This window comes from Sminthopsis crassicaudata, chromosome 2 (genome assembly GCF_048593235.1).
Source record: "Sminthopsis crassicaudata isolate SCR6 chromosome 2, ASM4859323v1, whole genome shotgun sequence".
Lineage (NCBI taxonomy): Eukaryota > Metazoa > Chordata > Mammalia > Dasyuromorphia > Dasyuridae > Sminthopsis > Sminthopsis crassicaudata.
In genome coordinates, this window is record NC_133618.1 from 315,668,273 (window position 1) to 315,776,583 (window position 108,311).

General features: G+C 37.1%; 2 protein-coding genes across 3 annotated transcripts; one reads left to right on the plus strand and one right to left on the minus strand.

Annotated features, from left to right (window-relative positions):
• Positions 1-8,002: 8,002 nt before the first annotated feature.
• On the plus strand, positions 8,003-91,742 carry HEATR4 (HEAT repeat containing 4). Of its 2 annotated transcripts, XM_074290073.1 has the most exons (17): positions 8,003-8,088; positions 17,575-18,527; positions 25,373-25,563; positions 26,357-26,497; positions 34,795-34,998; positions 39,988-40,131; positions 44,262-44,444; positions 45,504-45,664; positions 49,415-49,522; positions 52,315-52,433; positions 57,327-57,507; positions 62,914-62,983; positions 77,162-77,351; positions 78,532-78,610; positions 81,202-81,361; positions 82,252-82,313; positions 91,482-91,742. In XM_074290073.1, exons 2-17 carry the CDS (start codon positions 17,656-17,658, stop codon positions 91,644-91,646), a joined length of 3,030 nt encoding a protein of 1,009 aa, XP_074146174.1. In that variant the 5' UTR covers positions 8,003-8,088; positions 17,575-17,655; the 3' UTR covers positions 91,647-91,742. The 2 variants fall into 2 exon arrangements, with proteins under 2 accessions (XP_074146174.1, XP_074146175.1); XM_074290074.1 differs by lacking the exon at positions 34,795-34,998.
• On the minus strand, positions 82,349-84,990 carry RIOX1 (ribosomal oxygenase 1). Its single transcript, XM_074290075.1, has one exon. The coding sequence runs from the start codon at positions 84,922-84,924 to the stop codon at positions 82,405-82,407; it is 2,520 nt and encodes an 839-aa protein (XP_074146176.1). The 5' UTR covers positions 84,925-84,990; the 3' UTR covers positions 82,349-82,404.
• Positions 91,743-108,311: the final 16,569 nt, after the last annotated feature.

The following is a 108,311-nucleotide window of genomic DNA, read 5'->3' on the forward strand; positions in this document are numbered from 1 at the left end:
ACCTGACGTTTATCTACTACAATCATTTACCACCATATTAAACATATTTCCATATGAGTCATGTTGTAAAAAAAGAATCAGAAAAAAAGGGGAAAATCACGAAAAATTTTTTAAAAAGTTAAAATTGTATGCTTATAGATGTATTCAAATTTCATTGTTCTTTCTCTGGATGTAGGTAGCATTTTCCATTGTGAATCCTCAAAGTTGTTTTTAAAACAATACTGCTGTTACTGTATACAATGTTCATTTGGTTCTGCTTATTTCACTCATTTTTTTGTAGGGCTTTTTCCATGCTTTTCTAAAATCATTTAGCTCATAATTTCCTATAACAAAATAATATTCCATCATGAACAGATACCACCAATTGTTTAGCCATTTTCCAATTGGTGGGCATTCCCACAATTTCCACTTCTTTGACTCCACAAAGAAAACTGCTATAAATATTTTAGAACATGTAGGTTCTTTTCCATTTCCCCTAATCATTTTGGAAAACAGACTTTATAGCGAAAAGAATAACTTTTAACAAACTTTATTAGGTTATATAAGTTTTTATGTAGCCTCCCTATGACAATTTTTTTCTTAATAGCTTTTTATTTTCCAAATACAAAGACAGTTTTCAACATTGACCTTTGAAAAATCTTGTGTTCAAATTTTTCTCTTCTCCCTTCACCCCCTCCCATAGACAGCAAGCAATCCAATATGATTAAATATGTGCAGTTTTTCTAAACAAATTTTCACATTCCCTATGGCCATTTTTAAAAAAATAATTTTTTATTTATCAAAATACATGCAAAGATAGTTTTCAACATTCATCCTTGCAAAACCTTGTGTTTCAAATTTTTCTCCCTCCCTCCCCAACAGTCTCCTTCTAGATGTACAGTTGGTTCTCTCCATCACAAGTTTATTGGAATTGGCCTGAATCACCTCATTGTTGAGAAGAGCCATGTCCATCAGAGTTGATCGTCATATAATCTTGCTGTTGCCATGTATAATGATCTCCTGGTTCTGCTCATTTCACTTACCATCAGTTCATAAATGTCTCTCCAGGCCTTTCTGAAATCATCCTGCTGGTCATTTCTTACAGAACAATAATATTCCATAACATTCATATACCATAACTTAAGCCATTCTCCAATTGATGAGCATCCACTCAGTTTCCAGTTTCTTGACACTACGAAAAGGGCTGCCACAAACATTTTTGTACATGTGGGTCCTTTTCTCTCCTTTAGGATCTCTTTGAGATCTGCATCAAAAGATCTGCACAGTTTGATAGCTCTTTGGGTATAGTTTCAAATTGTTTTTCCAGAATGGTTGGATCAGTTCACAATTCTACCAACAATGTATTAGTGTCCACATTCCCTCCAACATTTACAACTCTAATTTATAAGGCAATTGCTGCTAAACATAGTAAGTAATATGGAAGTAAAATACTTTTCCAGTATTTCCTAGAAAAGATATCAGATAACTCAAACTCATTTTATCCAGTGCAAAAGTTGTTTGAATAAGATGGGGCCATAGTGACTATTTCATAGTGACTGTTTTTCCAGCATGGCACTAAAAAGCAAAGAGTTCAATCATTTTTGTGTATTTTCTTGTATCTTTTCATCTAAATAACAAGGTGGGAGTTTATTTATTATTTGCCAATCTTGATAATCTTTTGTGTAAACAGAATTTGATGATTGCAAAATATAAAACCTGCATTAGATTGCTTGTTGTCTTGGAGAGGAGGGAGGTAAGGGAAGGAGAGAGAAAAAACTTGGAACTCAAAATCTTGCAAAAATGAATGTTGAAAACTATCTTTACATGTAATTTACATGTACATGTAAATGTACATCTCAATACTGTTGAGAATAAATAAATAAATGAACAACAATTGATGGTTAGACTTATTACTTTCATGAGCTTAGAAAGTCATTCCCTATTTTTGGGATAGCTTCCTCATTAGCAAAATAAAAGATTTGAATTAGATGATTTCTAAGGTCCCTTCCAACACTAAATATATTAGACACCTGTTTTCCAGAGCTAAGACCCAGGGAACATGAGCTTGGCATAAAAACAATCCTTTGCACTCACTCTCTGGATGATAATTTCACCCTCTGGCAAAATCCCACATAAATATTGTATTGCTCTGACCAGCACAGGTGTTCTCTAAGCTGGACAAGCTTGGACAAATATCTATGTTCTAGTCATGAACCCTTGCTATGAATCAAACTTGCTGCTGTTACCCCTCATTGTCAGGCTATAGCTCACTGTGTATTGCTATAAGTGTTAAGATCTCCCCACATTGCCTCAGATCCCCCCAGCACATGTGTCTTATCTGCTTCCTTGCTTGCAAACCATTATCCTCACTTTGAAATTAAACATCTATTGGATTCCTGGCTCTCCTTCTTTCTTCTCTCTCTCCTTCTCTTCCTCCCTTTTGTCTGTTCTTCCTTCCTTCCTTCCTTCCTTCCTTCCTTCCTTCCTTCCTTCCTTCCTTCCTTCCTTCCTTCCTTCCTTCCTTCCTTCCTTCCTTCCTTCCTTCCTTCCTTCTTTCCTTCCTTCCTTCCTTCCTACAATAACAATTACAATTAAAAATAATTAGTGGCTGTTCATATTTGAAAGTTTACATATTATTTACTAGTTGCTTTTAAACACACATGTTGTTAACCAAACTATATCACACAATTGAATCATACACATTGAGAAATTGAATCACACATACACAATCACACACATTGAAAAACAATCTATAGAAAAGCACGTCTAAGAACTAAACTACTTACACAAAACATCTTAGAAGTGCTCATAAAAGACTTTAAAAGACAAATAAGAGAGGTAAAAGAAAAATGAGAAAGGAAATGAGAGATAAACATGAGAGAATCAACAATTTGGTAAAGGAAAGAAAAAAATTTTTGAAGAAAATAATTCCTTAAAAAGTAGAATTAACCAAATGGAAAAATATACACAAAAGCGAACTGAAGAAAATCACACATTAAAAACTAGAATAGGGCAAATGAGAGCTAATGACTTTGTGAGATAGCAAGAATCAATCAAACTAAAAAGAATGAAAAAAAAGGAAGGAAATGTGAAATACCTCATTGGAAAAACAGCTGCCCTGAAAAATAGATCCAGAAGAGAGAATTTAAAAATTATTGGCCTACCTGAAGGCCATGAACAATAAAGGATCCTGGATAGCATTCTACAATAGATCATTAAGGAAAATTGCCCCAATATTCTAGAAACAGAGGGGGAATACTGATTGAAAGAATCCAGTGATCACTGTCAGAAAGAGATCCCACAGGGAAAACCCCAAGGAACAATGTTATGAAACTCAAAACTACAACTTCAAGGAAAAAGTACTGAAAGCTACTGAACAAAAACAATTCAAATATCAAAGAGCAACAATGAGGATTACACAGGATCTGACAGCTTCTACTATAAAGGATCAAAAGACCTGGAGTACCATATTCCAAAAGGCAAAGGACCTGGGGTTAAAACCAAGAATTTACTACCCAGGGAGATTCAGCATCATCTTTCAGTGATGTCTTCAATGAAGTAAGATACTTTCAATTATTTCTATTGAAAAAAACAGAATTAAACAGAAAATTTATTCTGGACTCAATCACACATCTCAAGACAAGCAGCATAGAAAGATAAACAGGGGGGGAAATATATGTGTATATGTATATATATATATATATATATATATATATAAAAAGGGTAAATTATTTTCATCCCTAATATATTAAAAAAGGGTAAATTATTTTCATCCCTAAATGGGAAAATGATATCTGTAATTCTTGAGAACTGTATCTGTCACTGGGGCAGACAGAGGGGTATATCACATGGACTGAGGGTGTGGTGTGAATGCACTCTGATGTGATGACATCAAGGAAAAAGACACTAATGGGTAGGAAAAGGTCTGTACTGGAAAAAAGAGGAAAGAGGAGGTATAATGGAACAGTTAATTCACATGAAGAAGTACAAAAGACCTATTACAATTGAGGGAAAGAAGAGAGGGGGATGCACATTATCTGAAGCTTGAGTTCATCAGTTTTGGCTCTAAGAGGGAATCACTTAATCATTCGGTTGGGTATAGAAATTTATCTAACTCTGTAAAGAAGTAGAAGAAAGAAGAAAGAAAATGGAGAAAAAGGATAGAAAAGAGGGCAAAAACATTAAGGGAAAAGGTAAGAGAAGGGGGGAAGAGGTGATAGAAAAGAAAGTAGTAGGTGGAGGGCGTTAAAAAACACTACTAAAAGAAGGAGGGAGGTATAGTAGTGAGTGGTGTGGGTAAAAAACAAACAAACAAACAAAACATGACTGAGGACAGAGTGGAAAGAGAAAACAAAAGTATAGACAGGGAAGAAAACAGGATGGAGGGAAATACAGAGATGGTCATCATAACTGTGAATGTGAATGGGATGAACTCTGCAATAAAATGGAAGCAAGAGCAGAGTGGATTAAAAAACAGAATTCTGACCAGAGGAGAACTAGAGATCATTATTGATCACAAAATAGAAGATTTTGATTACATCAAACTAAAAAGTTTCTGTACAAATAATACTAATGCAAACAAGATTAGAAGGGAAGTAACAAATTGGGAAAATATTTTTAAAAACAAAGGTTCTGACAAAGGTCTCATTTCCAAAATATACAGAGAACTGACCCTAATTTATAAGAAACCGAACCATTCTCCAATTGATAAATGGTCAAAGGATATGAACAGACAACTCTCAGAGGAAGAAATTGAAACTATATCCACTCACATGAAAGAGTGTTCCAAATCACTACTGATCAGAAAAATGCAAATTAAGACCACTCTGAGATACCACTACACACCTGTCAGATTGGCTAAGATGACAGGAACAAATAATGATGAATGTTGGAGGGGATGTGGGGAAACTGGGACACTGATACATTGCTGGTTGAGTTGCGAAAGAATCCAGCCATTCTGGAGAGCAATCTGGAATTATGCCCAAAAAGTTATCAAACTGTGCATACCCTTTGACCCAGCAGCGCTACTACTGGGATTATATCCCAAAGAAATACTAAAGAGCGGAAAGAGACATATATGTGCCAAAATGTTTGTGGCAGCTCTTTTTGTTGTAGCTAGAAACTGGAAGATGAATGGATGTCCATCAGTTGGAGAATGGTTGGGTAAATTGTGGTATATGAAGGTTATGGAATATTATTGCTCTGTAAGAAATGACCAGCAGGATGAATACAGAGAGGCCTGGAGAGACTTAAATCAACTGATGCTGAGTGAAATGAGCAGAACCAGAAGATCACTGTACACTTCAACAACAATACTGTATGAGGATGTATTCTGATGGAGGTGGAAATCTTCAACATAAAGAAGATCCAACTCACTTCCAGTTGATCAATGATGGACAGAGGTAGCTACACCCAGAGAAGGAACACTGGGAAGTGAATGTAAATTGTTAGCACTAATATCTGTCTGCCCAGGTTGTATGTACCCTTCGGATTCTAATGTTTATTGTGCAACAAGAAAATGATATTCACACACATGTATTGTACCTAGACTATATTGTAACACATGTAAAATGTATGGGATTGCCTGTCATCGGGGGGAGGGAATAGAGGAAGGGGGAGATAATTTGGAAAAATGAATACAAGGGATAATATTATTAAAATATATATATAATAAAAAAATTTAAAAAAAAACAGAATTCTACAACATGTTGTTTACAAGAAACACACTTGACACAGACACATACAGAGTAAAGGTAAAAGTCTGAAACAGAGTTTATTATGCTTCAGCTAACGTAAAGAAAATAGGGATAGCAATTCTGATCCTAGATAAAGCAAAAGAAATAAGAACTGAGAATAGCCAGAAGGCTTTCAACCATGTTTTCCATCATAAGATATCAACTCTTATGAGTTATACTTCCAATGTGAGGTGTTTAAATAACATTCTTTAACTTTAAAAGGATGAGAAATTGGCAGGGATTCAGGATAAGTCACATCTAGTCTTGCAGTTTTAATTATCCCAGTTTGAACACTCTTCAACTTGAGCATCTTTATCAATCAGTTGACCTCTGCCAATGTTTATAAGAGTAGCAGTGGGTTTCATTAGAACTAGTTTCCTCTTTCCAATCAATTTACGAATCTGGGGTGTCAGAGAAAGGACCAGCATTACAAAGTCTGATTGCTGCAGCAGCTCATCCCACTTGCACTGTAATGGATCTCAACCAATTCTTGTATTTCTGGTTATGTTCTGTTTGGCTCCAGACACCTACAGGTTAGAGATTGGTTTAGTCCAGTTAATAGATCTGAACCCCACTTTTCCTGAATCCAAGTTTGGCATTTTATCCATCACTCCACACTGAATGAGAAAAGAGTGCTAACACGTGTTGAGAAAGTCATGGGTTGCAGTGAATGCAGAAAGAACCAAGATGAGAGGGGTTTTGAACTCTGAGAAACCTGAGTGCTCCTCTTAAAAACTCATTTTGAAGTATATAGGGTGCTCACAAGTATTTTTTCTGATGATAAGTATCTCGAATTCAGAAAAGTCTGGAAAAACTTACATGAACTGATGCAGAACCATGAGAATACTATACACAATAACAAGATTATGTGATGATCAACTGTGATGGACTTGACTCTTCTTAACAATGAGGTGATTCAAGGCATTTCCAATAGGTATGGGATGGAAAATGCTGTCTGCATCCAGAGAGAGATCCATGGAGATTGAAAATAGAGCATAGTATTTTCAACATTTTGTTTATTTCCTTTCTTGTGTTTTTTTCCCTTTTGATCTGCTTTTGCTTGCATAATATGACAAATATGAAAAGATGTTTGAAAGGGTTGCACATATTTAACCAATATCAGATTGCTTGCTTTCTTAGGGAGGGGAGAGGAAAAAGAGGGAAATAGAAGAATTTGGAACACAGTCTTACAAAAATGAATACTGAAAACTTTATTTACATATATTTAGAAAAATAAAAAAACATTGGGGAAAAAAAAGACTTTTTTTTTTTTTTCTGGCCCAGCACTTGTGAATTTGTTACCAATATATAATGGAATGAAAAATGAAAAATTACAGAATTACAGTCTGCCTTTGCCTCAGCTTTATGGAAAGATTTCCTCATCAATTTTTGTCTCCATGCTCATTTAATGCCTCTGAATCTTTGTACTCCCTGGGATAGATTCCTTTCCCTTTCTCCCTAAACTCTTTCCAACATCAGCTGTCGTTTTCCTACTACCATTCTTTAAGGCCTGGCCCAAATGGCACCTACTTTGTGAAATCCTTCCCTATCAATCTCCCCAGCTGCATTTGACCCCTTTTTATTCTTGCCAAGATTACCCAGTCATTTGCATTCCAGTCCAGAGTAAACTACATATTTGTTAGCTTCTTGGGTCTGCCAAATTCTAGAAATTTATTTCTGAGGCAAGTCTAAGGAAAATGAGAAGTACTAGGGGCTCTTCCCTTTATGTCCAGCAGTAGATTTGAGACTCAATTCCTTCCTGGGCCTAAGGGCAAATGAACTTTTCCATATATGAGACAAAAATGGAATCTGTTCTGTACAGAAAACCTGGAAATACAGCTATCCCTTGCACACTGCAGGGACCTAGGGACACACCACCACCACCACAACCACCACCCAAATCTAGAAAATATTGATCTTCCCTTTGTTCCAGAGAGTCTGATGTTTCATTCATTTCTTTTACAGAGTATTAAGAGTACATTATTGTAAAATTTGGGTTAAGCATTAGGTCAGAGACTCTGTCATCTGCTCCTCTTCCACAAAACTCCTCCCAAATTCCTATTTAATTGCTTATGTCAAGTTGTGACATATTGAAACCAAGATAGGGAAAGTCATGATGTCAAAGATATAACTGTAAATGAAACCATAGCAAATGAGACAACTGCTTAGGGGAGAGTGTTTCTAAAGGGAGATATGCTATAAAATCAGATTAAGTTCTTAAATTCTGATAAAGATGATAGAACACAAAAGAAGTTGCTGGTTGCTTGGAAACAATTGTAAACAGTTTCAGAAACAGGGAATCTATTGCAACCTTAAAATACTAATTGTTAGTATTGATTCTGCCAGGACATTGTGAAAAAGAGTCACTCAAAAGGTAAATCTGAAACACTATACTACTCTTCATTCCCATAACATAAGGTTTCTTTTTAAAAACATTTTTCACTCCCAGTGAAAAAGAAAACAAACAAACAAACAAACAAACCTTTTTCTCACTTAGAAGGAGATTTTTTTTTAATATCAATTGATAGAAGTCAATATTTCCAGGACTTGACTTCTGGGTTAGAGACAAGAAGTACTCAAAGCAAGGAATAGAAATTAAATAGTAAAAAATTGAAAGGCAAAACTTGGACTGAAGTAAATCAAATCACAGCAAATGAGACACAATTGCTTAGGGGAGGGTATTGTTTCTTTGTTTTTAAAGGGAGATTTGCTATAAAGCCAGATTTGTCCTCAGATTAAGTCCTTAAATTCTGACAAAGATGATAGAACACAAAATAAGTTGCTGGTTGCTTTGGAAACAACTGTAAACAGCTTCAGAAACAGGGAAGCTAATGCAACCTTAAAATACTAATTGTTAGTACTGATTCTGCCAGGACGTTATGAAAAAGTCATTCAAAAGGTAAATCTAAAATACCATACTACTCTTCATTCCCATAACATTAGGTTTCTTTTTTAAAAACATTTTTCATTTTTAACGAAAAAGAAAAAAAAAAACTTTCTTACTTTTTAACATCAACTGATAGAAGTCAATTTTTCCAGTATTTGACTTCTGGATTGGAGACAAGAAATACTCAGAGAAAGGAATAGAAATTAGTAAAAAATTGAAAGACAAAACTTGGACTCATACAGGTTCCTGGTCAGGGCAGGGAGAGCTGAGGGGAAGCTTGAGGCACCATTCCCACCCCCACCCCCCAGCCACTCCAGGAATAGAGGTATTTACACTACTATCTTTTATTTTTAAAAAACAGAACATTGAAACATATGGAAATAGGGAAGAACTAGGGTTCGTCTTCAGAGGAGGACATGTTCCTTAAAAAAAAAAAAGGAAAGCTTCTACCCCAAAGAATAACATGTAATGCCTCCCTTCTCAGAAAGAATTTATAGAAGAACTCAAAAAAGAATTTAAAAATCAAGTGAGAGACTTGAGGAAAAAATATAAAAAAAATTAAAATAAGAACCATCCAAGAAAAACAAGATTATTAAAAAAAAAAAAAAGTTAACCAACTGTTGTGTCCTGCTTTCTAGAGCCCCCATGCTGGGGTGATTAAAAACATACCATCTTAGTGGAGAAGTGATGAGATGGATGGATGGTGGAAATATGGAGTCCCGTCCGTTTATTACAAGGTCTTTCTCCTTTTTATACCCTCATATCCGTAACCAAAACAACACTGAGCATGTGGGACCACATAAACAATTTCCTATCATATATAGATTTCCATCTGGTATCACTCTGCTTCAATCACAACAGGTTGTGAACTGCCCCCTGACTCCTCAGGAAGGCCAAGAGCCCTTAGGGGAGATGGGGAGTTGAACCAGACATTGTTAGCAGGTTCCCTGGTTCCCTCTGGGTTGAAGGGTCTTACATCTTATCCAGAGTTTCCCCATTGTCTGTGACCCTCTACAACTGACTAGAAAAGAAGGTACAGAATCTCAAAAAGGAAAATGATTCTTTGAAAAGAGAGACCAAGAAATAAGAAAACAGATTATAAAGAATGAAAAAATATAACAGAATGTGAAGCATCTTAAAAGAAAAATGACAGATCTGAAGAACAGCTCAAGAAGAGAAAAATAAGAATAATTGCATTGACATGAAGTTGTGACCAAAAAGAGATACAATAATGCAGGAAATAATCCTTGAAAATTGTCTTGGAGTGATAAAACATGAGGAGAAAGCAGAAGTAGAAAAAAATCCACTAATTACTACCTCGTCAAGATCCTTTGGGGAAAACATACAGGAATATTATTGCCAAATTTCAAAATCCCTAGGTCATGGAGAAAATTTTGCCAGAAACAAGAAAAAAACAATTCAAATATGCTGGAGCTACAATTAGAATTGTATAAGACTCATCAACAGTTATAATAAAAAACCACAGGCCCTGGAATCATATCTGCCAAAAATCAAAAGAACTAAGCCTGTGGCCAAAAATATCATATCCGGAAAAATTATCTATAATTTTGAATGAGAAAAAATGGATCTTCAACAAACTTGCAGATTTTCAGTACTTTAACAACCAAACCTGTACCTAACAGAAAATTTACCATATAAGAGCCAATATAAAAAATTGATTTTAAGGAACTCAACATGGACAAACTGTTTAAACATGGACAAATTGTTATTTTTACATAGGAAATATATATTATAAGTTTAAGGTTCAAATCAATAATAGAGTAGCTCAAAAATATAGGCAGAGTTAAAATAAAAATAGTAATCATGTTATACAAATGAGGTTCAGAGGAAGAATAGACATGGAGGCATTAAGGCAGGGAGGCAGGCTCCTGGTTCTGAAAACCTACTCACATTGGAAATGGATTCAGTAGGCAACACTACATTTATGTCATGAAGGGAGAGACTTCACACCAAACCAGCTAGCCTTAGAGGTCTTTACTTAGTGTTTCTGTGGAGCTAGGCCAGAGGTTTTTGCACTTCACACAGGTTAATCCCCTGCTCGAGGTCGTTCTTTAGATCTCAAGACTGTATCTGGAGAATCCTGTACTGGCTCAAGTTTTCTTGATCTTTCACCAGTCTATGTTTGCCCTGAGGCATAAATTTGTTCTATTTGTGGGGAACATCTAGAGAGATTGAAATTTACCAATCTACACCTTTATCTTCCCAGAATTTTCCCTAATCTATGGGTTTCTAAGTCAAGCCACAGATCTAGTCTAATTCTTGCTTTTTACAGATAAGTTCCCTGTGTTTCACAGAAGTAAAGTTCATGTAGCAAGTGAGAAAATGAAAATGATTCCATTTTATATCCTTGCTAAAATTTTCTACAGCCATTGACATTGTCTTGTTTTCCTGAGTTATGTTAGTTTTCCTGTAAATTATTTAAATTTAAAGAAGTCACTGATTATTGTATTACTAACTGTACAATGCAAATGGACACAACAATTAGAGTCCTCAAACTCTGGTGGGGGGGGGAGTCCCTAAATCTAAAAATAATGATTGTTTTTTACTAAAAAAAAAAAAAAAACTTGGTAAATCTCTCTTCAGGATCCTTGTGCCTACTGAGGAAGTTTTGTTTTATACTGTAAGCCTTGCCAATAAATTGTACTACTTGGACTTTATTTCCTTAGTTTGTCTCAATTTAATCTTGACAATTAATAAACATGAAGGGATAGAAAAGCCACCCTTATTCCCTGGATGCTAGTAGTAATATATCATATGATTTCCCCCTGAAGAAATTTCTTATAATTTGAGTCCTGGGGGAATCTTCCCATGAATCTGAGAATGACTTAGAAAGTTAGGTTATGTGAAATTTAGTCTAAAGCTGTGAGAGATTCAGCTGATAATTTATTTTGGCCTTGAGGAAATTAATTTTTAATCCTGTATTTTATATTTGATTTTATACTGTAACAATTCTGTCAAAGCTTAAGCATTTCCTCTGAGGTTTGGGTGGAGAAAAGATAAGCTAGAGTCCAAAGCTTCCTTCTTTGACGTTAGACACCAGGAAAATAAATTATTGTTAAAGAAAAACTCTGTTGTCAATACTCTCATAAAATAATGCCTCAACATCTCCTGCAATGTTTATGGGACTATTTCTGAGAAACAAGGGTAAACTGGTTAGAAAGACTTCTGTTTGCACCCTGACTTGTCTGCTTTGTTCAGTTCCAGCCACTCACAGGTTCAGACTATCAACCTGAAGCCAAGTCATGTGGGACTGTGTTTATCTAGATATAGTAAACTTTTCCCCAGGGACTAATCAGTTAAAGAAAAAAGATTGGAAAGAGTGAAAACTTTTCTGCAGAAAGCTCTCTTCTCTGAATTTCTAACCCTGATTTAAGTTGTAACAGAAAATACAGATACGAGAGAAGGAAATCTTTATTCCAAGTCTGCAGAAATCAATGGCATTGTAAACCAATTAGAACTAAATTTGTGACAGAAATATAGGTTCTCTACTGAGAATTTCCAAATTGTGGTTTGAATCCTTATCTTAGTGAGTTTTGGAATATCACTTCATAGAATTTGGAAAAATAAGAAAAAAATTTGTTAAAGTTAAATGAAGATAGCACTTCTTTTCCTAGATAGATTTGTTGTTTTAGTGCAAGGGAGGAAAGTTATTTTACTGACTAAGAGAAAAAAAGGAAACTGAAGCTTGTCTGAAAGTATTATTAGTTCCAGAGAGAAGAAAAAAATCGGTTTGTAGTTATGAATTTACCTGGTACTTAAGAACTACCTATTATTTATTAACTGTTTTCTTGGCCAAGTCAAATAAGGAACTTAAATCACTGAGAACTTAAAATGAGGAAGTAAAATTACTTAAAGAGTAAGTAAAATTTAATTTTGGAGAATGTTTTACATTACCATTGTATTTTTTTTGGTGAATGATTTATATGGGGATATAAAATCTTTATAATAAAGGTCTGAAATTTATTTTCAATGCAACAGCATTTTTCCCCAGCCCTATATGTATGTTTGTATATGTGTGTGCACATGTAAATGACATAATAAAAAGCCGTATTTGAGTCTGCCATTGTTGTTCAGGATAGAAAGGGGTATAGTAAATGGGAAGAGGACATGTGGAGTTCCACCAAAATTTTTTTTGTGTTTTTTTATATATTATTTATTTAATATTTCCCCCATTTATATCCAAAGCAATATTTTTACATTTTGTTTTTAAAGTTTTTTATTTCTAAGTTCTCTCTCTTATCCCCACCTACAATTAAGAAATCACATGTGAAATTATGCAAAATATTTCCATAAAAGTCAAGTTGCGAAAGAAAATAGATCTCCCACCCTCATGAAGATTAAAACCCCAAGAAAAATTAAGTTTAAACAAAAAAGATTAAGAAAAAGAGAACACTTCACTCTGTATTCAGATGCTATCAGTTCTTTTTCTAGTTATGGATAGGATTGTTCAACATAAGTCCTTCAGAGTAATCATAGATATTGTACTATTGAGAATAATAGTCATTTACAGCTGGTCATCCCAGAACATTGCTATTACTTTGTATGCAGTACATTTCATTTTGTTTGATTTCATGGAAGACTTTCCAGGTTTTTGTTTTTTTTTCTGAAAGCATCATTTCCTGCTCATCATTTCCCACAGAAAATAATATTCCATCACAAACACATACCAATTTATTGAACCATTCCCCAATTGATGAACATCTCGATTTCCAATTTTTTTTGCCCTGAGAAAAGAGCTATTATGAATATTTTTGTACATACAAATCATTTTCCTTTTTTTAAAAAAAAATCTCTTTTGTTATTCATGTCTAGTAATGGTGTTGTTAGGTCAAAGGATATGCATGAATTTATAACCCGTGGGCATAGATCATATAATTGGATCATTGATCAACTGGGACATGGCTCTTAATTTTTTTATAAGTTTCACTCAGTTCCCTCTGAGAAATGAAGCAGAGAAACTTGCTTCAATTCTTTACAATTACTATTGCTACCTGTATTTCTCCATTTATTCTTTCTCTCCTCTTTCACCCTGTCCCTCAAAAATGTTTTGGTACTGATCATTCCCTCCCCCAATATGCCTTCTCTTTTATCACCCTCCTCCCCATTCCTATATCCCATTTCTTTTCTATTTTCCTGTAGGATAAGATGGTTTTCTGTACCTATATTATGTATTTTTTGAGCCAGCTCTTATGAGAGTAAGATTCACTCACTCACCCTCTCCTCCTTCTTTTTCCATCAACTCTAAAAGCTTTTTTTGCCTTTTTTTTTTTTTTATGGCAGATAATTTGCACCATTCCACTTCTCTCTTTCCCTTTCTCCCAGCACATTCCTCTTTCACCCCTTAATTTCATCATTTTTAAAAACAATATTATTTCATATTCAATTCACACTTGTGCTTTCTGTATATACACTCCTTCTAACTGTCATAATAATGAATTAGTTCTAATGAGTTATAAATATTATCTTCCCATGTAGGAATAAGGACAAATAAACCTTATTAAGTCTTTTTCCTGATTACTTCTTTATGCTTCTTCACAGTCTTGTATTTGAAAATCAGATTTTCCTTTCAGTTCTGGTCTTTTCATCATGAATGCTTGAAAAATTTCTATTTCATTGAATAGCCGCCTTTTTCTCTAAAGGATTATACTCAAGGACTTATTATATTATATCTCACTTGGATAGGTGATTCTTGGTTGTGATCCTAACTCCATTGCTCTGAATATCATATTTCAAGCCCTCCAGTCCTTAATGTAGAAGCTGCTAAATCTTATATTATCCTGACTGTGGCTCTACTAGACTTGAATTATTTCTTTTTGGATATTTGCAATATTTTCTCCTTGATCTGAATGTTCTGGAATTTGACTATAATATTTCTGGGAGTCTCATTTTGGGATCTCTTTCAGGAGGTGATCAATGGATTCTTTCAACTTTCTTTTACCCTCAGAACAGCTGTCTTTGATAATTTCTTGAAAGATGATGTCCAGGCTCTTTTTCTGATCATCACTTAGTAGAACAATAATTTTTAAATTATCTTTCCTGGACCTGTTTTCCAGGTCAATTGTTTTTCCATTGAGATAGTTTACATTTTTTCCTATTTCTTCATTTTTTTTTTTGTTTCGCTTTATTGTATCTTGATTTCTCATAGTCATTAACTTCCATTTGCTCAATTCCATCTTTTAAGGAATTATTTTCCTCAGTCAGCTTTTGTACTTCCTTTCCCAATTGGCCAATTTTACTTTTTAAGACATTCTTCTCCTCATTAGCTTTTTGTATTTCTTTTTGCACTACTCTCAATTCTTTTTTCCTTTATCTCTCTTACTTGATTTTCAAGATCCCTTTTAAGCTCTTCCATGGCCTGAAACCAATCCTTTTTTATTTTTTTGGAGGATTTGGATGTAGAAACTTTGACTTTGTTATCCTCTGAGTGTTTGTTTTGATCATCATAATAACTTTCAATAGTCAGAAACTTTTTCTGTTGTCTGCTCATTTTCCTAGCCTATTACTCAGCTTTTAATTCTTTGTGAAAATAGGGCTCTGTTTCCAGGGTGAGGGTGTACTGTCATAAGCTTCAAGTTTTGTGCAGCTGTTTTCATAGATCCTTTTAAGAACCAAACTACAAGCAACCTTTTCTGTCCTGGAATTGTAAGTGTCCCCACCCCACTGGACCTGTAAGTTCTAGTGTGCTAAAGCAACAGCTTTGCTGCTGCTGGGATCCTGGGGTTGAGGCAGGGCTTAAGCTAGCACATCCTGTGGGAGAGAAAGAATAAATAGGAGAAATACAGGTAGCAATAGTAATTGTAAAAAGAATTGAAGCAAGTTTCTCTGATAAGGCTTCATTTCTCAAACAGAGGGAACTGAGTGAAATTTATTTAAAAAAAAAAAAAAAAATCAGACTCCTGCCTCATTGCCATAGACCCTCTCCACTGACCTTCAGAGTCCTCCCTGGTGTCCCTAGGCAAAGAGGTCTAGAAGCCTCCAGGACTGCTGCTGATTCAGAGGTCTCACTGCCACTGGGGCCCAGTTAGGGCTGGGACTGGGGCCGGGCTGGAGTTGTGCTGTCATGGTCTGCACTGAGATTGCATGCTGGGTTCCTATCCTGGTTCTACAGCTCTCTTTTGCTGACCTTCCAGGTGGTCCTTAGTGTCTCTGGGCTGAAAGATCTGGAAGCCCCCAGGACTGCTGCTGACTCAGAGTGGGGCTAGCCCAGAGCTGGTGTAGACCACATTGGGATTGCATGCTGGGTTCCTACCCTGGTTCTATGGACCTTTGCTGCTGAGCTTTTAAATTACCTTCAGCTGGAATATGTCCTGTTTCATCTTTTGGGTATTCTGATGCTAAATTTATTTAGGATCATTATTTAAAGGAATTTGGAGCAGTTTAGGGAAGAGGCTGGGCAAGTTCCTGCCTTTATTCTGCCATCTTGGCTCTACTTCTCCATCAAATTATTTAAATTACACATTTGTTGATAGATTTTATTGATATCTTTTGTCTTTATATTGATTTTGTATGCCTTCCCTTTCCTGTTCCCAGAAAGCCATCCCTTAAAACAAATATTTTTTTTAAATGAAGAAGAAAAAATTTTACTCAACCAAACAAAACGCCTCATCAAAATAATTTGATGTTATATGCAAACCTGTGGATGCTCACTTCTACAAAGGAATTTATCAAAAATAAAAATAATAACAACTAGCATTTTAGCTATTATATAGCACCTAGTATGTGCCAGGCACTGTGCTAAGCATTTGTATAATAAGTAATATAATACCTTCTACAATACAATACATTATACTCTTATATTGTGACAATATATCTTATATAATTATATATTATATATCTTATATTATAATACATATAATACATGACTGAATTGTCAGAATTAAGTGAACCATACTGGCATATATCTTGTGATTCAATTCTGAATCAAGCTCAGTTCTCTTTCTATTTATTTATGTCTCTAGTACAACTTGTCTTGTGAGCAAACTCTGTACAGTTATGGGAATTGTGAGAAAAGTTTATAGCATTGTTTGAACTTAACCCTGAGTGGCTGGAAAGATAAACCACCTCTACCTGTTGCTTAAAGATCCTTCACTAAGGACCTAGGTTATGCCAAACTGCAAACTCAGATCCAAAAACTGATGGGAGAAATTTTCTCACAGTTACACATTTCAAGCAGCCCATGTGTCTTATCGGGAAACTGACCCCGTACAGTTTCTGTTTCCTTCTATCTTTGATTTAATGAAGGCACTTCCGAGAATAACGCTTTCCAATTTCTAGAAACTGAATTTGTTTGCTCCCCTCCTCCCAACTTGAAAAGCCTCTAACCTTTCCTCCAATTAGAAATTGACGGCCTAATGATACAATCATTTATACATCTCTTGATGTATAAAGGCCAAGGCTGAGAAGGCTTGGTCTAGAATTGTTAGGCAATTAACATGTGTTGTTTAATAAAACAATAAGCCCTGAAGCTTAAGCCTGGGTTTCTTCAGTCACTTAATCTTTTACCTGACACCTAATTTTGTAATAACTTAATTGCTAACATATATTAAAAGTTTACAACACATTTCACAAATATTACCTAATTTGATGTTTAATAATCCTGAAAGATCGGGGTTATTATTCCCATTTTAGAGTTGTTGAGATGGAGGCAAGCAGAAGTTATAGGCCTTAACCAGAATCCGCTAGAAAAGTACCCAACCATCCAGTAATCTTTGCCAAGAAAACCCATGGACAGCAAGCATTAGCGTGTAAGTGGTCTGTGGGAGTCAGACACAACTAAATAGTAATAAAAAAAACTGCACACTGTCCACATCTGACAAACCAAGTGGTTTCACCCCCATCACCCCCACTTCTCTGATCCAGCGCCTGGGTCGGAGTTCTAGAATGTCTCTGGGCTGTTTTCCTTCCTATTACGGGATGCATTATTCCATCTTGTGCTTTGCTCTGTATCGGCAGGTTCCTTGGTGTCTCTGATCCAGCCCTGGCCCCTTAGACCTGACCCGGTGGTGCTTTCAGAAGTATTTGCTCCGGAACAGCATGCAAGCCCCCGATTCCGCTGCCTCCAATTCCCAGGACAAGCATACCTGCAATCGACTCGGATACAACCCGGCATTTTACCATTTGAAGTCAGGGAACAAGCATGACTCGTTCTCGGGTGTCCCATCAGTTTCCCCCAGCAACTCCCGGCACTGTGCTCGCCTGAAGAAGCAATACCTTAAGCAGGCGTCTGCAGACTTCTCCTTCTCCAAAGAAGTGCTGCAGCAGTGGGGCCTGCCCAGCCTGTCCTTCAGCCAGTATAACTTTGACCACATCTACAGCACAGAAAACATCGTCTCTAAGGGCAACGAGTTCCAAGCTCGGAAAGCTCCCAAATTCAGCCCGCAGTTGTTTCCATCTCTAATGGACCTGCCACCCTTACCGGCCCTCCAACCAATAACCAAAGGAATGAAGGGCCCAAAGAAATACAAACCGAGACATTCCAGGAAAGAAAGCTCACCCAGTGACGCTCTGGCTCGCTCTTTCTCCTGTCCCGCGTCCGAGATTATGGAGTCCCAATCGACAATTCTGGAGCCCACCACCGACTGGAAAGGGGACCAAAGGGACACGTGGCTTAAACCAGCCGAGAAGGAGGCCAGAGGATGGGAGAACATTGTGCTCAAAAAGCTGAGCAAGCGCACAGCTCGATGGATCCAAAACAAGAAAGTGCAGCGGACCGGAGGCAAGTGGCAGAATTACCTGAAACATCAGTACGACTGGAGCCATATCCGGGATGAGCTTTCTTCTCCTAGCGACCTGGAGCTGGTGGCTCAGCTGGAGGCCGAAGAGATAGCCGAGTTAGAGGGTGTGGACGCCGGCACTTCGACCCTAGAAGGAAATAAACCAGAGTTACTGCTTCCGGTTTATTTCAGGTATTCCCGCTCGAGGCTCCAAGGCTGTGTTTGGTAGTTTTTACTCTCTTCTCTAAGGGTGGGTTTGAAAGCAAGCCACGTAGGCTCTGATAACTGTTGTTATTATTGGTTCTTTATTCTTGAACAGGACCAAGACTTCAGGAAGATGATACTATGATTTGCAGGGAGGGCTGTGCAAGGTCACCTGCCTCACTTTCCCCTCCAGAGCCATCTGGGCCCAGTGGCAAGATCTAGATCAAGATGACTGGACGTGAAAAAAAAAAACAAAAAAAACCTTATTTGTTGTTGAGACTTGTACTGGTAACCATCATTTAGCAGAATATTTTCACTGTTAGAAAGTAATTCCTAGAAATGGATATTATGCAATAAAACCTTGAATCACATAATATAAATTAAAAAAAAAAAAAAAAAAAGATGACTGGACATGGATCTGGATGCCGTGGGAAACCTTGGCTTTTTAAGCTAAAATCTTTTAACAGATTCTGTTTGACTGAAGTCCATTCAGTGATTAAGGCTAGATAAGACATGAAGTAGAGAAAGCCCTCTTTTACCTAGTCTGATAAAAAAAAAAAACTCAGAAGGGGAAGATCCTCAGAGTTTCTGACCAAAACAGAAACAATTGCTATTTACATTCCCTTAACTAGGTAAAGAGGAGAGTCCTGGAGGTAGAAAGTAGATGTTTCATTGGCAACATCTGAGTAATGGGAACAAGATAGAGAAGAAATAATGCAATCTAATTGTGAAAGGCCCTGAATGACAGGTTTTGATTGAATCACACAATCTGAACTGAAGGTCCATACAACTGTTTGAATCAACTTCCTTTAATTTCTCAGAGAGAGGGATTTTTATTCCAAAACTGTATTTCTAAGGTTGATATGATGCGATTATGATTTTCCAAGGTTCATGCAATGGGTATGTCATTTACCACCGAAAGAAACCAGCTTCCCTTGGGGATTATACCCCTCAGAGAATTCCAATATCAACGAGTCTCATTTACTGGCAGGAGCCCCCAGAATTATCAGTAGGCTACAGGATCATAAATTTAGAGATAGATGACCTTAGAGTTTACCAAATTCAATATCCTCATTTTACAGATGAGGAAACTTAAGGACCAGAGAGACTAAATTTGTTGTTACTGCTGTTCAACTTTTATGACCTCCTTTTTTTAGGTTTTCTTGCCAGAAATACTGGGGTGGTTGTCATTTCCTTCTGCAGCTGATTTCACAGTTGAGGAAACTGAGGTAAAAAGGATTAAGTGACTTGCCCAGGGTCACACAGGAAGTAAGAGGCCAGGTTTAAACTCAGGAAGATGAATCTTCCTGACTCTATCCACTGAGCCACCTTTAACCTTGAGGTTAAACTAATATTTTTAATATTAAGAGGTTAATTACAGCTAGCATTTATCTATCTGGAATTTTTTAAATGTCAAAGACTCGAAATATCTCATCTCTTGTGCTAATTTGATAATTGCCAAGTGAATATATCTGGTAAGCTAATGAGGTGAGGTTCAAACTCATTTGGTTTTACTGACTCCAAGTTCAATACTCTCTTCACCATGCTAGACTGGTACTAATTTAATCAACCAGGTGGCTTTGTACTAATGTAGCCCAACATTTTTACAAGAGAAAATTTATAGTAGCTTATTTAATACAGTGCCTGCCACAGAATGGGCATTTTATGTGTGTTAACTTCACCAGTGTGTTAAACAGATACCCCCCCCCTGGAAATATCTACTGGTAAGTAGATATCTACTGGTAAGAACCAGTTTCCTATAAAATGTCTCTTGTAGATGCCCAGAGAGTTATTAACACTCAGGCAGGTTTATCAGAGCAGACTGTGATTAACAGATGAGACTTCTTAACCCAAAGAGAAGAGAAAAGGAATTCACAATCCTGAGAGAACTAGCTCCTCTCTCTAGTTGGTTTCCACATTGTAAATAGGTAGGAGCCATGCTTTCCCAGTTCTGATTCTCTTTATAATCACTAAGACTCACCTCCACCTCTATTGAGAGGAAAGGTTTCCTTGAAGAAAGGCAATGGAACAAAGCATGTTCCTTCAGAGGAGTTTGGGAGGAAAATGCCATATCCCTAACACTGTTGATTCTCTTGCTTTGCTTGGGGAAATCTATTATGGGTCATGTTCATATGAAGACTACTCTTTCTAATATAGGGCTATTTAAGTAATTATTTTCTCTTCTGCTAATCTAAGCAATTTAAAGTTTTGTAAATATCCATCCATTTCAATTAGACTGTCAGATTTGTTGATAAACAGTTGGAGAGAATAGCTCCTAATTATTGCTTTAATTTCTTCTTCATTGGTGGTAAGTTCACCCTTCTCATTTTTGATGCTGGTTATTTGTTTTTTCCTTTCCTTTTTCTGATCAAATTAAACAAAAATTAATTATATTGGTTTTATCATAAAACCAACTCTTAATTTTATTATTTCAATAGTTTTATTACTTTCAATTTTATTGCTTTCTCCTATTTTTAGAATTTCTAATTTGGTATTTAATTGGGGGTTTTAAAGTGTATTATTTTTCTAGCTTTTCTAATTGCATGCCCAATTCTTTGCGCTATTCTTTTTTAGTTTTATTCATAGAACAATTTAGAGATATAAAATTTCTTCTAAAAAATCTGCTTTGGCTTCATCCCATAAATTTTGGTATTCTCTTGGATGAAATTATTGTTTTTATAATTTGTTGTTTGACCCAGTTATTCTTTATAATTAGATTATTTAATTTCCGATTGGTTTTTAGTCTATCTTTCCCTGGTCCTTTGTTGAATGTAATTTTTATTGCATCATTTTATCAGGATGTATGCGCTATTTCTGCCTTTCTGTATTTGATTGTCAGGTTTTTATGCCCTAATACATGGTTATTTTTGCATAGGTGCCATGTACTTCTGAGAAAAGGATATATTCCTTTTTACCCCTATTCAGTTTTCTCCAGAGGTTTATCATACCTTAAGTTTTTAAATATTTTCGTAAGCTCCTTAATTTCTTTCTTGTTTATTTTATAATTAGATTTATATAATTCTGAGAGGGAGAGGTTAAGGTCCCCCACTAGTATAATTTTGCTATCTAAATCTTCCTGTAACTGCCTTAACATCTTCTCTAAGAAATTGAATATTATACTACTTGGTGCATATTTGCTTTGTATTGATACTATTTCATGGTCCATAGTATCCTTTAATAAGATGTAGTTTCCTTTCTTATCTCTTTTAATTAGATCTATTTTTGCTTTTGTTTTCTCTGAGGTTATAATTGCTACCCCTACTTTTTTGGCTTTAGCTGAAGCATAATAAATTCTGCTCCAGTCTTTTACTCTTATTCTATACATATCTCTTTATTTCAAATGTGTTTTTCATAAACAGCATATTGTAGGATTCTGGTTTTTAATCTACTTTGCTATCTGTTTCCATTTTATAGGAGAGTTTATTCCAGTCACATTCAGTTTTGATTACCAGCTGTATATAACCTCCATCCACAATTCCCTATGTCCTATTTTCTCTCTTTCCACCTTGTCCCTCCTTAGTAGAGTTTTGTTTCTCACTAACTCCTCTCTCAATCTCCCTCTCCTCTCTTCTCTTACCCCTTTCTTCTTGTGTTTTGCCCTTCTTTCTATCCAGTCCCCTCCCTTTTATTTCCCCTTTCTCCTCTAATTCCTTATAGAGAAAGATAAATTTCTATATCCAACTAAGTGAATGTTTTTCCCTCTTTGAGCCAAAACTAATGAAATTAAGCTTCAGACAATGCTTACCACCTCTCTCCTTTCCCCCTACTGTAATAGGTCTTTTGTGCTCTTCATGTGATCTATTTTATCCCATTTTTAACCTCCTCTTGACTTTTCTCCCTATCCTTTTTCTACTCCTTAATCTATTTTACTTTGGTGTGCTCACAGCAAGGTGTAGCCTGACCCAGTCCCAGCTGTTGTTGCCTTGGGCTGGCACTTTGCTTTCTGTACTGGGACTAGAGGCTGCCCCCACTCATTTACTGACAGGACCCTAGAGGGTCTTGGTTACTGATCTGCTGTGATTAAGATCTTTCCCCTACACCATCTAAATATCCTTTTACCCCAGTGAAACTGACCTTTTTTGAAGTCCTACCTTGAGCTGGAGCATAGTTTTATTTCATCCCTTTATAGATTTTGTTATTCTAGACTCTGTAGTCTTGGTTTCATGTGATTTTAGAGGGAAATTGAAAAAGCTTGAGTAATTTCTTTGCTTCACTCTGCCATCTTGGCTCTGCCCCACCCCCCCTACCCTCCCACGCCTGAAACTGTTTTATTGTTTCTTGATATCTTACAGAATCATTAGCTTTCATTCCTAATTCTAATTTTTAAGTAATTATTTTTCTTTAGTGAGATTTTACACTTCCCCACCACTACCACCAAGTTAGCCAATTTTGCTTTTTAAGGACTTATTTTCTTTAGTGGATATTTGTGCCTTCTTTACCATTTGAATTTGTGTTTCTTAAGGTCCTGCCTCTTTTTTATCAATCTGTTCTTTCTCTTTTCATAATTGTCTTGCATAATCTCTTTTCATAATTGTCTTGCATAATTTTCATTTCTTTTCACAATTTTTCCTCTATCATTCTTGTAGCTTTACCTTTTACAGGAATTATTAATGGGCTTGAATCCAATTAGCATTTTTCTTTAAAGCTTTATTTATAGCTGTTTTCACATTGTTGACTTCTTCTGAGTTTGTGTTTTGGTTTTTACTGCCATGAAATTATTTTTGTTGTTGTTATTTGCTCATTTTTTCAAACTTATTTCTTGCCTTTGAACTTTATTTTAAAGTTGAGCTCTGTTTACTTGGACTGGGGAGACACTGTCCCAAACCTTGGGATTTTTTGTATTGTTGTTTTAATGCTAACAAAGAGTAAGTGACTTATTAGGGTCACATAGCTAATGATCAATTCTGAGGCCAGAATTGAACTCACAAAGTCTTCCTAACTCCAGGTCCTGTGTTCTATCTACTGCACCATCTAGCTGCCCCCTACTGCCCCAGTACAGGCCTTTATTATCTCTCATTTATATTACTGGTACAGTAATCTCTTCATTGGTTTCCCTCACTCAACTTTCTCCCCTCTCCAACCCATCTTCCACTCAGCTGTCAAAATGATTTTCCTAAGACACCAGTCTGAGTATTTCTAAAAGCTCCAGTAACTTCCCATTGCTCTTAGGAGCAAATACAAATTTCTGTATTTGTAAATAAAGACCTTTATAAACTGGCTTTAAACTACCATTTCAGGTTTATCGCTCATTATTTTCATTCATTTTGTGTTTAGTCACCGTAGTCTACTTATTCTTCCTCAAAAAAATCTTCCTTATCCTATTTTCATACTTTGGGATTAACTATCCCTATATATCTAGAACACTGCCCCTTCTCTTTTCCTTTTTAGAATTCCTAACTCAGTTCCACAAGAGACCTTCCCTGATCCTTTTCCAGTAAACCCCAAAATGGATCAGGAAATGATGAAATGGCTAAACAACAACTGGGGTAGAAGCCTAGGGAGTGGAATTGTATAGATGTCAAAATGATAAGATTTGGCAATTTACTACTAACTGGGATCAGAGATTCTGAGAAGTCAAGAATGACTCTCAGGTTGTGAAGCTGGGTGCCTGAAAGAATGGTGGTACCTTCAACAGAAATAGGAAAGTTAGAGAGAGGGAGGTTTAAGGAAGGGTGAAGAGACAATGATTTTTATCCTATTCTTTCAGAACCTTAAGATCTAGAGTGCTTGGACAATCTTTGTTTTGCTTTTGTATTCTTGATGACAGTTCTTGGTACATAGTAAATTCTCATTAAATAAACCCTTGTTGAATTGAATTGAATCAAGGGAGCTAGGTGCGCATTGTACTATGAGGGGTATCTAAGTGATACAGTGGAAAGAGTGCTAGGCAACCTAAGTTTAAATTTGACCACAGACCTTAATTGTAAAACCTTGAACAAATCACTTCGTTCTGTTTGCCTCAGTTTCCTCATCTTTTAAAAGGAGCTAGAGGAGAAATGACAAACCACTCTAGGATCTTTGCCAAAAAAAAAAAAAACCCAGCTATTGACCAGACGCAACTGAAATGACTGCACAACAACAAATGTACCAGGCGCTGTGCTGAGTGATGGAGATAATCATGCAGATTAAGCTTAAAAATATTTCAGGCAAGAAACACTAAGCAGAATGTCACTGCACTTGTCCTCTCTGACCTCAATTTCCTTAACTGCAAAATTGAGGGTTTGGACATCTGATGTTCTCTCTAGCTATGACCTTATCATCCCAAATGATTCATGACAGAAATATTGGTACACAAACCCCTGGAACAAGTGGGTCAACCTTACCATGTGTAAAAAGACTAAATATTAATGATAAATAACATAGGGTTCTCTTAATAGGGAAAATGAAATTGCTGGGATAATATTACTGGAATTTATTTAGTGCTTTGTTTACAAAGTACTTTATAAACATTATGTCTCTCATCTCAATCCTGAGAGGTAGGTGCTACTGTCATCCCCATTTTACAGATAAGATAACTGAGGCAGACAGAAATTAAGTGACTTGCCTATGGTTTCAGTGGCTAGTAAGTGTCTGAGGACAGATTTGAACACAGGTCTTCTTGGCTCCTGTTCTACCACTCTGTTCATTAAGGAGACTAACAACCTGGGTGGGCACTTTCCCCTGAGCGTCCACAGCTCCCATGTCGTGTTTGCAAGGGGAATGATCTAATATCCTGGAAAGGTAAGAGTTCCTGGTAGTGGTCAGTGATAACCATCCCGACAGGAAGCTTCTTTCTCTGCCCATTCTCTCTCCACAAAATACTTATTCCTCCTCCATTCCTTTCCTCTGCCAAGAATTCCTGCTTACCTACCATTGAAGAAGAAACCTGAGATAACGGTGGGCACCAATAAGACCGTTGAGGATATAATCACTGAACGGAGCCTCCTCCGGGTCCCACCAGTACAAAAATTTCAGCAGATAAATCCCAGAGCTGGGAAGTATGCTTACTCCACCGACAATGCCTTTGAACAGGAGATTTACTTTGGTAAGAGAGCCAGGCCCTTGGTATTGGGGTGAGGCACGCAAAGAGATTCGGGGGCCATGAGCCAAGTCAAGAGTTCCTAGTTTGTCTCTGCTATGATCATGAGAATGATTCTATCCCTGGATGACTCCAGTTTGGAGGATTCTATCTCAAGTAGATGTAATCAGAAGCAATTGGATAGTGATTTCTTCTTGATCATTCCACTTCCTCATATGGAGACTAATCTTGGGTATAATATTTTGAATATTCCTCTTCTTCCCCTATCAATGTCCTTCCATTATTTTCTGATATTTCTGGCCCTTGCCTACCCAAACTCTTCATTCTGCTCCTTAACTACCCTGGGGTCCCATATGGTACCCTATTTAAGCCTGCTCTCTTTGGCCTTGCTGAGAACCAATCAAAACTGGCTCTCAGAGATGTTCTTGAAATGGCGTATTTTTAAAACATCTGGCAACTATGAACCAGAAAGACTGTCTCTTGCTAAAGCCATTTGGATATGAACACAGAACTAATCTCATAGATAAAACAGATCATATCCTTATATGCTAATTTGTACTGGGAGTGACACCTCCACATTCTCATGATCTTTATTGCCATTTCCCATCCCAATTCTTCCTGCAGCTTTGTCATCCCCAATTGTAGACACCTTGAAAGATTCTCCTCAAGTCTTTAGGGGAGCTAGAAACCAGACATGATCACTGAGCCAGGAAAATTGGAAGAGTGGAGGGAGGAGGGATATGGAGGAAAGAGTAAAAAAAAGGTCCCACTATGATTGGCTGTTTTAATTCTCACTCAGACTTGATTCACATCATCCATCAGAGTGGAATGAAGGATGATGAAATCGTTTTGGAAAACCTCAACCACTACTGTAAACACTTGCCAAAGGCCTTCCCAAAAGGTCCAGAAGAATGGAATTATGAGCCACAACTTCAAAGAGGTAAGAAGGGAGCCATTTAAAGGTGGGCTGGTGATGTTAGAAGCAATACTTCTAGCAATATGGGTGATTATTTAAAGTCACTGGCCCTAGGCCAGGACAGCCAAGGGTAGTTAACTTGATTCCTTCCCATCAATACTAAATCATCATCTTCATTAATATTCTATATATGAAAGCTTAAAAAAATTCTCAATAGTTAACAATGTACCTAATTGAGATAAAACTATCTATAAACCAAATTGCTCAAAACCAATCATAAAAGAAGAGGCAGGTCTCATATTAAGTAAAGCATTTATTGGGAAGTTGCTATCTTAGTCCCGTATTCTGGTCTTGTCCTTTGGGCTGATCCCCTTTCAGTCTTCGTTTCTGGGCCACCCTAACCAAAAGCACATCTAGGTAGACAAATCTATCTAGAGAGGAATGTCAGGTTGTGAAGAGATAAATCAGGGCAGTAACAACTGCCTTGATCAAAAAGAATTGCAGTTAGTTTGTTAAAATGAACTAACTCCCAAAACGACAATATCCCTCATTTGTAATTTATTTTGTAATCCAGTTCTCTAACTTTTGGGCTTACATGGACTTAGGACAGTCTTAGGAATACTAACACCCCTTCTTTCCCGAATCACTATCTTAGACCTATTTTTGCCACTGTCCAGTGTTCTATCAGAGACATCTCAGAATGTGATAGTAATATAGCTTATGTATAGATTTCCACAAGATGTCATAGGCCAAAGAGCAATAAAATGAGGTAAAATGAAGAAAGGAGAGAACCAAAACAATAATATACACATTCATTACAACTTTGGAGTTAGATAGCAACAATAACATCATATCCATATTATATATAAAAAAATCATGAAAATAAAGATAATGTGGGTATATTTATCTTGAAGACAATATGCATATCTTTTGGGATGGAGGTCAACACTTGGCAAGTAATGGAAATTCATAAAGTTGTGTATTGTCTCCTGGGTTTATTTAATTTTGCTTATCTTTCCTATTTTTCTCATGCACTTATTTGTACATTTAACACATGTAATTCCAAGAAGTTTAAAAATTATTTTTTAAAAATGTTGCTTAGTGAATATAAGATTCTCCTCTATATTTCCAGTAGTATTTTTTTTTTTAGTTCTCCACTCATGATGAGGTAGTGGAGATAAGCCTGAACTCTTAAAGTCATACCAGCACAATACAAGGCCTGGCTGATTCTATCAATCTGCAAAGGCTTTTATAAGGAGCCCAGGCATTTCTGTTGTCCAAGGACCAACCTTAGTAGATTCAGTTCCGAGTGGCTCATCCCCAAGTTGCTGACAAAGAGGTGATAAATGTTTTGATCACAGCAGCTCTTGAAAACTACCAAGTAATGGAATGGTTGCAGTTGCATCCGTGGAAGTCAGATATTGTAGAAATATTGGAGAAACATTCAAGTAAAATTCTTACTCAGAAGACAGAACATAAAAAACAAGCATGATGCTGATGGATGCAAGTCAGACTCAACCTCCTTCAACTATAAAATGAGTAGATTACACCAGATGCCCTGAAATGTCCCTTTTCTAGGTCTATGATCATACCATGAGCCTATGACCAGGAGAGGAGGTGGGCTAATCTTTATAACAAGATAACAGATGGAAAACTTCATATAGATATCTCAGGATATTTAAAAACCAATAATGGAAGATATAGAGGAAAATTTTCATTGAATTGGATGGAAAGATGATTAACAAGATTCCCTCCAGTTAATGTATGAAGAACATACCTGTGGTAATGATGTAACAAGCTCCCTGGACTTGCACATATACTCGCAGGTTGAGTTCTCATGGAACCTTGAGAAAAGAGTAGAGTAAAACAGAAAAGGAATACAAAACAAAATGAAATAAAAGAGAACATTGTCATGTGCCCAGCAGAACATCAGAGAGGATTCAAAATATATAATAACAAATACCAGTTCAAGAAAGTGTGTGTGTGTGTGTGTGTGTGTGTGTGTGTGTGTGTGTGTGTGTGTGTATAAATGATATTCATGAGTGTCCACCTTTTTTTTTACTTCCTTGTAAATTGTTTTTTGGTTCTCTGCTGTGCACTTTTTGACCTTATTCTTTTTTCTCTCTTTTATCCCCCCTAGTATCTCCAAGCAAGCTATAGTTAAGACAGGATACTTATAAATATATCTAAGTAGATATATACATACACATACATACATATACATGCATACCTCCACACATAGACACACAAATATATTTCCTATTCCTTGCTTACTATTTGCTTTAATTCTGCTCCTAACTTTCCTTGCTATTACTTAATCTCCCCTCACCTTTGGATTCCTCCATTGTCATATTCCTTTACCCTTTGCTTCCCCATGGGCCCATTCCTCTCCCTTTATTTCTTTATAGATTTTGGAGGGTGTTATATACTTCATGGCATAAATGTAGTGTTGTATATTTAATTCAGTCCCTATGTGAGTAGGTTTTCAGGACTTTAAGCCCTCCTCTCCTCTCTAATGCTTCTGTATCTATTCTTCCTCTGTACTTCGTATGTATGACATAATTATTATTTTTACCTTAACCCTGCCCCAATATTTCTATTGAGCCACCATGTTGTTGATGTCACTCTTAGGCATATGGTATAAATTTCCCATGTTAAAAAAACCCATAATCTATGCTGAATTCCTTAAATTGATCTTTGATATTGGCTATTATATAATTTTCTATTAAGTTTGGGTTTGGTTGACAGAAAGTTTTGAAAATCTGCAAGTTCATTGGTTGTCCATTTTTTCTTGTTTAATGTTATAGAAAATTTTGCTGGGTATACTATTTTGGGCTGCAGGCCTAATTCTTTTTATTGTTAGTAGATATGATTCTGCTATTTCTCTCTATACAACCCTTAACACACTTCCCCTTGGGAACAATGTCTCGTTGATCAGGTTGCTCAGCTGAGCTCCCTGGGTGGTGGTATTTCTTCAGCTTGACTCAATTTCCAAAAGTTTCATTCTTTGAAATTATTGCCTTCTTTAGATGACTGTATCTCTTTATGTCTCCCTGGTATTTGTCTCTGTTCCTTGATAGATGCATGTCTTCCAAATGTCAAGAAACTATCTTTCAAAGATACGTGACTGATGGGAAGATTTTAGCAATGATGATCTCCACAGCCAGCTTCTAGCTTATGATCTCTGTTTTAGAACACTAAAGAGAGAGGAGAGACAGAGAGACAAGGAGGGAGGGAGGAAGAAAGAGAGGGGGAGGGAGAGAGAGAGAAATAGAGAGAGAGAGAGAGAGAGAGAGAGAGAGAGAGAGAGAGAGAGAGAGAGAGAGAGAATGAGACAGAGAAAGAGAAAGAGGGAGAGAGAAAGAGAAAGGAAAAAGAGAGAGAGACAGAGAGAGACAGAGAGACAGAGACAGAGAGAGGGGGGGGGAGAGAGAGAGGGAGAGAAGGGAATCCCATGACCTTCACTCCAGTTTTATTTTATAATTGTTCTGAATACCCAGAGATGTTGCTAATTTGCTTTCCCAGCCAATTGAAGTGTTTGTTCCCTTCTTGATTCAGAGAATCAAGTGAAATTGGGGAAGGGGAGGGAGCTCTTAAACTGAGATGATAGTTACTTCTAAAGTAAGAAGAAATCATTCTGGAGAGCAATTTGGAACTATGCTCAAAGGACTATCAAACTGTACATACTCTTTGGTCCAACAACCAAAGAGATCATAAAACAGGTAAAAAGGACCCATATGTGTAAAAATGTTTGTAGCAGCCTTTTTGTGGTGGCAAGGAACTGGAAACTGAGTAGATGCCCATCAGTTAGGGAACAGTTGAATAAGTTGTGGTATATGAAGTTATGGAATATTATTCTATAAGAAATAATAATCTAGCTGTTTTCAGAAAAGCCTGGAAAGCGTTGAACTGATACTGTGAGAAGTGAGCAGACCCAGGAGAACATTGTACGCTCTAACAGCAAGATTATGTTTTGATCAACTATGATATTTAGCTCTTCTCAAGAATACAGTGATCCAAGACAGTATCAGTAGACTTGGGATAGAAAATGCCATCTGCATACTAAAAGAGAACTGTGGAGAATGAATGCAGATGGAAGCATACTATTTTCAATTTTTTGTTTGTTTGCTTTTTTTTTCTCATGGTTTTTCCCTTTCGTTCTGACTTTTCCTTCACAACACAACTAATATGGAAATATGTTTAGAATGACTGTACATGTATAACCTATACCAGATTTCTTGCTTGTCTTCAGAAGAGGGGAAGGAGGGAGAAAAAAAATTGAAACTCAAAATCTTTTTTAAAAAATGAATGTTTCATGTATAATCTATATTGAATTATTTGCCTTCTCAATATTGGAAGCTGGGAAAAAAGGAAGGAAGAGATTCAGGAATTCACAGGTTTTAAAAAAAAATGAGTGTTTTTAAATGTTTTGGCTTGTAACTGGGGAAAATAAAATACTAAACAAAATTTTTAAAAAGAAAAAAATGAATGTTTGATTCATAAAGAAACATGTGTTAAAATTAATATATATGTATAATCAGGAAAAAAAGAAGTAAAAAAAATTAAAACAGCAGCAACAACAACAACAACAACAAAATGAATGTTGAAAACTACCTTACATGTAATTGGAAAAATAAAATAGTATTGAAAAAAATTTTTTTAAGTCTTTCAAAAAAAAAAAGTAAGAGGAAATTTTAAAGTTTCTTTCATCCTTCCTCTATTTTCAACTTTCTTTTTTTCTTCCTTTTCTTCTTTTTACTCTGAATTAATATATACATGTGTAAATATACACATACATACAAATATATACACATATATGTATGTGTCATTGTGTGTATATTAAAAAAATGTGTCCATATGTATTTTTTCCCTTCAATTCAACCATGCATCAGAATCTGATTCTGCATCCTATGTGAAATGCAGAAGCTTTCCCAGTATTCCATAGGCCATTGAAGTCTTGAGGCAGGGAGGAAGGAGTAAGGAAATAAATCATTGAGAAAGGCCAAAACAGTTTCAGGGAAATACAGAAAAGAGGAGGTCAGGTCAAAAGGATGAGATTCTTCTTAACTTGCAAGGCCTGCAGAGTCAGAACACTTCTCTGTTCTTTAGAAAGACTTTTTATAATTGATATTCAGAGCTGCTGTGGTAGACTTAAGATTAAGCAGGGGCATGGGCCATGCTGGCAGACTATAAATAATTGAGCCATAATTGGTGGACCCTTTTCCTTGTCCAGCTTCCAAGTTGAGAAGGTTACAACTTGAATAACAGAATAACTCCTCCCAGATGCCCTTATTTTCTTCCCCACAAAGAAGGAAGGAAAGAGACTGAATTGGACAAAGCTCTCCAGTTTTTCTAGTCAGAACATAACACTAGCTGCTGTTATTTCTAAAGAACTGAACTGGTCAGTCCTTTGTTCTCTCCTTCCTTCTGGTCTGTGTATTCTTGTTATTACTTATCCGAAAATTATACACAAAATATTTTAGTGGCTGATAATCCAATTTGGTGTTTTAAAGTTTATTTTTAGGCAATAAAGATCTGGATAACACAGCATTTAATCTGGTGTTTGTGATTCCAAGGGTCCAAGAATTTAGATGGAAAAAATTATATCTTTACTTTAAAATACCAGCATTCCTTCATACTTTTATATATTTTATTATTTTCATTTAAAATCATTATTCTCGAGAAGGGTATTCACTAGACTTCCAAAAAGTTCCACGATATAAAAAGATTTAAAAGCTCTGCCCTATATTTAGAAGGAGTCTATGTGGACTGAGGGTATGGGTATGAGTTGATTTTGTTGGAATGATTTCCCCAAAAAAATGGGATAAAGAAGAGGGATGCACTAGGAGGAGGAGGAAGAAAGATGAAATAGAGTAAATTTTTTCATATAGAAGAAGTGGTGTAAGGAAGGGCTTTCATTGTGTAGCAGGAAATGGAGGGGTGTAGTAGCAGACAATGCTTGACCTTTACTCTCATTTGAATTGGTTCAAAGAGGGAAGAATATATACATACATACAAACATACATATATGTATGCATGTATATGCACATTGTACAAACACATACATACATATATAATAGATACATACCCACTCAATTATATATAGAAATATAACTTGCCCAATAGGGAAATAGGAAGGAAAGGGGATAAGAAAAAGGAAAGGACAGTGATAAAAGGAGAGGACAGATTAAGGGAAGCAGTGATTAGAAGCAAAATAGACTTTTAAGGAGGGGCAGAATAAAAAGAGAAAGAAGAAAAACAGAAGAATATAATATGGAGAGATACACAATAATCATAACTATGAATGTGAATGGGATGACCTCATCCCTAAAATGGAACGAACTGCAGAATGGATTAGTAACCAGAATCCAATAATATATTGTTTACAAGAAACACATATGAAATAGAAAGACACACACAGAGTTATAATAAAAGGCTGGAGAAGAATTTATTATGCTTCAACTAAAGGATAAAAGGCAGGGATAGCAATCATGAGCTCAGACAAAGCAAAAGCAAAAATAGAACTAATTAAAACAGATTGTCAGGAAAACTACATTATGCTAAAAGGTATAGAGAATGAAGTAATATCAAAAAATTTTACAGCAAGTTTCTCTAATAAATGTCTCATTTCTCTAATATATAGAGAGCTATGTAAAAAAAAAAAGCCATTTCTCAATTGGTAAATGGCAAAAGAAAATGAACAGGAAGTTTTCAGAAGAAATCAAAGCTGTCTATAGAAAAATGCTCTAAAAGTATGATTGATTAGAGAAATGCAAATTAAAACAACTCTGAGATACACACTTATATTTATCAAAAAATGACAAATGCTATAAAGAATGAGGGAAAATAGGGACATCAATAAACTGTTAGAGTTGTGAACTAGTCCAACCATTCTGGAGAACAATTTAAAATTATTCCCAGAGGTCTTTGTGCATACCCTTTAATCCAACAATCCCATTATCAGGTTTGTCTCTCAAAGAGATTAAAGAAGAAAGAAAAGTACCTATATGTATAAGAATATGGCAGTTCTTTTTATGATGGAGAAGAATTGGGAGTTGAAGGAATGTCTATCAAATGAGGATAGCTGAACAAGTTGTTGCTATAAAAAATTACAAGAAGGGTAGTTTCAAAAAGAAAGAAAAAATATGGCAGGACCTATGTGAACTGATGCAGAATAAAGTGAAAAGAATCAGGATTTCATTGTGCACAGTAACAGTATTTTGTAATGAAGATCATCTGTGAAAGACTTGGCCCCTTTGATTAATACAATGATGCAAGACCATTCCAAAGGACTCATGATGAAAAAAGGCTATCCACCTCTAGAGAGAGAACTGATAAACTATTAAGTGCAAATTAAAGTATAATTTTATTGCTTAATATTTTTTAAATTTTTGCAATATAGCTTATATGGAGATGTGTTTTGCATGATTTCACTTGAATAATTGATATCATTTTGCTTGTCTTCTCAATTAATGGAAGGTGGGTAGGAGGGAGGAAGAGAATTTAAAACTCAAAATATGAAAAGAATGTTAAAAATAAATAATTGAAAGAAAAAGAAAAATACAACATCCATTCCTATTTAAAAAAACAAAAACAAAAACAAAAATTAGATGAAAGGTGAGAGAATGAGAAAGTAGAGACAGACAAGAGAGAAGCCCTGCCTTACTATGAGGCAGAAGGGAGGGAAAGCCTTGAGCCATGATTCTCCCCAGAAAATCACAAAGCTGGTGGTACTACCTGTGATAGCTTCCTAAGCCAGTTCAAAGTGAAATTGAATAAATAAATAACAAAATAGAGGTGGGGTTGCTGTTTGGAATAATCATTTATCTAGTGTGTTTTTAGCAAACCAGAAGCCCAGGGCAAAAAGAAAGAGGAATTTTCTTTCTCTCTCTCTCCCTACTGATTGTCACACATGGGGTTATCCTATCACAGTATTCCTATTATAGATGGTATCCTAACTGTTACACATGGTCACTTGTAACACAAAAGATAAGTCTAGCTGCACAAAAAGAATTTTTAAAAAAGCCTCCCTAGTTCTTATGTCCCACCAAGATTTCAAAATTCCTGTAAATTTTACATCCCTAATTAGGACTCTTGATTTCTCCCCTCATGATCTATCAATCTTCCATATGAGCCTATAACTCCTTACTACTTAGGGCACTGTGTAATCAAAAGAATATAGTTTATCTTGAAGTTTTGCCAAGGACATCTTGAATCAGTGTTAGCGGCTGCTGGATGCTATTACTTCATTTTAAGGGCAGGAGGGACAAAGATGAGGGGCCAGGCAGAACAAATAATCACATTCTATCTTGTTGGGACAGTTCCTAGGCCCACAAGGGGAGCCTTCCGTTGGACAGCTTTGCCCACCCCAGCTAAGGACCTCCTACAATTGAGTCAAGAGACTGTTGGTAGCAAGACCAGGAGAGGAAAGAAGGATTTTTTACGAAAAGTTGAGAAAAATGTGTGTTGGGAGATAAAAGTCCTCCGGAACATGCTGCAAGAATGGAAGAATGCCTGGTTTTTAAGTAAGAGCCTTTAAGAAAAGAATTCCATTTTGTATGCCATATCTCCATAAAGTTTCGAGGGCTGGAGAGAGTGCCATGAGGCAAGGTCCCAGCAATGATATATTGCTTCTATTCTCCATCCACAAAAATGAACAAAATTCAGGTTTCCTCTTAGGTTTCTAGGGCAGGGACTGTGTCCAGAATATCTCCATATCTCTCAGACTATAACATAGTAATTAACAATGATAACTAACTTTGAGGCTGAGAAGTAGAGATTGGATAAGGGAGAAGTCCAATTTTTAATTTCTCCACTATAATGAATTCTGGGTATAGAAACTCTTGTGAAAGCAGATTAGCAATTCATCTCTACTACCAGGTTTAGAGAGTTGCCTAATATACATTCAGGGTATTCCAAAAGTCTTACAAGAGTTTAAATCTGTTAAAACTTTAAACCATACTACCACTTTTGGATCACTCTTTTTAAAAAAGCCTTCAAGTTTGCAAAATGCTTTGCATATATTACCTCATATGATCCCTTAACAACTCAGGTAAGCAGGTACTACAGGTATTGTGATTACCATTTTACAGATGAGGACGCTAGGGCACAAGAAGAGTTCCCTGTGGTCAGATGGCTAGCCACTGGCCTTTGAATTCAGATCTTCCAGACTATAAGCCTAGCTAGCATTCTATCCAATAAGCCACAAACTATAAATAATAGGTTCACAATAAATGATTACTAAATGAATAAGAAGAATAATCAACTGCTTTCTAGGGGAATGCCATCAGTGACTTATTTAATTAAAAACCCTTCAGTTTAGGCAAAAGAAATATTTAGAAGGTGGGGCTCTAGAAGGCCAGGAGTCAGGAAGATTTAGCTTCCTAAGTTCAAATTTAGCCTCAGAAACTTAACTAGCTGTGTGACTCTGGACTAGTCACTTAACCCTGTTTGTCTCAGTTTCCTCATCTGTAAAATAAGCTTGAAAAAAAAAAAAAACAAACCGGGGCAGCTAGGTGGGACAGTGGATAGGGCACCAGCCTTGAATTCAGGAGGACCCGAGTTCAAATCTGGTCTCAGACACTTAACACTTCCTAGCTGTGTGACCCTGGGCAAGTCACTTAACCCCAGCCTCAGAAAAACAAACAAGCAAAAACAAAACAACAAAAAAAAAAGTATCTTTTTCAAGGAAACCCCATGTGGCATCTTGGAGAGTCAGACATAACTGAACAAAGTAAACAGAATTTTTTTCCCAAAATCTTTCCAAAATGAATAACGAGAACTCTCAGTCCAGCCTGCATGGCACCTGTTCTCCTATAGGTCCCCTGATTCACCTTCTCTTTTATAGCCTTCATCATTTTTTTCCAACCCTGACTTCTGATCCTCTTGGCAACAGGCCAACATGATGGCAGAGGGTTTTGACAAATTACAAGAGAAGGTAAAGGTTCTGTGTGACACTGAAAGTGACCAAGCTAAGTCCAAAAGTCACCCAGATAAAAGGGAAGTGAATTATCTACCAAGAATGGGAATTGATTCATAGAGAATCCCCAGAAACTAAAGGACAAAGTACAGGTAGGCATATCCAAGGAACAGGAGGGATTTCTTCTGGGTTGGGCTCCATATGTCAATGTCCTGCCATAAGAAGGCTCTTTGGGGAGTTCTTCCACTTGTTTTGTCTTGCTATTCTACCTGCATGAAGATTCTCCTCTAGTTTCCTGATGCCCTTCTCCTTGTTTTGGGTCAGAACACTAGCTCTGGAGTCAAAAGAACCTCAGTGATATGGGCAAATCTGAGACTCAACTTTCTCTGTTGTAAAAGGTGAGAGTAGGATGAGATGATCTCTGAAATCCTTTCTAGTTTTATATCTATAATTCTGATAGATAGATAGATGGATAGATAGACTGACAGATGCAGACAGATAGATGGATAGATAGACAGATTGTCAAGACAGCAGATAAATGGATAAATACGTAGATGGATGTAATGCTCTTTTTTTTCTAAAATATAATGTTCTCTGGGAGCAAGTTTCTTGGAGGGCTTTTGGAGGCAGCCTTAGTTTCAGTTCAGTGTAATCACCCCAAATGCAGCTAAGAGTTAAAAGCCCAAATCCTTTATTGTCTCTGTCTAAGTCTTGTCCTTCCTTGGACCTGGTTAGCGTTCTTAAGAGGCCTATCTCTCTCCTTGGTTCCAAGAGCTCTTGCTGCTTGTCCTTTGTCTTTGCCAGCTTCAGCCTCTTGTCCTCCCAATGTCTCCAACCAGCACAAAGGTGGAAGTTGGAATGAATTTGACTCTGGCCCCAAGAGAGTGGTCTTGTAGGCTTCTGACTTGTGAATCTCCCGGAAGTCCATCCTAGTTGAGGCTCCTAGCTTATATATGCTCTCTAAAGGTGTGAACTCCTTTAAAGGTATGAACTAAGTACATAAGCATTAGCACCTTGTTTCAAGTTCTGGCCCATAACAGATGGATGAGTGGATGGATAGATAGATAGATAGATAGATAGATAGATAGATAGATAGATAGATAGATAGATAGACTGACAAGATAGCAAATAGATAGTTGGATAAATAGGTAGGTAGGTGGATGGATGGGTTGATAGATAAATAGACTGACAGACAAATTGATAGATTTATAGATGGATGATGGATAGATAGATAGATAGATAGATAGATAGATAGATAAACTGACAGGCAGTTAGATAAATAGATAGATGGATAGATAGACTGACAGACAGCAGAAAGATGAGCTTGTTCTATGTCACTCCTAGTGGCTGGATGGCACCATTAATGCACAGAGGGTTGGATCTGAAGTCAGAATGACTCATCTTCTTGAATTCAAATCTGGTCTCAGATACTTACTAGCTATATCACCTTGGGCAAGTCATTTTTCCAATTTTTCATCTGTAAAATGAACCAGAGTAGGAAATAAAAAAGCATTTTTGCCAAGAAAATCCCAAATATGGTCACAAAAAATAAAATAGGATTTAAACTGCTCCATAACAACATATGCCAATCATCATGCTAAGTACTGGGTATGCAAATAAAATTAAGCAATATAGTTCTTGACCCCAAGGAACATATTATAATGAGAACATAATCCATAGAGGGAAGCAGGAAAATAGAAGAGGATAGAAATGGTACACACAGAGGGGCAATGACTGCAGATGATAAGGTGGAAGAGTTCAGGAGAGAGGTGAAACCTGGTGAGGATTCTTCCTAAAATAACGGTCCTGGGAGGGAGTCACCAATCAGAAATGAAGGACCTAAAAAAGGGGGGGGGGTGACCTTTAGGACAGCGATACTTCAAGTGAAGCAGAGTTCCTTCACTAAAAATAAATAAGTGAATGAAATTAATATATGAGTTTGATATTATCAGTCTGACAGGCAAATACCTGGGATTTGAAGGCAAATCATTTAGTTTAAATCTAGGTTCTTCTACAAATTACTAACTGAAGGTAAATCATTTAATTTTCTCTTATATACCAAGTGTCCCAAAGGTCTTAGTGCAGTTTCAGGCTTTAATAATTTTTCTTGGATCTTGATCAAGTTTCATTACCTTAAAACGGTGTCACTATAGTTGTCCCTATATTAATGGTTTCTGAGAAAAAACACTGACCCTGAAGCTGCCAAGAGGACAGGGATAGACCTGCAAGAGGCTGAAAACATTGTTGATGTTCCCAGAGTGTAGTCCACTGAGGAGGCAGTAGGATATAACAGAAAGCCCCTTGAACTAGGGAGTCAGGAAATCTGGGTTCAGGCTCTATCTCCATCAAAAGACATTTGGTTCACTTGGAACAAATCAATTAACCTTCATATCTCATGTTATTCATGTGTACAATTGATGGGAGAAGAAGCCAACTGGATAATTTATAAGATCTTTTTGAGCTTAGATATTCTATGATTCTATTATAATGGGGGAGAGAGGAATCAAGAACCAAGGGAGGATTAAGACAGGGCTCAGAAAGGTCAGCATAAAATGAATTGAGTCATTAAATTAAAAAAAAATCTAAAGAACAAAAACTTGTTTTAAAAAATGTGTGGAATGAAATTCAGAAAGTGGGTCAAGTAAGAGGCTCAGATAGTTGAAATTTCAGGTATAATCTGAAATTAAGAAATGAACAGAGGAGTAAAAGCAAAAAGAATTTACATCCTCAGAGTCAATGTGAACCCAAAGAGAAGGGGACCTAGATTGAAATACGATTAGGAATAAGATCTAAAAAAATAAAATAAAATAAGAATAACTATTCAAAGTATTAGTTTGTAAGTGGAACCAACTTATCACGTTAATTATATATATAACACAAAAGAATTATGCATATTAAAAGTGACCAAGTATTGTATTGCAATAGAAGCGAAGTGGAAGAGATCATAGGATTAAAAATTTAAAGTGGAAAAGGATTTTAGAAACTATTTGGTCCAGTCCCCTTATTTTACAGATGAAAAAAAATAAGGCCTAGAAAAATAAAAGGACTTCCTCAGAGTCACAAAGCCAAGATTTAGGACCCAGGCCCCCAACTCTAAATTCAGAACCCTTTCCATTAGATCACTAAAACAAAAACAAAAAAAGTCTTCATCACCTAATATTTCCAAGAAGTTTTCTGTCCAATTACTAACTAGGTCCAAATCTGCTTATTTTGTTGGGATTTGAGAAAATCAGGCATATCCTATGGCCATGGACATACCATAGGAGAGGAGAGAGGAGAAAGCCCATGAATTCCAGGGTAATAATTTGGAAGAGAAACAATCCTTCCTACACATTTTCTAGGTGGTTGAGAATTCCCTATAAATGAGGAAAGAAATTGGTCAGGGACATCACAAGGGGAGTCACACTTCCAGATCACCATAAAATGATTTCTCCATGGTGGGGAACTTGCCTGGTTTTAAATGGTTCTTCCTTATGAGAAAAATGACTTTTTGCTAACGTGGGTGTGTTGCACCAATCTTAACTGAAACTTAATTTCCTCCACACCCTTATCCCTCTACCCCTGTTCGTTCTCCTACTTCCATTCCTGATTTCAGCTATCCGGTGGCAAGATGCTACAGTGGAGGGACTGCTACGAGACTTGAAAAATGTGCAGGATGAGGTCAAGATTGATGCCATCATCACTTGTGCCTCGGCTGCTGTGGAACGACCTCGATTTGAAGTCATTGTGGAAGATTCAGGTAGAAAGAATCAAAGATTTTATCCCATGGGGCCTATGAGAAAAAGTCTACATTTTTCCCAATGAGAAATAGGGTGGGAAGGAGCAAAAACCATCAGACAGACAAATGGTGACTAATGACTTTTGTCTTTAGACATCTTTCCTCTTAGCTCTTAATTTTAATTCCATTACTGCTCTTCCCCTGTCTTCATTTTATTTGGATTTTAGTTTTCTCTTTAAAAAGAATACTTTGAAGCAGTTAGGTGACCCAGTGGATAGAGCATCAACCCTGGAGTTCAAAGCAGGCCTCAGACATTTACTAGCTATGTGACGCTGGCCAATTCAGTTAACTGTAATTGCTTAATAAGAATAATAACATTTCTGTTCTACACTTTCAAGAAACAGAAATGTATGATCATATAAATGAGAGAAGTGAGTTTTAGAGAAATTAAGTGATTTGCCCAAGTTTGCACAGACAGTAGATATGGTCCCCCTAGTGAATGGACCATAGTGCACAGAGTGCTGGACCTGGAATCAGGAATACTCATCTTTCTGGGTTCAAATATGACCTCAAACTCTTACTAGCTGTGTAACCCTGGACAAGTCACTTAACACTGTCTGCCTCAGTTCTCTCATCTGTAAAATGAGCTAGAGAAGGACATGGCAGACCATTCCAGCTTCTTTGACAAGAAAACCCCAAACGGGGTCACAAGAAGTCATTCACAACCTAACAATAGGATCATTATATAAGTGTCAGAACTATGATTTGAAACCCAATCCTTTGAATTCTAGAACTCTTCTTGAAGTTCTGCCCAGGGACCTGGAAACATTTGCCCAGTTATTTGAGTGGAGGTTCAAATTCTCAGCCCATAAAATTTCTAAGTACTCTCTAAAACCATAATCGTGCAGACTGCGTTCACTAGGTGATTTATAATTCCTCTCAGGCTGGCACTTGTGGTCCCATGAGCTGGGCATAGTGGGCATTCTCCTTATTGCATCATGTACACTGACCATGTGGCTCTTGAGAGAGAAAGCAGGTGCTAACCTCAGATTTAGGATATTAAAATTATGATAAGTGTTTGGGCATCAAATCTATGATTAAAAAAAAATGTTGGTCCTTAGCATCAGGATTGGTCCCATCTCATTCACTGAAGAAATTCCCAGAAGATGATTCTCATTACATCAGGTCCAGACCTTCCACAATAAAACTAAACTCACTTCCCTATCCTTCCCAGAGGAAAAAAAAAAAGGGGAGGGGGTTGCAGAATTTTCATTTAACATTGGTTATCCTTCTATATATGTCCAGATTTACACAAGTCTTAAGATCTCTTGGAAGGCTATAGATCCATTCATCATATAAAGTGTTCATTGGGTTTCTACTTATTTATATTCCTCCCCAAAATAAATTTAGCTCAGTATAAACTGCACGTCACTTGTGAGGACATGAGCTTGTCTAAATTCTGTTATTCTTATATACACTGAAGGGTAAAATTCAACCTGGGGATAGTCTCCAAATATTTGAAAACAACCATTATACTAGATCTACAAACTAAATATATACAGTTTTTTCAAACAATCATTGAACATTGGGTGATTCCAGGTCTGTATTTACCTAACAAATAATATATTCATATACTTGCCAATGTTCTTGCTAAAATATAGCACCTAGAACTGAGTGCATAGTCTCACCAGAGCAGAATATAGTCAGACAGTCAGAATATAGCTCTGGAAATTAGGCTGCTATTAATTTAGTTCATCCAAGATTGCATTTGCAATTTTAGCTTATATTGAGTGACAGTCCACTGAAATTTCTAGGTACTTGTCACAAGAAATCTTCTTGTACCTCTTTAACATATATTGGATTATTTGCCATCTAGGGGAGGGGATGAAAGGAAGGGGAGGCAAAATTTGGAACACAAGGTTTTGCAAGGATCAGTGTGGAAAAATTATTTATGCATATGTTTTGAAAATAAAAGCTTTAATTTTAAAAGAAGAAATCTTGTACAATTGTACTTTCCACATCAAGGGGATTAAGGGAATAGTACTCTTGTGATCTAGAAAATCTGGGTAAAAATTTTTGTTCCTCCTGAATTTTTTCTTTTTCTTTTATGGGGTGGCTCATACTGAATACAGTATCTCACTATAAAATTTGGATTGACATTATACAATACTATACATATATTTTATGCATTTCTAAGTTTCTAAACTTTTTCTCTGTCATCTGCGGACCTTTGCCTGTTGTCTGTGGTTTCTGCAAAACTCCCCAAAAATTCCCATTTAATTTCACAACATAGTGAAACCATAATGGGGAAAGTCACAATGTGGAAAGGATAACTGTAATTGTATCTCTCTCATCCTAAATCAGTGCACAGCATGTGTGTGTGTGTGTGTGTGTGTGTGTGTGTGTGTGTGTGTGTGTGTATGTGTGTGTGTGTGTGTGTGTGTGAAATCTAAGTGAATGATTTTGCATTTATACATATTAAATTTTATCTTGTTAGATTTGGTCCATCATTCTAGTGTGTATTTAATTTGGGGATTAATTCACTATTAAAATTTTCTATGAAAATGGACACTCATGAATATAAATTCTTCTATTATTATATATGCTTTCTTCGAATGGAAATTTGTTAAATTTTTTTATTCCTTCCTGATGTTCTGCTGAGCATATGACAATGTTTTGTTTTGTTTTAATTTTCCTTTTCTGTCTTTTTCTATTCTATTTCTTCTTATTTTGTATTTAGTTCAATAAATACTTTAATTAAAAAAAATTTTAAAAGAAAAATTTTCATAACTTTGTGTTGTCCTTAAGCCCCAAACTTGGCTTTAGCCAAGTAAATAACATTTTTCTAGATTTTTAGAATTTTTCTTCTAAAAATGGGGGGGGGGGGGAATTAAAGGAAATTTCCTTTCATCCTAATTCCTACTTTAGTGACCCAATACTTCCTCAAATACATAAGGAAAAAAAGGAGAGAGAAAGCTCAAGCACAAAATTAACATATTCAAATGAGAATTTTTGAAGGGTAAATTCTTAATAGTTACTGTAAGCTCAGGAAAATGGAGGTTTAAAGAACTGAAAATGAGAGATGCGATTAATCTCCCATTCAAGGAAGTTTTGAGCAATATGATTATGAGCAGCAATTCCAAAAATGGATTCCCAGCTTTCCCTTTCTGTAAAAAAAGGGTCCAACCTGTAATGTCTTAGTCAATTCTCCTTATTTCCTACAGATCTTAAGGCAATGAGTTAGCAAATTGATTTTTATTACCTGCCTTTTCAGATTTATTTTTTGGGATTTTTGAACATTGCAATGTATTAAATGGAATGAAAAGTATAGAAATGAGATATGGAAGAGATATGGAAATTGGTTAGCTGTGATTCCTAATATTCCATATGGGGCTATTCAGGCCTGGTTAGCCAGTCATTAATGGATCATTTTTGGAGACAAGGAGATACATTCCCTGTGTGGATACCCTCTTAGCTTGTTTAAGGAGATAAAACTCTGTATTTATCAGTGAGAGGGAGAAAGCTTCTCAGCTTATTTAGAGGGATAAAGTTAGACTTAACAGGCAACAAAATTACGTAGTTAACAGAGATCATGAAATCCCCTAATTTTCTGCTCTAGGATATCCAAAAGCAATGTTCACCCTCTAACTGTGAGGTGCCCCAGTCCAACAAATTGGGGAGTTCTCTCAATTACCCTTGTTACATAGATATGCAAAAGAATAAAAAATTAAAACAAGTACAAGTATTTAAGGGAATTCTCTCCATCTCTAAATTTCTTGGCCATTTGTTAGCGTATAACAGACTGCATGGTAGAACAAAGTAAAAATGTGCCATCAATTGTCCATGGTTTGAATTTTTTTAAAAATCAATTCTCTTTAGCCACTCTCCACGGTCTATAGCCACAATAAATAGGATAATATTCACTCGGGGCTGAATTGGGTCTAAACATAACCCCCTGACATTCAGAGTCATGACACATCAATTCTATTAGTTGTCTTCATGTCCATCTTTTTCACATATCAGATAGTCAAAAAGTTCCTTATGGATCCACATTGTTCTCTTTGGGTATCCCACCCTCCCTTCCTTATAAGAGAATAACTAGCTCTTTCTGGGGGCGGGGGGCTTCTGACTTCCCTCTTTTGTATCAGAAGACAGTGAAGAGATTATTGACTCTCAGTCTGTTGATGAGATACCAAAGGAACTACAGCCTCTGATCAAGGAAGCACTAACACATGAGAAAGCCAATGTGCGCATGGCAGCAGCTTTGTGTCACTACGCCATCCGAGCCCATGACAGCCAAGCCCAGGACATCATGCAGTATGCCCTGGCAAAAGGTGAGAGGCTAACATACCATCACCTTTCCTCCAAACCAGCAATACTGAACTGCCTTCCATCGGCCTTCTGTAACTCTCCAGCATCACCCTCTGGAAAAATTGTTATTGTTTGGGGTTTGCCAGAATCATGCCAGAAGCGATCGTTTCTTCCTATCTCCCCTGCCTACAGTTCTGATATGTTATTCTCAGGTAGTCTCTGGGTTATTAGTCTCATGATCCAAATAGACCTCTTAATAGACCAGAGTGATTAAATAGGAACTCCAAGTAAACAGAGCATGACAAGGTTATTAAGCAGAGATATGACAATTTTTTTCATATCCTCAAAAGTCAAACCATTTATCTGAAGAAAGAGCTCAGGTAAGGGTTATAGAGGGAATTGAGCTATTCTAGACCCTAGAGTAGAGGTGGAAGCCTGAAAATCAGGCTTCTTCAAGGAACAAAGCAATCATCATCAGGATGCTATTCCTCTCTATTCTCAAAGTTCATAATTCCCAGAAAAGGTGGTAGACACCAACTGAAGAGGCAAGGGGACCTTGTCCAAAGAATGCAGTTTTTCTTTCTTTTTTTTTCTTTTTTGACTGAGATCTATCTTTATTATCATTGTCTCCCGTATATAGTCCTTTCCTCAATACCTCTTAAGAAAAATTCCTGTTGAATCAATCAATCAATGAAGAATTTATTGAGTGTCTATTAGATGAGAGACATTATGTACTAGTACAGTGTTTATTGGATATTGCTCAAAGCATTTAGGATGGGGAAAGAGATGGAGAAGAAATAAGGGTATGAGTGCTCTTTGGAAATCCCCAATTATAGTTGTTTATTCAAGCTATGGGTATACTTTAAGGAGCACTTATCCCTTCTCATCCCTAGCTAAGTCACCTGTTTAGCCCATCTAAAGTAAGGATATGGTTTAGGGTTTCAGGTAGTTGTAGAGCTATTTTAGGGTGCAATCATCCCAGACAGATAGCCCTTAGAATGGCCTCCTTAGAGGCAATCTGGAAATCAGTTCTAACTATTCCATGGTTTTTCTTCTACCCTTCTTCCAATTCCATCTGACAGGCAATGATGCTGACAGCTGGGCAGCAGCCCAGTGCCTGGCTTTGGACGGGGTTGCTTCTTTTGCTGTGGTGAAGAGAATCCTCTTTCAACTGTTTTACAAAAAAGATAAGGAAACAGAGGAACAAACTTGTCTCCTATTGAGTCATCTCAGCAATAAGACAGTAGGTGCCCATTCTGGAAGCATACACAGAGAGAGAACCAAAACAGAAATAAGCTCCTTTACTATTCTTATAGCCAAATTATGGTGGGATTGTTTATATTTTCTATTAAGCTCTCTTCACAGGAATGGACTCCACAGTCTATGCTAATAAATCACCACTAAAAGGAAAGATTCAGAGTATTCCAAAAACATAAGCATTTTTTACATGGCTAATTATTTATGGTGACTTTGTGAATTGGTATGCCCAGAGCCACAATGACACATATATCAAGGTTTGGACAGAGCCTGGGTTAGAATTTGGGAAAGTTAAGGGTGATTAATTCCCAAGGCAGGGGAGCTATGAATAATAGAGCCTTTAGTTTCTCAATGAGAAGTCAAGTAAAAGCTCCAAGAATTTGTAGGAAACAGTAGTCAGGATTCTGGAGTGTTCACAGACTCACAGAATTAGAAGCAAATTCAAAGTTTTACCTAATCCAGACACATTTCTGAATGGTCTGAATTCAGACCATTAGAATGGTCTGACTCCTATCAACAACATGCCCAACAAGTAGTTATCCAATTTTTATTTGAAAACCTCCTGCTAAAACAATCCATTAAATTTATATAACTCTAATTGTTTGGAAGTTTTCCCTCACATTGACTAAACTTGCCTCTTGGAAACAACTAGCTGTTTCTCCTAGTTCTGTTTTCTGGGTACTAAAAGAACAAAAATAATCCCCCTTTTCACTTAAAGGTGCTTCCAAAACTTAGTCATCAGTTTAAGAGCCCCTGAATTTTCTCTCCTCAAAACTAAACACTCCCTGTTACTTCAATCAAATCTCATAAGACAAGAATTTGAGACTCAAAAGCAAAAAGGGATCATTAGTGGAAAAAGTTTTAAAAGTGCTGATTTAGGAAAGAAAAGATGGATTATTGTTGCAGATACGTTTTAAATTGGATCATATCTAGTATTTCTTACCAATCTGAGATGTTATAACAATTAATGTGAAGAAGCAAACATCTCAGAAGCAAAGCTTCTGAAATGCTCATGAATTAAGAATATTATTGAGCAAAGCATAAGAGTGAACCTGATCATGAGGGAAAAAAAATATATTTTCAATGTCCTGCCAAGACAGGAAGTGGACTCATAGTATGGATGAAGATTGTGTTTGTAGAAAGAAATTGCTTCAGTTGATGGAAGTAAAAAGAAACAACTGAAGTGGTCATGTGAATTTTTATAAGCTGCATCAAGTCAAGGGAACTGTGGCAGCAAGGTGGATTCCAACACATACACAGTCTCATCTGTAGGCATCTCAGTCTGGTGGGGAAAGAAAAGTATAGAGGAGCATATGGGTAAGAGATAACTCAAGTGGGACAGAAACAGCTTCAGAGGAATTGCCCAAAAAGTTCCTATGGGGGCTTGGCTAGTGATTGTATTCAGCAGAAGGCTGACTGGGTGCCTTGATCTTTCTACCTAGACCTGTGGAGGAGGAAGGAATTTATGACCAGAGGAGAACTAGAGAGCATTATTGATCACAAAATAGAAGATTTTGATTATATCAAACTAAAAAGTTTCTGTACAAATAATACTAATGCAAACAAGATTAGAAGGGTAGTAACAAATTGGGAAAATATTTTTAAAAGTAAAGGTTCTGACAAAGGTCTAATTTCCAAAATATATAGAGAACTGACCCTAATTTATAAGAAATCAAACCATTCTCCAATTGATAAATGGTCAAAGGATATGAACAGACAATTCTCAGATGATGAAATTGAAACTATTTCCACTCATATGAAAGAGTGTTCCAAATCACTACTGATCAGAGAAATGCAAATTAAGACAACTCTGAGATACCACTACACACTTGTCAGATTGGCTAAGATGACAGGAACAAATAATGATGAATGTTGGAGGGGATGTGGGAAAACTGGGACACTGATACATTGTTGGTGGAGCTGTGAAAGAATCCAGCCATTCTGGAGAGCAATTTGGAACTACGCCCAAAAAGTTATCTAACTGTGCATACTTTTTGACCCAGCATTGCTGCTATTGGGATTATATCCCAAAGAAATACTAAACAGCGGAAAGGGACCTGTATGTACCAAAATGTTTGTGGCAGCCCTTTTTGTTGTAGCTAGAAACTGGAAGATGAATGGATGTCCATCAACTGGAGAATGGTTGGGTAAATTATGGTATATGAAGGTTATGGAATATTATTGCTCTGTAAGAAATGACCAGCAGGAGGAATACAGAGAGGCTTGGAGAGACTTACATCAACTGATGCTGAGTGAAATGAACAGAACCAGAAGATCGCTGTACACTTCAATGCTGTATGAGGATGTATTCTGATAGAAGTGGATATCTTCAACATAAAGAAGATCCAACTCACTTCCAGTTGATCAGTGATAGACAGAAACAACTACACCCAGAGAAGGAACACTGGGAAGTGAATGTGAAATATTAGCACTACTGTCTATCTACCCAGGTTACTTATACCTTCGGAATCTAATACTTAATGTGCAACAAGAAAATGGTATTTACACACATATATTGTATCTAGGTTATACTGTAACACATGTAAAATGTATGGGATTGCCTGTCATCGGGGGGGAGGGAGTGGAGGGAGGGGAGGATAATTTGGAATAATGAATACAAGGGATAATATTTTTTAAAAATTACTCATGCATATATACTGTGGGAAAAAAAATTCTAAATTAAAAAAAAAAAACAACAATGCTTGCCTTCTCAATAGGTGGCAGAGGGGCTATAAGAAGAGAGAAAATTTGAAACTCAAAAAAAAATTTTTTAAGAATGCTAAAAATAAAAAAATGTATGATATAGAACTAAAATAATACAGATTGATAAATGTAATTATTAAATATTATTTTAAATTATTATTTAAGTTATTAAAATAAATCATTAACATGTATGTATATGTGCACATTCATGAATTCCTGGGAGATCTGTTGTTAAATATATACTGGTACATTTCTGTGTTGCTCTATAAACATTGCTTGAGCTTCATAGGAGTACATTAGGAGGCTCAGGAATGATGCCATCATCACAATGGAAGTTTGGTGACTAGGTGAAGAATAATAATAATAATAATGATGATGATGATGATGATGATGATTGGCATTTATATAGCACTTTAAGATTTACAAACCTTAAGGGTTTATATAGTGCTTCAAAGTTTACAAACTTTACATTCACTAACTACTAGATACACCCCATGTAAATATGATCTGAACTCATGTCACTTGTTGCTCCAAAGTTAATCTAGAGAAAGAGACTATGATGAACAGATCAGTAACTATTCAGTCCCTAAGAATTCTTCCTCTAAGTTACTTCACTAACACGTCACCTGAGATTCTGGTAGAGGTTATGGATAAAGTATTTACATAAACCATCACTGACTTAGACATTTAAGAAATGGTAACTTAGAAAATAGGAATGACACCATAATAGGCGTGAAACATACATAGTCAATATGAGAAGAGAAGAAAGGGGAAAAGAAATAGTGAATTAGGGTCAAAGAGAAGTCTAGGAGTTTTCTGTTAAAAGTGGGTGAACTAGGCCCCTCTTTTGCCCTCTCCAGGCAGGCTGTGAATGAAGAAGCAGGCATTCCACTTTTTCTCTACTAAGAGATAGACATCTCGCTTTTCTATGATCCTGATGCTGAATGCTACATTATTATAGTAGGTCTTTCAAGGTTCCATCATTACTGAAGTGCACAAAGAAACCATTAAACTATGTTTTACATCTCCTCAGAGCATGATACATACTCTCCTTGCTGTGGAACTGAACAGCTGCCAGTGGGAAGACAGGATAGTGGCCTGCAGAGCTCTATCCCGGATCAGTGGAAGGTCTGTCAACCAGGTAAATCCTTTTCTTACCCTGCTAAATCCAAGTTGCAGTATAAATAAGGTGAATAACACTTATAGCTATGCTTCTGTCAAATTCCCATTTTCATTCTAACCCAGTACCACTGCTTCCTACCTCTAAGATTGCCAAAATCAAATTAAAATCAGTAAGAATCAGTTAGCTTCTATGACAAATCCCCTACAAAATTCTAAGATACGATTGAAATGTCATCCCTACACTCCATCCCATAATTCAAAATACGTTTCTATCTAATCCCCAAATAAAAATCATTTCCAAATGCCCCCATGTACTTCTGTGACCCTGACTATCTGTATATGATTTTGAATTCCCTGAACAAAATAAATATTTAGGTATTGCATGTCTAATCGATGTCCAGTGATAGACGAAACAAATAAAGGAGATGTTTCCTAAGTGTTGGGGTAGGGGAAAGAAGGAAGGAGTGATTAAAAAAAAATTTCATTTCAAATATATGAAAGATAGTTTCAACATTCCTTTTTGTAAGATTTTGAGTTACAAATTTTTTCTGCTTTCTTCCCTTACCTCCTTCTGCCCAAGATAAAAAGCTTATAAGTGGTCCTCAAACTTTTTAAATAGGGGACCAATTCACTGTCCCTCAGACTGTTGGAGGGTCGGACTATAGTAAAAACAAAAACTCACACTCTGTCTCCGCCCCTCGGCCCATTTACCATAACGCTGCAGGCCGCATTTGGCCTTCCTGCTGTAGTTTGAGAACCCCTGATAAAACTGAGATATAGATTATATACTACCATCATTTTTATTAAAGCTTTTTATTTTCAAAACACACGCATGGATAATTTTTCAACATTAATCCTTGCAAAACCTTGCGTTCCAATTTTTCCTCCCCTTTCCCCCACCCCCTCCCTTAGATGACAAGTAATCCAATATATGCATATATATATTTATACAACTATCTTGCCGCACAAAAAAATCAAATCAAAAAGGGAAAAATGAAAAAGAAAATAAAATGCAAGCAAACAGCAACAAAAAGAGTGAAAATGCTATATTGTGATCCACGTTCAGTTCCCACAGTCTTCTCTCTGGGTGTAGATGGCTTTCTTCATCACAAGATCATCGGAAATGGCCTGTATCATCTCACTGTTGAAAAGAGCATCATTTTGCAAAACCTTGTGTTCCAAATTTTTCTCCCTCTTTCTCCTCTACCCCCTTGCCCAAAATAACAAGCAATACAATATAGCTTAAACACATGAAGTTCTTCTAAACATTTCCATATTCTTCATTCTGTGCAAGAAAAATCATATCAAAAGAGGGGAAAAAAAAAACACAAGAAAGAAAAAAAACAAGAAGCAAACAACAAAAAAACATGAAAATACTGTGCTTTGATCCACATTCAGTCTCTATAGTTCTTTCTCTGGATGCAATTGACACTTTCCATCACAAGTCTATTGGAACTGCCTTGAATCAGCTCATTATTGAAAAGAACCAATTCCCTCACATTTGATCATCACATAATCTTCTTGTTGTGTACAATGTTCTCTTGGTTCGGCTCACTTCATTTAGCATCAGTTCATGTAAGTTAAAAAGAGGTAATTTTTATGCTTCATTTCTAAACCTTGTTTTAACAAAAATTACACCACCACCCCCTTCTGAGATAAAAGAGAATTCCACTTTTGTTATACCCCACAGAAATTAGACAGGTTGTCATACAGCTAATATGAAAGTTTGTTTTTCACGATTATACACATTTATAATGAGTTTTATTTTTCTTGCTTTGTCAGTGCGTTAAGGGAGAGGGAGAAGATAGAATTTTAAATTGAAAATGAAAGAAAATTGAATTAAAAACCAAAATAACAACAACAAAAAGGATATTATATCCCTTCCCCTCAAGAAGTTTATAGCCTAGTTGATAAGACAGTTAGCAAATAGATGTTAAGCTACATGTTACTTACTATAAGTATAAATGGAGAAGAGACAGAGGAAAAAACTATAGGGAAGGTCCCATGGAAGAGTTAGATCTTGAATTGTGCTGAATCTAGCTAAGTATATAAAGGGCATTCCAAACAAGGGAAGCAGCAAGATTGAACCCTAACCACCAATCCTAGATAAATCTGCCATGAAGATGCTACTTTTTTTCTTAACCTTCCCTTTCCCCATAATGTATTTCATCAACCTGCCATTACCTGTGGAGTACCGTCAGCTCTCTAAGGGGAGTTGCCACAAGGATGGCCAACTAGATCCTCTTATTCTCCTCTACTGTGAATACCACAAGATTGGTCTGAAACTCTATCTACTATTCCTATGGCCTTGAACATTTGACTGTTCCTTCAGCCCCACTGTCTAAAAGTTGTCATTTGAGAAAATCACTTAATCCTGTTTGCCTCAGTTTCCTCATGTGCAAAATGAACTAGAGAATATGACAAACTACTCCAGAATCTTTGCCAAGAAAACCCCCAAAAAAGGTCACAAAGAGTAGGACGTGACTGAAAAATGAACAATAACTGGAAAAGTAATTCATGTGTCTTTTTATTCATAATTTCACCTCTTATGTACTTCTTCCTACTTGTAATTAAATAAGTCTGAGTGACTACCTATAAACATGGCACTACTTGAAAGGCAATGGTTGAAAAAAAGAGATGCTAAGAAGTTAAATACTTATTGTCATGTAGTCACATGAAAGAAAGGCAGTGTTTTACCAGAATAATTTCCTTTCTTTCCTCTAGAATAAAATCTAATCACATGGTATACTCTATTACCATTCTATCTCAGGTACAGAAGCATTGATCCTGAGGGATGTTTTGTTTTTATAGGACCTGAAAAACAAGTTGGTCCAACTGATGTGGAATGATTGGAATTGGGGTGTACGCCAGGCAGCTGCCCAAACCCTTGGGAGGATGAAATTGGGAAAGGAGGTGCATGACAAAATCAGGTAGGTTATGTTTTTAGGATATTCAGAAAGAGGTTACGGTGTAAACAGAGATAAATACTTATTCACTGGCTGTAGGTGGAGGGCATGTATGGAACACACTTTTTAATACATTTTCCCTACAATTACATGTAAAAATATTTTTTTAAAGTTTTGAATTTCAAATTCTAATTTCCTTTCCCTCTCTGAGATGGTAAGCAGTCTGATATAGGTCATGCATGTGCAATCATATAAAACATTTCTATATTAATAATTTTTTTTTACAAGAAGACTCAAATTTAAAAAAAAAAAAAGAAAAAGGGAAGGATAGAAAAAAAGTGAAAAATATCATGCTTCAATTTGTTTTCTGACAGTACCAGTTCTTTCTCTGGAGCTAGAGAGTATGCTTCATCACGAAACTTTTGGGATTGTCTTAGATCATTGTGCTGCTGAGAATAGCTAAGTCATTCAAAATTCTTTTTTCTTGTTAGTGCATAAGATGTTTTCCTGATTCCACTCATTTCATTTTGCATCCGTTTGTGTAAGTTTTTTCCAGATTTTTCTGTAATCATCCTGCTTGTCATTTCTTATAACCCAATTATTATTCCATCACTCCCACATAGTACTCTTATGATGGGCATTCTCTTGATTTCAAATTCTTAGCCACCACAAAAAGAGCTGCTATAAATATTTTTGTATAACTAGGTCTTTTTTTAAAATTTAATGTCTTTGAAATGTAAACATAGCAACGGTATTGCTGTATCAAAGAGTAGGAACAGTTCCAAACTGCTCTCCAGAATGGAGATCAGTTAACAATTCCACTAAAAGGCAACGGACTATAAATTCAATTTGCCTTATTAACCCTTTCTCCTTTTCTTTCTTAAATCTAGACAATCATAAAAATACTAAACTATTTTATAGCCTTTGCACATTTTCAAAGTGTAAATGTTCACACTAAAAATGTAACACTCAGCTCTCCCAAGCACTCCTGAGAATAAACATTGTTCAATATTGACAGTATTTGGAGTTGGAGTAACTAATTCATTCACAAAGTTATATATCTATAGTATACGTAACGTTGCAATAGGTCTTATAGAGCAGACGATGAATAAGCAAAGGTCATCCACTGCATGCCAGGCCATTGCCCTCTCTCCTGGCTTTTGCCTTGCCACTGGGATTTGATGACTCTGGAAGGAAAGAGAGACTGATGATTGTACAATTCTGCCTCCCTTAAATCCAATTCACACATGAGTCAAGACATTGCCCCCTGGTATCATTGGTTCTTTTCAAAAATGAAGGATAAACAACAATGAATTTTACTTTTTTTTCTTGATTTTATTCTTTTTTGATAATATTTTTCTTATGCAGCAAATTATATAAAAATGTATGTTTAAAAAAAAAAACAAACAAGCAAACAAACTATGTGCTAAGCACTATGCTAAGCTCTTTATAAATATAATTTCTATTGGATATTGAGTGAATGTCCAACAATAGGGGAATGGCTGAATAAGTTATGGTATACGAATATAATGGAATATTATATGGAAAGACTTACATGAACTGATGCTGAGTGAATTGAGCAGAAGCAGGAAAACATTGGTACACAGTAACAAGATTATGTGTTGATCAACTGTGATGGACTTGGCTCTTCTCAACAATACAATGATCTACTCCAGATCATTAGACTTGGGATAGAAAATGACTACAGATTGAAGTATACTATTTTCACCTTTTTTGATGTTTGCATTTTTTTTCCTTTCATGGTTTCACCTTTTGTTCTGATTTTTCCTTCATAATATGACTAATATGAAAATATGTTTTAAAATGTTCAACATTTTAAACACATTTTCATATTAGTCATATATATAAAACTTATGTATGCCAGATTACTTGCTGTCTTGGGGAGGAGGAAGGTAAGGAAGGGAGGGAAAAAAATATGTAACTCAAAATCTTAGAAAAATGAATGTTGATGCAGTAGATTTGGCTCTTCTCAACAATGCAATGACTTACCTTTTTGTTTGTTTGTTTTCTTTCTCGTGGCATTTTTTCCCCTTTTGGTCTGAGTTTTCTTGCACAACATGACAAATATGGAAAAATATTTAAAAGTATTGTACACTTTTAACCTATATCAAATTCCTTGCTATCTTGAGAATGAAGGAGAAAGAAAAATCTAGAACACAAAACCTTACAAAGATAAGTGTTGAAAATTATTTTTACACATATTTGGAAAATAAAATACTATTGAAAAATTCTAAAAAGAAAAAGAAAGAAAAATGAATGATAAATCCTATCTTTACATGTAATTGGAAAAATAAAAAAATTTTAAAATTTAAAAAAAAATACATATATTAATCACCCTTTGATTTTTACAAAAACTCTGGGAGGTGGGTATTTTTATTATCTCAATTTTACAGACAAGGATGTTGAGGCAGACAGAGGTTAGGTAACAAACTGAGATCTTCCTCCAAGCCTAGAGTTGTATCCATTAACTGTACCTAGCTGCATATTAAGGATAACATAGAAAAAAATATCCCAGTCCCAGATTTCAAAAAGTTTAAAATATATTTGGGAGAAAAATATTTTATGAACATTTACTATGTATCCACTCTGCTGATGATTTTATTAGGCTTTGTGATAGGTGCTATGGCAAAAGAAAAGGTCCCAGCAGAAAGAAGCTTACAATCTTGCTGCAGCAAAGACAAAAACTAAAGGATTAAATAACAAAAAAGTATTTTTAAGCACCATGGATAATAAATACTGTGACTATTAAAAAGAGGCCAATGTGGATAAGAATGGCTAAGAGAAAAGTTTTATGGGCACTTTCTTTGATTCTTCTTATCAAATTAAATTTTGCTTCCTGTAATCACCCAAAGCATGTTGTTTGTTCACCTTTATACTTTGCTTTACATTCTAGTTATCCAGTTTCAATGGGAAAAGGAAAGGGGGAAAAGAGAGCTAGGTCTGGAGTCAGGGAAATTCATCTCTGAGTTCAAATTTGGCCTTAGATATAGACTAGCTGTGTGACCCTGGACAAGTCACTTGATCCTGTTTTCCTCAGTTTCCTCATTTGTAAAAAGAGCTGAAGAAGGAAATGACAAACCTCTCCAGTATCTTTGCCAAGAAAGCCCCAAATGGAATCACAAAGAATTGGACTCAACTGAAATGACTGAACAGCAGTGCTTGACACATAGTAGGCATTATATAAATGCTGGATGCAATTGCTGTTCCTCAACTACAATTCTCACCTCCATGCGATTATACTGGCTGTTTCTATCAGAGAAATGCACTTCTGCCCCACCTCTATTTCTTGGAATTACTGGTTTCCTTCAAGACTCAATATAAATGCAACCTTTTGCAGGCTGCCCCTCTTGGTTTTTCTGGTAGCTCCTACAAAAGTTCTTTAACTGGGGTCTGTGAACTTTTTTTTTTTTTTTTTTAATTTTCTGACAAGTGTTTCTTTTTTTAAAATTAAAGCTTTTTATTTTCAAAACATACGTATGGATAATTTTCAGCCTTCATTCTTGCAAAATTTTGTATCCAAATTTTTTCCCTCCCTTCTCCCCACCCTCTCTCTTAGACAGCAAGTAATCCAATATTTGTTAAACATTTGACAAGTTTCATATGATTGCTTATCTTATTTTTTAAAAATATTATTCTGAAAGAGGACCATGGGTTCTGAATGTAAATCACAACATAGTATTTTTACTTTTTTTGTTGTTGTTTGCTTGCTTTTTTTTTCTCATTTTTTTCCTTTTTGATGCAGTTTTTCTTCTGCAGCATGATAAATGTAGAAATCTGTTTAGAAGAATTGCACATGTTTAACCTATACTGGATTACTTGCTGTCTAGGGGAAGGAGGAGAGGGAAAAAAATTTGGAAACAAGGTTTTTCAAGGGTGAATGTTGAACATTATCTTTGCATGTATTTTGAAAATAAAAAGTTATTTTAAAAAAATTTTAAATAAAATAGGATTCTGAGAAGGGGATATTTGACTTTGCCAAATATTATTCTGAGAAGGGGATATTTGACTTTACCATACTGCCTAAGCAGAAATGACAAAAAATCCTTTCAAACATATTTCCATATTTGTCATGTTGTACAAGAAAACTCAGACCAAAAAGGAAAAAAAAAAAAAAAAAAAAAAACATGAGAAAGAAAAAAACAAACAAATAAAAAATGAAAATATTATGCTTCTACTCACACCAGTCTCCATAGTTCTCTCTCTCTGGATGTGATTGGCATTTTACATCCCAAATTTATTGGAATTGCCTTGAATCACCACTTGGTTGAAAAGAGTGATTGATTAATAATTAATGAGAAGAATGAATATTATAATGAGAAGTGGACCCATTTTAATGAGGGGTTGGGGGACCTGACTTTGATCACTGTCTCCCAGACCACCCCCACCTCAGGCAATCTGGACAAAGGATCTATGCCCAGCCCATACCTAAGTAGAACACTGTGGATTCCCCGCTTGGGTGGAGTCTGAACAAGACTGGGGTAAAAGTTAATCCAATCTCATTAACAATGTCCTTCAGGTTTCTGAAAAAATCCTGATCCTAATTCAATAATTGGTTATTAATATAAGAAAAAATAATAATAATTTCTCTCCGTGGGAAATAAGGTTGGCTAGGTGGGGGGAATGCCAACTTGAATGTGATTTTGGGTTCCATTGAATACCTGCAGAACTTTTCAGTTTTATTCTCCTAATGATGTCTAATAACCCTGGTTCTGGGTCCTTTGAGGGTGACAAAACCCCTGACTACTTCCATTTAGCCATTTATAACTGAGCTAAAAGGCACTTTGGGAAAGATAAATTGACTTATTGGCCACTAAAGTGCTAAAGCTTTGCCAATACTACTAAAAGATTTTGGAGGTTTTTCAGGCCGGGGGTTGAGTGAATGCTTATGTCACACAGAACAATGCTGGGTCAAGGAAACTCCCAGGACCGAGTAGATGCCCTCTCCTTGATTGGCTGGCTGAAGCTTATGACTGCCAAGTTGCTTCCTGATTTCCTTAACTGCTTCAATGATGATTTTGTGGCTGTCAGGAGGGAAGCCTGCCTAGCAGCTGGTGCACTCAGGATAAAAGATAAGATGGTAAGTTGGAGTTCAAGCAGTTTCTGGGTGATTCACTACACTATTAAAAGTTTATTTGCCCTGGGAATTTCTTCCTAGAATTTTTTTTTTAGTGGCGGTGGCAGGGAAATTGGACAGGGAACACCGGGTAAAAGTCCTATGGGGCCCAAGCATAAAGGTGTGCCGAGCAAATGCCAGGTCTAGCAAACTTAATACTAGTCCTAGATTATTTATTGATTTAAAAAACAAGAAAAAAATAGTAAATATATAAAATTAAATTAATGTTTTAAAGATCCAGGGGAAAAAAAATTTAGCACAGTACAAAAATTTAAACCATTCCTTTCTTTAATTTCATAATTCTTTACTATGGAAAAGCTTAGAATATTATCATTGTTTTAGATCACAGAACTAAAAGCTGAGCAAGGAAACATAATTTAGATTATAAAAATCATGTTTTAATAAAAGTTCCTTAACTGGGGGGGGGGGGGCTGAAGAGGGTGAAAGGAAGGGGAAGAAGTGCTCAGGACACTGCACTAGAAGACAGAATACCTGGGTTCCCCATTCTAGCTCTACCACTGATTTCTACAGCACCTTAAGAAATCAAACTCTCTTTTTTCTCACATCTAAAAATAGGAATAGAACTATATTCCCTAGCTTACTCATCTGATATATTTCTTCAAAAGTTCCAAAGAAATAAGTATGAATGTGTATTATAAACTGATATTAAAAAAAAAAAAAAATACTGAAACTATTAACTGGAAAGCCTGGAAGGTAAATGTGTATCTTCACTACAACTCTGGGAGATAGTCGCTATTATTTATCTCCACAAAAGAGGAAATGAAGGCAGATAAAGTCAGATTCAGTCTGGTGTCTGGGATGATAAAGCTCTTAATGTCTGAAGCTGGATTTGAACTACTCTGGTCTTCTTAATCTGACATCCAGTACTCTTAATTCAATGGTATCTGATAAAGGAGAAAGACACCCTATAAATCACAGAGGAAGGCTCTTTTATTTCTTCCTGAAATAGAGGCTAAGATCAGTTCCAATGATCTTGTGATGAAGAAAGCATGATGCAGATGCATCCAGAGAGAGGACTGTGGAAATTGAGTGTGGACCACAACATACTATTTTTCACTTTTTTTGTTGTTCTCTGCTTGCATTTTATTTTCTTTCTCATTTTTTTTTCCTTTTTCATCTGATTTTTCTTGTGCAGCATGATAATTGTGTAAATATGTATAGAAGAATTGCACATGTTTAACATATATTGGATCACTTGATAACTAGGCGGGGATGGGGAAAGGAAAGAGAAAAATTAAAGGATTTTGTAGGAGTGAATGTCAAAAATTATCTTTGTACATATTTTGAAAACAAAAAGCTATTATTAAAAAAAAAAAAGAAATAGAGGCTAAAGTGAAGTGAATGAAACAGATCTCTCATCTTATAGACATACAAACTATTAGACTTAAAAGGTTCCTTTTTACCCATCTCACCCAAGAAAGAGAGGCCCAGAGCTGGTGGCAGAGCAGGAACTAAAGACCCGGACCTTGTGTTTTCCATCTCATCCTTCTCATATCCAGATTGCTGAAATGTACCCTCTTTGCTGGACAACAGCCCCTGGTTTCATGATCCAAAACAAGCACATGGGCAGGAAGAAAGGAGAACCTTTTAAAGTCCTTTCAGTAATATCCTGGTCCCAACCTTACTTTGCCCCTCTCTCAGGGCATGCAAGATAGGTTTAAAAACCCAGGAGAGCCCCAGGAGAAGGGCAGCTGGGTGGTACAATGAATAGAATACTGACTGGCCCTGGAGTCAGGAGGACCTGAGTTCCAATGTGACCTCAGACATTAATTAGCTGTGTGACCCTGGACAAATCACTTAAATCTTTGCCTTAAAATATTCCCTCAGAAAAAGACCCACATGTGCAAAAATGTTTGTGGCAGCCCTTTTTGTAGTGGCAAGGAACTGGAAACTGAGTGGATGCCCATCAGCTGGGGAATGGCTGAATAAGTTATGGTATATGAATATTATGGAATATTATTGTTCTGTAAGAAATGACCAATAGGATGATTTCAGAGAGGCCTGGAAAGACTTACATGAACTGATGCTCAGTGAAATGAGCAGGACCAGATCATCACTGGACACAATAACAAAAATACGTGATGATCAATTCTGATGAACATGGCTTTCTTCAACAATGAAGTGATTCAGGGCAGCTAGGTGGTGCAGTAGATAGAGCACTAGCCCTGACGTCAGGAGGACCTGAGTTCAAATCTGACCTCAGACATTTAACACTTTTTGGCTATGTGACCCTGGAGTCACTTAACCCCAAATGCCTCAACAAAAAAAAAAAAAAAGAAGAAGAAGAAGAAGAAGAAAAAGAAGAACAATGAGGTGATTCAAGCTAGTTGCAATGGTCTTGTGATGAAGAGAACCATCTACACCCCGAGAGAGGACTGTGGGAACTGAGTGTGGATCATAACATAGTATTTTCACTCTTTTTGTTGTTGTTTGCTTGCATTGAATTTTGCTTCTCTTTTTCTTGTGTGGCATAATAATTAAATATGTAAGCATATATTGGATTTAACATATATTTGTACCATGTTTAGCATTTTTCCATGATTTTCTTTTTATTTTAATCTTTTAAGAGCATCTTATTTTTCAAAATAAATACAAAGGTAGTTTGCAACATTCATCTTTGCAAAACCTTGTGTTCCAGTTTTCTTCCTTTCCCCTCCTGCCCTCCTCCAAGCTAGCAAGCAATCCAATATAAGTTAAACATATGTGATCCTTTTAAACATATTTCCATATTCATCATGTTGTGCAAGAAAAATCAGATCAAAAGGGGAGAAAAAATTGGAGAGAGAAAAAAAACAAATAATAACAAAAAGGGTGAAAATACTTTGCTTTGATCCACATTTAATCTCCATAGTTCTCTCTGTTTTCAGATGGCACTTTCTATTACAAGTCTATTGGAATTGTCTTGAATCACTTCATTGTTGAAAAGAGTCAAGTCCATTATAGTTGATCATCACATAATCTTGTCGTTATTGTGTACAATGTTCTCTTAGTTCTGTCACTTCACTCAGTTCATGTGAGTCTTCCAAGGCTTTTCAGAAATTAGTCTGCTCATCATTTCTTATAGAACAATAATATTCTATTACATTCATATACTATAACTTATTCAGCCATTCCTCAACTTCTGGGCATTTACTCAATTTTCAGTTCTTTGCTACTACAAAAAGGGCTGCTACAAACATGTTCCCCCTCTTTAAGATCTCTTTGGGAACCAGTAGAAATACTGTTAGATCAAAGAATATACACAGTTTGATAATCCTTTGGGCATAGTTCCATATTGCTCTCCAGAATGGTTGGATCATTTCACAACTTCACCAACATTTTTAGTTGGTGACAGTTTTCCCACATCCCCTCCAACATTATCTTTCCCCTGTCATCTTAGCCAATCTCAAAGGCATAAAGTGGTACCTCAGAGTTGCATTTCTCTAATCAATAGTGATTTAGAGCATTTTTCATATAACCAACTTCATAGAAAAGATTTTAATTTCTTCATCTGAAAATTGTCTATTCAATATTCTTTGACCATTTATCAGTTGGGGAATTCATCATTTTCTTAAGTCTAGTCAATCAACAAAAAAATAAACCAAGTGCTTATTTGTAGTGTTTGCCAATTTCCAAAATGTAAATAAATGCTTACACTGAAAATTTAACAATCAGCTGCTTATGAGTTGAGCCCTTTGGACCTCTAACACATGGCTGATACCCCTTCTTGCCATTCCCCCAGTCTCTCATAGACTCATTTTCCCTTAAAGGATGGTAGAGGGAAGGGAGAAAAGTTCCAGAGGTAGCCAACAGCTGTGCTGTTCCTATTCTTTGGCCAGTTTATGGTGACTCTCAAATTCTACTGCTGTTGACACTGAAGGATGGGCTCCCTCGGCTAGGACCAAGCCCCCATCACCAGCCACAAGCCAGGACAGAATTTTCATCTACTGATTAGAACTTCTGGGCCCCACCTACCTGTAGTCCCTCCTCCTACTTTCACCAGCATGGCCCTAGGATAGCTTCCCACCCTCACCAGCTGGGTTTCCCCTTTTCCTCCTAAGAGAACCATAAATTCTTCCAAGAGAACTTTGAATTTTCCCACCCTTGGACAAATCCTCATCCACCTTCTTCAGATAACAATCTGATGCTGAAGAATGTGAAGGGAAAGATAAGGGAAAGAGGTGTAGGGAGCTGTCGTCTCCAGAAGCTGCCAGATGCTCTCTGGGAAGAGATCTGTCTACTCAAATCTCTCCGACAGATTCTTCTTCCTGTAACGAACCGTTGTCTCCAGGCAGTTGCTGTTAACTCTTGTCCAGAGAAGTGACTTCCCTTCCTGCAGAGAGCCCCGTCAAGCCTGATGCAATGCAGAGTCTTTCTCTTGAATCCTGGCTCTGAATCTCCTCCAGCTCTTATCCTTCTCCAGGCCGATCTGCTCTCTGGGCCCAGTGCTGTCTCTTTTATCCTCCCAGAGAATGGGCGTGGGATAATGCAAGGGCTTCTGGGAAGAACCACCTCAGCCAATGAGCTTGCCTCCTCTATCAAGTCAACCTGAGTTCTCACCTTGTACTTGTCCAGGAAACCTGAATTCTCACCTTGTCACTGTCCAGACAACCTGAGTTCTCACTTAGTAATCCTAACAAAGAGGGATTTGATACATTTTCTAGTTCTTGTTGTGAGTTTGGGGGATAAAGGGGACGGTGGTAATTTTTTTAGAGGGAAGGAAAACCTGAATCAGGTATGTGAACAAATCCCATCCATGGTCAGGCTGAACAAAACTGCTCTGGGATGAGAAGAATCAATCCATGGTAAGCAAAAAGAACCAGGTTTATTCTAGAAAGAGTACATGCTGTTCCTATGGGCATTGATCTAAAGGGTACTGAAATCAAGTCTGGTAACATGCTGTCGTCTCCAGAAGCTGTCGATCGCTCTCTGGGAGGAGATCTGCTGTGTCAACTCAAATCTCTCGGACAGATTCTTCTTCCTGTAGAGAGCCGTTGTCTCCAGACAGTTGCCGTTAACTCTCATCAGAGAAGTGACTTCCCTTCCTGCAGAGAGCTGTGTCAAGCCTGGTCTAAAGCAGAGACTGACTTTTTTCCTCCCGAGCTGCCCTCTTTATCCTCCCAGAGAATGAGCGTGGGATAATGCAAGGGCTTCTGGGAAGAACCACTTCAACCAATGAACTTGCTCCTCCCAAGCACGCAAGCTCTTCCCCAGGAATTCACAAGTCAAACTACCGGGAAAGGCCGGAACTAGAAAATTGTCAAGTACCGACTTAGCACTTAGTAAAACCCAATGTCTCATTATCTCATTAGCACTTAGTAAGAACCTAACAAAGTCTAATACCTCATTGTTTCTCTTTTTTTATTTCAGGTCTCCGACAGCCTCATGAAGTTAGTACATAGTGATCCGTACTGGAAAATCAAAGCTTTTGCCATCAGAGGTATTACTGAGTTAGTGCCCCTTATTTCTGTCTCTTGAATAATCTATGAGATTGGGGAAACATGAAAGAAGCCTCAGAGAGGGCTCTGTTTCACCATGAAACATTACTACTAGTTACCAATCTGATCCTATTCCACAGAAGGTCATGGTCTAAGCCAGTCCCATGCTCACTTCAAGCAGTAAAGGTATTTTACCCTTCTAAAATGAATTTCAGGGAAGCACCTCATTCTTTTTTCTTTCTTTTTTTAATAATAGCTTTTAATTTTCAAAATACATACAAAGATAGTTTTCAATATTCACCCTTGCAAAATCTTGTGTTACAAATTTTTCTCTCCCCTCCCTTAGACAGCAAGCAATCTAATATATGTTAAACATGGAAGTACCTCATTCTTGAGGTGCCCCAGAATATGATTAGCTCCCATTGGTTGGGAGGGGGGTCCTGCAGAATATTTCTGAATCCCCAACTGCTTGTAAAGTGGCTCCTTCAAATCCAGGACTTATTATATTTTATTAAATCCTAGTCAGTTTTGACATAAAGGAGTCAAATCCCCCCCTGAAATGGACAGGAATGTTTAAATATTGTAAACAATGTTTTGTTCTTCACATAGATCCAATTGAAGCAATAAAATGAGACATAATAAGACACCTACCACATGGCTCCTCACCTTTATCTTATCTTAGATCCAAACCTAGGAGTTCAAGAAAAAAGTACAGTGCGTTTTGCCTAGTGCCCTGTGTCCAGCCCTCCTTCAAGGCAGCAAAGGAGTGTAGAATATAAAGCCTTAACTATTGTGTAATTCATGCCATGTAGTCAGGCTAATCACTAAATGAAGATTCAAGAACCTGTTCCTGGGTTTTAGCTTGGACTGAGGATCCATGGTTTCCCTACTCAGTCTTATCACAGCAAGCTCATCTAGATGGATGCTAAGTGGCCCAGTAGATAGAGCCTTGGATCTGAAGTCAGAAGACCTGAGCCTGGGCAAGTCACTTAATCCTGTCAGTCTCAGTTTCCTCATCTGTAAAATGGGACCATAATAGTAGTAGTTGTTGTGAGGATCAAACGAGCTAATATTCATAGGGACTAGAAAAATGTTTGTTCTCTTCTCTCCATGGAGACAAGGAAGTGGACTCAAAAGGTGATTTAGCAAAGAGAATCTTGCTCCTAGTGTTCTAACCCAGTTCTGTCCTGGACCCTTTCAGTTCCAGGCTCCAGTAACTGATAGGTACTTTATCTTCCCTATGACCTTGAGCCAGTTCTCAGGACCTCTCTCTTGCAAATAGGCCTCTTCACTCAGCACCTCATTTTCTCTGTTGCCTACCTCTTATGTCCTGTAATGTCACCAAGAGGATTTGGGGGAGAAGATGAAGGAGGACTGGAAATGGACTCAGTGCCAATGAGCTAGTTGCAACCATGGACCGAAGGCCAGCTTTTGGCACTATATGGACAAATGAGAGCTAAGGTAACTCTTGTGGGCTCATCTCCTGACACTGGGCAAACTGTCAAGCTCAGGACATCTTGCCAGAGTTTGTGCCATCCCTCAAGAACCCAGGGATCTTTCCATTCCAAGATGCCTCTTCAAAGCAAGACTTTGGGCCTGCTTCCTCATCTCTATATAGTCTTTGTGTGATCGATCTATGCTATAATTACCATACCTCCGATCCTAGGGAGCAGGAACGGACTACCCCCTACCAAGTATAGAAATGTTGTGACTGGCCTACTGTGACCCACTCCCTGACATAACCAAATAGAAGTAATCTCTGCTTTCCCTCTTGTGCTAGTCAAGTCGTTCTTCATATGACTAGAATCCTCCTCCTTCACACTTTTTTTTTAGGTACTATATATTTATTTATTTTTAATACACATTGGGAGAGAAAAATCAGAGCAAAAGGGAAAAACCATAGGAAAGAAAAAAAAACAGAAAAAAAAGAAGTGAACATAGCATGTGTTGATTTACATTTAATCTCCATAGTTCTTTTTCTGGATGCAGAGGGCATTTTCTGTCCAAAGTCTATTCACAGTGTTTTGGATCAATGAATCACTGAGAAAAACCAGACTTCATAGTTGATCACAGCACATTCTTGCTGTTATTGTGTACAATGTATTTCTGGTTCTATTTGTTTCACTCTGCATTAGTTCATATAAATCTTTCCAGGCCTTTCTAAAATCAGCTTGTTCATCATTTTTTGTAGAACAATAGTATTTCATTATTCCATATATTATAACTTGTTCATGTACTATATCTTCATATACTATAACATTATTTTTTCCTATCATCTTAGCTGATCTGAGAGGTGTGAGGTCTTCCCACTCTTTACCCACTGAATTACTATCCATCCCTTAAAACCCAACTTAATTCTTTCTGGAACCTATCTCCTTGGCTGGTAATGAGTTTTCCCCATTTATAACTCTCACATAACATTGTGATAGCTACACCAATTTGTGTCTTATACCCCACTCCCAATAGACTATAAGTTTTTTGAGAACAGTGATAATACCTTATCTAATTTTCAGCTTCTCTAGCATAGTGCTTGGAATATAGTAAATACATAAGAAATGTTTGCATTATTATCATTATTGTTATTTTCATATTTTTCATGGACTAGAAATAAATGGTCCTGGAACAAGTCATTTAATATTCTACGGGAGGAGTTCCTAATTTGGGAAACAAAGAATAAAATATAGAGGGTCTATGAACTTGAACAAGGGAAAAATATATCTCTCTTTGTTTAAAAACTGAATTTTAATTGAAATTTATAATTCCTCCAATTTAAAAAAAAATTATTCTGAGATGACATCTATAGATTCACCAGACTGCCACAGGGGACCATGACACAAAAAAGATTAAGAATCTCTATTCTATGGATTATTGTGTAAATACATAAAATAGCTACTTTTTTGTAGTTAAATAAGATCATGCTCTGCAAAGTTATGGATTCCATTATTGATACAGCTCAATTAGCAAACATGACATCAGGAGAATGTCCATTTCACCCTGTTCCCACATAATCCTGGTCTATTCTATATTTTAAAAAGCTTCTGTAGAAGAAAAATAAGAAGACAGAGAGAGAAAGGGAAAAAAAGAGAGAGAGAGAGAAAGGAAAGAATCTACATTGTAGGCAGAAGCCAGCCAAAAATAATTTTTTATTAGCTTAACATTATTCTAAACCCACCCATTTTTCTGTTTAAAGGGAGAAATGTCCAAACTGGCCAAGTCCCCACATGTTTGCAGAAAACCCTTCCCAACACAAGATATTTCAAATAATGTTTTTAATATTCTTAAACAAGAAAAATTTTACAAGACATTCTCAAACATCTACATAAGTCAGGGTAAGACACAAGTTAATGGCTTCATATTCCCAGAACAAGAGTCAGTTAATATTGGAGTTTCCTATTCCCCTTAAGAGCTCTTCTCTGACCACCTCCCAGCTACCAGGAAGATCTCTTCTTTCTCTCAAGTTAATTATTAGCTGAATCCCTGCAGGGAACCTGGGGAGGCAAAGGTTATAACTAGATGTACAGAATGTTCTAAGTTTGGTTTCTACCAATGATCTATTTTCAGAGCCCTTAGCTTTCAATCTTGATTTTTCTAGTGGAAGGTGGCTCTTGTTTTTATCACATATATCAATTCCCTGTACATCTTGAACCTGAGAAACTTGCTGAAAAAATCTTCTCCCCAGCTAACCCTCCCTTCTAACTCTATCTGCATTAATTTTTGTGCAGAATATTTTTAATAATGTAATCCTAGGGACAGCTAGGTACCTCAGTGGATAGAGCACCAGCCCTGAAGTCAGGAGGACCCGAGTATAACCTTGGGCAAGTCACTTAACCCCGGCTGCCTCTGCAAAAATAAATGAATAAACAAACAAACAAACAAATAAATAATGATGTAATCCTGAAGCCTAATTTGTCGAGAATTCTTCCTATAGCCATAGTTGTGAAAAGTTATCTCTTTCCTTAATGCTCTCATTTGTTTTGTTAAGACCTTTCAGACTAGTCCTTGGACAACAGACCTAGTCTGCTTTTTGACCACCAATTTAACTAATCACAGAGAGGCATATCATCACTAAGTAAACCACCTAGCAATAAAATTCTTTTGGCCACGACAACTCATCAAAGAATTATTTCAAATGTCCCTTAGTCCTTCATGACTCCCTCTTATCATGATGGTGATGGAAAGGGGTCAGAGGATGCTAAAAATGACCCAACTGTTTGTGTATCAATGAACTAACATTTGAGTATTGGTACTCTAAATGTGAGGCAACTGTCCAATGATTATTGAATGGACTATTGCTAGAGGAACCAAATCACATCAGCCTAAAGCAGAGTCTTTTACCTTTTTTCTTAATGACCTGACACCCATTGGTAATTTGGTAAAGTCTGTGATCCCCTTCCCAAAATAAATGTTTTTTAAATAAAACACCTAGGATCACAGAGGAATCCAATTATATTGAAATAGTTATTGATTTTTTTTTAATTAAGTTCGTGGATTCCAGATTAAGACCATCCGTTCTATGTAGGGCATCTGACTGTAATTAAGATTGATATAATTTGTAACTGACCTTAGGACAGGGCATTTGGCAGTTTGGTGATATCTCTAGCCAGAATAATGTTGTTGTTATTATTGAAAATAATAAATGAAGGAAATGCTGAATTTTAGTTGTAGGTTAGTGAAAAAATAAATATATACATATGTTTGTTTATAACTACACATATATGAGTATATATGTATATGTGTATGTATATACACACAGAATTAACAAATGTGATTGTTGAGCCATGAACAGCAATACCCAGAAAATCATGGGAAATGGGAAAAGAATGGCATGTTGTCCTAATTTTCAAAAAAGGAAAGAACCTTTTTTTTTGTCCGAAAAGTTTCAGACAATGAATTTGATCTCAATTCCTGGGATAGTTCTAGAACAGATTATTAATAATATGGTTAGTAAAGATCCTAAAAGGGAAATAGCAATTGCAAAGATCCAGCATAGCTTCCTCAAGAACATTATAGTGATCAACTTTATTTCCTTTTCTATTTTTCTTGACAGAGCTATTAAATTGGTAGATCACAAGAACTCTATAGATATAATTTACCTAGATTTTTTAGCACATCATTTAATAAAATATCTCATTCTATTATTATAGAAAACATGGATAGATGTGGACTAGCCAATAAATGAAGTGAGGGATTTGGAATGGGTTGAATACCTAGTCTCAAAGAGTAATGATTAATAGTTCAAAATCAGATTGGCAAGATGTTTCCATTGGGGGATGCTCAAGTAACTGCACTTAACCTTATTTTTTAAAATAATTATATCAGTGACTTGGCAAAAGTCATAAGTGGTTTACGTATCAAATTTGCAAATAATATAAAGCTAGGAGAGAAAAATGCTGTCCTTAAACTGTACCCAAAACATTTCTCCATATATGGCCTGATTAGGCAAAGTCCAAGAAGGACTGATGCCATTTTATCACTATAAGCTATGTCGCCCAGTTAACTATAATATTGCATTAGCTTTTGGGTTTTTTGACTGCTATATCACACTGCTGACTCTCATTGTGCTAAGTGATGAGATTACAAAGAAAGACAAAATTAGGCCCTTATTTGCAAGTTCTGAGAGTTTAATGAGGACAACACCACATAAACAGCTGTGTACAAACAAGATCTATACAAGATAAATCGGAGATTATCTCAGAGGAAAGGTATTAAAGTTAAGAAAAATTAAACCTTCTTGCAGAAGGTAGGACTTTAGCAGAGAATTTAAAATAGCAAGAAAGCAGAGATAAGAAAGGAAAGACTTACAGAAATAGAGGATTCAACCAGTGAAAATGCCAGGAATTGAAATATGTTTTGTGTAAGGAACAGCAAAAAAAACTACTGATATCACTGGATCACAGAGGACTTGGAGAGGTATGACTGAAAAAATAGAAAGAAACCAGGTTATGAAAGGTATATTATTTTTCTTTTAGGCAATAAAAAGCCAATAGAGTTATTAAATAGGGTAGAATATTAGGATGAGTCTAAGAGGATAAAGGTGCAATAGCTAGTGCCAGACTTGGAGTCAGGAACACTAAGTTCAAATATGACCTCAGACCCTTACTATATGACCTTGAACAAGTCACTTCACTCTGTTTGCCTCAATTTCCTCATCTGTAAAATGAGATGGAGAAGGAAATGGCAAACCACTCCAGTATCTTTGCCAAGAAAACCCTTAATTAGGGTCACAGAGAGTCAGACATGACTGAAACAATTGAACAATAAGATGAAATCCAATGTGGAAAAATGTCTAAAATCTTACATTTGGGTTAAAAAAGTCATCTTCCCAATAGAAAATGTATGTATGTATGTGGGGGAGAAGGAGAATAAAAGGAAGACAATTGTTTGCTTAAAAAAGAAAATGGCATTTATTGGACTTCAGGTTCAATGAGAGTCAGCAGTGTGATATAGCAGTCAAAAAACCCAAAAGCTAATGCAATATTATAGTTAACTGGGCGACATAGCTTATAGTGATAAAATGGCATCAGTCCTTCTTGGACTTTGCCTAATCAGGCCATATATGGAGAAATGTTCTGGGTACAGTTTAAGGACAGCAATAAACTGGACAAAAGTTTTTCTAGAGGAAAGCAACCAAAATTGTAAAGGGTTTGGAGTCAATCACATCAAGATAAGCTGAATTTATAAATGCAGGAAGGCAGAAATAGTAAAGGCTTTCTTTTCAGATCATGATGCAATAAAAACCACATTCAACAAAAAGTTAGGGATAAATAGATGAAAAAGTAATTGGAAACTAAATAATCTCATCTTAAAGAATGATTGGGTGAAACAGCAAATTATAGACACAATAATTTCACTCAAGATAATGACAACGATGAGATATCATATCAAAATTTGTGAGATGCAGCTAAAGCGGTAATAAGGGGAAATTTTATATCTTTACAGGCTTACTTGAATAAAATAGAGAAAGAGAAGATCAATGAATTGGGCTTACAACTTAAAAAGCTAGAAAAAGACCAAATTAACCCCCCCCCCCAATCAAATTGGAGATCGTTGTATACTTCAACAACAATATATGATGATCAATTCTGATGGATGTGGCCATTTTCAACCAAAAAAACTATTGAACTAATAAAACTAAGAGTTGGTTTTATGAAAAAACCAATAAGATAGATAAACCTTTGGTAAATCTGATTAGAAAAAGGAGGAAAATCAAATTGTTAGTCTTAAAAATGAAAAGAGGAAATTAGAGAAATAATAAGTTACTTTGCCCAACTTTATGCCAATAAATTTGATAACCTAAGTGAAATGGATAACTACCTCCAAAAATATAAGCTTCCCAGATTAACAGAAGAGGAAGTAAATTGCTTAAATAGTCATGAAGAGTCAAACGTGACTGAAATAACTCAAGAACAATAAATCTTCCTCAATAACTTCCAACTATTGCTCACTTCTGAAGTCAAACAGGAAAACAAAACAAAAAAAAAAAAAACCCTTAAAACATTTGAACACAGAAATCACGTTCCCTTGAGTGTTCTCTTATTTTGACCTAAGAGTAATTCCAGTAAAACTTTACAAAAACAGATTGGTCAAGATTTGGTTTTCAAGCGTAGTTTGCCATCCCCTAAATTCAGTTTATCTTTTTCTTTTTTTAATAGTTTTTATTTACCAGATATATGCATGGGTAATTTTTACAACATTGACAATTGCCAAACCTTTTGTTCTGATTTTTCCACTCCTTCCTCCCTCCAGATGGTAGGTTGAGCAGTACATGTTACATATGTTAAAGTATAAATTAAATACAATATATGTATACATGTCCAAACTGTTGTTTCGCTGAACAAAAAGAATCGGACTTTGAAATTGTGTACAATTAGCCTGTGAAGGAAATAAAAAATGCAGGGGGACAAAAATAGAGGGATTGGGAATTCCATGTAGTGGTTCATAGTCATCTCCTAGAGTTCTTTCGCTGGGTGTAGCTGGTTCAGTTCATTACTGCTCTATTGGAACTGATTTGGTTCATCTCATTGTTGAAGAGGGCCACGTCCATCAGAATATTTGGAGTTTCCTTGGCAGAGATATCGGAGTGATTTGCCATTTCCATTGCCAGCTTATTTTACAGATGAGGGAACTCAAGTCTTCTTGACTCTAGGCCTGGTAGTCTAACCACTGCACCATTTAGCTCCCCTACCTAGTTGCATAAAAGAAGCTAATTTGCTTTGATAGAGAAAGTTTCCTTATGTGGGAGTTCCCTATACTAGCAAAATGCTAAGTCTTATTCCCATTCCTACTTTTATCCAGAAGAGAGTTGGAAAGTGATTGATATGTCATTGTTCTGTCGATTAGTTATGTGATCCTGTGGAGATTAGATAGATATGCATACGTACATCTGTATATGTGTACATGCATGTGTATATATATGTATTATCTATATTGTGTGTATGTATGTATTATGTATGTGTGCATGTGTGAGAGCAGTATATTTGTGTATATGTATACCTATGTGCATGTATGCGATGTATTGCATTATATCGATAAAAATGCATGTGTATGTATATATGTATATCTTTGTAATGGATACAGTGAGCACCAAATAGAATCATTTTTAAAAATTAAATTGTATCTTAACAGACCCAAAATGAGAGGTTGCTGATAATTGCCTTTTTTTTTTTTTTATAATAGCTTTTTATTCTCAAAACTTATGCTTGGATAATTTTCAACATTTACCCTTGCAAAACCTTGGGTTCCAAATTTTTCTCCCTTCCTTCTCCCCACTCCCTCCCCAGAGAGCAAGTAATCCAATGTTAAACATGTGCAGATGAATTGCCTTCTATGTGCAGTCAGATCGTCAACTAATTAAAACCAAGCCTCAAATAAAAATCAATGTAGAAGAGAAGCTTAAAATGAGATGACACCGTGAACATTACAATAGTCTGACCTTTACAGACAAGCCATCCACAATGAACATTGGGAAATGAAAAAAAGGCAAAGACTATCTGGATTATTTTGCTACCAAAGTTCACTACATCTATTACTGAAGTTTAACTAAAGCAAAAGTCACCTCATCATAAGATGCCGCATAACAATTGTGGTGGCCAACAACACTTGATCTCCTTGCCAAAGAGAAAGAGATGGCAGCCAAAAGATTTCACTTCAGTTGTTTATAAGTCATGATTTTTTTGGTTCTCTTGGCAGAGATACTGGACGGTTTTGCCACTTCTTCTCTAGCTCATTTTACAGATTAGGAAACTAAAGCAAATAGGATTGTCTTGCCCAGGGTCACACATTAAGGATTTGAGGTCAATTTTGAACTCAGGAAGATGTCTTCCTGACTCCAGGTCTGGCTCTCTAGCCACTGTGCCACCTAGCTGCCCATAACAAAGGGATCAGACTACAAACTAATTTTTACTTTTTATTACTGTAATTAATTACTTGTAATAATTATTAATTATTACTGAAATGTGAACGGATCTAGAGGGCTCTCGCTTTTCTATAAATACTCCAGCCCTCTCTAAAGAAATAATAATAATAAAGAAAACTAAAGGCTATTATAATAGCAATAGATTCTTCCATCTGCTCCAGAACTGCACATGGAGATTCTCTCCAGGTATTCTGAGTGGAGACAAGGAAGTGGACCAGGAAGTCAGCACAAAGATCAGGGTCCCAAAGCCAGTGGGATCCTGATTGGTCCTAGGGTTGCTGAGCAGCAGGGGACCTAATCGCCATAGGTCAATGTATAGGAGGAAAAGGACTGGGACTGTCACACACCCAAGGCCTTTTGAGGCCTGTAGGCAGGGCCTGATCTCACCACAGAATTTCAGCAATCAGACTGCTAGGGGACAGGACACTGTAGGAATTCCCTTATTTGAATCAAAAGTGCAGGAGGAAGCAATGTTTCTCCTTCACACAGAACCACGGACCAAAAACTGAGGCCGGAAACATGAAGACATAGAAGAAAATGCTGAGTACAGTGAAGAAACACTTGGAGTTGAGAAACCCAAGAAATTAACCAGCTCCACCAAGCACAAGTCTTAAAGGGGAAAAAAATAACTTGGCCATAAGGACTATATCTAAAAGAAATTAAGGAAGAAATTTGGAACTATGCTCAAAAAGTTATCAAACTTTGCATTCCCTTTGACCCAATAGTGTTCCTACTGGGCTTTTATCCCAAAGAGATCTTAAAGGAGGGAAAGGGACCTGTATATACAAGAATGTTTGTGCCAGCCATCTTTGTGGTGGCCAGAAACTGGAAACTGAGTGGATACCCATCAATTGGAGAATGGCTGAATAAATTGTGGTATATGAATACTATGGAATATTATTGTTTTGTAAGAGATGACCAGCAGAATGATTTCAGAGAGGCCTGAAGAGACTTACATGAACTGATGCTGAGTGAAATGAGCAGAACCAGGAGATCATTGTACATGGCAACAGCAAGGTTATATGATGATCAGTTCTGATGGACGTGGCTCTCTCCAACAGTGAGATGAGCCAAATCAGTTCCAATAGAGCAGTAATGAACTGAACCAGTTACACCCAGTGAAAGAACTCTAGGAGATGACTATGAACCACCACATAGAATTCCCAATCCCTCTAATTTTATCTGCCTGCATTTTTGATTTTCTTCATAGGCTAATTGTATGCTATTTCAAAGTCTGATTCTTTTTATACAGCAAAATAACTGTTTGGACATGTATACATTTTATTGTTTTTAATTTATACTTTAACATATTTAACATGTATTGGTCAACCTGCCATCTGGGGGGGAGGGGAAGGAGGGGAAAAATCAGAACAAAAGGTTTGGCAATTGTCAATGCTGTAAAATTACCCATGCATATATCTGGTAAATAAAAACTATTAAAAAAAAAAAAGAGAGATGAAGCAAGAGATTAAAAAATAACTTAATTAAATATTTAGAAGAAAATTGGGAAGACAATAGACTACAGATTCATTTGTAAAACATAATGGAAGAAAAAAAATGAAAGCTTGGCTGTGAAGATGAAAAAAATAGCCCTACTTTTCTTCTTTGGAGACTAAGTTTTATAGAACATAATTTAAATTGCCAGACTTGGTTGGAGTGTTTCATTGGTTTTTTAATAATACTTTTCTTTTTCTTTTTTTTTTTTTTTAATTTCTCATTACTGGGTATGGCTTGCTTCATTATTTCAGGTGAAGGTGATATAAAAAACGAATGCTATAAATGTATATTTTTTAAATTCTTAGTTACCCAGTTGGAAATAAGGGGAAGATAAGTGGAAATGAAAATATGACAGTTTTCCATAGAGGTATGTTTTGAGGTGTCTATACCCTTCCACAGTTCAAGGAGAGCCAGAGATTTAGCGATTGGAGGCTGTCCGTTGTAAGCAAAGGACTGCTCACATAGATTGTAAATTAACAAAGGAGGGGGCAGCTAGGTGGCACAGTGGATAGAGCACCAGCTCCTGAATTCAGGAGTTCAAATCTGGTCTCAGATACTTAATACTTCCTAGATGTGTGACCCTAGGCAAGTCACTTAACCCCAGCCTCAGAAAAAAGAAGAAAAAAAATTAACAAAGGAGATGCCACAATTAGTAGATTAGCATATATATATATATATATATATATATATATATATATACACACACACACATATATATATGATTACACACACACATATATACTATGCTATAGTGTGTATATTTTTATATAATGTTATATAATTATATATTATGTTCTATATTATATATAATATGTTGCATATTATACATGACATATATAAAATATATTGTAGGTATATTATATATAATATGTTGCATATTATACATGACATATATAAAATATAATATATATTGTAGATATATAGTGTGTGTATTTACGATGTAGATTGTAGAACAATTAGTTCTAGGAATACATCAGGCCTATTCTAAGGACTCTTCAGTTATTTGCCTTGAAGCATAAGCCACAACTTATAAGGCACAATAAAAAAATGGACCTTTAAAGTGGGATTCTACAGCCCAAGAAACTCTCCCTGCCTAAATCAACAAACCTTTGTTAGGCAGCTGAAGATGAGCCCTGAATTGGTAGTTGTCCTTTGTTCTGGAAGCGGTCCAAAATTACATCATTATGTTAGAGCAGAATTACAGTGTGTCCCACTGTGGCTGATCAGAGTTATACGAGCTCAAGATGCTCTGCCACAGGTTGGAGGACACAAATAGTCCCTGTGAACATTTGGGTAGATTCTCTAATTTTGTGCACCTCACATTTCCTTTGGGGTAATTTAATTCTGCTTTGCTCATAGAGCACAGCACCTTCTCAGATGAGAGCCCACCATGCTGGATGGTCCTATACCAGTGTCTCCCATGTCATACAAATAATTTTCTAAAATTCTTACATAAGACCTTGAGAGTGTCCTTGTATGGCTTTTTCTAACCACTATGTGAGCTCTTGCCCTTTCTGAGTTCTTCCTAAATGTTTTTTGGTTTTTGGGTTTTTTTTTTTTTTTTTTTTTTTTGGCGGGCATTTTGAATTAGAATTTGCATTAGAATTTGGCGTTCTAACAATGTCGCCAACTCAACAGAGTTTTTATTTATTCTGCAATAAAGTTGGAATGCTTGAAAGTTGAGTTTGAGAAAGGACCTCAGTGTCTAATAGTTTATCCTGCCAGGTGAACTTCAGAGTCTTCCTGAGACAATTCAAATGGAAGCGATTATGTAGGAATCCAAAAACCCTAGCAGACTGTTTTACCATTTCTGCCTATCTCAAAGCCCTGTGATGATAGGCAAGTGATGAAGCAGCAGCAGGTGGGGGGATATACCGGGAGCTGTGATCACAGCCCTGCATTCAGGTAGTTTAGGCCACAGGGCCTCACTGGAAGCCCCAGGAGGATTTGGCAGCCTCTGGGTAGCTGAGCAGCCTTTTAATGATCTATTGCTCATCTCCATGTGTAGGAAGGGGTTAGAAAAGGTACCTTTAAAATTGTCTAATTACCCAACCCTGGTTTGATTATTGCAGCAGGTGGGGATCCTACTCTGAGAACAAGACTTAAAAAAAGATACAAAATTTTCTGAAAATTTGATTCCTCTCACCACCAGTACATGGAATATACATACACTTATAGACAACATGAAACCTAGATCTGAAAGAACAAACAGGTCTTCTTGTGAGAGAATTCAACAGGTACAAGCATTCAAATAGCAGTCCGGGGTGAAACAAGGCTGGCAAATGAAGGCCAGATTACTGAAGTGGGAGCTGGATAAACAAGAGGAAAAAGTCAGTTCCATTTTCTGCCTTCAAGGAGCTTACAGTCTAATGGGGGAGATAACATGCAAACAAATAAATATAAAGTAAGCTATATACAGGATAAATAGGAAATAATTAAAAGAGAGTAAAATCTGGGATAAAGAGGATTTGAGGAGCTGCTTTCTTCTTTGACACATATTATTAGTACATTTAATAGAGGCTCAGCTCAAAGCATGTGAAATAAATATGTTCTATTCTCCTTCTAAGAACTCTCTCCTAGCATAAATCCTGTACCAACAGTAAGAATTGTTGGAAAGTATATTTTTTATTTCTTTAATAGTTTTTCCCCAGTTATATTCAAAACAAAAAAAAATTATGTGTTTCTAAAATTTTTGAGTTCTCAGTTCTCTCCCTTATCCACACCCACAATTAAGAAACCACTTAAGAAGTTATACAAAAAATTTTCATCAAAGTCAAGTTGTGGGGGGGAAAAAACATAGACCTCTGAAGTATATTTAACTTACTAGAAAGAAATGAGAAGAAATGATAGTAAATCTCCATCCCACTCCCCACTAAAACTAATTTATATGTTTTTTATCCCCTTGAGGCCTAAGGTATCAAAACTAGAAAACCTGATAAACTATCCAAGCTCATTTGCTAATGTAACTGAAGAATTCCAGAAACAATGTTTGGGCCAGTTAGGTGGCACAGTGACTGGCCCTAGAATCATGAGGGTCACTTAAATCATATTGTCTCTACAAAAAAAGGAAAGTAAACCAAACTCTCCCTTCCATTTTTCCCATTCTAAAATGAAGAATACTAACAGTGATAAGGTTCATAAAGTTATTTTTACCCTTCAAATCACACCAAACCTACCTATTTCTAATATTCATGAAGCTCTCTAATTGGTTCTGAGAATGAAGCTATAGTCTAAGTGAAAAGGAATGATTGTTATCTCTTCTTGGCAGCTTTGGGAATGATTGGGCAAGTAAGTCCCCAGCTAATAGACCTCTTACTCTGGGCTATCCACTATGAGGATGAGCCAGGGGTGCGTTTGGAAGCCTGCAGAAGCATCATTGCCCTTCAACTTCAGGGAGACCAAATCCGAGACATCTTCCTAGATGTACTCCTCCTGGAGAGCCATGAAGCTGTTCTTCGGTAAGCCCTCTAGCACAAGGAGGTAGAACTGAATGAGGGAAAATAATTTATGGAACATTTACTATGCCAGTCACTGTGCTGAGTGCTTTACAAATATTGTCTCTCTGACTCAAACCAGTTCCAATTGTTCCATGATGAAGAAAGACATATACACCCAGAGAAGTGTATGCCAAACTGAGTGTTTGCCATAACATAGCATTTTCATGCTTTCTGTTATTGTTTGCTTGCATTTTGTTTTCCTTCTCAGTTTTTTTTTTCTTTCTAGATCTGATTTTTCTTGTATAGCAAGATAACTATATAAATATGTATAAATATTTTGGACTTAACATATATTGGACTACCTGCCATCTAGGAGAGGGGATGGGGGAAAGAGGGGAAAATTTGGAACAAAAAGTTTTGCAAGGATCAGTACTGAAAAATTACCATGTGTGTGTTTTGTAAATAAAAAAGCGTTCATAAAAATAATTAAGTAAAAATAAGGGGGGGAAAACCCAAATATTATCTCTCTTGATCCTCATAATAACCCTGGGAGGTAGATGCTATTATTTTTCCCTGTTAATGAGGAAACTTAAGCAAATAGGGTTGTTATTAAGTGACTAAAGCTGGATTTGAATGTAGGCCCAGAATAGTACCCACTCTATCACCTAGCTGCGGGGGGAAAAAAAAAAAGTCGAATCCAACTCCCTCATTTGTAAGCTGAAAAAACTGACGTCCTAAGGTCACAAAAGAGTGAGAGGTGGGATGTGTACCCTGAGTATCTGACTACAGGTTACTGTTCTTTCTACCACACTATGCTGGCTCCTACATGTAAGTCTCAGAGCCTACCTACTACATCGTAAAATACATGCTTTCCAGCTCCCCTGAGAGCCTGTTCAAAGGACATCCAGGGCCTCATTCTGTAGGATGTATGTATTAAGAGTATAGACATAGGTCCACCCTTTGCCAGATTATTGGACCCACCAAATACCAACAAGGCTAGAAGCTATTCCCAAGATCAGAGGTTGCTGGGGAAACTTCACTGTCAAGTAGGTAGTCTCTTACTCTGATCAGTGTTGCCTCTCTTACCTCATGAAATAAGAAGAGACAAACCACCTAACCTTCATTGTTGTACAATTGGTTTTTTTGCCCTGGAAATTCCCAAGTTTCTTTCCTGTAAGGTCTCCTATTTTTTTGTTTTTAGAGAAATAAATACTGCAATGAAGATTCTTAACTTAAAAGATAGAGGAAACCAAGTGATGCTTCAACTGATCAAGAATAAGGTAGATTCATGGAGGCTGTGTTCATGGTTGAAAATTGCGTCTGGGTCTTTGGCAGACATGTACCCCCTTTGCCCCATTTGTATACAAACATATACTATATACATTACACACCTGTGCACCTCTCTCCCACTCTCTTAATTGTAGTGCCTTCTATGAATGACATTCACCTTATCCTGTATATATATTATCTGAACACAGCTCTTTGCATGTGGTCTCCCCCATTAGATTATTGGCTTCTTAAGGGAAAGATATCTTTTGCCTTTCTTTATATCATGTGTTCAGCACATTTTCATCCCCTCCCCAGGCTATTCTCTGCCTATTAGTTTCCTTGGCTTTCTTCAAGTCACAGCTAAAGTCTTTCCATCTGCAAGAAACTTTTTCCATTTTCCCTTAATTTTAGTACCTTCCCTCTGATTCAACCCTGTTTTGAGGGATTGGGAGAAAGGAATAAACTCTTATACCTACTTTGTGCCAGACACAGTGCCAAGCATTTAATAAATGTGATTTACTGATATGATCCTCAAACCCCTTATAGCTTATAAACTAGATGCTATTTTCCCCTTTTTTCAGTTAAGGAAACTGAGGCAGAGATTAAGTGTTTGCCAAGAACTCCCCAGCTGCTAAGTGTCTGAGGCTAAATTTGAACTCAGGTCCTCTTGACTTCTGAGGCCAGATCCTGTATATTTTTGATGTAAATAGATTGTTTGCAAATTTTCAAAGTCTCTACCATTAGACTGTGATTGTCTTAAGGGTTGGACCTAGTTTGTTGTTTTTGTCTTTCTTCTCATCCCTCGAATTTAGTACAAAGCTTGGTACACAGAAGGCACTTAATAAATGCTAACTGACTGTTTAACTTGCCCAAAGGCACACTAACTAGTAAGTTACTGAGCTTATCTTCAAACCTAAAGTCTTCTGACTTCAAAAGCTAAATTCTAAGAGTGGAATTCTGTTGGTAGGAGAGGATGCCTCTTTTGTCCTATTTCACAGAGTGGGCATTTCTTAACTTTCAGAGTTGCTACTAAAATAAAGCAAAACTGAAGGTATAAAAACAATTTGAAATGTTAAAATTATTTATCATACTGCCTAGCAGAAAAAGCACTCAATTAATTTAGTGGATTTGAATTTTTAAAAGCTTTACAAGTACAAAGTTTTTATTATTTTGCTAGTGTATTTATTTCAGACAATTAGTTCTCACTTGGCACCCTTGAATAAAATGTCTATAAAGCTAAAATAAAAATTTTCATTAGCAATTCTGAAAAATGTCCAACTATCTTAAGAGTTCATTAAATTATTCAGGCTGGCAAAATTTAGTAGTCATTCCGTCCTAATTTCCTTTAGAGTCAACTACTGTTTCAGGAACAAACTTGATTTCACACCTGGAGACCTAGAAGGGATTATGTTCCAAAACAGATTACATTACAATTACATCCAGAACATTACAATAAGGCAACTAGGTAATGTAACAGGTCAGAGTTCAGGATCTGAAATCGTAAGATCCGAATTCAAACTGGCCTCAGTTACTTACTTCTATGATTCTGGACATGCCCTTACTTCCTATAATTATTGTTAGGATCAAATAAGATAATATCCATAAAGCCCTTAGTACAGAACTTGGCACTTAGGAGGTACTTAATAAATACTTGTTTTCTTCCCCTTAATGCAACAAGGCTTTCTTCCTTCCTCAGCACACCCCTCTCCCCAACTATATTTTAAATCTTTAATATGCTACCCAATCAAAGGTTGTAAATAATAGAACACTAAAGAGGGAACACATCTTATCCCTACCTATTTTTAATTGCAAAGAGTTAAGAAAAAACAGAAGGAATTGGTGAAGTGGGATGTGGAAGGGGCTTTAAAAAGTAAGATTATTAAAAAGAAAGCAGTGATTATTCAAGAGATTCTGCCATATGCTACTTTCACTGATTAAACAACTCATTTTACTATAATAAAGCATTAGAATATCTAAATATTCACATTTTCTTTTGGTGCACATTCAAGACAATGAGATATTTTTCCCCTGAGGTTGGACCAAAGTTGTTTGTTCATGTAATTTCTCAAGCAATTTCTGGAATTGTCCAAGCTGCCAAATGCATGCAACTTATAAAGTAAAACAGAAAATATTCCCATGCACAGGTCTACATATAAATTTCTGGGCTATTTTTCTACTCAGTAGGTGATAATTTACCTCTTATTCTAGGATAACAGATGACCTGACTAATCAGAGTGCCACAAACAACTCATGAATTTCTTTCCTAAAACAGGATCAAGAACTCCCAGCAAAATAAGAGTTTACCCTGAGGGTAATAGGTATGAGAACTGATTGTACTTGAAAAATCTCTTTTGGCAAGATGGCAGTTGAACTTAACGTACTGTACAGTATAGTACTAATGTACTGTTCGTTCTCTACATGGAACTCCATACCTCCTATATCATCTTCCTCCCTGATCTTTTTCCAAAAATAGTTCCCATCTCTAAAATTCACTTAAATATGTAACTTCACAGTCCAATCACATAGTGTTTAGTTTTTATTCACAGCTATATGTCCTTTATAATCTAGTACAGATGTTTTAGCTTTGTCATTTTCTTCCTAGATTTCTGAACTAAATCAGAAAGACTTGATCATCAATAAAATAATGAAGACTGAGGAAATTGCTCAAACTATTCGGCAGGAAACAAAATACATCTATCAGAGCCGTACCCAAAAAGATAAACCATCCCATTTTGTAGACTTTTTCAAAGATGCTTTTCAAGGTAAGTTTCCCAATATAAATCTTGTCTACTAATGTCATCAATAAATAGAAGTTCCTGAATGGGCTGGTATTTTTCTGGGTATCTCCCTTATTCTGCAGATCATGTCTCTTTACCATGATTCTCCAAAGGTTACCTTTTTGTTTTCTGTTTCCAGAAACAGTTTCTTACTAGTTTGTCCATAAAACTAGAGCTCATGTAGCCTTCTATTTTAGTTCTGAAAATAAAATATTTTAAAAAGGGGAAGTAGATTATTTACAACTAAAATAATTTCTTTAAGTTAACAAAATAGACTGATGAGCACACTACAAAGATAATAATGCTGCCTAAAGGGAAAAGTTCCTTTAAGTATGGAAAATTAGTTGTTAATGAATGGAAGTTCAGGTTAACAACTACTTGTTATTAAAAAAAATAAAAAGGATAACTCCCTCTCCTAAAAAAAAATACTCTTGTAGTTCAAATAACTCAAAGGCATCCAGTCAGTCCTACTCCACAGACCTTTCCTTAGTTGCCACTTTAGACTTACCTTCTTTCCTAACTCCATCCAATGTAATCTAATTGAAAAAGGGTTTTTTGGCATTTTAGTGAATTCTGAACCTTTCATATATTAATAATCCTCTCCCACCAACAGAATCCCACTCTTAATCTTCTGAAATAGAACTTAAATAAACTCTAGGAAGTATCTAGTCTTGCTCTTAATTTTGAATTTCTCCCAGCAAAGCACAGAGTTCTTTATATGAATGTTTTAATAATTGAATGAAAGTAGAGTTTATTCAAATTCGAAATCAGAAAGACTGTGCTGGTCTTGCAAACTTGTATGAAATATCAGGTGTACTTTGCACTTGGTACTATAAGGCTCGCTACTACCGATGGGATTTCTTTTATGTCCCTAGATCCTGATGTCCCTTTCACTCTGTCACCTTCTGATACCTGTGACATGAAAAAAGCCTTAGAGGTAAGTATGAACATAGTCAAAGAGAACGAACAAGGTAAGGGAGTAGAAACAAAAATATTTTTATTTTCACTTCCGACTCAACAAGAAATGCCTATGGGGTCAGAGGTTTCTTGGTGATGAGCAACCCCTTTTCAAACAACATGGTCACTAAGGCAACCTGGTCCTTCCTATTATCACAAGGCAGGTCTCCCACCTGCACAAAACCCGGATAAGAACTGAACAAGTATTCGATGGCATCCGTGTACTGGGAGTCGATCTCCAGGTACTTGGGCTCCCCCTGGTGATAGACTCGAGAATTTTCCACGGTGTAGTACAACAGGACACTGTCGTCCTCACTCACTAACCGAGTCAAACCATGGCGAAGCAGGCGGACCTGGGTCTCGGTGGTAATTTCTGCCCCCACGTCCCAAGCTTCCCCAGCCTCCCAGCGGGCCGGCAGCCCATGCACGCTCAGCGCCCGCTCCTTCTCTGACAACACTGGAGGCAAACAGTCGTGGAGGAAGCCCTTGGCCCTCTGGTCCGCCACAGCGTCCACTGGCGCATACTGTACCAAGCGGGCGAGCAATCTCTGCACCTTCTCCAGGAAGGGACCTCGACGCGGGTCCCCAGATTCTGAATGCTGAACCCCCATGTAATCTAGGTAGTCCCTGGGCAGTCCCCTGCGGAATTCCACATCCTCCTCCATGGCGGCTTGCAAAGCCGCCGGCAGCAGGGGTTCAAGCAGGTCCCCCCAAGAATTGCGCTGGAAGGTAGACAGAGTGAGGTGCAAGGAATGCACCCCAGGCTCACATTCGGCCTGGTGGATAAAGCCCCGGGGGAAATAGAGCAGATCCCCAGGCTCCAGCACTTCTTGCAGCACGGGTTTTCCCAAGCCCTGAGGTCCAAAGTTAGGGCTGGAAAACTGGGGGAGTTCTTCCGCCGACTCCCGGGGTTTGTAGACGCGCCAGAGTTTCTTCCCCTCCAGCTGCAGGATGAAGGCTTCGATGTCATCGTAGTGAGGGGCGAAGCCCTGGGAGTCCGGCGGCGTGAGGTAGGCGTTGGCGCCCACCATGCTGCCGAAATGCTCCTGGAGCACAGACAGCACCTGCCACACGACGGCCGAGAAGGCCTGCGGACACAAGAGGCGCAGCGAGCAGCCGTCTCGGTACAGAGACCACGCGGTGGCCGGAAGGGCCCGCCCCGGCGGGTTCAGAGTCTCGCGCTGGCCGTTCCGGTAGCGCGCGGCATCCAGGTGCAACCCGAACTGCACGTCCTCCCCTCGCAGCACCGCGTCCAGTTCGGCCGTGGAGAACAGGCCCCGGTAGTAATCCGGGTTGCCCCGCCGAACCAGCACCGCGTCCTTCTCCCACATCCAGCTAAAGAAATGGTCCACGGGCAGCGGCGAGATCAACCATTCGAAGAGACGGGCGGCCCGACGCTTGCTGTGCGGAATCTGCCCCAGCTCCTGGAGCACTTGCTGCAGGGAAGGGACCCCGGACCCCGCTCCGCAGCTGCTGTGCCCTTCTACCAGCTCTCCTCGGGCTCCTTCTTCCCCCTTCTTCTTGTCCCCGCCCACCTGGTCTCGCTTGACTTTCTTGCGCTTTGGGCCCCCGCTCAGTTTTTCTATAACAACAGTCGGAGTCGGGGTTGGAGGTGGGGATGGGGCCCTTACGGGTTCCGCTCCCTGTCTCCTAACTTTTTGCTTCTTGGCCGCCCCGAGAGACGGTTCCACTTCCCTCTCCTCATCTACCCGCCCCGTCGGGGGTAGATCCCTTTCAGGCTCTGCTGCCTGTCTTTTGACTTTCTTTTTCCTTGGACCCTCGCTCAGTTTTTCTACAGTCCCAGGAAGCTGTTCCACTTTCCTCCCTTCTTCTCTGCGCCCTGCCGGGGGTAGGACCCTTTCGGGCTCCGGCGTCTCTCTCTTGACTTGCTGCTTCCTTCGGCCCTCGCTCAGTTTTTCCGCTGCCGCAGAAGCCTGTTCCACTTTTCTCTCCTCTCCTGTCTGAGCCGTCTGAGACAAAGCGCCCTTTTTCTTGACTTTCTGATGCTTTGAGACCCCGCTCACTTTCTCCGCTACAGCAGACGGCCCCGCCTCTCTCTCCTCTTCCACCACTGCCGTCTGGGTGCGAGGCTGGACCCTTTCGGGCTCCTCCGACTGTCTTTTGACTTTCTGATTGCTGGAGGTCCCGCTCCGCTTCTCTCCTGCCGCAGGGGCAGGGAGCGATTCCTCCTCCCTCGCCTCTTCAGCCCGAGCCGTCGAGGGCAGGACCCTTTCGGGCTCCGCGGTCTCAGTCTGGGCTTTCTGCCTCCTAAGGCCCCGGCTCCGTTTTTCTACTTCGGCTACTAGCGGACTAGCCTGTGGGGCTCCTGCCTCGGGCTCCCCTCCCACTTTAAAATCATCATCTTTTTTTGGCAACGGATCGGGCACCTCTAGCCCTACCTGGGAGCATCCGTTATTCAGGCTCACCTTCTTCTTCTCCTTCTGTTTTTGCTTCTTTTTAATATTTTTGTTAAGAGACAGGAGATGTCCTTTTCTCGGCTTCTGCGGTCGACTGGGTATCTCTTTCTTGATGAAGCCGGCGTGCTCCTGCAAGCGGTAGATGGCTAAAGCGGACACACGTGTGCCGTCCATGTTGGAGACTTAAAAAAAAAAAAATAAAATAAATAATTTGTAGCTGGCGGGGCTCCTCCCCTTCCGGCTGGGCTTCTAACAGAGGTCCCGGGAAAAGCAGTCCCGGAAGCTCCGTAAGTGACGCAGTACGTCGGAATGGGGCGGGGCCTTCCGCGGAGCTCGGCCCCAAGGAGGAGTTCTGAGTCTGTGGGAGGCGGAGGTTCTCTTGCTAGGGCGGTCCACTTTTAGTCCCTGACCTCGAGAACTAAGGTTAAAATCCATCTAAACCCGATGCTCTACTCGTGAAGTTTTAGTGTACCCTGAGGTCAAAACTATACTGTTAGACTTTATTTGCCTATTAAAATACTCCTACCCTTTTCGACTGTAAACCCCGGCGGGAGAGGCGGTATTTTCGAGTCACTTAGCGCTGTAGGTGGAGCGCGGAAGCACTGATGGGACCCGTGAAAGCATAAAGATAAAAGGAATTTGCTGCTCCTTCCCCAGTTGGGATGGGCGTGGGAGTATATACTTAAATGCCCAGAAAGAAAAGGAAAGAGATGGGGGGAGGTGCAGCAAAGTTTTCGTGAGAGCTTTTCTCACCCTGAGTTGGACAGAATAAGAGAAAAGCGGATCCCCAATTTCACTACCAATCTTCATGGCAGTATTTATTAATGCCAGATACTGCTGCGTACAAACACCACCCTCCTAAAAGCACTGCCGGGTCTATGGGAGGGGGTAGGAGGAGAGGGAAGGAAGAGAATGTTAGACATTCAAGATTTTGCAAGAGTGAATGTTGAAAACTATCTTTGTATATATTTTGAATAATCAAAAGCTATTATTATAAAGTTTTATTTTATTTTTTCAATTAACAGAATCTATTTTCTCTCCCCCTTCACTCTCCTTAGGGAAAAAAAAATCTTTGAAGTGCATATTTAGTCAGGCAAAAACAAATTCCTGCTTTGGCTATATCCAGAATCTGGTCTTAAGTTTAAATCCTGCTTCAGACATTTATTATCTGAGTTATCCTAAGCAAGTCATTTAATCTCTTTCAGCCAGAATTTTCCCTGCTATAAAATGGGGATAAAAATAGCCCCTACCTTAAAATTGTCTGTTCATATCCTTTGATCATTTATCAATTGGAGAATGGCTTGAGGGCAGCTAGGTGGCGCAGTGGACAGAGCACCAGCCCTGAATTCAAGAGGACCCTAGTTCAAATGTGATCTCAGACACTTGACACTTCCTAGCTGTGTGACCCTGGGCAAGTCACTTAACCCCAGCCTCAGGGGGAAAAAAAAAGTCAGAGAATAGGATTTGAATCTACTTTCTCTGACTTCTAGAGAATGGCTTGAACTATTACAAATTTGAGTCATTTCTCTATATATTTTAGAAATGAGGCCTTTATCAGAACCTTTGAATGTAAAAATGTTTTCCTCCCTTCTAATCTTGTCTGCATTAGTTTTGCTTGTACAAAAACTTTTCAACTTAATATAATCAAAATTTTCTATTTTGTGATCAATAATGATCTCTAGTTCTTCTTTGGTCAGGAATTCCTTCTTCCTCCACAGATCTGAGAGGTAAACTGTTATAGGCCAGAACTTGAAACAAGGTGCTAATGTGTATGTACTTAGTTCACACCTTTAAAGGAATTCACACCTTTAGATTGTGTGTGTGTATATATATAAAGAGAGGAGTTCACAAGGATAAGCCCACTCTGGGAGGAGGAGTCAAGATTCATTCCAACTTCTACCTTTGTGCTGGATGGAGACATTCAAAGAGAGCTCTTGGGACCAAGGAGAGAGATAGGCCTCTAAGAAAGCTAACCAGGCCCCAGGAAAAGAGACAAGACTTTAAAGGAGAAAATAAAGGATTTGGACTTTAATCCCTGGCTGCATTTGGAGTTATTACACTGAACTGAAACTAAGGCTGTTTCCAGAAGCCCTCCAAGAAACCTGCTCCCAGAGAACATTACAGTAAACTATGCTATGTTCCTCTAATTTGTTTATAATATTCTTTATGTCTAGATCATGAACCCATGTCAACCTTATCTTGGTATAGGGTGTTAGGTGTGGGCCAGTGCCTAATTTCTGACATACTAGTTTCCAATGTTCCCAGCAGTTTTTGTCAAATAGTGAATTCTTATCCCCAAAACTGGGGTCTTTGGGTTTGTCAAACACTAGATTACTATAGTCTTTGACTATTTTGTTCTGTGAATCTAATCTATTCCACTATTTGTAGTCATATGAAAAAATGCTCCAAATCACTATTGATCAGAGAAATGCAAATTAAGACAACTCTGAGATACCACCACACATCTGTCAGATTGGCTAAGATGACAGGAACAAATAATGATGAATGTTGGAGGGGATGGGGGAAAACTGGAACACTGATACATTGTTGGTGGAGCTGTGAAAGAATCCGGCCATTCTGGAGAATGATTTGGAACTATGCCCAAAAAGTTATCAAACTGTGCATACCTTTTGATCCAGCAGTGTTACTACTGGGCTTATATCCCAAAGAGATCTTAAAGAAGGGAAAGGGACCTGTATGTGCAAGAATGTTTGTGGCAGCCCCTCTTTGTAGTGCCCAGAAACTGGAAACTAAGTGGATGCCCACCAATTGGAGAATGGCTGAGTAAATTGTGGTATATGAATGTTATGGAATATTATTGTTCTGTAAGAAATGACCAACAGGATGTTTCAGAAGGGCCTGGAGAGACTTATGTTAACTGATGCTGAGTGAAATGAGCAGAACCAGAAGATTATTATACACAACAAGAAGACTATACAATGAAATATTCTGATGGATGTGGCTCTCTTCAACAAGAAGATGATTAAGACTAGTTCTAATTGTTCAGTGATGAAGAGAGCCATCTACACCCAGAGAGAGAACAGTGGGAACTAAGTGTGGATCACATCATAGCATTCTCACTCTCTTTATTGTTATTTGATTGCATTTTGTTTTCTTTTGCAGTTTTTTTTCCCTTTTTGATATGATTTTTCTTGTGCAACAAGATAACTGTATAAATATGCAAACAGATATTGGATTTAACATATATTTTAACATATTTAATGTATTGGACTACCTGCCATCTAGGGAAGGGGGTGAGGAAAAGGAGGAGAAATTTGGAACGGAAGGTTTTGTAAGGGTCAATTTTGAAAAATTACCCATGCATATGTTTTGTAAATAAAAAGCTTTAAAAAGAAAAGAAAAGAAAAGAAATACCCCTACCTCTCAGAGTTGTTGCTAGAATCATATGAGATATTTATAAAATGCTTGGGGACATGCTTAATAAATACTCCTTTCCAGCCTCTCAATATAGACAATGACAATGGAAATGAAAAGAACAGTAATAGCACACACACAAAAAAGAATTAAAATATGACCAACTCTGTCCTGAAGGAAGAGATAAACACACACACACACACACACACAAACACACACACACACACACACACACACACATGCTGCCCTCTTTTTGGCAGACATGGGGGAATATAGGTGTGGAACACTGTATATACAATCAGACTTGTTTGATCTGTTTAATTTTGCTGGCCTAATTTGTTTTTCTTCTTTTTTTAATCCTTTCTATAGAGTATCTCAGTAGGGAAATGGGAGGAGTATTTTTGAAAATAAAAGCTGAGATTAAAACAGAATTATGGTATTTTTTTTATAATTTATGGGTTTTTTTTAATCTTTTGGTTTTTTATTAGTATTTAAGTAGTGGACAAGTCATCCATTCCCCCTGTGGAGTTTTCTATGTCCATGTGCAAGTTTTTCACAGGGAATAGGACCTGAGACATGCTTTTCTGGCTGGTGAATTTAAGAACACTCAGCTTGGCTGAAGACAGACTTTGTTCTTTTCACATCCTCTACAGACATCTCCTCCCAATCTTTCCTGTGACCTCATCCTTTCCATGTATCTCTGTCTTAGAATTTCCCTTGTATTGGGGAGGAGCTTTTAGAAGCTTAGCAATCTCAATTTTCATCTCTTTTCCTGTCACAGCTCTTAATTTTTTCCCACAAAAGCAAAGAGTTTTCTATAACTACCCACTTCCCTTCATAGTCTGAACTTTTCATCAGAGTTTACCTTTTGGTTCCTGTAGAGATGACATCAAGGAAAGCCAAAAGAAGCTCAAATTAAAGATTGTTACAAATTAAAATCAAATGAGATGTATGCAAGCAAAGCACTATTTAATTTTAATTATATGAAGGTTGAATTATTCTATGTAAAAACTGCCTTTGAAGAGATATTAAGCAGAACAGACATTAGCTTGTGCTAATTTTGGTCTAACAATTAAAATCGAGAGAATCAGGTCCTTATCAGCCAGCACTATACCATTCATCCGTGGAACTATCAGGTAGAGCAAATAGAGAAGTTTTGAGTGCTGTGGATAAGTTCGCTCACCTTGAGAGTATACTTTGCAGGGGTGGACATATTGATAACGAAATTGAGACTCATTGCTACAGCTAGCTCAGTGTTTGAGAAGTTCAGGAGGAAATTGTGAGAGAGAGAGAGGTCTACAGAGTCATTTGTATGCCTGTGAAATCTGGACAATCTAGCCCCCTTATGACAGGAAACTGAATCGCTTCCATTTGAATTGTCTTAAGAAGACTCTGAAGATCACCCAGCAGGTGGACTAAACTGCCAAGCATTCCAACTCTCTTGCAGAGATCATAATTCTGTTGGGCTGGCCACGTTGTTCCAATGTCAAATGTACCCTTGCCAAAAATTCTGTTTTGTGGAGAACTCACATAGGGCAAACGTTTGCAAAGTGATCAGCATGATGTACCTTCATCCAAGAAGGTTCTGTGCTCTATGAGCAAAGCAGAATTGAATTAGTTCAGAAGAAATATGAGATCCTCCAAGTTTGAGGAGCCAGACCAAATGTTCACAGGGACTATTTGTGTCCCACTTGAGGTAGAGCATTGTGAGCTCATATTGGTCTGATCAGCTACAGTCAGACACAGAGTAACTTGATTCTAACATAGTAAGCTCCTCTTAGAGAACAAAGGAGAAAAATAATGCAATGGTAGCAATTTAAGTTGGTTTTGAGAAGATTGAATTATTCTATGTAAAAGCTGCATAGGAAGCAGATATCATGCATTGACCTACTTGACAGAATTTTACTAATACCAGAAAAGTGTCTTCCCTGCAGAGGGGCTGGAGGAAGGTGAATGGCTGCCCTGGCTATATTCTGCCTGACTTAAATCCAATTCATGCACGAGCCAAGATATCAACCCATACTCTCATGGATCTTCTTTGAAAATGAAGGACCCTATCTATTTTTATTATTCAGTTGTAACTGTGTTGGGTGATTTTTTGATAAAGAGATTGCATTGATTGCCATTTCCTTCTCCAGCTCATTTTACAGAAGGGGAAACTGAGGCAAACAGGACTAAGTGACTTGCCCAAGGTCACTTAATAAGTGTCTGAGGCTAGATTTGAATTCACAAACATGAGTCTTTTTGACTCCAGGTCCTAGATTCAAATCCTATTTCTGCCATAAATTGTATTCTTGGTAAAGTCAATGAATCTTTCTGAGTTTGTTTTCTCATCTATCAAATGAGAACATCTCTAAAATTCCTTCCATCTTTAAATCTATAAACAATTGGATGGTGTCATTGACAATTTCCTAAGCTTATGTGTATGTATGTGTATATATATATATATAAAAATATATATTTTTTTTGTTCCCTGAGGCAATTGGGGTTAAATGGCTTACCCAGAGTCACATATCTGAGAAGTATTAAGTATCTGAGGATGGATTTGGACTTAGGTTCTTCTGACTTCAGAGCTGGTGCTCTACCCATTGTGCCATCTAGCTGCCATCTAGTATATATATACTTCTGACAAAGAAAACAAATTTCAACTCAAAAGAATGAATCTCTAATGGTGAAATTTCAGCAATGTTACATGGAGTGGAGCTTTGTAGGGCACAGAGGAATCTTCTTGACTTCCCTCAAATCTTGATATGACAATTTATGTTGTACTTTACAAGTTAGAACCTGATCCTTCCCCAGAATACAAAATCTTGAGGCCCAATGCCCAATGGTTTTCTTCCTCCTTATTGTTTCTTCTCTTTAATTCTAAAAATACATAAAGTACAGTCTATCCAGCAATTAGGTGATGCAATAGACAGAGCACTAGGCCTGGAGTCAGGAAAGCTTCCTGAGTTCAAATCTCTCCCAGACACTCACTAGCTATGTGAGTCTGGGCAAATCACTTAACCTGCATACCTCAGTTTCCTCATCTGTGAAATGGCAAGTCACTCCAGTTTGTTTACCAAGAAGACCTCAAATAGGATCACAAAGAGTTGAATAGTTTTTCCAAAAGGCCACTAGGTAAATGTTTAATTGTTTTATAGGGTGGTCTAGTTTCCATATTTCCAAAGTTTCTGTCCCTGGTAAAAGCAGAACATAGCTCCAGATGTTATCCTGATTTCCCCTTCCAGAAGAATGTTTTCAGCCTCTCCAATGAGTAGGCACATAATACTTTCTTTTAGACCTTTCACATGGGTCATCTTATTATCTTAAATTTTCTCAGTGTTTATATTCATGTATTACTATTTCTATTGTAGCATTTACCAACATCACCTGTACCAAATGCCTACAGTAAGAGTCCCGTCTTTGAAAAGAAGATTCCTAAAAGATTAATACTCAATAAACGTCTAAAAACCATCAGGGAAAAAAGGATTGCTTTGGGACCATTTCATAAGCCCAAATATTCATCTAAAATTGAATAAAAGCCAAGGAAGGAAAAAAACTGACCTTTCTATCATCTCCTGGATAGAGAAAAAAAAAAAATCCTTCATCCAGACAACTTCAACCCATCAAGAAGATATGTGACTGTGCATAGACACTAAGAGGTAGCTTTGGCTTCAAAGGAATCTGCCTCATCATTCTGTATTATCTGTTTGATCACTATGTCTATAAACTGGATGCTGAGGAGGAACTTGATTAATTTCTTAATTTAAGCCATTGAGCTGGGAAAAAAGTAGATAAGGTAATTTAGTTGATTCAATTCATTCTTTCCCCCACCAGAACTCTCCAGTTCACTAGAACAAAAAAAAGTAGAGCTTTGACATGTTTTGCACAATGCACAAGTAGTTTTTGATACATAACCTAGAGTTCATTTTCCTTGCCCCGGAATTATCTCTGCTACGTTTTTATCAACAAATCTGGGACAGGGAAAATTTAGTAGCTTTTCCCCAGTAAGCAGAGTCAGGGGAGAGCTTTATCCCTGAAATCTATCACAAACCCTAAGTAGCTAAATTATGTCCTATCCTTTGTGGGTGGGAGGGAGTAAGCACTTTTAAATTCCTGGGATATATCTTAATATTCTACAAAATAGATTGGCAATTATTCTCCTTATATTGCAGTCTTGAAATCCTTAATAATCTCTAAAAGATTTAGGCTTCTGACAGAACCAGGATTCTGTCATTCATTTAACAGAATAAGCTTGATAGTCATGTCAACTTGACGTGATGTTCAACATAGTCAAAGGTTCAACAAACATTTATTGAGCATCTACTGAATGTAAGATGGGGGGATATAAAAACAGAGACAAAACTGCTCCTGTCCTCAGGAACTCTTGGGGGAGTTCTTAACAGTATAATGGGTTGAGTGAGAACCCAGAGCAGTTGCTATAGAACTGAAGGAAGATAATCCGAAAATCTAGTATCCTTCACTATTACTATTTATATACATAATGCCTATGGACCTCCTCTCCTTAAAAAGCTGAATTATTCAGTATTCACAATTCTGGTAGTTTTAATTCTTCTACTTATCCTCCCTTCTGACTTTCCCAACTTCTCATTCTCTTCCCCTTATATTATGGGTATCATAATTCCAAACAATGAGCTTAAAGAAACAGAGCTCCACCCTTCTCTCCCTCAAAAAAACAAACAAACAAAAATCCAATGACTAGTATTTCTAAAATAGTCCCTGGAAACTCTGGATTACAATTACTAGAGGGAGAAAAAAAAAAGAACTGTTTTTCACATGCCATCTGCATATTAGGAAAAAAGTTTCTAGCATAAACTTTCAGGGAAGATGCTAGGGAATTTTAACGAATTCTTGATTTTAATTGTAAGAGTCATTGTAGATGGTTATAGGTGAAATCCCTTTGCAAACAGCTAATTTGCATGTGCAGATGTTTTATGTAATAAAGCTGCTTCCATTGCTTAACATCTGGCTTTTGGGGGGGGGGGGATTATCTAACTACAAGGAATCCTATACAATGAACAATACTGTAGGAGTGCTCTTCTTGATCTGTATGCCTGTAATAACCACTCTGCAATGAAAACCTGTGGTTGTGAATCATTTGCATCATAGCCAGAATAGCTGTGGCTCTCTACAAAACCACTAGTTCGGATGGACTTCTTTAAGATTCCTTCTACTCTAGACATTCATTCCCCTTCCTCCTTCCTGTCATTCTCACCTTACCCTTTTTCAATAGTGCCCTTTACCTGGAAATATCCAGGTTGGGAAATCCTATTTCCATCTTGTATCTTTGGCTCTTAAAGATAGGAAACCAATCAGGTGCACTGAGCAAACCTCAGGCCTTCTGACGACAGCAGCTTATATTTATATAGGATTTGATGTTCACAAAGGGGAAAGGCAACAAACACCCATTAAGCATCCACTATGAACTAATCCCTGTGATCAGCACTGTGCAGATATTTCACTTGAACCTCATTATAGCCCTAGGAGGTGGGTACTAGGAGTATCTTAAATTTGCAGTTAAAAAAACGGACAAAATGAGGTTAAAAGACTCACCCAACTTCACAAGAGCTGGTAAGTTGATGGCTAGATTTGAACTCTGGTTGTTCCTGACTGTAGGATAAGGATCAAATTCAGGGACCACCTCACTGCTTCTCCAAAAAGGCTCTAAGACTTATTTAAGCTTTACAGTATTCCTCCAGGTATGATAAACAAACTGAACATCAGAGACGTGACTAGCACATGATCACACAATAAGTAACAGAGGCCAAATCTGAATCCAGATTTTCTTTTTTGCAAATCTTACACTCATCCATTAGACTATTTGTCAAACCTGTTATCACTGAGGAGTCCTGCTATGGAAAATGGAAATTAGATATTATTCTGAACTAGTAGTAGTAGGAGAGACTAGTGCTTTGTGTATGTGTAACCTGTGTACATGTCTAGGAGCCAGGCTCTTAAGGATCATTGACAACCTTTTTCCTCCAGGGACCAAACAATGATTATACCCCAGAACCTAGCCATCCTCACCAGAGAAACAAGACCCAAATGGATCTCTGTCACTGGGCTAACTCAGAGACTTTTCCCTGGTTTCCTCCAGTCTGATAGATCTAAGCCCTTCTTTGTATGGCTTAAACTATACCAATAAAAGTGTGTTGCTTTTTGCATAACTGCCTGCTCTGTTTTGTGAATGCCTTAAGTCCCAGATCTGGGGACAATAGAACTGGGCTAATCTCTCTATAATCAAAGATAAGTGAATATACAGAGATTTTGTATGTACTCTGTGCTCTGAGAGGTCAGGGTGAAGGTGGGGATTAGAACTGTTAAGATATGGTCTCTGTCTTCTCCTCTAGGAGCTCCAGCGTAGTCACTATATGGGGAAATAGGGTCTGACAGAGTAGTTGGGGTGGGGAGGGGACAGAGAAGAATGAAATGAATGAAACTAAGTAAGAATGGAAGTTTGGGATTGTTCAGTCAAACCTCATTTTGAAGCACAGTATAAATACTGTAGGAGTCTGGAGAAGAGAGAGAGAGAATGACCCTGAGCCAATTTTTTTCTAGCTCTTCCTTGGTTACCTCATCATCTAGTTTCATTATCCTTTATTCAAATGGATTCTAAATGTGTGGATTCTACCCTCAACTGCCTGTTAGACATCTTTATTTGGATATCCCATAGGCATCTCAAACTCAATATATTCAAAATGGAACATATTAACTTGCTCCTAGGAAATTTAATCTGAGTTATCACTACATATAATCCTATGGGGTAGAATCCCTTAGAAAAAAAAAAATGGAGTAGCTTCATAGTCAATAAAAAGGTGAGAAAAAGACGCCACATTCATCATAGATAATTGGAATAACAGGCAAATTATTGGAGTACAAAATAAAGCAAAGTAGAGACTAATATAGTTTTGTCAAGATAACTCACTGGTCATAGCAAATATTTTTTCAACAACCTAAAAGGAGACTCTAGAGATGAACATCACCAGATAGATGGTCAATATAGAAATCAGATTGATTGTAGACTTTCCATCAAAAGTCCTATACAATCAGTTAAAACAAGACATGGAGCTAACTTATTGCAAAATTCCAACTTAATTTTAAGTAGGGAAAATCATTAGACCATGTAGGTTTGACCTAAATAAGATCTTTTATGAATATGAAATGGAAGTGATGAATAGATTTAAGGGATTAGATCTGATAGAAGCCCTTAGGAACTATGTGCAGAAATTAAAAATATTATACAAGAGGCAGCCACAAAAAAATTCCAAGAGAAAAGAGAACATTGATAAAGCTTTTCAAATAGCTGAGGAAAGAAAGCAAAAGGGAAAGGAGAAAGGTAAAATACCCAGCTCAATGCAGAACTCCAGAGAATAGCAGGGAGAGATTAAAAAAGGTTTGCTTAAATAAAAAGAAAATAATAGAATGGGAAAGCGATCTCAAGAAAATTAGAGATGATAGAACATATTTCATGCAAAAATAGGCACGATAAAAGACAATGGTAGGGACTTAGAAGCAGAAATGGGAAGAATACACAAAAGAATTACACTAAATCTTAAAATCACTGATAGACCAAAGCTCAATTACTGAGCTAAACCCAGACATCCTGGAGAACAAAGTTGAGTAGGCTTATAAGAAGCATTGCCAGCAATAAAGCTAGTGGAGATGATAGAATTCCAATTAAGCTACTTAAAATTCTTTTAAAATGATGCTATTAAAATAATGTACTCAATATGCCAGCAAATTTGGAAAACTCAACAATGGCTACTGGACTGGAAAAAATCAGTTTATATAATCCAATTCTAAAATAGGGCAATGCCAAGGAATGTTCAGATTACTTAACAATTGCACTCATTTCACATACTAGCAAAGTTATACCTAAGATTCTGCAAGGTAGCAATGTGTGAAACCAAAATTACCAGAAAAGCAGGCTGGTTTTCAAAGAGGCAGAAGCACAAGACACCAAATTGCCAATATTCACTGGATTATGGAGAAAATAAGGGAGTTCCAGAAAAACATCTGTCTGTTTCTTTGACTAAAGCCTTTGTGTGGATTAAAACAAAATGTAGCAAGTCCTTAAACAGATGTGAGTACCAGATCATTTTATTTGTTTTCTAAGGAATCTATATTCAGGCCAAGTGGCTACAGAATCAAACATGGAACAATTAATTGGTTTAAGATTGGAAAAGGAATATGATAAGATTATATATTGTCACCTTATTTAACTTAAATGCAGAGAACATCAAGAGAAATGCCAGGCTGGATAAGTCAAAAGCCTACTGGCTTTTAAGGATACCAGGAGAAATATCAAAATCTCAGATATGAAGATGATACAACTGTGATGGTTAATAGTGAAGAAATAGGAAGTCTTTTGATGAGGGTGAAAGAAGAGAGTGTAAAAGCTGCCTTAAAGCCTAACATTAAAAAAAATGAAGATCTTAGCAACTGATCCCATCACTTCCTGGAAAATAGTGGGAGAAGAAATGGAAGAAATATCAGATTTTATATTTTTGGGCTCAAAGATCATTGCATACATTAACTGTAACCATGAAATTAAAAGATGCTTGTATCTTGGAAGGAAAGCTGTGGCAAATCTGGAAAGTATACTAAAAAGCAGAGATACTTCCTTGTCACCAGAGGTCCATAGAATCAAAATTATGGGTTTTCCAATAGTAATTACATGGCTATGAGAGTTGGACTATAAGGAAAGCCAAGCACAAAAAAAAAAACAAACAAACAAACAAACAAAAAAACAATGTTTTCAAGTTGTGGTGTTTGGAAAAGATTTTTGAGAGTCCCTTGGACAATAAAATCAAATCTGTCATTAAAAAAAATTAATTCAGGCTATTCATTAGAAGGTCAAGTATTGAAGGTGTAACTTAAATACTTCGGTCATAGGAAAGATAGAAGTCAATGGAAAACGATGTTGAGAGAGAATGAAGATAAAATGAAAGGGAAACATCAGAAGTTGAAATGGATAGATGGTATCATGGAAACAATTTAGACTTCAAGAGATAGTAGAGGATAGAAGGGCCTGACGTGCTATGGTTCCTGGAGTCATGAAGAGTCAGACAAGACTGAATAACGAACTATCACAAATCTTTCTCTGTGAACCCATTCCTCTTATCTAATTTCTCAATTTCAGTTGGGAGCACCACTCGTTTTTAGGCACCCAGATTCAGAGAGAAGAGTGCCATCCTCTCCAGTGCTCCCTACTAATACCATTATTGTCCTTATCTTTCCAGCCTGATTTTACATTACAATATTATATTACTATTCTATATTCTGGCCAGAGGGGCCTCCTTCCTGCTCCCCAAACACCTCCTACCTCCTGCCTTCTCCTTCTGTAGGCTGTTCCCCATATCTAGATGACTTTCCTCTAGCTTCTTTAAGACTCAATTCTGACCATGACCATGGTTAGTATTTCCCCCATCCTGCCACTAAATTCCATTATATTGACTTTGTATATTGGACAGGTGATGTGGGATAGATATTTCATTGTGCTGCCAGAGTTATTCGAATCCACACCTGGTTCATTACTGACTCCTCCTCTGTTTTACAACATACAGAGAAGCAGCTGTCAAGTAATTCCTCTTAATTAGCTAGCTTGTAAGACTAGCATATGCATGTGGCCATTAGGTGGCACTGTTCTTATGCTACTAATCCAGGGCTATAGCAGATGGTATTTGCCAGAGGCCCCAGTAACCTTACTCACCACTGAATTCTCTGTTGTACAACTTTTGGACTTGAGTTTAAATCCAGCCTCAGACACTTACTAGCTGTATGACTCTGGACGTGTTATTTAACCTTTACCTTAATTTCTAAATCTGTAAAATGGGGATAATAACACCACCTACTTCCCAGGGTGGTTGTGAGGGTCAAATAAGTGCTTAGAACAATGCCTGATATACAGATACAGTAAATGCCATATAAGTGTTATTATTCCTCCCGCTACTCTCAAGTTCTCTAGGGCTCATAGGACTTTGCTGCAGGCTTCTGGTTCTATGTAGTTGTAGGGTTACGCACAGAAATATGGCACAAAACTAATAACATTTTAAAAATAAAAATTAGTAAAAAAAAAACCCTAATAAAATAGGAAAATCTTTCATCTTTGCTTGGAATTCCTGCTGTGAATTTCTGGGAAACTCTTGACTGACTAACCCCATTCATAAGGTTTTTTTTTTATTTTTATTTTTAATGGTCATAAGATATATCCAAAGGATTGACTTTTTAGTGGTCTTGAATTATAATAAAAGGGTGTAACTATTAAAAAGGGTAGCATAATGAAAATATCTATAAGGAAGCTTTCAAAGAGTAAAACTTTTTTTTTTTAAATTTGGCTGAATCAACCCCTCTCATCACATCTCCTTCCAGTAAATACACTAGGGAAAAGAATAAGGGAAAGAATTGTAGATTTGGAATTCACTAAGATCAACCCAAAACATATTCAGCGGAAAAAAAGCAACAAACCGAAAAACAACCAAAACAAAACAGCAGAGGACATGTCAGAGTTGGGAAATCCCAGCCAGTCTCGCTGGGGCTGGAGTGTCAAGGCAGCTGCTAGTTTGACCCAGGATCACTCCAGGCTGGTCTCCACTGGAAGATCTGGTCTTGACCTGTTCCAGGCCCTCACGAAAGCTCCCTAGTGCTGGTCTACTTCCATATAGGCTCTGGCTGGAGTCAGTGCAGCCCTAGCAGGAAAAGGGGTGGGGGTGGGTTGGGGGAAATGAGTGGGGAAGAATGAAAGCAGGCTTTGGGAGGCCTTGGCCAGCAGAGAACTCCTAGTCTCTCTGAAGTCTCTGTGCTTCTGGTCCTGCAGAATGACTGGTCTGGAATCATGGATTGGAAGTCTCTTCCAAGGAGAAGAAATTCGAGGATGTTGAGAAGTAAACAGACATCCATACACATTTCCAGTCTTTCTTATGGCTTCACCAATCTATTTCAGTCACTTCTGAAAGACATTTCATATATACTTTACATATATACATATTACATATATACTTTGCATTTTAATATATTTTATTTATTTCATTAAATGTTTCCTAATTTAAATTTTTACATATTTTTAAACTTCAAGTTACAAATTCTCTCCCTCCCTATAAATGTGAAGTCATGCAAAACACATTTCCATACTAGCCATGTTACAAAAGAAAACACACACACCAAGAAATATAAAGAAATCCTTTGTATTTTAAAAAATAACATGTTTTCTATTTTACAAGATTGCATATATATCAACTATATTAAATTGCTTACTGTTTTAAGCAGAAGGGAAGGAAGGGAGAATTTTTTTAAATTTTGTAAAAATGAATATTTTATTTTATGATTTTTATGATTTTATTTAAATTGAATATTTTTAGCTCTCTTTACATATAATTGGAAAAAATAAAATGTAATTTTAGATTTTAAAAAAATATATCTTTCCTAGCAGAGTATGTAGAACTAATTTTTTTTATTCCTTACATTCCTAGTGCCTAGCACAGTGCCTTGAACATTAATAATTATTTGTTGAACTGAATGACAACATTCATTAAATGGAATATCCCATAAAATTTATTATAATAGAATTTCACATGTTAATTAAAGACAGGTTCCTAATGGAGCAATGGAAGCCCCAAGGGTAATATTGGTAATCCCTTCTTCCCAGGGACATCTTTCTTTCTCCTCTCTTTTCTATTTTCTTCTCCTGTGCCTATGTAGACTATATAGAGTATATACAGAGAGTATATATAGTTGTAATAACTTGACGCTATATTTTCATTTCTGCAACACCTGTATCTCAGGGTGACTATGGTCACTCCATAGTTTTCCAGGGAACAAAGTACCAAGATCCTTTTAACTCTGTTCTATTTATCTAATTATCTAAAATCTAATTTTCTCCTATGTACCCAAGACTTAATAGTTCACTGATCTTTGATCTTTGACCAGAAAGAGCTTTCCTATTGGCTCCATGCCAACCTGGTTACTTAATTCTGAAATACCCTAGCTAGTCAATTTCTTTTGTCTTTAAAATGTGGCTTCCAGAACTGGACATAGCACTCTAGGTGTTTTATAATGAGGGGAGAGTGCAGGTAAAATATCAGTTCTTCTGGTCTGAACACCATGCTTCTATTAATTCATACAAGCTAAAGAGAAATGGAGCAAGCGTTGAAATCATGTCTTGTCTCATGCATTTTAACCTCGATCTTAGGCAAATCAGTAATTTCTCTATATTTATATAATTATTATATACTATAATTATTTATCTGCATGGACGGAGGGAATTTTCACGCTGTGAATTCAATACACAGATGAAATTACAAGTTCAGACCAGATACAAAAAAAGATTACATCAGCTGTTGTGGGCTGCCACATCACAATGCTGACTCATAATGAATTATCAGTCCACTCAAGGTTCCCTAGTTCTTTTTTCACATGAATTGCTTTTTAGCTGGGTATCATAAGAAGAGAATGCTAAGACATGGGGAAGGATTGAGTAATTAGAGGTCATGATGAGGGTAGAAAACAGGTTCAGGAAATGTGCAGAGATGGGAGAAGAAAAGATAAGGAGGTTATAGTTTGAAAAAGTAGAGGTGACACAGTTTTGAGCAATTACTGACATCCAAAATATGACCATATAAGGAGAGGGATAAGAAGAGAATATGAAGGTGATTCAAGCTGGGAAAGTTGTGAAACTGAAGTGGAGTTGAGACCTTTCTGGTGATCCATTCAAGGGCAAAATTCACATTTATTATCTCTAATACCCTGTATTATCATCTGGTTCAGCTTCTGCCTGGTTCAACAGAGTCTCTGTTTTTCTTTTCAGGAATGAATAGCAATTAGTGACCTCCCCAAAAAATGCCAGAGAAAAGATAGGGACTCTTCAGACAGTTTCTAGAACACTGCCCATTCAGGCCAACCATTATGTACCATTTGCCTGCTCCCCATATGCTTCACAGGGCCAACAAATAAAATGTTCCCCATAAAACTCAGCTAAATCGCTCTAGCAAGTAATCAGATCACCCAATGACCTGGAGCCCATCCATCATTTAAAGAAACTATCACCTTTCTCCCTGCTCTGCAAAGAACATTTTCATTTTCTATGCCTGAACTGAGTTGGCTCTTCCTATTGGATGTGTTTAGAAAAGAATTACACTTTTTCAAGCTTTCAGGACTATCCAATTCCTTGGGAAACTTTTACAAGAGATCTCTCATAGGTTTTACCCCCAGACTTTTGGAATGTTATTTTTCAGGCAGTTTGGTCATGGAGGGGATAGAGCACCAGGCCCCAAATCAGGAAGACCTGACATCCACTCCAGCTTCGGATACCAGCTGGGTGATGCTGGACAAGTTACTTAATTTGTGTTTGCCCCAGTTTCCCCAAAATGGGGATAATTGCAGCACCTACTTTCCAGGGTTATTGTGAAAATCAAACGAGATAATATTTGCAAAGTGCTTACCACAATGCCTGGCACATAGTAGGGGCTATAGAAATGTTTATCTCTTCTCTTCTGTTTCGCTTAAGCCTTCTGAGAGTAATAATATTTTTTGGTCAGTCAAAAAGACTAGTATGGATTGGTTAATAGGTTATTATTTTAATTATTATTATTTTTAAAAATTTTAAATAAAATTATTATGAATTGGTTAAAAGGATGGTTAATAGCCAAAACCCTTGTGGGACATTCAAAAGATTAATCAAAGGCTCTTAAATGTTAGGTCTTATAACATCAGATCTATGCCTTAAAAAAGTAAAATAATGAAATAAAAAGCCCTTGAATGGATCACCAGAAAGGTCTCAACTCCACTTCAATTTCACAACTTTCCCAGCTTGAATTACCTTCATATTCTCTTCTTATCCCTCTCCTTATATGGTCATATTTTGGATGTCAGTAATTGCTCAAAACTGTGTCACCTCTACTTTTTCAAACTATAACCTCCTTATCTTTTCCTCTCCCATCTCTGCACATTTCCTGAACCTGTTTTCTACCCTCATCATGACCTCTAATTACTCAATATGGTGCATCTTATTTGCTTGTCCATCAGTACTGCTCACATATATAAATGTGCCTGAAGAGTAGGGCTGATGCTCAGACCGATTTGGGAAACATTCTCAATGGTCCCTTCTCTGCATGCGCAATCACGTAAAATACACTTCCACATATAAAGTCTGAATTCAGACTCCATCAATTCTTTCTCTGGATGTGGACAGCATCTCCCATCATGAGCCTTTTGGAAGTGTCTGGGGTCCTTGTTTTGCTGGGAACAGCTAAGTCTATCATGGCTGATCATCTCACAACATTGCTGTTACTGTGTACATTGTTCTTTTGGTTCTGCTCACTTCATTCAGCATCAATTTCTCAAAATCTTTCCAGGTTTTTCTGAAATCTTCCTGCTCACCATTTCTTATAGGACAACAGTATTTCATCAAGTCATACCATATTTGTTTAGTCATTTCATAACTGATGGGCATCCCTCCAATTTCCAACTCTTGTCCCCATAAAAATAGTTAACTACCTTTTTAACCTAATCCAAGTCACAGAGTTGAGAAAGATGCAAGGAAGATTAAAAGCCAGAGTTGATCTTTGTCCCATTGATGACTTAAACCTACTCCCAGAGTTGTCTCCAAAATAATTGACTTTGAATGAATCTTCCAAGATCTGACCACTAGATGTCAGATTGACCACAGGCTTAACTCCCAGATGAAGGCCCATTTTCAGAGCTGTTTAAGTAAATACAAACATAGCAAATATTTATTAAGTCCTGTTGGGCAGAATGCTGGGCTGAGGGGACGCACAGATTAAATAAACTGTGGTTCCCTGGCCTCAAGATGCTTCTAAGCTAATAAATAAGACAATATCAGAGATAGTTAGAATATATAAAAATCTAATAAATTAGCATTTTTTATTAAACCAATCACTCACTAGTAACCCTGGGCTAATCACTTATTCCTGTTTGCCTCAGTTTCCTCATTTATAAAATGAGTTGGAGAAGGAAATGGCAAACCACTCCAGTATCTTTGCCAAGAAAACCCCAAATGGGGTCAGACATGATGACTAAAGCCCATGTGGCAGGCATTATATTAAGCAAAAGAGTTCCTGAAGTCCAGGAATCTCATGATCTAATGCAGGGAGATAAGAAGAAAACAACGTAAAAATAAACTATGTGAAAGATAAATAGGAATTAGTCAATGGAAAGAAATCACTAGAATTAAGAGACTTTGGGAAAGACTTCCTGAAGAATATGAAATTTTAGGTGAGATTTGGAGGAAGATAGGGAAGTCATTAGGCAGAAACATTCCAGGTGGGAAGCACAGGAAAATGCCCAGAGCAGAGAGAGGGCATCTTGTTTGTGGAACAGCCAGAAGCCCCATGTCATCCCATTAAAGAGCACGTGTAAGGTTTAAGAACACTGGAAAAAGACTAGGGGCCAGAAGACCAAGCCTCAGGCTATTGAAATGGTCCAGGTATAAGGTGATATGCCCCAGAACCAGAGGATTAGAGATACAAAGTTTAATCATTTTGATTAGATAGAAGGGATCAGGAAAGGCTTCCTGGAGGATGGGCGGGGATTCAATTGCCTAAGAAGGAGAGGGAAGGCATTTTCAGTACAAGAGCAGAGGTATGGAGATGTGAGAAAAGCATTTGGGTGTTGGAGGAAAGAATAATTCAACTAGACAATAGAGAGTGTGCGCAGGAGAATTATCTTATCTGTTGAGTTTATATGTTTGTATATGGGGGGAAATGATTAAACCAGTAGATAGAATATTGACCTTAGAGGCAGGAAGGAAGTCCCAGGTTCAAATTCTGCCTCCTGTAAACTGGTAGTATGACTCTGGACAAATCATTAAACCTTTTAGTGCCCTAGACAACTCTCTAGAAATCTTAAATTGCCCTGTTGGCAATCTAACAGGATTTAAGAGGGTAATTCCATTATTTTTCTGTAAATTCTTAATCAAATATTGTAAAATTATTGTTATCCAGAAAGCTATAAGCCTGCTAGATATTCTATGGAATGCATTTTAAAACATAATTATTTCCTTTAGTACAGTCAGGTAAAGTTCTGTGGCTCTCACTTGGCTGTACAGGAGGATAACCGAAGAAAGGTTTATTTGTTGAAGATTTAATTGTTATTAAGCATTGTTTATTGGAGGGTGTCAGGTGGCACAGTGGATAAAAAAAAAACTGAGCCTGGGAAAACTGAGGTTCAAGTGCTACCACTACTGACAATAAATCAAGATTTGATTTGGTCAAAATCTGTAGTGTCACATTAGCTCACTTACTTGAATAATTTTTTGGAAGATATTCAACTAAATTGATGTTATCTGACTGATAACAAATTTATTAATGTTTAAAAAAAAAATCTAAATTGCAAAGAAGTGTGTGACCTGCATTGATAAAGGGAATTTTCCCAGCTAGGAATTCCGTCTCCCAATGAAATCACAGGTCTAGTCTTTATCCCACATGAAAACAAGGTGAGTAAATCCCCTTTTAAAATTGTTTTCTGACTCCAAGTAATAATATGTCTTTGGAAACACCCAAATGTCATCATAAGATGACCTCACATTTCTCTCCTTATCCACGCTATCTTTTGAGGAAACCGACCAAATGACTTGTCATCCTCCCAAGTGCCTGATCCCTATGCCTTCTTGGAATGCTCTCTCCTATCACTCCTGGAATCTCTCCCTCCTTTTAAGACGTCTTAATTGTCATCTCCTGCTGAAGACCTTAAGGGCAGCTAGGAGGTACAATGAAGAAAGGGTGATAAAGAAAGACCGGAATTTAAATCTAGCAAGTCACTTCATTCTGTTTGCCTCAGTTTTCTCATCCGGAAAATAAACTGAAAAAGGAAATGGCAAACATTCTTGGATGAGAAAACTTGGATGACCCAACATGACCAATATGGGAATATGTTTATATGATTGCACATCTATATAACCATTGTTTACTGTTTTAGGGAGAGGGAAGAGGAAGGAGGGAGAAAGAAAATTTGGAACTCGAAATTTTAAAAAATGAATATTAAGAATTGTCCTGGGGCCACTAGGTGGCGCAGTGGATAGAGCACCAGTCTTGAATTCAGGAGGACCAGCGTTCAAATTTGGTCTCAGACACTTAACACTTCCTAGCTGTAACCCTGGGCAAGTCACTTAACCCCAGCCTCAAAAAAAAAAAAAAAAAAAGAAAAGAAAAGAAAAAAAAAAAGAATTGTCCTTACATGTAATTAGGAAAATAAAATAAAAATAAAATATTATTTAAAAAAAAGAAAAAAATACCTAGAACTCTGAATCAGCAGATCTTAATCTTCAAATGGAAGGAAACACAAAAGAATAAATAAGGCTGTGCAGAGATACTCAATAGTTTTAATTGCTCTAAGCAGTTGGTTGTTTCAGGTCCTTAAGATAACTCCTGTAAGAAGACAGGCTTTCAGTATCTTCAGATACTATCTGACAGAGACTATAGCCAGGGGGCTAAGTACCACTTGTGCAGAGTTGAATATATGTTGAATGGTACAGCATCCCCATTTTATAACATAAAGATTTTAGTTTTGGTCTGGCTCTGAATTATTGTTTACCAACTCTCTGGTTGGATAATTGGGTGTATGGGCATTGTCATACTGGACTATTCCCATAGTCCATCTAGTATTTTGTTGTTTGTTTTTAAACTTTTTATTATTTTACATTTTTTCAATTGAAATTTTAAAAATTCCCTTCACTTAATTGAAAAAAGGAAAAGTAAATCCTTCATAACAAATATCCATTTTGTTGTTGTTGGGTCATTTCATGTTGTTGGGACATTGCATGTGCAACTCTGTGATCCCATTTGGGGTTTTCTTGGCAAAAATACTAGAAGAGTTTGCCATTACCTTTTGCAGCTCATTTTATAAATGAGGAAATTAGCATATAGGGTTAAAGGACATATCTAGGACTTACTATAGCTGGGAAGTATTTGAAGTCTAATTTGAACTCAGGTCCCCCTGACTCCAAGGCCAGTTCTCTATCCACCAACTGCCCACAAATATTCATAGTCTTGCAAAACCAATTCCCACATTAGCCATGTCCAAAAAAAAGTAAGTCTCATCTGAATCTTGAGTCTATTAGCAGATAGCATGCTGTATCATGGATTCTCAGGAAACATGTTGGATCATTGTCTTGGATGAAAATTCTTAAATATTTCCCAGTTTGTCTTAACAGTGTTGTGATTATGTAAATTATTCTTCTGCTCACTTTACTTTGCATCAGTTCATAGTAGTCTTTGCTAGGTTTCTCAGAAACCTTGCCTTTCCTCATATTTTTTTCAGCACAATAGTATTCTGTCATATTCACATTCCATAATTCAACCATTCCCCAGTTGATGGTTACCCTTCCCCCACTTTAGTTTACAATTCTTTGTCACTTCAAGAACTACTATGAATATTTGTGTACATATGGGTTCTTTTCTCCTTTCTTTGATTACTTTGGGAATACAAACCTATTTTGCTATCAACAGAAGCAAATGACTTGATAACAAGTATTTTGCTATCAACAAAACCTTAAAGGTCATGCCATGGCCCAAAAGGTCATAAAATAATCCAATCTCTTTCAAGAATCACTCATTCTTCTTTCTTCCATTTACATATTTATAACTTTTATAAATCAGTTTTATATGTATTTGTATTGCCTCTTATAAACTAATCCCATAAGCTGATTGCTGAGACGATTAAAAAAGGTTGGAGAGACATAGTTTCTGGGCAATAATTAAGCTGGTGTATTATTAATAAAAGGATGGTCATTTGGGGTTGTCTCTTTCTTAGACCAAAGACAATCATGATGGCTTGGACTCAGGGCTTATATATTCTTTTGGAAGAGGTGTAACAATCAATTTTAGTTGGTTAAGAAAAAATATTAGTGAGGGTCTGAGAGTGACATATCACTCTTGGTCAGAGGAACAATCTCTATATTTAAACCACCCAGCTTTGGACTACTCATTCAAAAACTTTTTCTCCACCTAAGCCTGAGCAGAACATAAGAGCTACTCCATCAGAGTGGGGTGTTGAACAAGAAAGTCCAATCTTATTATCATTATTATTATCCTTCCAGAGACTGAAGGAATCTGTTCTTTAGAAGAAGGGGAGAACTCTGGATCTCCCCAAATAATTGAATATTAATAATAATTTCTCTCATTGCTTTCTGTTTGAAGAATTTTTGTTGAAGAATCTTGTTGAATTTTTACTTGTCCAAAATTTTCCTCAGCTAAGTTTCAAAGCAAGATTCTCATATTTCAAGATTTAGAGATTTGATTAATAAATTTTTGTTTACTTATCGATAAATTAAAAAGGTTTTACAGATTTTTAAAAATCGTATCCTCATAGAATATGCTAAGCTGAGCATCTAATCAGAATGGTAACCAAGACAGGATGACCAAATTTTTCTACAAAATGAACCCTTTGACTGCCTCATTCGGCCTCTCTGTCCCTCCCCCAATTTAGTGAATTTTCCTAGGTTGACAGAATTCTAAAGTCTAGTTCTGCATCTCTAGGTCAATTCTAGAGTCATTTAGATCCTTAGGGGTAACTAGGGGCTCACTGAGCAACTTATTTCATCAGCCTTACAAAATTTGGCATCTTGTGGATGAGAGGAAAAGGAATCTGCCATGAATTTGGGATATGGTTCCTGCCCTTAAGATACTTACAGCTTAGACTAATAGGGGCATACAACCCCCCACATCAGAGTACTCCACTGATAGAACCAAGATTCAAAGTTTTGTTTGTTCTCTTTAATAGTCCAAATCACAACCTTCTCACTTCCTATCTCTACACTTAACCATGCCTTTTCATAAATCTTCCAAGAAGAGAGGACCAGGATAGAGAACATACCTTTCACTATGAAATTCAGTAGTTTACTACATCACCTCATGTCAAGCATTTGTTAATTGTCTACTATGTGCCAGTCTATACGTGATGAAGATTCAAAGAAAGAAAAACCGTTTCTGTTCTTAAGGGGTTCACTATTATGTGCCAGTAGAATGGAGATGTTAGTTGTTTTGAAGGTAGGAGGGAAGATGCTTTGATTACAAAATGCAATTATATATATATATATATATACATATATATTTTTTTCCCCCTGAGGCTGGGGTTAAGTGACTTGCCCAGGGTCACACAGCTAGGAAGTGTTAAGTGTCTGAGACCAGATTTGAACTCTGGTCCTCCTGAATTCAAGGCTGGTGCTCTATCCA

Bases quoted from the DNA above. Each gene is read 5' to 3' on its own strand.
- HEATR4 (XM_074290073.1), top strand. From the start codon at position 17,656: ATGCAAGCCCCCGATTCCGCTGCCTCCAATTCCCAGGACAAGCATACC. The intron at 49,523-52,314 runs GTAAATCCTTTT...TTGTTTTTATAG, and splicing joins GTGGAAGGTCTGTCAACCAG to GACCTGAAAAACAAGTTGGT. The intron at 57,508-62,913 runs GTAAGTTGGAGT...TTTTTATTTCAG, and splicing joins TCAGGATAAAAGATAAGATG to GTCTCCGACAGCCTCATGAA.
- RIOX1 (XM_074290075.1), bottom strand. From the start codon at position 84,924: ATGGACGGCACACGTGTGTCCGCTTTAGCCATCTACCGCTTGCAGGAG.